At 40.4% G+C, this 131665-nt stretch overlaps 2 protein-coding genes across 2 annotated transcripts; one reads left to right on the top strand and one right to left on the bottom strand.

Annotated features, from left to right (window-relative positions):
* Positions 1–23455: 23455 nt before the first annotated feature.
* Positions 23456–33406, bottom strand: LOC132822782 (proteasome subunit alpha type-7). The gene is made up of 7 exons (XM_060836116.1): positions 33205–33406; positions 31432–31558; positions 26768–26892; positions 25883–26005; positions 24739–24858; positions 24389–24451; positions 23456–23658 (listed from the first exon to the last, which is right to left on the bottom strand). The coding sequence occupies exons 1-7, from the start codon at positions 33304–33306 to the stop codon at positions 23569–23571; spliced, it is 750 nt and encodes a 249-aa protein (XP_060692099.1). The 5' UTR covers positions 33307–33406; the 3' UTR covers positions 23456–23568.
* Positions 33407–33677: 271 nt separating this feature from the next.
* LOC132822840 (calcium-responsive transactivator-like) lies at positions 33678–96476 on the top strand. Its single transcript, XM_060836214.1, has 10 exons — positions 33678–33746; positions 38172–38248; positions 65680–65764; positions 72196–72340; positions 75174–75374; positions 80598–80762; positions 86074–86175; positions 88077–88169; positions 90656–90775; positions 96328–96476. Exons 1-10 carry the CDS (start codon positions 33678–33680, stop codon positions 96474–96476), a joined length of 1206 nt encoding a protein of 401 aa, XP_060692197.1.
* The last annotated feature ends 35189 nt before the right edge of the window (positions 96477–131665 follow it).

The following is a 131665-nucleotide window of genomic DNA, read 5'->3' as shown; positions in this document are numbered from 1 at the left end:
TCTTGAAATCTTATTTCATTTAATATATACTTGAGAAGTTTTAACAGGTCAAAGCTGTTACAGAACAAGCTTTGTACAGTATAAAGCATGCATATTACAATTTCCACACTTTCAGTATCTTGTTCCCACAATCTTTTAGTATTAAAGGGGTGCTGCTTTCTGAGATGAGGAACTTTTCATGGTTCTTTGGAACTCCTTGTCTAACCACTGTGGCAGCAGTATTTTTAAGACTATATTTCATTCAGTTTGGAGCATCAGAGAAAAGTAAAGAAAATGGAGGCAATGAGTGTTAAATCAGCCATGATCATGTTGACTGGCCTACTCATGACTATTTCTTATGGTCTCGTTCCTTATTTAAAGCCTTTGATAGTATGACTTCTAGCAACTAAACTTGTCTGCATCCCTTTTGTTTGTTACAAACTATTATAACTTTTTAAAAATATGGCTAAAGCTTTAATCCTTAACTAATTCCCTTTCGTTCCCCTGACCCCTAATCCAAGATGGTCATTACAGTGGGATTATCTTTTCCTTTGTGCTCTGCCACCCATTTATAGTGGTTAGGTATCCAGCTAGGGGTTGAAAAAATGAAGTCCTTTAATCAAATGCTCTGATTTCTGAATCCCCATTCAATTTTCTGAGAGCATCTGGTGTAATAACCTGGGCATATCTTGATGCACAACTATTAATTTTGTAATCAAGGCCTAGGCGAACATTTGATTCCATGGCTATATCCGTATATTTGTTCCTTAGTTCCACAGTTTTCAGATCAGATTACTTAGTGTGGAACCAGGCCCTTCGGCCCAACAAGCCAACACTGACCCTCCGAAGAGCAACCCACCCAGACCCATTCTCCTACGTTTACCCCTGCACCTAACACTACAGGCGATTTAACATGGTCAATTCACCTAACCTGCACATTTTTGGATTGTGGGAGGAAACCGGAGCACCTGGAGGAGACCCACGCAGACACTGGGAGAATGTGCAAACTCCACACAGACAGTTACCTGAGGCAGGAATTGAACCCAGGTCTCTGGCACTGTGTGGCAGCAGTGCTAACCACTGTGCCATCAGGTAGGAAGGTCTAGATGTTCAATGTTGTCCACTAAGCCTGGACCTGTTGCTGGAGTGATTTGTATGTCCTATACACCCCTAGTGCCTCAACCCAGACTAGGGTGAGGTGTTAGTTGCTTGTGGGATAACAACATCAGAGAACTGGTTTAGATATTACATCAGGTTGTTTTCTGTGCTTTTTGCAGCTTGCCTTTTTGTACATACATCAGTGAGTTCTGCCTTTTCAAACTCTAACTGGTGCCTAAGTTGTAAGCATACTACATGGTTAGAAATGGGGCACGGTTGATTTCCTGTATCATCAACTGTCATAATTCTATAATATATCCCATCCCCTGTGGGTGTGACAGGTAATGGTACTTTTGCTAATATAGCCTCCATTAAATCCACATCTTTCATTTAACAAATATCAGATGAGCATAGCCTACAGAAGAGGCTTCTGAGCTAATTCGCTTCTGTTTTGGTGGTATACTGATATGTCTCAGATGATCCTAATTACCCCCAAATAATCTTAGGAGGAAGTGAGGACTGCAGATGCTGGAGACCAGAGTTGAAAAATGTGTTACTGGAAAAACACAGTAGGCCAGGCAGCATCCGAGGAGCAGGAGAATTGACGCTTCGGGCATAAGCCCTTCTTCAGGAATGAGGCTGGTATGCCAAGCAGGCTGAGATAAAAGGTGGGGAGGGAATTTGGGGGAGGGGCACTGGGAATACAACAAGTGGAAGGAGGTGAGGGTGATAGGTCGGGAAGAAGATTGCAGGTCAAGAGGGTGGTGCTGAATCTGGAGGTTGGGACTGAGATAGGGTGGGGGAGGGGAAATGAGGAAGCTGGAGAAATCTACATTCATCCCGTGTGGTTGGAGGGTTCCTAGGTGGAAAATGAGGCGCTGTTCCTCCAGGCGTCGTGTGGTCAGGGTCTGGTGATGGAGGGGAGACATGCCGCCTACTGCATCCGATATGGTCTCCTCCACATTGGGGAGACAGCCCGCCTACTTGCGGAACGTTTCCGGGAACATCTCTAGGACACCCGCACCAACCAACCCAACCGCCCCGTGACTGAACACTTTAACTCCCCCAAGGACATGCTGGTCCTTGGCTGCCTCCATCGCCAGACCCTGACCACATGACCTCTGGAGGAAGAGCGCCTCATCTTCCACCTGGGAACCCTCCAACCACACGGGATGAATGTAGGTATCTCCAGCTTCCTCACTTCCCCTCCCCCCACCTTATCTCAGTCCCAACCCATGGATTCAGCACTGCCCTCTTGACCTGCAATCATCTTCCTGACCTCTCTGCCCCCACCCCCTCTCTGGCCTATCACACTCTCCCTCACTTCCTTCCACCTATTGTATTCCCAGCACCCCTTCCCCCTACCACCTTATCTCAGCCCCTTGGCACACCAGCCTCATTACTGAAGAAGGGCTTGTGCCTGAAACGTCAATTCTGCTCCTCGGATGCTGCCTGGCCTGCTGTTTTTCCAGTACCACAGTTTTCAATCCCAAATAATCTTACACCCATGCACAAATGGGTATGGCCTGTAGCATTGGTATAACTGGGATTGTCAAAACAACTGGGATTGACATGTATAACCCATTCCATACTAATGTTGTATACATGTCAAATCCTTGACTGAGTGTCCATACCTCACCATGAATTTCAGATTCTCCCTTGTTAGTGTGTCCATAATCTGTAGGTACTGCTGACATTATTTCTGATTTGCATTATTTAAAATTTTGTTTTGATTTCCTTGTAATGGACCAGACATGACCCTGTAATACTCCAGGTCAGCTCTGAATTACCGGTACAGTATTGGTCTGTGCTAAGCTGTCTGTCCTGTCCCTTTACTAAATTTCCTTCAGTTGAGAACCTAAAACCAGAACTTTTCAGTTTAACAGTTGACCAATCAAATTTACTCGAGGTTGCTGTATTGAGTGCTGTGGTGACATTGACCAGACTCAGTCAAGCTTCCCCTTCACCGGGGTGCAGCATTTCCCACCGTTTTAACCAAGCAGCCTGTGTTGTCATTTTGCTTTAACAAAGTTGTGTATGGTGTTTGATCTGACACCTACTCTGGTTAACAAATTTTGGAGGTGTTTAGATCGGGTACCAACTCATGGTGTACATCTATCACACAAGTTCTCATTTTTGTTCATTAGCAGAAGTCTATTTTCTAGTACAAATTGACAATTAATTCTTAATTACTACCACTTGGATGCAAATGCATTAACTATCAAATTAACTTGAGCATCCTACAGCTTTCAGTTAATCTGAACCCAATTTGTGGCTGTTTCCTTTCCTATTAATTGCCCGTGTTCTCAAAACAAAGTACTATACGGTTTCTCTTCTCACAGGTCTTATTTACTTACAACATCATTACCAAATTAAACAATTTGATTCCAGGCTTTAACATCTTTGAAAATTTAGCCTTACATTTACAGTTATTTTACAATTCCAGATTCAAATGATTTTTTTTTAAAAATCTATGCTTTACTTCAATTCATCCTGTCACTGCAATGGCTTTTTTCTTGGCTTATCTTAGTATCTCTTCAGGAGCCTTGGCTACTCGAAATGAACAAAGGAAGGTCTCATCATGCTCCATAATTAATTTTTATTTTTGGCTGTCTGTGCCTTTTCACAACCACAGTTTCAGCCTCCCTGTTCTAGAAGTGGTATCTCCACTCAGCTTTGACTTTGCCATCTAACTCTTTTGCCTGAGAATTAGTGTGGTGCTAATTCTCACCCAGCACCTGTTATTCCAGGACCTTCTTTTAGACTGTTTAGCTCTCCTCCACATTTTGTCCAATTTGGCTCTGCTCTAATTGCTGATGGTAGATTAAAACAGTCATCCATATGTTGTATTAGTGCCAGGATTGTGACATGATCTGAGTGTGTGCCAAACTGTCATTGGCAATCAACTTGATAAATCAATAAGATGTCAGGAAAATAGGATTATGCTTATTTTATATGCTCATGGGGGAGTTTTAGCATGTCAGTCAGTTATGGCATTCCGTCAAGTTTTATATCTATATTACGGTGTGCGTTTTGAATTCCACACTTCAATATTCACCTATTCCATTAGTTTTGTTTGGCATAATCTTCAAGGCATTCTGTTCCTCATTCGAGGCTTTTAACTGCATGGCTTCGGACTACTGACCATGATTGCCTGGATGCCTTTATTTCTTAGTTTCCACATGCTTTGCTTATTACTGACTTATGTTTAAAGCATTAAACAATCTCCTACAAACCATTCAGCGCATAGCTCCTAGGTGGGAGACTAAATCTGTAAAGCTGTTCTGGCTCAGCAGTAGCACTCTTGCCTCTGAACCGCAGGATTCAGGATTCCAGTTCCGTTGCAGGGCTTGAGCCAAAAAGTATCAAAGTTTATGTTCAAATACAGTGCTGAAGGAATATTGCTTTTATTGGAGGGGTTGTCTTTTGGGTGACAAGTTAAATTGAGTTCCCAGCTGCCTGTTCAGTATTTTAAAGCAGGAGTGTTATTCCTTGTGTTCAGCCCAAAATTTAATCATCAGTCAACATCACAATTTCTGATTTATTGAGTTATTGTTTGTGGGAATACAGTGTACACATTACCTGCCTTACCAGAGCAATAACTATACTTTCAAGATCTGTGAAACATTTTGAAGTCTGTTTCATGCCACAAGGCACTATGTAAATACAAGTGTTCATTTTTGTTACATAAATGCCCCTTCAAATGTATTTCTTTGCAGCAGTAATCTTACTCCCACCAGCTAGTCTCATACAATGGTGGAACCCAGTCAGGCACTTTGACAAAGTTTGGAAGATGAATATTGGTGTATTGCATTCTGTAATCAGGCAAGTCCATATTGCCCTTTTGAAAGTAAAATCAAACTTTAATTCTCTTAACCAGATCAACCGCACATGTAATACTGTGAGCATTGATAGGTCTGGGGATATCAAGTCAATCAGAAGAAATCACTAGGTTTGCAGATATCTTTTGCAGAACTGTTTATTATTTACCAACAGAACAAGGGTTTTGGTTTAGTTTTCAGTAGTTAGGGGAATGAACTTGCCATGTATCTCTTCCTCATAGCAAAATGCTAGAGTTCCTCTTTGCCAACAGCTTTCTGGGTTCTCTAGTTACGTAATTGACCAACTGTTGGAATTTGTTATGGGAAGTCTTAATCCCTTGTACCACCAACAATTTACACCTTTTTCCTCTGGCCCCTCACCCCCCCCCCCCCCAACTTCTCATTTTGTGAAAGTATATTTTCAAATTGATTAGCTATTTCTCGAAACGTCGAATTCTCTATTCCTGAGATGCTGCCTGGCCTGCTGTGCTTTGACCAGCAACACATTTGTAGCTATTTCTCTCCCAATGCTGTCGAAGCCCTGCTGTAGTCACAGTTGTGGGAGGTGAATGCTTTTTTCCATTCAAAACTACAGTCTTTTGTAACCCTGTCCACCGATGTTTTTAGTTTGAGATCCAAAGACAATATGTATCCATGCTGCCTCTTGTTACAGGGCTATGAGAACTATTTCCTCTGTTCTCATCCACCCCCCCCCCCCACCTCAAAATAGTTTTCCATACCCACTATATATTATGGGCCAGTGTCCAGTCTGCATTAAACATTTCTAGCTAGTCCAATTTCTTTATTATTGTTATGGACCAGACTAAACCCCCTTCAAATACATCAAGGCGATAGCATAGACCCGAACTCTTAGTTATAAAAGCTAACTTCAGGAGTTCAGCTTTCCTGACAGGCGTGGGAGGAGTGACGGTAAGGACCAGAGAAGATATTTTAAACTCTATAAAGGTTTACCTTGTGTACAGGCAGAGCGCACACTGAGCAGAAACAGACACTGGACTGCTGGATAAGTGAGGCTTTTATTTGGGTGGTTGTTTTACCCCAAACACTACTTGGGTAGTGTTTTCCACCCGTTGCTGTCATCTTCTGCTAACCAAAAAAGTTCTGTGTGCCAATTGGTAAGGTGACTGGCTTGTGTTTTTTTTTTAAATGTTTTTCAGTAGTCTCGGGAATTTAGAATAGTGGAAATGGAGGTTAGGGCATTTGAATGTTCCTCCTGCAGAATGTGGGAGGTAAGGGTCACCAGTAGTGTCCCTGCTGACTGCATCTGTGGGAAGTGTACCCAACTCCAACTCCTCAAACCATGTTAGGGAACTGGAGTCGATGAACTTTGGGTCATTCGGGACGCGGAGGGGATGATTGAGGAGTTAGTCACACCTCTGATAAAGAAGGTAGATGGGTTAGAGTCAGAATAGAAAGGGAACTGGCAGGCAGTGCAGGGATCCCCTGTGGCTGTTCCCCTCAAGTATATGGTTTTGGATACTGTTGGGGGGAGATGACTTACCAGGGGTAAGTAATGGGGCACAGGTCTCTGGCACAGTCTGTCCCTGTTACTCAGGGGAAAGTGGAAGAGGAGCAAAGGATTAGTAATTTGGGACTCCATAGTTAGGGAACAGATAGAAGGTTCTGTGGGAACGAGGGAGACTCCAGTATGGTGTGTTGCTTCCCAGGTGCCAGGTTTGTGCTGTTTTTGGAATCCTTGAAGGGAAGCAGCCCCAAGTTGTGGTCCACATAGGCACCAATGGTAGGAACAGAGATGGGGATTTAAAGCAGAAATTCAGGGAGCTAGGGTTGAAGCTTAGAACGCTAACAGTTGTTATCTCTGGTTTTTGCCTGTGCCACGTGCTAGTGAAACCAGGAATATGAAGAGGAGTTGAACATGTGGCTACAGGGATGGTGCAGGAGGGAGGGTTTGGGATTCCTGGATAATTTTGGGTTCTTTCTGGGGTAGGTGGGACCTCTACAAACAGGATAGTCTTCACCTAAACTAGAGGTCCCAATATCCTTTTGTGGGGGGGGAGGGGCAATATTTGCTCATGCTCTTCAGGTGGGTTTAAACTGATTCAGCTGGGAGATGGGAACTGAAATTATGGGAGGATGAGTAGTGAAATCAGAACTAAGATCTCAAGATCACAAGAAGGTACCGGCAGGCAAGAAACTGGTTTGAAGTATGTCTACTTCAATGCCAGGAGCATCCGGAGTAAGGTGGGTGAACTTGCGGCATGGATTGGTACCTGAGATTTTGATCTAGCCATTTCAGAGACATGGGTAGAGCAGGGTCCGGATTAGTTATTACAGGTTCTGGGATTTAGATCTTTCTGTAAGAACAGAGAACATAGTAAAAGAGGGGGTGGTGTGGCAAGGATAGTGTTAAGATTGCTAAAAAGACATTTGAGGACTCATCTCCTGAGGTGGTATGGGCTGAGATTAGAAACAGGAAAGGAGAGGTTACCCTGTTGGGAGTTTTCTATAGTCCTCCAAATATTTCCAGAGATGCAAAGAGTAGGATAGCAAAGATGCTCCTCAATAGGCGCAAGTGTGACAGTATAGTTTAACTTTCCAAATATTGACTGGGAATACGAGAGTTCAAATACTTTAGATGGGTCAGTTTTTGTCCAATTGTGCAGGAGGGTTTCCTGACAGTATGTAGACAGACCAACCAGGGATGAGGCCACATTCGATTTAGTACTGGGTAATGAACCCGGCCAGGGTGTTAGATTTGGAGGGAGGTGAGCACTGGGTGACCACAATTCGGTTATGGTTACTTTGATGGAAAGGGATAGGTATATATCACAGGGCAAGAGTTATAGCTGGGGGAAAGGCAATTACGATGCAATTAGGCAAGATTTAGGACACGTAGGATGGGGAAGGAAACTGCAGGGGATGAGCACAATTGAAACGTGGAGCTTATTCAAGGGCCGACTGCTGCGAGTCCTCAGTAAGTATGTACTGATCAGGCAGGGAGGAAGTTGAATCTCTTGTCAAGAGGAAGGTGGCTTGTGTTAGGATAACCTGTGGCTCAGTTAGCATGCTTGAGTGTTAAAAGTTAGCCAGGAAAGACCTAAAGAGAGAGAGCTAAGAGCAGCCAGGTGGGGTCATGAGATGTCATTGGTGGGTAGGATCAAGGAAAAACCCTAAGGCTTTCTCTAGTTATGTCAGAAATAAAAGAATTAACTAGAGTAAGATTAGGTCCAATCAAGCATAGTAGTGGAAAGTTGTGTTGAAGTCAGAAGTTGGGGAAGCACTAATTAAATACTTTTATTCAGTTTTCACCATAGAAAAAGACAAGTGGGCGAGGAGAGTACTCCTATCACTAGACTTTCGCCCGTAGGTGTTCAAAGTTTGTGGGAAGATTTGTAGCTCGGGTGCTCGTTGTGGTTCTGTTCGTTGAGCTGGGAATGTGTGTTGCAATAAGCATGTCGACCTGGACCCAATATACCGACCACTGCAATGGACAGCTGGAACTGACAACCGGAAGCGGCAGATTCAAACCACTACAAATGCCGGAGGAAAGATCACAAGTGCTTCACAGGAGGCTCCCAAGCACTGAGGATGTCACCTAGACAGGGGACAAAATGTCTGCAACACAAATTCCCAGCTCGGCGAACAGAACTACAACTACTAGACTAGATGGGATTAAGGTGCAATCCTGGAAATTAGACCTGTGAGCTGTACTTTGGTTGTGGGTAAAGTGTTGGAAAAAGTTATGAGGCAGGATTTATAATCTAGAAAGGAATAATTTTGAATAGGGATAGTCAACACGGTTTTGTGAAGGGTGGGTCATGTCTCAAACCTTTTATTGAGTTCTGTGAGAAGGTGATCAAACAAATGCATGAGGGTAAAATGGTTGATGTGGTGTATATGGATTTCAGTAATGTTCCCCATGGTAGGCTATTGCATAAAATATAGAGGCATGGCATTGAGGATGATTTGAGTAGTTTGGATCAGAAATTGGCTAGTTGAAAGAGGGTGGTTGATAGGAAATGTTTGTCCTGGAGTTTAGTTACTAGTGGGTCCACTGTTGTTTGTCACTTCTATGCACTCATCCAGGTCATTTATATTGAAGTAAAAGTAAGTTACTATGGATGCTGGAACCTGAAACCAAAAGAGAAAATGCTGGAAAATCTTAGCAGGTCTGGCAGCATCTGTAAGAGAGAAAAGAGCTGACGTTTAGAGTCTAACTGACCCTTTGTCAAAGCTTTGACAAAGGATCAGTTAGACTCTAAACGTCAGCTCTTTTTTTCCTTACAGATGCTGCCAGACCTGCTGAGATTTTCCAGCATTTTCTCTTTTGAGTGTATCAAAGGATGTGTTAGTAAATTTGTAGATGACACCTAAAGGGTGGTAGAGTTCTGGATAGTGATTAAGGATGTTGTAGGTTAGAGACATAAATGATAAGCTGCAGAGCTGGACTGAGGTAGCAAATGGAGTTTAATGCAGAGAAGTGTGAGGTGATTCACTTTTTGGAATGCGTAACAGGAATGCAGAGTACTGGGCTAATGGTAAGATTCTTGGTAGTGTAGATGAGCAGAGATATGTGTCCAGGTACATGGCTCCTTGAAAGTTGTCACCCAGGTTGATCGGATAGTTAGGAAAGCATACGGTGTGTTAGCTTTTATTGGTAGAGAGATTGTTCCAAAACTCAATGAGATCAGCTGTACAAAACTCTGCAGCCACATTTGGGGTATTGCATACAGTCCTGGTCACTGCATTATAGGAAGGATGCAGAAGCTTACAAAAGGGTTCAGAGACGATTTGCTTCAGGCCTTCCCTCCACGCCAGGCAACGTCATATGAAGAAAGGCTGAGGGACTTGAGGCTATATTTGTTAGAGAGCAGGTTGAGAGGTGACTTAATTGAGATACATAATCAGAGGGATAGATAGGTTGGACAGTGAGGGCCTTTTTCCTCTGGCAATGGCTAGCATGAGGGGACATAACTTTATACTAAAGGCTGATAGATATAAAACTGATGTCAGGCAGTTTCTTTACTCAGTAGGGATGTGGAATGTACTGCCTGCAACAGTAGTAGATTTGTCAACTTTTAAGGGCATTTAAATGGTCATTGGATAGGCATATGGACAAGAATGGAATGGTATAGGTTAGATGGGCTTCAGATTGGTTCCCCAGGTCAGCGCAACATCCAGGACTGAAAGTACTGAGCTGTAATATCCTTATTTAAAGGCAAGTGTCAGGGTTAGACTACACTATGATAAACAAAAATGTTTTGCTGAAATCTTATTTTACAGTTAAAGGAAACAATTAGTATAACTTTTGTTCTCATTTTCCAGTAGATCATGTAACAGTTGCTGTTTAGCTAAATACAGTATTACTTCATATAAACACTCTTTGGCACAAGCAAATTCAGTAGATTGCCTCACGTAATATTTCTCCAGTCTAAGGAAAGAATCTGAAAATTCTGGCGAAGAAGACTCCAGTGTTTTGCTGTAGTAGGGAGAGGTGTATGGCAACTTCATAGAACCCATACAACTACTGAAAACTAAAGTAAGAGCCTTTTTCTGTGGGAGCCTGACTCCACACTCACTCTGGGTTTTTAAAGAAGTTGATAAACAGCTTGAAGGACCTTTGCTTTTATTTTATTGACTTGGAGCAGACTCCTTGGCATGTCTATTTCAACCTCTCCATTTAAAAAAAACAAAAGCCACTTAGTCACACCTCCCCTCTTTTAAAAGAAAATCAATACACAAATCTTCATTTTTAAGCATGCAGATGTTCAATTCTATAGTCCATTTCAATATATTTTTCTGCTACTGAACACCTCTAATGGCTGTAACAATAAATGCTATCTAAACAGTTTGGTATTTCTTCACATTTTTTGGGGAAAAATTTAAAATATTTAAAGGGGTTGTTGTTACCAAACCTGCCTCCTGCAGTGTATCGAACAATCCAATGACTCTCCAAGTGTATCTTCCATTTGAGACTCCAAATCTCCAGATGTTGCTGTATACCATACATAAAATTATTGGTTAGTCTTTGAAATCTGGCTGACATATTTTTCATGCCAAATGGCATGACTTAAACTGATACAGTCCATTTGGCATCATGAAAGCAGAAATTCCCTCTGTGCTCTTTGATAAAGGTAGTTACCAGAATACTTTGCTTAAGCTTCAAAATATAAATTGCTTGTCTAATCTTTGCAATATGGTCTTCAGCCATGGAATAGTATATGAATCAAATTTCAAAATTGTATTAACTTTGCAGTAACCAATGCATAACCATTGGGTTCTATCTCGTTTGACACCATTAGTATGGATGAATATGCTCAAATGGTATTGTGCTGGGAAGGAAAACAAAAGGAGAATGAAGGACCAAAAACAAATAAATTTGAATAATATTCTTCAAACATTGGGATAAATTGAGTCACCTGCCAGAGGAAAATTGAAATGATCTAAATGTTATTAACATAAGACATAGGAGTGGAAGTAAGGCCATTCAGCCCATCGAGTCCACTCCACCATTCAATCATGGCTGATGGGCATTTCAACTCCACTTGCCTGCATTCTCCCCGTAGCACTTAATTCCTTGTGACATCAAGAATTTATAAATCTCTGCCTTGAAGATGTTTAGCGTACCAGCCTCCACTGCACTCCGCGGCAATGAATTCCACAGGCCCACCACTCTCTGCCTGAAGAAATGTCTCCGGGTTTCTGTTCTGAATTGATCTCCTCTAATTCTAATTCCAGAGGTCCTAGTCTCCTCGCCTAATGGAAATAATTTTCTAGCATCCACCCTTTCCAAGCCATGTATTATTTTGTAAGTTTCTATTAGATCTCCCCTTAATCTTCTAAACTCAAATGAATACAATCCCAGGATCCTCAGCTGTTCCTGTTAGACCTACCATTCCAGGGATCATTCGTGTGAATCTCTGCTGGACACGCTCCAGTGCCAGTATGTCCTTCCTGAGGTGTGGGGACCAAAACTGGACATAGTACTCCAAATGGGGCCTAACCAGAGCTTTATAAAGTCTCAGTAGCACAATGGTGCTTTTATATTCCAACCCCCTCGAGATAAATGACAACATTGCATTTGCTTTCTTAATCACAGAGTCAACCTGCATGTTTACCTCGAGAGAATCCTTGACTAGCACTCCCAGATCCCTTTGTACTTTGGCTTTATGAATTTTTTCATCGTTTAGAAAGTAGTCCATGCTTGTATTCTCTTTTCCAAAATGCAAGACCTTGCATTTGCTCACATTGAATTCCATCAGCCATTTCCTGGACCACTCTCGCAAACTGTCTAGATCCTTCTCCCACTTCCTCAGTCCTACCTGCCTGTCCACCTAGCTTTGTGTCATTACAATCACAAGAAGAGACAAAAGAATAAACTGTGAAGTACTCATCTAATTAATCATGAAGATGATACAGGAAATGCTGTTCCAATTAAGCAACACTCTTATATATTAACCCCCTAAAATTGGCACAGATTCAAAAAGATTGAAAGACAATATAATTGAAGTGAGTTTCAGCGAAATGGAGATCACTCATTTGGCAAAATTTAATCATGTCTCTCTGCAGTTCAGTCCAATAAAAACGTTTTTTATATTTTAGCTCGAGTTTTCCTGACTGCCAAGTGATCATCTACTGTTACCTCAAACTAACTGCAACACCACCTTTCCATAACCCAACAATAATACAGCTTGAACATCTGTTTGAATATGTAATGGTCTCCATTTCCTCATCAAGGCTTCATTTTTAAAATAGTAACATTCTGGGATATACAATTCTTCATGTACATTTTGATATAACTGCTTCAGTTTTTGTTTATCATTCAGTTAATTTCTCTGAACTGAAATTATAGACTTTGTCCTCTACCTGTTCTTGTTTTTTTTCTCAAGTATTTTATCAAACATAGTTTGTGATCATTTAACTTCAATTTCTTTATCTATGTGCACTATCTTTTATTCTATTTTTTTTCCTGTGTCAACCTGGTGGCTTTGTGACCTTGTTACCACACAGTCAGGAAAAGTCCCAGGATATACTTGCTGTAACATCTCATTGCCTGAGGATTTTTTTCCCCCTACTTTTATCCCTCACAGATTTACATTGATATTGGAAGCCATACTTAGTTCATAAATTGAACTCAATCATCTAGTTCTATTGCTAATCTTGCAGTTTTAACTCTCTGCTCCTCCGTGTTCTTGCTACTTCAGAAGTGAATTTTTGAACTTTTCTAAAATAAGTTTTTCCAGGACTGTCATATGTCTGATCTATTTTTCAATGCCCTTATCCACCTATCAAAATTAATTTGATCCTTTCAAACTTATGTTTGACCAGGTTCCCTCCTTAGATCCTAAAATGTTGTCTGTAGGCTTCTGGTACTAGTTCATATGTGCTTAAGGTGGCCTTTTTCAATCGATTATATTCCCCAGATACCTCCTCTGATAGTGAGGTATCGACATCACTCCCTACCAATTTTGTTTGAATCTGCAATACCCATATGGTCACCAGTAACTTCATTTGTTTAGTCACTTTCATAAATGAAATCAAAGGCTTCTCCGTTTCTCTCTAAACTTTGGTAATGCTTGGACATGTTTAAACAAATCCCCTCCAGGCTTTTGGTTACATCACTGTCCCTATCACTACTCCTAGTTTCTACGTCCGCCATTTAAGTCAACATTCCTCTTAGCAAGTTTTGAGAAGATTTGTAGCTCAGGTTGTGGTTCTGGATGTAGGTTTGCTTGCTGAGCTGGAAGGTTCATTTCCAAATATTTTATCACCCTACTTAGTAACATCTTCAATGGGCCTCCAGGTGAATCACTGTGCATGATTCCTGACTTCTATTTGTGTTTGGGTTTTTTTGAGTTGGTGATGTCATTTCTTGTTCATTTTCTCAGGGTGTGGTAGATGGAGTCTAACTCTGTTTGTTAGAAGCATGGCATTTTAACCGCAACACACTCACCATACACACCGAGTTAGACCCCCATCTACCACCCCCTGAGAAAAATAACAGGATGTGACATCACAGGAAATGACATTACCAACTCAAAGAAGCTCAAATATTTAAATAGAAAGCAGGAATCATGTGCAGTGCTTCGCCTGGAGGCCCATTGAAGATGTTACCTAATATGGTGACGAAACATCTGGAAATGAACCAACCAGCTCACCGAGCAAACCTATATCCTCTACTTTCCTGTTTCATTGCCAGCTTCCGAAGTTCAAAACACCTCACTTTCTCCTTTCCTTCTGTTAGGGCCTTCCCTTTTTTAAAAAATTTTCCTCTGCTTTCAATCATAATTTGAACTGGTCCATTTTTCATTTCACTCTCTTCCTTTTGTCTGATCAAAGACATCTCAGAAATGACAGCCAGCCTACTCAGACCCCTTGGTATCATGGTAGCCTACAAACCCCCCCCCCCCCCCCCCCCCCCCCCCACACACACACACACACACACAAAAAAACTTGAGCAAAACTAACGTCATTTACAAAAGACCGTGCAAGGACTGTAACAAAAACTACATTGGACAAATGGGCAGAAAATTAGCCACCAGGATACCTGAACACCAACTAGCCACAAAAAGACATGATCCTCTCTCACATACAGACTATCTCTCTCTCAAGACTAGTATCCTCACATACAGATGAAGAAAGACACCACTTCGACTGGGACAACACACCCATCCTAGACCAAGCCAAACAAAGATATGCATGAAAATTCCTAGAAGCATGGCATTCCAACCGGAACTCTGTCAACAAAGCCATCGAGTTAGAGAATGAAGAGGAAGTGACTTTACCACAGGAAATAACATCACCAACCCAAAGAAACCCAAACATATAAATAGAAAGCAGGGATTTTAGCATTGCTTTGCATGAGGCCCACTGAAGACGTTACCGCGTAGGGTAACAACATTTCTGGAAATGAACCTCCAAGCACAGTGAGCAAACCTACATCCAAAACCTCAACCTGAGCTACAAATCTTCTCAAAATTTGCTATTTACAAGGATGTTGCCAGGGTTGGAGGATTTGAGCTATAGGAAGAGGTTGAACAGGCTGGGACTGTTTTACTTGGGGCGTCGGAGGCTGAGGGGTGACCTTATAGAGGTTTACAAAATCATTAAGGGCATGGATAGGATAAATAGACAAAGTCTTTTTCCCTGAGGTCGAGGAGTCCAGAACTAGAGGGCATAGGTTTAGGATGAGAGGGGAAAGGTATAAAAGAGATCTAAAGGGCAACGTTTTCATGCAGAGGGTGGTGCATATATGGAATGAGCTGCCAGAGGAAGTGGTGGAGGCTGGTAAAATTGTAACATTTAAAAGGCATCTGGATGGGTATATAAATATGAAGTGTTTGGCGAGATATGGGCCAAGTGCTGGCAGGTGGGACAAGATTGGATTGGGATATCTGGTCGGCATGGACAAGTTGGACCGAAAGATCTGTTTCCACGCTGTATCTCTCTATGACTCTATGACTTCGTGATTGAAAGGGTTTTTTTTTTAAATCCACATATCTGTAACATCTGTAAAAGAAAGCACTTGGAGGACAAGGCTTTTGATCCTTACAGGAAAATATGGTAGTGATTTTCTTTGTAGCTCGTGATTGGTGGACTTAATGCTTTACAGTACTACAAACTCCTGGTGTCCTGTGCACTGAACTCTCTGTTCTTGGATGACATTATTTTTGTGCATCAAAGATAGTGACAGGTCAATCCTGTCCTCTGCTCCTGATTGGGATTGGGCTTGTGAGAATCCCAATCTGCCCTTTTGTGGTTCACCACTGAATGAGTCATGTAACATGTTTAGTGCCTCCTTTAATTTATGTTTCTGGGCACCCCCATTCCATTCACCTGCTGAATGACCTGAAACATTTCATGTGGTTTCCTCTGCATGGTCAATTTCATTTTAGGTGCTTTCTCTGAAGATCAATTTCATTATTTAGATAATGCCTCTCAATTTGTTCCTGTTTAATAACAACTCTTGTTTTTTCAAATTCCTTGTTTTCTTTTTCCTCTTTCATTTGAAATTAGTTTACCACTGCCACTCTTCAGCATTTCCTGATTTTCCCTGTGCATCTTAATTCTTGTGTGTATTTTTTAATAGAATCAGAATCCCGATAGAGAGAGGCCATTCAGACCACTGAAGCTGCAGTGACCCTCAGAGCATCCCAACCAGACCCAGCCCCACATTTACCATAATTAATCACCTAACCCACACAACCCTCGATACCTCAGGGCAATTTAGCAAGGCCAATCCACCTAACCTACACATCTTTGGACTATGGGAGGAAACTAGAGCACCCAGTGGAAACCCACAGAGACACATGAAGAATGTTCCAACTCGACATAGACAGTTGCCAAGGCTGGAATTGAATCTGGGTCCCTAGTGCAGAGAGACAACAGTGCTAACCACTGTGCTGCCATAATCTACATCTGGTATATCATTAACAAGGTGGCCTTCAGTATTACTATTATTCCCTGTGGGACTAGCTCATCTGTAGTCTTTGCCATACGTACACTCCCTGTTCAGGTGCTGTTATCTATAAAAATTTGTAAGTTGTTTTACTTTAGTTTAGCAAAACTTGGTGTTCAGACTCTTGGTATAACACAATTTGGAGCAGATTATAGTGCAACTGTTCCGTTTCAATTTCTTGAAGCATAATTGTACATACTGATACTGGCAGGTATTAATGGTCTATTTAACAGACTAGTAAGTCCTCGTTTTTTTTTCTTTGCACAACATATTAATCAGTGCAGCAGCCCTTGTGGACTGCTACCTTTCTATATGAAAACTTGGAAAATTGTCTCTGCTGCCTTTCTCTCCCATAGTCTTTTGACAATAGTCAGTGTGGTCCATCATTTGAAACCTCTTTCCTGTGGACAATGGAGCATGAGGCTGTTTACATCCGACCTGTAAAGGTTTGTAGAACTCTTGATGCCTGTTAGAGATGCAGCTGTCCTCAAACTGTCCTTGTTTTTCTAGTGTGACACTATTTTCGAATTATCAATACGTCCTTGCTCTGAGTAGTTTGAAATTAGTAGCAGTTCCATTTTTTACAGATGTCCAATAAACTGCGTTAAGTTGGTAGATTTGTCACAACTGCATGAATTTGGTTAAGTCTGCCATGCTGAATACCTGCTTACAAGGGGATTCATAAGGGAAAGGAGCAAGAGTAAGTTATTTGGCCTTTGAGCCTGCTCTACTCTTTAATAGCATCATGACTAATTCATAACCTTAAATCCATATTCCTGTGCCTTTATCAAGAACCTACTCATCTGGCTTAAAAATCTTCTAATACTCTGCTTCCATAGCCTTCTTAGGAAGACTGTATGGAGACTCAACTTTTAGGTTAGGAAAGGATTTTCACCGTTTTTAAACTGGAACCTCCTTCCTCAACAGTGCTTATTTTAAAAATAGTGACTTCTGGTTCTAGATTCTCGCACAGTCCTCTCAACAGGAATTGTTGCAAGATTGTTTATGATTGTGTTTCAATCAAATCACCTTCAATCTTAACTTGGTTTGACAGCCTGCCCTTTTCCAGATATTGGTCTGGTAAACCTTCTCTGAACTCAATAATCCAGGTGTGGTCTCATCATTGTCCTGTATAACTGCACAATAAACTCCCTTTTTCTATTCAATTGTCCTTGCAAGAAAAGTTATCACAGAGGCTTCATGGAAGAGTTGGGATTATAAGTTAAAAAAAAACAGGTATGAGTAGGCCATACAGTGCAGTCTGCCCTGTCATTCAATAAGAGCATAGCTGATCTGCTCCAGCCTCAATTCCTGTTTGTGCCGACTCATCAGAGAGGAGTTGAGGGCTATTTTGGAAAAGTGTGCAGTTCAAACAACACTCAAGAAATTTAAAACCATCAGAACAAAGCAACCTGTTTAATTAGCATCATATTCACAAACATTCACTCCTTCCACAACTGACACTCAGTGGCAGCAGTGTGTACTGTCCATAAGATGCACTGGTATAAGTTCACTGAGCCTACTTTGATAGCACCTTCCAAGCCTACAACCACTGCAACAATAGCAGATGCATCAGAGCACACTCACTGCAAATTTGCCCCCATCCAGACTTGGAAAAATATCACTGTTCTTCCGTGTTGCTGGATTAAAATCCTGGAACTCACTCTAACAACATTGTCTGAGCTGAAAATGTGTTGCTGGTTAAAGCGCAGCAGGTCAGGCAGCATCCAAGGAACAGGAAATTCGACGTTTCGGGCAAAAGCCCTTCATCAGGAATGAGGGAAGTGTGTCCAGCAGGCTAAGATAAAAGGTAGGGAGGAGGGACTTGGGGGAGGGGCGATGGAGATGTGATAGGTGGAAGGAGGTCAAGGTGAGGGTGATAGGCTGGAGTGGGGTGGGGGCGGAGAGGTCAGGAAGAAGATTGCAGGTTAGGAGGGCGGTGCTGAGTTCGAGGGAATTGACTGAGACAAGGTGGGGGGAGGGGAAATGAGGAAACTGGGGAAATCTGAGTTCATCCCTTGTGGTTGGAGGGTTCCCAGGCGGAAGATGAGGCGCTCTTCCTCCAACCGTTGTGGTGTTATGTTCTGGCGATGGAGGAGTCCAAGGACCTGCATGTCCTTGGTGGAGTGGGAGGGAGAGTTAAAGTGTTGAGCCACGGGGTGGTTGGGTTGGTTGGTCCGGGCGTCCCAGAGGTGTTCCCTGAAGCGTTCCGCAAGTAGGCGGCCTGTCTCCCCAATATAGTGGAGGCCACATCAGGTGCAGGGGATGCAATAGATGATGTGTGTGGAGGTGCAGGTGAATTTGTGGCGGATATGGAGGGATCCCTTGGGGCCTTGGAGAGAGGTAAAGGAGGAGGTGTGGGCGCAAGTTTTGCATTTCCTGCGGTTGCAGGGGAAGGTGCCGGGAGTGGAGGTTGGGTTGGTGGGGGGTGTGGACCTGACGAGGGAGTCACGGAGGGAGTGGTCTTTGCGGAACGCTGATAGGGGAGGGGAGGGAAATATATCCCTGGTGGTGGGGTCCGTTTCGAGGTGGCGGAAATGACGGCGGATGATACACTGTATACGGAGGTTGGTGGGGTGGTAGGTGAGAACCAGTGGGGTTCTGTCCTGGTGGCGGTTGGAGGGGCAGGGCTCAAGGGCGGAGGAGCGGGAAGTGGAGGAGATGCGGTGGAGGGCATCGTCGATCACGTCTGGAGGGAATCTGCGGTCTTTGAAGAAGGAGGCCATCTGGGCTGTACGGTATTGGAACTGGTCCTCCTGGGAGCAGATGCGGCGGAGACGAAGGAATTGCAGGTCCTTGGACTCCTCCATCGCCAGAACATAACAACACGACGGTTGGAGGAAGAGCGCCTCATCTTCCGTCTGGGAACCCTCCAACCACAAGGGATGAACTCAGATTTCTCCAGTTTCCTCATTTCCCCTCCCCCCACCTTGTCTCAGTCGATTCCCTCGAACTCAGCACGGCCCTCCTAACCTGCAATCTTCTTCCTGACCTCTCCGCCCCCACCCCACTCCGGCCTATCACCCTCACCTTGACCTCCTTCCACCTATCACATCTCCATCGCCCCTCCCCCAAGTCCCTCCTCCCTACCTTTTATCTTAGCCTGCTGGACACACTTTCCTCATTCCTGATGAAGGGCTTTTGCCCAAAACGTCGAATTTCCTGTTCCTTGGATGCTGCCTGACCTGCTGCGCTTTAACCAGCAACACATTTTCAGCTCTGATCTCCAGCATCTGCAGACCTCACTTTTTACTCGAAGATAACAACATTGTCTGCTTACATGAAACTAGATGACAACAGTTCAAGAAGGGAGCGCATCACCACCTTCTCAAGGGAAACTAGAGACAGACAATAAATGCTCACCCAACTAGCAAAGCCCACATCCCACGAGTGAATAAAATAATTTTGTTGTACTAAAAAGTGTAACTTTCAGTGCTGTTACCTTAATCAATGTAACATTGTCCTTTTTGCACACCATCTGATATCCATTATCTTGAGTCCCCAAACAGCATACATTTTGCCTGTTTGATTAGAAAAAAGGCTTTGAATATAACTCATGAATTATTACATCCTATCATCATAAAGAGAGGCGTGTGATGTCATTGCATTCAAAAACAGGCCTTTTGGCTGCTTTGTATCCTTGGTTTTCATCATAAACCTAGTCTTAATTCCACTTTGAGCAAATTCCACTTTTGAATTTTCTTTCTTTCTAAATTCCTCAATTATTTTTGTGATTCACTTAAATATGCCTGTATTTTTATGTGGTAGCCAATGGTTCTTGTAAACTTTTCGAACACATCAGAACAATTATTCGAGTGAAAGAAAACAACTACTTCTGAAATTTCTCTGCAACTGAAAGGTAATCCCACACATCTGGCATCTTATTGCTTTCATAAATACCTCATGGATGCTACAAACTCTACATTGAGTTGCCTAATAATTGTTTTGCACAAATTCACAATTGTATTATACCTCTGCCTTATATTAAGAGTATGCTGATTTGCTTTGTGCCTTCCACCTATCTTGCTAGTCCTGAACTTTCATTAAGTAAGGCCACTGTTGCCCCTACTCTTGCATTCTTAACTATTACTGACTTTTAACAAGCAGCATCTATTTTCAGCTGCATTGTATCTAGCATACTTCTAACATCTGACTTCCTCTCCACACCATTCACCCACTCAATCCACACAATCACTCATTGTCACTTGTACAATCCTTCAGAACATTGCCATTTTTACAGTAACCACAATTCCTTGCCAGGCTTTTCATTTTTATAGTGGCAAAGCCCCCACCTGCTAATCCCACCATTACTCTTAACTGAAAATGCTGAGTACCCTGCATCTCTTATTCAAATATTGTAAATTTCAGTAAGTTGACTTTTGAAGTAACTTCCCTGTATTCATACCTTTTGAGCATATTGCTTTTTTTTCCCTCCCTCATTCATGAGTGTCACTGGGCTAGCATCTGCTGCCCATTCCTAATTTCCCAGAGGGCAATTAAGAGTCAACCACCCTCCTGTGGGTTTGAAGTCACACGTAGGCCAGATCAGGTAAGGATGACAATTTCCTTCCCTAAAGGGCACTGATGTTAGTGAACCAGTTGGGATTTTCTGACAATCAGCAATTGATTCATAGTCATCACTATGAATTTAAGATTTTTATTGCATTCACATGCCACCATCTGCCATGGCAGGATTCAAACCTGGGTCCCCAGAACATTACCTTAGTCTCTAGGATAACAGTCCTGTGATGTTGTTAGTGAATCACCTCCCCAATGTTATATTCCCTTTAATTCCCATGCTAGACATTTAAACTTTAAATGCAGAAATAATCTGATCAGTTTGTTTTCTTCCTAAAGAAAATCAGTACAGACATTGAGTGTCTGCCATTTGATGTCTGCAGCTGATAGCCTAACAAAGTACTCCATTTTGAACAATAACCAAATTAAATCTGGATTGGTTGACAGTGCTAGTTTGAATATGTGCGTGATATAAGGGAAGAGACCAGATTTAAATTCAGCATCAGACCTCATTTGAATTAGCCAAGTGTCCTAGTTGCCCAGAGGATATAATCTCAGAATAAGGTATTGCACATTTAAAACAGATGAGGACAAATTCCTTCTGGTGTACTGGGCATCTGTGAATTTAAAAAACAACACGGCTGTTGAGGTTGGGTCATTAGATATATTCAAAGTGGAAATAAACTGATTTTTAATTTCTAAGGGAATCATGGATTATGGAGATAAGGCAGGCAAATGAAGTTCAGGTTTGTCAGATCAACCATGATATCACTGGTGAAACAGACTCAATGAGCTGAAAAGGTGATTTCTGTTCCTGTGTGGTTAGGGGCTGACCAATCTGGACTTGCAAGGTTTGTAGCTCAGGTTGAAGTCTAGGCTATAGGCTTGATATCCAGACGTTTCATTACCTGTGTTTTAACAAACACAGATCTAGATACCATCTACCAACCCCTCAGGAAATGACATCACCACAAAGCCCAGGAACACATAAATAGAAAGCAGGAGACAACAGCTCCGCTTCACTTGGAGGTCACCACTGATGATGTTACCTAGCCAGGTAATGAAACGTCTAGATATCAAACCTACAGCTCAGCGAGCAAACCTACACCCCAATCTGGACTTGTCTGCAGAAAGGTCTAGGAAGCTGAATGAGGAAATTGATCTGTACAGACAGCAGCTGTTGGTATATCAGGATATTACAGATCACGTTATTCTGCTCGAGATCTAGTAAAACTAGGTGAAGATTGCATGTGATTGTGACTGGATTTGCATTTGCAGGAAAATCTAATCCCATTTCAAGTGACACCCTGGACACTTAAGTTGCCAGTTTCCACTTTTGTAGTTGGGCCCTTCTGTAGGAGATTAGGCATGGCATATTTCAGCACCATGTCCCCAAAGTTAACTTTACATTAAAAGCAACACATACCATTTGAAGAGAAATGCAATAATTTAAGTTGCTAATTATTTGACTAACCTACTGCTGAAGAATAAGACATCATTTTATTCTGCATTATTTCCATGGAACAGACATCATTAATGTCGCTGCTCTCATTGAACTTTAGCAAGAAGTAACCTCCTCCCATTGTTTGTATTTTAAAAAATAAATTGTTGGAGATAAGTTGTTTATAAACTCTTGCATATTCATTCAAGATTACTTCAGGCCAAACTGTTTTATTCCATAATTGGTCACTGGTGTCCATACATATATTCCACCAAGAGACATTCAACAGTCCAGCAGGAATATTAGTCTATGGATATTATCGTGTTATAACTCTACTTCAGTTTATTCAGTGTAGGCAAAGGATTTAACTTGGACCAATTGTTCCAGGATAAAATATCTGGAGAAATAAAAAGGGATTATGTTCTTGAGAAAACCATCATGCAAAACTGAAGTTCTTGATCTTTTGACATCTTGACAATTCACCAAACCAGTACATAATTCCTTCATCTCATCCCACATATTACATTATTCATTTGAGAAAATTGAAGTAAGTGTCCAAATAGAAATATGTGGCTTTTCCTACAGAAATTAACTAATTCTAGTTAGTAATTGACATTTTTGTTATCACTCAAAAAAAAATGGTTGGACCACACAGACAATTCGATTTTATTAAAATGTTTTTAAAGTTTGTTGAACAGATTGAGAGACTGACACTCCATAGTGACATTTTTAAACTGGATGATTATCTGAAACAAAGTGGCAAAATGTTTCCTGATACGTATGGAACTTTAATTAAGGTGTATACTGCATTAAGAAAAGTTTTTTCTGGAGGCATTTTGAGGGAAGCAGGTAAATCGGATTATTTAAATAAAGGGATAAGCCCTACAAAACAGTAGGGAAACACGCAGCTGGGTTCAAGGAATAAGTGAAATGGAAGTCATTTTCAGAATTAAAGTGAAGGGCAATGACTGGAGATATGGACTTGATTTAGCTAATCAATTCTTACTTAATTAAAGCAAGGTAGGTTAATTGTTCTTTAGCACAAAACCCGGTGTGTTTGCCACACTACAATTAGAACTTGGCTCGTAAGTTTCAAGTTGCAGTTCAACTATTTCAGAAGGAACACAAATCAGTGACTTCAACATAGGGAAAAAAATGTTTCATGATGTAAAATTCAGTTTATTCAAGTAGATTAGTAAAATGTGGAATGCTCAGCTTTTTACCAGTTTATAAACAAAGGTAGACAAGCATATCATGTGTAATTAAAATTGTTAGGTCTTTGGTGCTTTCTTCTTTTCAGCTTCTTCCTTTTCTTTTTCAATTTCTGAAACATAATTCTCAATTTCCTCAGGATTTAAGATCTACAACAAGAAGAAAAAAAGACTTACTAATATTCAACGAGTCAAGCTTAGTCAAGGTTTACATTAACAGATCAGAAGGAATAGTGAAAGGCTGTTTGGATTTTAAATTCTAATGTACTCATTCTAATACTTAAAGTGGCAAATTCAAAAATAATTTCAAAGTTTGTCTGAAGTTCTGTGATGTTCAAAAATATTTCTTTACATTTGCTTGCTTGTATCCCTAATTTTAAGAAGTGCATATATTAGTTGGAAGGAAGGTCTGAGGCTGGGAAGAGATTTTTAATGAGTTTCCATTGTACACAAGCCCAATCTGAGGCTTTAGTCTGTGAAAGTCTTATTCTAGTCAGCACATATTGTGAAGATTGTAGATCTAGAAACCAAGAAAATATATTTAATTTCATTTAGGATTGTTCAAGCATAGCCTTTTGAGGACTAGGAAACACAAATAATCAAATGAACTTAAATCTCAATCTTATGTCATTTTAATGGATTTAAATCTAAAACACTTTGTTTAAAATGTCTAGTGGGGTAACTGATGAACTCATATGGTGATTGAGCAAAATGCTACTTAGCGTGGAAGAAAAGTCTGCTTAAATCATTAATCTAACAAACTTAAAACAGGACCAAAGACACTGAATTAAATAACTGATAAATGAAGAACAGGTTGACCAGTTCAACATACAAGATAAATAAACAGACAAATCAATGCTGATGATACTACAAATGTTACCCGTAAGAGCTGTTCATGCTTCATCACTGCCAGTTCGATATGTTTTCCACCTGACTGTACAACCTAAAAGATAGTTCAGTGCATGTTAGTATGTTGCCCTTATTTGCCTTTAAAATTCAGTTTTTAAAATCTTGACCAATGACTATAGTATTACACACAATGCACTATATAAAAAAAAAAGTATTTTTTTTTTAAACTGGAGGATGTGGAGCTGGAAGGTCCGTGCTCAATAGATTTCAAAAACAAATACGTTGAGGGATCAGGGATTTCACATGTAAGGATTGTCATAAAAAGTTGCTTTATTTGTAGTGAAACTCACGTGCCACGAGTTTTAAAAAAAAAAAATTTACCTCCAGCAAAGCCTTAATAGCGAGCTTGATGGTACCACTGTCTGTAGCGGTGGCTTCTTCAGTGTAGTTTTTCTCCAAGAATTCCCTGACGGTCTTTGCACTTCGTCCTATGGCGTTGGCCTAAATTCAGAAGAAATGGTATAAGATTGTGTAGTTTGTACAGTTCACCCTCAAAAGAGAAAACTTCACTTTAAACATAAATCATTTGTTTTAAAACAAAATTTTGAAAGTTAAGTGATCAGCAATATTGCCCCATAAGGCCATTTTGTCCATCATAGCTACACAAGCTTTCCAGATGAGCAATTAAAGTTCATTCACTTGTCTAGACTCTGTAACCCTACACATTTTTCCATTTTAGAAAACAAACCAATTCCCATTCAAATGCTTTGGCTAGAATCTTCTTGCTGAACGAGTTTCTGATACAATCCGTTGATATAAAGTGGTGCAAAAGTCATTAATACTGGCTGGGAGCTTTCAATGCAAATTAAATCATAGCTGTGAGAATATTATTCTTTTTCATAATAAAATTAAAGTAGGTGGGCAAAGTCTGCATTAAGTGTTCTGAAGCATGCTAATTTCTCTTCAATCCCACATCTAATGTTTGGGGAGAACAATTCTCTTTGTGCTAAAGAGGGCATGCTTCTCTTCAGCCACTTCCTGAAGCAAATATATTCATCAGCTGTCTGAGTGAGGTTCTCCTTCCTCACACCTTGCAAAAAAGGTAACTGACTTCATCTGTTAAAGCTTTAGAGAACTGCCTTCATATCCTGCCTTTATTCATCAAGCAACTAACTGTAATCTGGAATCTCATTAAAAAAAAGTGTTTAAATTATTCACAAATAAATTTAAACTTTCTACTAGGTATTAAAATGCCCCATCCAGATCACTTTTGGTGATTTGGATGGGTACACAAGTCTTCCATTTTACATCCAAATGCAGCCCTGATTGATGATAATGAATTCCTAGTGCATGGAAGCCCTCTACTAACAATGCCCTTCATTTAGCTAATAAATGCAGCCACATTAGCATAAGTGAGAAGTCAATTGCAAGACGCATTGTGCTAAATCAGTGAACAGAAAACAAAACTGAGTAAGCCTTCAGCCAAAACTAAACTTGGTTCAGAACATTTCAAAATGTTACTTACCTTCCATTCATGGTAGGTACCTGATGGATCAGTTTGGTATAGTCTTGGAGTTCCATCAAAATCAAAACCCACAATCAGGGCAGAAATGCCAAATGGTCTGCGCCCATTACTTTGAGTGTAACGCTGTAAAAAAAAAAGATAAAAATTACAACTTAGCTCTATATATTTTTGATATTACAAACATGCTTTGCACTAAAGTGACTTGTTTACTAAATCATTACTACAAGAGACTTCAAAAAGGAGTACACTTGTCAATGAAGTTCTATACAGGGACTATAATTGTACAAGTCCAGCATTACACTAATAAACACTGAAATTTAAGTTTCAAATTCCTGAGAATAAATATGGCACCAAGTAGTTGTTAAACAAAGTATAAAGTTAGGTGATTTTTGAGAAGTCTAAAGTCCAACCTCAAGTTACTCTTCTCCTACACTGTTAGCAGATTTGATTTGAACTGTTCTATAGTGAAACCAAAGAAGTCATTTTGTAATTGTAATTAGCCATAGTTCATAAAAGGAGAGAGTACTGCAGATGCTGGAGATCAGAGTCGAGAGTGGGGGTGATGGAAAAGCCAAAGCACAGCCGGCTTTCTGAGGAGGCAGCATCTGAAGCAGCAGGAGAATAGATGATTCGGGCATAAGCCCTTCATCAGGGATGAGGCCTCATTTCAGCTCATCACCTTTATCTGAACCGCGGCTAGGGTTGGTTAATAATTGCTGGCCAAGCCAAAGATGCTCAAAATTTTTAAAATTATGGCAAAGCAGAATAAGGAAAATCATCAGATCTCCAATCAGTTCATGAGGCAGGTTTTCCTGTTGCTTTTACAGTGTATCTTTCTAAGCAGCTGTGTATTACAGGATATTTATAAAACAAAAAAAAACTTACTTGTTTCAAGCTGGCAATATAACGAGTGATATATTCAACCGTGACTGGGTCCTCCACAGTGAGTCGATGGCTCTGACACTCTACACGAGCCCGATTTATAACTATCCTGGCATCAGCCGTTAGGCCTATTGCAATAAAGAACAATATTAAAATACAGGTTGTTATCTATCATGATTTCTGAACTGTCTCAGCAATGAGAGAGCAGCTGATATCCTCCAACTACAATAACTAATCAAAAGTGCAGCCGCCATTTGGAAAGGATACTTTTAAACTAAAACTCATTCGAATTTAGAACAGAATCAAATCCCATTGATACAGGATTGCATCGACCTCCCAATATTATTATGTAGCTGGAGGAACTAATTATCCAGCAATATGTTGCAAAACATCTCCACCTAATGGTGGAATGTGCAAACTCTTCTTCAATTGTCTAATGTTATAAACAACCTGGGACTTCAGTAAAAGCAAGAGTCAGAATCATTGCAGAAGGAGAAGAGTCTCTTATGTTTGAAGCAGTAAGTATTTATAATTACTTTTCCAGTGATAAGTGCAGTTTGTGAAGTAAAAGGAAGCTTAAATAATTAAAGTTGATAAATTATTTATAAAATATATAGCAGAGTAGGTGGATCATCGTGGACATCATATTGTTCAGACTGAACACACAATGTGTAATGTCTCCATCTCTAATCTCTCTAGCTCAGAATTGTTGAGCTGGAGTGCAAGTTGTAAGCATTCCCAACACAGATGGAGGGGAGAGGAGGGCTATCTAGGCAGTTTCTTCAGGCTTCAGTTATACCAAAGAAAAGCCTGTTCAAAGTGCAGTTGATAATGACTTATACCAGACAGTAATGGGAAACCAGGTCATATAGAGAACAATGATTTGCAGAAACTGAATGAAGATGTGCAAATGTGACTTAACTGGATAGGGATAAAGACCATCAGAAACATAGCCATAATGCCTCTGGCTCCAAAGTGCCATGGTCAACTGTCTACAAAAAGAAATACTTATGGAAGTGGAGGGGAAAATCAGAAACAATAGTATCCCAGTTATTAAATGGGTTGAAGTTTCTGATTGATACATTTCCAATATATTTTCAAGCTGATTTGGAAAAAAAAAAGGAGGGATGGAGAAGTTCCAGTCGTTGTGATTAATATTGGGTGCAAAACATAAGGAAAATGGTGGAGAGGTTGTAATTAGGAAGTACCAAGAACTTGGAGCTAAATTAAAAGAAAAAAGGCTCTTTTATGTTACAATATCCAGATTATTTGTTTTTTGTTTCAGGTTATTAGCATTTACAGTAATTTTGCTTTTAATTAAACAGAATACTACCCAGATATCAAATCAAGGGTTAAGGGTTACTCCAACCATCAGACAACAGATAGGCAAGGAATCATGACCTCACTCCAGATATCCTCTCCCTACAAGGGGACAGGGCAGTGCCAAAACATGTGGTCACACAAGTCGTTCCCCTTCCCTGTCCCCCAGACATTTCCTTGCACTATTTCAGAGGTAGCAGGGACTTCCACTTCTGCTGCAAAGCTAAAAGGTAGCTGGTGGAGTAGTTCGAACCAAGGAGGGTGTGGTTACATTCACTTCCTTTCTCCAAGTCTTCAATACATATTGGAAACTGTTATGCTTTCAGCTCTGATCTCTGTAGAACCCCACTGGTCACAGGTCACCAACCTGAAAAAGGTCTCCTTATTCTCACTTGCTGTTTACTGTCCATGAGCCAGAATTCCATCCATGCCTATTTTCTACCTCCAGCACCCAGGCTCTGATCTAAAAAGCATCTGGATGGGTATATGAATGGGACGGGTTTAGAGGGATATGGGCCAAATGGGATGAGATTAACTTTAAATACCTGGTCAGCATGGACAAGTTGGACCAACGGGTTTATTTTCCATGCTGTACACCTATGACTGAACCTTTTTGGAGGTATCTTGTTAAGATGTCTTTTGGAAATCTAAATGCAACACATCCACTGATGTTCTCTATCCACTCTGGTTGAAACTTTCTTGAAAAAAAAGCTCTTAAGTCAGTCAGTCAGTCCATGAAGTTTAATGAAGCCATGCTGACTTTGCTTAATTAGATTATGATTTTCCAAATATTCTCTTATGAGTAAAACTTTTGTTATCCATCACAGATGTGGATCTCTTGGTTCAGGTCCCATAGAATCAATGTTAAAATCACACTTAGTAATTGAAACACAATGCAGGTATACACGCTGTTGTACTTTAATTACAACAGAAATCAATAATAATGCAACTTTGCCTTCAATAAACCTCACTGGCACAAAGTTAAAAAGCACAGGTTATAGTCCAACAAGTTTACTTGGAGGCACTAGCTTTCACATTACTGCTTCTTCTTCAGATGGTCGTGAAGCAGAATCTCAAGACAATTTATAGCAAGAGATTAGTGTCATGCAGCTGAAATGTCATATTGAAAAAAACATGGATTAAGTCTTTTATCTTTTAGAAAAATAAAAGTTTGCTAGTTTCAGTTCTTTTAATACTTAAATCCCAAAACTTCTTTTAAGTCACATTGTCATAAAACCTGAAGTTTTTTGAGAAAGTGCCATATCAGCTCAGAAGATGCATTAAAGGTGCGAGATTAAAGTCTCTGTATCCCAGTCTTGAGTCCGACTGGTTCCATTTTGAAACTAGAATTTACAAAATATTACATGGATTGACTGCCTGTAGATTATGAATCTTTGAGCAAAATTGAATGTATATGCAAATATAAATTTATCCCATAAACTTGTATGTGTGTGTACATTTGGTACAATATGAGAGAGTATGATGGGGTATAAGCCTGTGAGAAGGAGAGTGTGTGGGAGAGAACACGGGAGGCAAGTGTATAGTGCATTGGGGTCACTTGTAGTGTGACATGAACTCAAGGTCCCAGTTGAGGCCATCTTCATGGTTACGGAGCTTGGCTGTCAGCCTCTGCTCACTGTTTTGTTGCCTGTCCTGAAGTCACCCATGACCGTCCTCCAAGGTGGACTTCAGGATGGGCAACAAATCAGTGACTGAGCAGAGGCTGACAGCCAAGTTCAGTAACCATGAGGATCACACAGACCTTCTCTCATACAAACATGCACCCCCTACACCCTCACCCATGCACACACCTTACAGGCTTATACCCCATCTCACACTTTACCTAGCTTACACACACAAGTTTACAGGGTGAATTTATATTTGCAGAATTATATTTGCATACACATTCTATTTTGCTCAAAAATACATAACCTACAGGCAGTCAATCCATGTAACATCTTGTAAATTCCACTTTAGAAATAGAACCAGTTTGACTCGAGATTGGGATACAGACAGACTTTAACCTCACACCTTTAATGCATTGTCTGAGCTGATATGACACTGTTATAAAACCTGAAGTTATCTCGAGTATGTGACTTAAAAGTTCTCTGATTTACATATTAAAGAACCAAAACTAGCAAACCTGTTCTAAAAGATGAAAGACTTAATTTAATTTTTGTTCAATATATCATTTCAGCTGCACGGCACTAACCTTTTGCTATAAATTCTGTGTCTTAAGATCCTGCTTCACAACCACCTGATGCAGAAGCAGCACTTTGAAAGCTAGTGCTTCCAAATAAACCTGTTGGACTATAACTTGATAATGTGTGATTTTTAACTATTAATTTAGATAATAGGCTAATTGGCCTACAGTTACCTACTTTTTAAACTCCCTTTCTGAATGTCATTTAAGCAGGTTTACAATCCTCTGGTACTTCTCCAGAATCATGCAATTTTTGGAAAATTGCAACTAATGCATTAGTTATCTCTAACTAACTCTTTTAGTATCCTAGGATGTAAGCTATCAGGATTAGGGAAGCTTTTTGCCTTTACTCCCATAAGTTTGGCAAATACTACTTCTCTAGTGATGGTCACGGTCCTTAACTCCTCCTGCATATTCTTTTGTATTAATTTGAAGTATCTTCCACCATAAAGCCTGATGCTAAATATCTTTAACTCCTCTGTCACTTCCTGTTCCCCAAAACTTGCATTTTCCCCTGATTCATTTTGACCCCCCTCTTCCTTTTACACATTTTAAAAATAAGCTGTTATTATCAGTCTTTATACTTCTCATTAGTTTGCTCTCAGTTTACTTTCTGTCTTCATTAGTTTTGTTTTGACCTCTTTAAACATCTGCCACTGCTCACTTACTGTCATTCCTGCTCATCTACCTGCCCAGTTCACTTTAGCTAACTCCATCCTCATTTCATTGTAAATCCCTTTAAAGTTAAACAGTTGTTTTTAAAACAATTGCAAAGAAATAATTCAATTAAATTTCAGTGACTCAATTGATGGCAGTGTGATGTCACTGATCTATATTCCAGAGGTCCAGGCAAACACTTTGGGCACATGGGTTCAATTCCCACCACAGCAGGTGGTGGAATTTAAATTCAAATAATAAAGACCAAGATTGAAAGGGAGTCTTGTGGTGATCATTACTATTAATTTTCATTTAATTTTTTTGGCTCACTGACACTCTCAGGGAAGAGAATCTGCTGTCCTAGTCTAGCCCACTGATTCAGACCCACAGGAGTATGGATAACTCTTAACTGCCTTCTGAAATGAGCTTCTAAGCCATTAGGAATGGGTAACATCAACATGAGAGAATAAAGAAAAGTCTCACTTACCTGCAAAAGCCATGCAAACATTGTCATCCAGTATACAGATCTTCCTTACGGTTCTTTCATCTTGTAATTTGGCTACAGATTTCTTTTCCACTGCAAGGACAACAATTTCTTTTCCTCGAACACCAACCTGTAACATTAATAATTAAAGAGGATTTGTCTCAATTTGTTATATTAATTTATAGGACTACTGATGCATGAATGCAATTTGTGTGAAGTGCAAAATTGTTTGTCTGTGAACGTTGCTTTGAAAACAATCACTTGCAAACATCCAACAAGTGAAAATGTAAATGTTTATACTGTCTTTTTCTGGATTGATTCTGTTGCTTTCTTACAAAAAAAAGCAGCCAAGAGTTTCTGAAGTTACAGTATAATTTTAGTACTGATGTAAAGTTGAAATTTTACAGAGGTGACTCTATTAATGATTAGAGATGCTGGTGTTGGACTGGATCGTACAAAGTTAAAAATCACAACACCAGATAATGGTTCAACAGGTTCAATGTGCTAGTTGCTTCCAATTAAACCTGTTGGACTATAATTTGGTGTTGTGTGATTTTTAACTTTGATTCTATTAAAATATCCCTTAAAAAAAAGCTAATTCTTTGTTGTTATATTTAATATTTCACGATTAGTCTACTTGTAGGCTTAACTAGATTGAGACTGTTGATTCCACAATCATATCTGTCACAATCCTGGTGTAATTGAATATTACAAAATAACATGGTGAATAACATTCGTTACCTATTTCTGATTTTGAACCAGATAATTTCTGCACAAACACCACTTTGACTTCAGTTTTCTATCTTGTCAGTTCTTAAGATATAATAATTCTCTGATCTTCTGAGTTTCTTTAAGTCTACTTAACCAGTGGTCAAAGTTATAAAGTGAGTTACATGTTCAGAAAATATTTAATTTTTTCATGCAATTTGTATACCTGCCAAAAATGTAAAGACAAAATTCAATTACTCAGTCTTTAATTAAATTATGTTTATCTCATGGAAGACACAAACATTAGGATCCTAATAGTAGTACTGCTTCCTTTTAAATTGAATATTGGAAAAGATTAGCTAGAAGATTATTAAATAATATTATCAGCACTGATGTCATTAATTGTTCAAAATTCTTTCCTGAATAGCATAGAATACATAACATCACCAGTACAGCCTGGTACTGCTCAATTAGCAGTTTAAATCACATCAGGATTTTGCTTTCCAAAACGAACAATCTCAAGAAGCGACATAACTAACGACAGCAAACAAGGTTATACGTTGGGATTTCTTTTCACAGATTTTCACTCATTCGAAGTCAGACCAAAAGCAATACTGTAGTTGTAAACAATTTAAATGCAGTTTGGTCGTCGGACACTAGAGGAGCCTGGGCTTTACAAGAAGTTACATTTGCCATTGTGGGGGGACTTCACCTGACTTGGCTACAATCGAGAGTTACAATGATCGAAATGGAACGGAATTGCAGTGAACCTGTCTGTTCCCTATGAGTCTCACCAACATTGGCCTGGCAACTGTGGCTGCCAAGTTTCAGTGACTGTGCACTTTTAAAGATATGGAATTCCTTTGTGGTTGGCTTTTAACAAAAAAAAAGTAAACGTTTCCAAAATTTAAAAATAAAACCTTTTACAACGCTGGGCCAGTAATTGGGGCCAGGCCGGAGCCTTTTTGGGGGGAAAGGGAGGAGGGTTCTGAAGAAGGGCAGCAAGGCCGCAGCCCGGTGGAAGGTGAGTGGCCTTTGGGTCTACCCCTTCGGTGCCGCGATACTCACCGCTGCCGATCCCTTCTTCACCGCCTCCTGGGCGTACTCCACCTGGAAGAGGTGCCCGTCCGGGGAGAAGACGGTGATGGCTCGGTCGTAGCTGGCGCTCATGGTTTCCCTTCGGCAGCAGAGAGCGAAACCGAAACCGGCCAAAAAAAACCAACCAACCTCCCCTTCCAGCAGCTAGAAACGCCGAATCATCTCTCTCCTCCCGCCCCTTCCGTCTCCGAGCTGCCTCCACAAGGAGGGATTTGTCAGAGAGAGAGAGAGAGAGGGCGGAACTGCCTTTAAACAGCAGCTGCAGCCGCTGCCGCCTTCTGCACAGCCCCCTGTCCCTAACCACTGGATCTGCAATCAAACCCGGGCTGCATTTGCACCACTGACAGCATCCTCTGGAATTACATTACTTCATTTATTATATACCTATTTTGCGACCTCGGAGATAGACAGGGAGAGAGAAAACCAGAGAGAAAATTGAAATCATGTCTGTGGCATTTGCATCAGCTCGCCAGCGGGGGAAAGGGGAGGTCACCCAAGCCACCATTCAAAAGGTAAAACGTCTTGTTATTTAGTATTTAATTTAGTTCCCCCTTTTGTGGGAAATCTGTGACTCTCGATTTTTTTTTTGCCTTCGTTGAACCAAATTCCCACCCTTGTCATTCCCCAGTTATCCATTCATTTCATGTTCTGCCTTTGACAACAAACGGGACATCTCTCACAATTTTGAAATGCGGGTTTTGATCATTTTAAGATCTTGCTTGGGGACAGGACTGGTGTCCTCTTCTCTCCCCCCACCCCCCCCCCCCCCCAAGGACTGTGAATGCAGCAGCTCTGAACAAAGCAAGGTGTGATAGTGCAGACACATAGAGCAACCGAGGTTAAAGAAGCCAAGGCACTGTTTAATTCTATTTGCATCACATCGACATAGATTGGATTTTTTTCTCTCTGTCTGTAAAACACCGACCTAATCTACTTAGCAAAACGATTGCACCTCTATTATTGACACGTGATTTTTAAACGTGCGTTTAGATAAAATAACATCAAATGTGCAGTTTACTGTTGTGTGCCCTCGCAGAGACTGAAAGTGGGCATGCCAATTAAAGCCACTTAAATAGATCTTATTTTATTTACACTTTCCGGAAAACGAATGCAGTTCCAAAATAAACTGTTTTATCTTTTGAAATGGCTCAACTGAATGGCGTGTTAAGCGATGCGATCAGTAATTGTTTAATAAAAGTGCTACTTTCAGCGAGGAATGAGAACGTTTGGGTATTTCTGATCCAAATTGGGATTTTTTTTTCCCTGAACCCAAATAACCTGAAGACGTAATGAACCGTACAAAGTAACGGATGGAAACTTGACATTCCTGAATAACCCTTGTCACCGGGGTTTGTTTTTGAAAGGAGGGAGAGGATTTTTTCTCTCTCTGGTCACAGAATAGAGCCCTTTTTGAGACCTCAGGTGCTGTATTCGTCAAACCGTTAGCTGGGGATAGCGATACTGTGGGCGACCAAGCATTTGATTTTGAATCTTCTCCCTTGGCCCCCCCCCCCCCCCTCGCCTCGCAGAATCGAGCTGGAAATAGCGAAAGTTTGCCCCAGATGGTGCTCAGGTTTCAATTCTGTGAGGGGTGGGGGGGAATTTGGGTTTCGGTGGTGGGCAGGTGGCTGCTTTCGATGGAAGAGGTGAGTGAGCTGTATGGTGGATGGAGGGGGGGGACAACATTGGGAGTTTGGTGGATTAATAATGGCGAAGAAGAAAAGGTGTCAGTGCAGACGGCAATCAACACCTCATCAGCATCCTGCTCAGTCAAACCATCGTGCTGCCATCCGATGGACAGAGAGCATTGTTGCTAAACACCCACCACTTCGCATCTGTTTCTGTCACGGCCAACATGAACAACACCAAGCCCCCCCCCACCCCCGTTCAGGTTAACTGTGTTCTATTTGTATGTGACGGATAGAATAAAAATGTGTAGCCAGTTAATCAGATCGCTATCATTCAATTCCAGAGGACTGTAATCGCACTGAACTGAATACCTGCCATATACCACATCTTTAAACTCTTAACACGTTTAATCATAAAGAAATTAAATGGCAAACTTAAAAAAAATGTGGCCTCCCCATTATGTAATGGTGCAAACAGTTTTTTTATATATTCACTGTTAGTCAAGTAGCCACCAGTGCTGATATTTGTATACTTTTCTATCTTTCGCTAGGTTAATTCTGTCATCCTGTTTTAACTGGGAGAGAGAAATGATATTACTGTTCTAAAGAGGTCACCTACATATCAGATACATTTAACATGAAAACTTAAAACGGCTGCTGAATACTCTGTAGCAATAATCAGAAGTGGGTGGCAAAATGAAAAATATTGTGAAAGCTGGAAATATTTAGCAGCTCAGTTAGCAACCTGTGGAGACAGAAGCAGAATTAACCCTTCAGACTGGTGACCTATGTTGGCAAACATTAGAAATATAGCAGATTAAAAACAAACATTGGGGAGGATGCTGTGTGTATGTGTGTGGGAGGGGGAGGGGGGAAAGCAGGGGGATTGTGCAAGACAGCAACCTGTTAGGTAATTGCAAAACAGAATATCGGTGCAAAACGAACATAAAATATGGCAAGTTCTGTTTTACAAACCATTTAGGAGATGGGAAGGGAAGACTGCCTGTTCAACTGAGAAGTTAAACTCTCTTAAAACGATGAAGATTACCTCACATTTTGCATATTTGCGTAAACCGAATGAGCCACTAATTTTATATGGCTGCTGGAGCTTTAACTCCTTGCCATGCTATTTGCAACTGTTCACGTGTAAGGTCTTGACATTCCAATTTTCCAAAGAAAATTGATCAAAATAATTTACTGTAAGAGCTGGCTAATGTTCAAGGAATGAAAGTAACTAACACTGATGTAGGATGGAATCTTGTAAACACAAAATACTGAATAATTAGCGAGGCACATGAGTGCCAATTTTATTTTTATTTTGTTGAGTCACCAATGACTGGATTTCATTAAAATGTATACATCACATTTGGGTGGTAACACGCAACAGTTCTCAAATGATTGATGAATGTCTATCCTGACACAAATTTTCCAACTTCAAGCACAATTAGATTGGAATACTCTTAATGATTAACTGAATGGGGATGTTAGTGCAGGAATGTCTGAATACCAGGAAGAAAAAATGTAGTGTTAGGAGAATGTCATCTTTCAATTATGAATAATTGATATTTTAATCATAGAGTCATAGAGATGTACAGCATGGAAAAAGACCCATCGGTCCAACTCGTCCATGCCAACCAGATATCCCAACCCAATCTAGTCCCACCTGCCAGCACCTGCGCCATACCCCTCCAAACCCTTCCTATTCATATACCCATCCAGATGCCATTTAAATGTTGCAATCGTACTATCCTCCACCACTTCCTCTGACAGCTCGTTCCATATATGTTCCACCCTCTGTGTGAAAAAGTTGCCCCTTAGGTCTCTTTTATATCTTTCCCCTGTCACCCTAAACTTATGCCCTCTAGATCTGGATTTCCCGACCCCAGGAAAGATTCTTCGTCTATTTATCCTATCCACGCCTTTCATGATTTTGTAAACCTCTTTAAGGTCACCCCTCAGCCTCCAACACTCGAGGGAATACAGCCCTAGCCTATTCAACCTCTCCCTATGGCTCAAATCCTCCAACCTTGGCAACATCCTTGCAAGTCTTTTCAGAACCCTTTCAAGTTTCATAACACCTTTCCGATAAGAAGGAGACCAAAACTGCATGCAATACTCCAATAGTGGTGACTCCACTTTCAAGGAGCTATGAACTTGCACTTCAAGGTCTCTTTGTTCAGCAACACACTCTAGGACCTTACCATTAAGTGTATAAGTCCTGCCAAGATTTGCTTTCCCAAAATGCAGCACTTTACATTTATCTGAATTAAACTCCATCTGCCACTTCTCAGCCCATTGGCCCAACTGATCAAGATCCTGTTGTAATTGAAGGTAACCTTCTTCGCTGTCCACTACATCTACAATTTTGGTGTCATCTGCAAACTTACTAACTATACCTCTTCTGCTCACATCAAAATCATTTATATAAATGATGAAAAGTAGTGAACCCAGCACTGGTTCTTGTGGCATTCCACTGGTCACAGGCCTCCGGTCTGAAAAACAACTCTCCATCACCACCCTATGAGCCAGTTCTGTATCCAAATGGCTAGTTCTCCCTGTATTCCATGAGATCTAAACTTGTTAACCAATTTCCCATGGGGAACCTTGTCAAACGCCTGACTGAAATCCATATAGATCATGTCCACTGCTCTGCCCTCATCAATCCTCTTTGTTCCTTCTTCAAAAAACTCAGTCAAGTTTGAGAGACATGACTTCCCACACACAAAGCCATGTTGACTATCCCTAATCAGTCCTTGCCTTTCCAAACACATGTACATCAAAGATTATATTAAAGCAGTGACAGCTACATTTTATAAAAAAAAGAGAGAGAACTTTTATACAAACATATTGGAATGGTTGATGAATGTATGAGTTGCAGTATGAGTATGCTTCAGCTGAGGTAATATTCTTTATGTGACAAAAACCACGTTTAAATTGAAATGTAGCAGTCCACTTTATACATTTGCTGTGATGTGAGAATTGAGGCTCAAACAGAGAGTGTTACTGTTGTTTGAGATTAGCAAATCTTTTGCTAATTTTCAAAAAAGGTTGTAACAGTACGGAGTGGCAACTCAAACTTTACAAAGAATGGCTGTTATGTGGTTCAAAATGAGGAAGCAATTGCAAACTATTCTGCCAATATTGTTTAATGTTATTATAATTTATTGTGAACATTGTACTGTGGTTTTATTACATTTGTGCTATCCCCTGAAGTGAATATTTAAATGTGAAGAGTATTAAATTATCTGTATTATCACATAAATATTTACCATAATTTAACAAGAAATTTCTGATGATTTTTGCTTTTAGATGTTGGATGAAAACAATCATTTGATACAATGTATCATGGATTACCAGAGTAAAGGCAAAACTGCAGAATGTTCTCAGTAAGTTTTCTTTTGTTGCCATTTTAAATAAAATTGCCAAAGTCAATTACAGGCGCACACATCTCTACTCTTGTAGAATAATTTTATAATAGCACTGCATGTGTGATGTATATGTCCAACAAGTGAAAGAATTGAGACATTGTCATGTCTTTCCCAACAATGAGGGAAAATGTCTGAAGATAAAGAATATTGTTACATTTTTAGGATTGTGCTTTCAATTTTTTTATTAATAGAGACAAGTGCACATATCAGACCTGGAACAGAGATGTAGCGCTCATATCTTGAGATGAGTAAGACTACTAGAACCCTGATGTTCTGATCTTTGTCCAACCTATATGCTTAACTTCATATTTTCTTGAGTGATTTCACATTTATTGGTGTGCATTAAACATGAAGTGTTAGATTGATTGGATAAATATTTCTATCTGAATGTGTTAATAAGAGACAGATGTAGCTAATGGGATCAATTGTAACAACAATGGAAGGTATAGCATGATTGAAATTTAATTTTATTGCCCTGTTTATGATTTAACTCTGACTTGATGACAATACTCCAACTGTAAACCTAAATATTTCAAAATCATCTATACAGATCATGTCATAAGGTCATAAACGATAGGAGCAGGAATAGACTATTTGGTCCATTTAGCCGGCCCTGTAATTCAATAAAATCATGGTTAATATGATATTGCCTTTAATTTTATTTTCTTCCCTGTCCCCCTCTAAACCTTGACTCCCTTATTGGTCAATAATCAAGCCTTCCAGAATCTTTTGCGCTTCAACACGATCACCTTGCAATCTTCTAAACCCCACTGAGTATAGGCTAAACTAGCTCAATGTTTCCTTATAAGACAATTACTTCATCCTGAGAGTCAGCCTAATGAACCTTTTCTGAATTTCTTTCAATGCAAGTTTATCCTTCCTTAAATAAGGAAATCAGAAAAGTACACAGCAATTCAGCTGTAGTCTCACCAATGCATATCCAGTTGCAGCAGGACTTCTCTATTTTATTCCTAACATTCCTTTGCCTTCCTGATTACTTGCTGCACCTGCCTAGTGAGCTTTTGTGCCTCATGCACAAAGTCACCCAGATCCCTCTGTACTGCAGATTCTGCAATCACTTGATATAAATAATATTCTGCCAGAGCAAGGCAACCTCACATCTACCAGCACTTATACTTCATCTGCCACTGTTTTCTCATTCACTTAGCCTCTCTATATTCTTTTGAACACACTGTGTAACATCCTCACATCTTAGTTTTTATCTTTCTTTGTTTCATAAGCATACTTAATAGAATAATATTCAGGAGCAGACATATGTTATTCAGTCCATCAAGTCTGCCCAGCTATTCAATGCAATCTGGCTGATCTGATGACCCTAAATTCTATTTTCCTGCCTTTCCCTAATAACTCTTAAGCCCCTTACTGATTGAACAGTTGTCTATCTCTGACTATGATATACTTAACAGCCTAGCCTCAACAGTCCTCTGTGGTAAAGAATGCCACAGATTCCTGTTCCTTTGAGAAAAGAAATTTTCCTTCATCCCTGCTTTAAATGGACGACACATTATTAGTGAGATTATTCTAAGCTCTGCCACAATGGTGACCAACCTCTCTTCCTATACCCTGGCAAAACCTCTAAGAATCATGTATGTTTCAGTCAGATCACCTCTCATTCTCCTAAACTCCAAGAGGACAGACTCAACTTAATCAAATTCTCATCAAAAATCCCTCCATACCTGAGATCAACGTAGTGAACTTTCTCCGGTCTGCGTTCAAAGCCAATGTACATATCCTAAGACAAGGTGAACAAAACTTAATTAGTATTCCAGCTGTGGTCAACTAAGTGCCTTGTATAATTTTAGCAAGACACCCCTATTTTTATAAGGTAAAAACAATGACTGCAGATGCTGGAAACCAGATTCTGGATCAGTGGTGCTGGAAGAGCACAGCAGTTCAGGCAGCATCCAAAATGCAGCGAAATCGATGTTTCGGGCAAAAGCCCTTAATCAGGAATAAAGGCAGTGAGCTTGAAGTGTGGAGAGATAAGCTAGAGGAGGGTGGGGGTGGGGAGAAAGTAGCATAGAGTAAATGAACTGAGCGTTGCAGTGGGAGAGGGACTCCCTGAGATTCTTGTAGAGAGAGGAGGAAAACTTCTTCAAGGCAGGCATCCTAGTAGGGTTAAAGTCAACGAGGTAAAAACAATGACTGCAGATGCTGGAAACCAGATTCTGGATCAGTGGTCCTGGAAGAGCACAGCAGTTCAGGAAGCATCCAAAGTGCAGCGATTCTGGATCACTGGTGCTGTAAGAGCACAGCAGTTCATGAATCTGGTTTCCAGCATCTGCAGTTATTGTTTTTACCTCATTGATTTTAACCCTACTGCGAATCCTCTTGCAAAGATGCCTGCCTTGAAGAAGTTTTCCTCCTCTCTCTACAAGAATCTCAGGGAGCCCCTCTCCCACTGCAACTCCCAGGTCATTTACTCTATGCTACTTTCTCCCCATCCCCACCCTCCTCTAGCTTATCTCTCCACGCTCCAGGCTCACTGCCTTTAGTCCTGATGAAGGGCTTTTGCCCGAAACGTCGATTTCGCTGCACTTTGAATGCTGCCTGAACTACTGTGCTCTTCCAGCACCACTGATCCAGAACCCCTATTTTTATAGTCTCTTCATAGCATGTGCATAGTCAGCCCCTTCATCTATGACACTAACATAGACTTTAAGTCTCTAAAAGTGGGGTGGGGTTACTAGCTGAAATTATGTGGTGATGAGCCTAAGGTAGCAATGATAAACATAGAACAGCTATGCTTCCCTCTCCAAAAGGCCTCTGCTTTTTGTTTCCCCTTTTCTCAACTCTCACAGCTTCCACTCTTTGTCCCTTGCATTTATGGTATTCTTCGGATGATTTTTGTCTTCTACTGTCAAGACTGATCTGAGATATTTGTTCAACATCTCTGCCATGTCCTTGTGTTTGATGATTCTTTCCCCAGAATCGCCTTCTCATGGACCAATGATCACTTTCACTACTCTTTTCCTTCTTTCCATTGTTATAGAAGGTTCTACTGTCATCCGATGAAGCTTCATGACAATTAGAGTGTAAAGGTGCTGCAGAAAAGAGACATGCAAGCTTAAATAGGAAAGATTCCCATCAGCAGAAAAAAGCTTAGCATAATTTTACATAAGCACACTAATGGTCTATAATAGAGCTTTAGGAATGTTGCAAATTGTATAAATTACTCACATTTTGCTTTATGTGCTTTCTGAATCACATGATTGACTTTTGTCATTATACATCCCTCCCAAGTATGAATCATGCAGCACCTTCTGATTAATGGCAGAAGATTACAAGTCACCAATATTTGCTTCCTATTGTAAGCTGTGCATTGCCTAAATGCAGCACCTACTTTTGAAAAGTACTCTAAGGCACAAACAATCTGAACTTTTTAATGTGTGAATACATGCAAATCGCATGGCAGAATTGTATTTTTTATAGGCAAGCAAGGTGCAATGTTCTGTGAAAGTAGAAAGTACTATCAAGCAGTTTATAATTGCTACTGGACAGAGGTGAACCAGGAGAAGACCTGAAATATGACATTATAAGAAATAAGAGCAGGAGTTGGCCACTTGAGCCCTTAAACCTGCTTTGCCATTCAGTCAAATCATTGCTGATTTATTTATGCTCTCACTCCATGTTCCTGCCTACACTCAGCAATTCATGACTCACTGACAGATCAAAATCTGTCCAACTCAGCCTTGAATATATTTAGAGTCTCCATTGCTCTCCAGGTAGAGGATTCAAAAGATTAACAACTCTGAGTAGAAATTCTTCCTCAAGTTTGTCTTATATGGGTAACTCCTTTATTCTGAAGATGCACACCCAGGTTCTAGATTTCCTCATGAGATAAAATATCCTCTCATTGTCTACCTTATGTTTCAGTAAATACTATTTGTCTTCCTATTTAAAGAAAAACACATCTGACTAATCCATTAAGCTATTTCTACAGAATATAATCCAAAAATTGCCAATATTGGTTTCCTAAATCATGTGAAATTGAAAATTTCATGCAACTGATTAGAAACAAGCTGAAAAGATGATTAGTCTGTTTACAATAATGTATTATTTAGTTCACTTGAACACATCAATGTTAATAGTGAATCTTGTTTATTATTTAATGAGCAGATTGATATTAACATATGGAAGTGTACTTTGGGTAAGATGGTGATGTTTCATTCTCTGACTAATATAGCAAGTTGAATCTTATGGCTGGAACTTTGTTTTGTTTTTGGGACTGTGGTTTAAAAATGCAAAGTGCATTCACTCAGGGGTGAGTTGTGTTCTGTTACGTGACAAACTTCTCAGCTTATTTCATATTCACATCAGATTTTATGGGCTGTCAGGCAAAGAGTTCTACAAACAGTTCTACTCTTTGCCAGGACCTTTCAGGTTCCAACATCTGGTCAGCATTACTGAGGTATCAGTGGTGCTACTTTGGTAGCTGCAATAAACATTGATTTCATGTGAGAGGTCTGATGAAGATAAGTGGCACCCAATCTGTGTGTGACAGTCACCTGCAGTAGCAAGGTTATAATGCTTCTCACTCATAGGGACATGATACACAGAGTAGAGAGTCATACATATGAGTGCAGATTATTTATCCTTTAACAGTATTGCAAATAGGTTCTTTTGAGTCACACATAGATAGTGAACTCTGCAGCCCCCTTTGTTTAGGCTGGCTTCATCGGTTGGGCTGGTCTTCAGTTGCCATCCCAAAGATCATGCACAAACTGGAGTGAAGGGCAGAGAAATTTACCGATATTTTATTTCGTGTTGTATATGCAGCCTTTGAGTATATGGCTTCCTCCATGGACCAAGCAATGGCCTTTATGGAGAGCCAGGATCATTAGAGTAATCAGTGTCAGGGCAAGGGAACTGTCACTTCATTGCTTGAGGCTTGGTTGCATTAATTCCCCGGCTGCATGAGCGTGGCCCCAGGGATCTTGATCTCTTTCAGGTCGGGCATGCTCTTAAGGAGTGAGAGAGAGATGCCATTGCTCACTGACAGGAAGAGATGCAACAGCTGAGCATCCAGAAAATCTAACATACGACACTCCAGAGGAGGCTCACCTCATGTGTTCCCCTCTGGCAGGGATACAAATGGCTCCATAGGGTTAGGTGGAGGAGGTTGCACATGCACTTGTGCAGGAGCTGCCCAGCAGGCCAAGCCACTCTAGACCCTAAACCACCATGGTGCATCTGTCAAAGCCATCTAAGCAAGTGACAATGTGGATTGCAACTAAAACTCAACTGTGACTGCCAAGATACAGTGGTTGGAAAAGAGAGCTTTAATAATATTTAAGTTATTTGAATGCACAGGTTTCAACCTTGTGTACAAAATTACACGACACAAATACAGCATTTTGTATGACAGACCTGTGGTCTCTTTCAATGTGTTAATGCTTCTGATTATTTCCTTGTAGACTACCTTGAGGGGTAATGCTTATTCTAGTTCTTCATGAGCAGCAGTGCAAAGAGCATTGAGAATATCATTCGCTGTTGTCTTCTGAAAGCAGGAATTTAAGCTAGATGGGTTTGGGGCTCAATTAGCATAATTAGCTCTTTTGCATCTCTGTGAAAGATGAATGCCTCTTGTAATGCAGGTGTAAGTCATACAAGTACAGCCCCATTTATTGCTGCACAACCTGACACTGATGTTCTCGACAGAAAACTGAACAGGAGGTTATTGGTACAAAGGGAATAAATTAATTACAATTTATGCCAAACAAAGTAGCTACATGTTTTCAAGTTCTTAATGAGACATTCCCTTGAGGGCCAGAACACCTTTGCACTGCAATTGGCTCATAGTTTCAGTAGGAGGAAGCGAGAACTACAGATGCTGGAGATCAGATGCCATTCCTGATGAAGGGCTTATGTCCAAAACATTGATTCTCCTGCTCCTTGGCTGCTGTCTGACCTGCTGTGCTTTTCCAGCACCACACCATTGTTCTGAGTGTCCCGCTGTGTTGACGTAAAGTCACGCACCTTCAAATCTGGCTGCTGTCAGGTTCTTAAGACCATAAGACCACAAAAAATAAGAGTGAAAGTAAGACTATTCGACCCATTGAGTCCACTCCACCATTCAATCTTGGCTGATGGGCATTTCAATGCCACTTACCTGCACTCTCTCCAGATCCCCTAATCCCTTGCGAGATTAAGAATTTATCAATCTCTGCCTTGAAGATATTTGACGTCCCGACTGTTCTTGCAGCCCGTCTGCCTCTTCTCACCACTGCCTGGCTACTTTAGCATCCTCATCGTCGGTGTCGGCTCCCTCAGACTCTTCCTTATCTGAGGAGACTGGTGGGTGTCCCCTCTCCCCCTGTTTTAAATTCTCACCCCAGGGTTGAATGAGGTTGTGCAGCACATGGCAGTCACTAATTTGGAGACACTGCCTGATGAATACTGGAGTCTTCTTTCTGAGCAGTCCAAGCAACAGAGATACATTTTCAGGAGACCCATTGTCTCTTCACTGATGGTCCCAGATGGGCACCATTGTGGCACTGTTCAGCATCAGGAGGTATTTGTACTTAGATCATGTGTCTGGGGATTGTCACCCCCAAGCCAGGACCAGAGATGGTATGAGGTGGCAACTTGGGAATTGTGCAGAATGTAAGTGTTGTGAGAACTTCCTGGATAGTAGGTGCATGTCTGCAGGAATTGTTGCCTGTGGTCACAAACATTGAAGGAGTGAAATATCTTCCTGGATAAGAGTCTGACTGGATGATGCATTGGAGTTTGGAGCACCACAGTCAATTCAGTGGATGGTGTTGTGTACTAAAGGCAACCCAACGAGGTCTGCAAATCTGGCAGCTTGAGCAACTTGGCTCTTAGCGTCTGTGGTGAATTGGGCAAACTGTTTTAGTCACCAGTGAACCCACACACTATAGGCTATCAATTGGAAGATACCACACGTGTCTCCAGTTGAGGTTTGGAAGGAGCCAATGGCCAGGAAGTTTCATCTTTAGAAGCACAAGCATAGTGCTGCCTCCCACACTGAGTAGCTGCAGTTCTGCCAGCAGGAGGTGGTAGTTGTATGTGACAGGTTTCTTTGTCATGCATCTCTGGAAATGTTTTCCACACATCTACAGATGGCTGTAATATCTTCAGTATACCATCACTCACCATTCTGCTCATGAAACTGAAGACTCTCATTCCCTTCTTCATACGCAGCTTGCACATCCATAGATGTGGTCCCCTGAGTATTATGTCTCTACTTCAATTTGGTATTATTCATCTCTTCTTCTCCATCTCCTCCTCCTCCTTCTACCTTCCATTACTAAAACTATAACAGTTGTTGAGCTAAGTTAAACATCTGACATAGAAATATTGATCTGTGTAGAAATATCAGGAACGAGATTTCCCTGAGTTTTCCAATTGAGATCTTGACATCGTCAAGCTACTCTCTGGGTCCTTAAAAGATTGCTCATGTTTAAGGTGAAAGCCTCCTCTTTAGTCATGGTGAAGTATATCCTCCATGACCACGACCGATGTTCCCCATTCTGGTACTGCCATCCGCAAGCCATTTGTCGCCATGATCTTAACATTGCTCTCCACGCATGTGGAAATTAGCATTATATGACTATTGATGGTTTTCATTATTCCCAGTTTTACAACCTGGGAATAGCAATTTCATCCCCATTCGCTGAACATTTAAATATATGGCCCTGTGAATGCTTCTGCTCATCTGCATGTGGAATAAACACCTCCACCTCCACCTCCATCCTCAGTGTTGGTGATGCTTAGCTGCTTTTCTTGACAAAGGTTGATGAGTGACTGGGCATGATTGGGGCATTGGTGTTTGGAGCTGTTAGTTCTTATTCACCTGATGCTCCATTTAGTGCTTCCCTTCAGTAAAAGCCTTCAACAGAGTGCTTGCTCTGTAGTAGTTTTCAGTGTCTGTTTTGCTTCTGTTAGGGTCTGTTTGCACTGTGCACGAACACTCGTGAACAGATTTTGGCATCCATTAACATGATACCTTGTTTTGAAAACTAATTTAGAGAAAGATGGTGGTGGTAAACTCTTCCTTTTGATTTGTTCACTCTTGACTCTCTCCCCTCTATAAGACACCTTTTCTCCTATGACTGCACACGGTCTTTTCCTTTTGTCTGACACCCCCCCCCCCCCCCCGCCCTTTTTCCCTATGATTATCAGCTCTTTTACTATCTCTGTCTATATTCCTGCCTTTCCCCCTGCCCACTCTTATCCTTTCACTGCCCCTTATTCAGTTCACCTGCTTGTTATCCCTCCCCAGCATATCTAGTCACTGTGCTACACATCCTAAACTCCACCTTTCCTTGACACCTCCCCCCCCCCTCCACCCACGGTAGCTCTTACCACCATGACTGTCCTCTCTGATTGTATTTCCCACGATCATTCCTGTGCCTTTTAATTTCCATTCCTTAGCAACCAGCCCATGTTTCTGTAACCCCTTTCTGTTCAACTCTGTTGACATTGTAGACCTCTTTTCAGCTGAAGCCCGTTTGCCTGTCCTGGTCAGGTTTGCTATTATCAGCCAGTGTGACCGCCTTGCTTGAGCAGGCTAGTAAACCCTATCAGGCTTCACCCTGAACACAGTAACCAATTAACTACAACAAGCACGACTGCATATGACTTGAGTCATCTCTAAAAGGCAAGCCACCTGAAAGGTTCAGAGAACTTAATCGCAAAATGTTAACCTGCTCTTGGGAAACTGAAATTTTGCTTCCCATGCAATTAGTTCTCCCACTTGCTGTTCAAAAGGCATGTGGCAGGAAGGGGTAGGGAAGGATGGAAGTGCACGAAGGTTATGCCCTATGCATTTGAATATTGTTAACTGTTTGTATGTTGACTTTTATATCTCTGTGCTGGATAATGAAATGCTTCAATGAATTTCAAGATATCACATAAACATTGGGTTTAGATTAAACAACCGACTTAATGCATTTAAATTTACTTTATTAGTAATGGTTGCAACAAGTTAATTATTTTTCATTTCGCTAGTTTTTCTTGTTCTTATGGGAACCTTTGGACTGATATCTATAGCACTTTGTGATGTGCAGCAAACAGAATTGTCAGTTTAATGATGTAGGATGTGATGATGACAATATCCCTAGAATGACTAAATATGAGATATTTTAGTCACTGAATGTAATACCTGGTATTTTTAGGCATTTACAATTCAGTAGACATAATTTGGTGTTTCAGTAATATGTATGGCAGGTGTCATTGCTTAGCATTTGAAGTTCAACTTGCCTCCAAAGTATTTACAGGGACAATAGGTCTTTCAGCCCCTCAAACCGGTTCTGGCATTTAATTGGATCATAGCCGATCTATATCTAAGATCAATCTACTCACCTTGTTCCTTAGCCCTTTCCCAACAAAAACCTGTTGAACTCAGTGTTCAGATTTTCAATTGACCCCCAGCTCATTAGCTTGAGTGGGAAGAACTTTCAGATTTCCAGAAAGCAGTGCTTTCTGACTTCACCCATGAATGACCTTGCTCATTATCACTTTCAGCTCACTTGTTGTGCTTTTTCCCACTGCAGGAAACAAGAGAGATAGAAACCATCAAATCTTTAATTATCCTAAACACCTCAGTAAGGTCATCTTTATTTACTTGCCCTTTTTGATATTTCACAACTTAAATATAGTTATGCTTGAGTTATGTTCTTTCTGTTCTTTATTCCTCTCCAGTTTACTCCTTCTCCCTTGCTTTTAAGGGGTCGAAATGCATGTTTTGAGGGCAGACTTGTTTTCTCTGCTTTGGTGGGAAAATGTGGAGAGAGTGCAAAAGTCAGAATCATGATACCAGAAAACGTCTTTGTGATTATTTTTCCTTCAAGCCTTAAATGGTGATTTCAGAAACACATCAAGGAGTGGTGACTGCCTTATTTCCATGCATTTATTTTTCTTGAAAGCCGCATAAGAACAAAAGAACTAGGAGCAGGAGTAGGCCGTCCGGCCCTTCGAGCCTGCTCCGCCATTCAATAATCATAACTAATCATTTTGTGGACTCAGCTCCACTTATCCGCGTTTTCACCATATCCCTTCATTCCTTTATTTTTCAAAAATGTATCTACCCTTGCTTTAAAAGCAATGACTGAAGTAGTGTCAACTACTTCCCTGGGCAAGGAATTCCATAGATTAACAGCCTTCCGGGTGAAGGAGTTCCTTTCCATTTCAGCTCTAAACCTGCTCCCTCTAATCTTGAGGCCATGCCCTCTTGTCCTAGTCTCACCTACCAGTGGAAACATCCTCTCTATTTCTATCGACTCCCTTCATAATTTTATATGCTTCTATAAGATTCCCCCCTCATTCTTCTGAATTCCAATGAATATCATCCCAATTGATTCAGTCAATTTGTTTTATTTATTTGTCACTTCCTTTCTCCTCAAGTTCCCTGAGAAACTAGATGGTGCAAAGTCCTGATGTGTGGATCGGAATGGGAATGTGGCAGTTGCAGCAATGCTGAATGTTGTCCGGCCATTATCCTACTAATTCTTACATTAATGATCCTGCATATTCCATGGTCACATCCACCTGGACTCCACATCCACACGTTATGAAGATGTGAGCGCATTTTAAGAGAGTTAAAAAAAGCAGAACTACCGGACACAGCAAAAAGGTAACAGTATATTACTTGGTCGAAAACTCTATTAGCTCATTGCCTGGAGGCAAAAACAAATTTGAATTTGGACAATCAATTTAAATTATACCCTGAAAAATACCAAACTCCAATCCAGTTTGAATTTAGTATATTGACAATCTTAAAAGCCAATGACACAATCTGATGCTCTGAGGGTGTAAGACTGGGGGCAATTGAACAGTTGAGAGGACAACTGCCAAGCCCCAGCAGGTAACAGACTGCTTGAAGTATAGCTCTCTTAAAAGTACCTTTTCGATCAGTAACTTGTGATGCAGAAATTCCTCAGAAGAAGAGGAAGATCCAAATTGAAGAACCAAAAGCTGCCTGGTTTTGAGATAAGAAGTCTTGTTTTGTGAATCTTAATTGGGAGTTTTATCAGACACTTATTATAGAAGGGAAGGTAACAGATAGGTTAGAGTAAGGAATTGTAAATAGTTTTGAGTTAATTATTCTCTATTATATTTTAAGGAATAAAGTTGTTAATTTTTACTTTCAATAGTTCTTGGCTACTCAAATTTTTACAGACAACTGCATGGGATAAATCTTTTGTGTGTTGTTGGTTTTAAATTGAATAGGAGGGTTTGCCCCATGTTGTAATAGTTTGGGGGCTCAGGTCTGTGATTTGAACTGGTTTAGACAGGTTTGAATAGATTTAGGGGTATGAAAAATCCCAGCAGATTTAAACACTTGCAGGTTAGTGTCCTAGATCTTTAAATAAAATGTAAGTGAGACAATTTGTTTAATTTCAGTAACTTGTAGTTGATTAAATTTAAAGTGAGAGGTAGAGAAAGAAAGAGAGAGGGGAAAAGAGAGAGAGAGAGAAGGTTCTTAGCTGAGCAAAGAGAGCGCGAAGAAAGGGAGAGACAAAAAGAGAGAGAATTTGAACTTGAGAAGTTGCAACTTAGTCAGCAAAGTCAAGTTAACAGGATCGAAATTAAAAGAGAAAGTTGTGATATATTTTAATATGTCAAAATTCTGCTACATTTTGATGAGAAGAATGTTGAAGCCTTCTTTATTTCATTTTAAAAATTTGCTAGGCAGATAGAGTGGTCTGAGGATTTATGGGTAATGCTAGTTCAGACTAAACTGGTAGGCAGAGCTAGTGAGGTATTTGCCACACTGTCAGATAAGGGGGTCAAGAGATTATGAAGAGGTTAAATAGGTTATTTTGTCCTTATGAATTGGTACCAGAAGCATATAGACAGCAGTTCAGAAACATAAAGATGGAACTGGGTCAGACTTACGCTGAGTTTGAAAGAGGTAAACATAGTCATTTTGATCGATGGATGCATGCTTTGAAAAAATGTAGGAGATTTGAGGCTCTAAGAGAGTATGTTCTGCTGGAGGAGTTTAAAAACTCACTTCCACAGATGGTAAGAATTCACGTGGAGGAACAGAAAGTTCAGGAAGTGAGAAGGGCAGCAGAATTAGCAGATTAATACATGTTGGTGCATAAAACAAGCTTCCGGCCAGAATTTCTTCCCGTGAGGCATAGAAGTTGGGAGAAGGGGAGATCCAACACGACTAAACCAAGAGTAGACAGCACTGGTAAGAATTTACCACAGGATAAAAATGAAGCCCAAGAGGGTAGAAAGGAGGTGAAAGGTCTCAGGTATTTCCACTGTGGTAAAGTGGGACATGTAAAGACACAGAGCAGGTCGTTAAAGAAAGGCACTGTAGGAAAAGCTGTGGTAAAAGAAGCTAAACCAGTGACATTAGTGAACGTAGTAAAGGAAACCCCCAAGAAGAGCTGAGGAGCTGCAGGAGAGTGCAGGCAGGGGCTGGGTATGGGGTTAGTACCTGATCTCTACAAAGAATTTGCCTGTTTGGGTAAAGTTTCCTCAGAAAGAACAGGGGGATAAGGACAAGAAGTTATAATTTTGAGAGATACAGGATTAACCAGTTGCTGATAGCAAGGAATGAGTGAATATGCACTCCTTCTGACCTGTTACCCGAGACTGTGGTAACTTGTGGGATAGATGGACAGAAATTTAGCATTCCCCTATGTAAGATCAGGTTGGAGTGCCAACTTAAGACTGGGGAAGTTACAATGGGAATGATCGACAGAGTATCAGTTCCAGGAACTCAGTTTGTTCTTGGGAAAGATTTAACAAGGTCCATGGTGGGAGTGACACCTTGTTGTGGAGAAGCCCAAGGAAGACCAAGAACCGAAGAGCTAAAATAGAAATATCCTGGTATTTTCCCAGACAGTGTGGTAACCAGATCTCACTATCATAAGTCACAGCATGAAGTGAAAAGTAAAGAAAAAGATGAAGGAGTTGAGGTTCAGTTAGCAGATAGCCTGTTTGTCATAATGGTGCAGGAGAAACCTGAACAGACAAAGGGTCAGACAGAAGTATTTAGTCCTGAAAGGCTAAGGGACTTGCAGCAGCAAGTCAAGATAATAAAAGATATAGGTGGATGCGTACTCTGAAAAGAAGATTGAGAATATTCTGGAGGGTTATTATCTGAAAGATAGGATCCTAAGATGGAATGGAGACCATGGCAGGTTAGTGCAGAGGAGAAATGGACCGAAGTGCACCAGATTGTATTGCCGGTAGCACGCAGACAGGAGGTGTTATGGGTAGCACATGCAGGAGGTCACCTTGGGGGGTTTGAAAGACTCAGGCTAAGGTACAAAAACATTTTTATTGGCCTGGAATGCACAGGGTGTGGTTAACTTTTGTCATACATGCCAAATGGTAGGTAAGCCACAGGTGGTAATAAAACCAGCACCTTTGTTGCCAATTCCCACATTTGAAGAACCTTTCACGCGGCTTATACTTCATTGTGTAGGTGCCCTCCCTAGAACTAAAAGTGGGAACCATACTTGATATCCATAATGGATGTGTCTACCAGATTTCCAGAGGCAATTCCATTATGGAGTATCAAGGCAAAAAGGTTAGTAGAGAGTTAATAGCTTTCTTCACATGGTATGGGCTACCCAGAGAGATTCAATCTGACCAAGGGTCAAATTTTACTGCTAGGCTGTTTAAGGAGGTTATGGATAGCTTAGGTATACAGCACTTTAAATCCAATGCATATCATCCTGAATCCCAGGAAGCTTTAGAAAGGTGAGATCAGACCCTGAAGACCATGTTGAAGAGCATACTGCCAGATAAAAGCATCTCATTCGTATTGTTTGCCATTTGAGATGCCCCAAATGAATCTACTCAGTTTACTCCCCTTGAGTTAGTATTCGGTCATGAAGTGAGAGGCCCTTTGAAATTAATTGAAGAAAAATTGACAGGAAAAAGTCAGAGATTACTCACTTAGATTATGTATTGAAGGTGAGGATGAGATTAAACCAAGTAGATGAGTTAGCTAAACAGCACCTAAAGAGGACACAGTATAGAACTAAACAGGTGGCAGGGAAAAGCCCTGAGACTTGGATGTTTTCCCGAGGGGATGATGTGTTAGAACTGTTACCAGTGATAGGAGATCCCTTCAAAGCCAGGTTTAGTGGTGCCTATCAAATTGAGAAAAAATTGAATCAGGTGAACTATTTAGTAAAGGTGCCAGATAGAAAAAAAAGGGTATTGGGTATGTCATGTGAACATGCTGAAACCATATTATACTACAGAGAACTGGAGAAACAGGTGTTAGTTACTGCCCCGCAGAGTGAGGAATCAAATCCAGATAATGTGGATTTGAGGTGCCTCAAAATAGATTAAACAATGAAGAAGTCCTTGAGGAGTGGGATAGGTTAGTAAGATATCTGTCTCAGGAGCATAGATCGCAGTTGAAAGATTTGTTACTGCAGTACAAGGACATATGTAAGAATCAGATGGGGAAAACTAATGTTATTGTACGTGAAGGAGACATAGGGAATAGTGCTCCAATAAAACAACACCCCTATCAGCTTAATCCTTTCAAAACCAGACAGGTCCCGATGGAGGTGAAGGTCATGCTCGACGAGGACATCATCGAACGAAGCCAGAGAGAGTGGAGTTCACCGATCACCTTAGTTCCCAAACCGAACAGGACTCAACAATTCTGCATGGATTATCGGAAGGCCAACGCCTTTACAAAATCGGACTTGTATCCAAATCCTTGATTTGAGGACTGTATTGAGAAAGTCGGACAAGCTAGTTACATCACCAAATTGGACTTAAATGTGTTGTTACTGGCAGGTATCTTTATCAGAGTTGGCAAAAGTAATTTCTGCGTTTGTACCCCAAATGGGCTATATTAATTTAAAGTGATACCCTTTGGAAAGAAGAACATGCACGCCACATTCCAAAGACTCATGAACAGAGTTGTGGCTGGGTTAACAAACGGTGCAATCTATTTGAATGATGTAGTGTGAGTCCTGGAAAGAACACATGGTACAGTTGGCAGAGCTCATTGAATGACTATGAGAAGCAAAACTGGTGATAAACTTAAATAAAGTGGAATTCGCGAAAGCAGAGGTGACGTTCTTGGGACATAACATCGGTCATGGAAGGTTGACCCCACGGAACGCAAAGACGAAGGCTGTCGAGGAATTTCCCCGACCAACCTCGAAAAAAGAAGTGCTTCGATTCTTGGGATGCAGCGGATTCTATTGGAAGTTTATTCTAAACATCAGCAGTGTAGTGGCCCCATTAACTGATTTGCTGAAGAAGAACACAAAGTTTCGGTGGACAGGACCATACCAGGAGGCACTCGACCATTTGAAATCGATATTAACCACCAAACTAGTATTAGCTACACCAAACTTTTCAAAACCTTTTAAAGTCGCCATTGATGCTAGTGACATTGGAGTTGGAGCTGTACTCCTCCAGGAAGGGGATGATGGGATTGAACTGCAGCTGGGTACTTTTCGAAGAAAATCAACATCAACCAGAGGAAATACTCCACAATCAAATATTAACTATTGAGTTTGGTACTGGCCTCACAGCATTTTAATGAACAAAGTGTGGGAGACGGTTGTGTACACTGACCAAAATCCGCTTACATTCTTAGTCTCATTATCTTATCTCGAAAATATTCTATTTCTTTGGAGTCTTACGTTACAGATTTTTAATTTAAAAATCAGACATGTTGCGAGTCAGAAGAATGTAATCACAGATGTGTTATCGGGGATTTAACTGATAGAGTTTAGATGAGATTTGTCTTTACTTAATGTTTTATAGGGAAGAAGTTAAGGTGAACCTATATTAAAGTTATCTGAATGTTAGGGTAATGTGTTTAAAAAGTAGAGAAAAAAGATGAAGCCATCTTTTCATTACAATGGTTTTTTTTTAAGTGGGGAGGTGTTATGTAGGTGTGGGTGTACTTTGAGAGAGTTAAAAGCAGCAGAACTACCGGACACAGCACCAAGTGTTCTCCATAAGGTGACAGTATAACACTTGGTTGAACAACTTGACTAGCGGGTTGCCTCGAGACAAAAACAAACTCTAATTTGGGCAATCAGTTTAAATTATACCTCGAAAAATACCAAACTCCAATCCAGTTTGAATTTAGTATATTGACAATCTTAAAAACCAATGATACAATCCGATGCTTTGAGGGTATAAGACTGGGGAAAATTGAACAGTTGAGAGGACAACTGCCAAGCCCCAGCAGGTAACAGACTGCTTGAAATCTAGCTCTCTTAAAAGAGAGTAACCTGTGAAGCAGAAATTCCTAAGAAGAAACGAAGACTCAAGAAGATCCAAATTGAAGAACTGAAAGCTGCCTGGTTTTGAGATAAGAAGTCTTGTTTTGTAAATCTTAATTGGGAGTCTTATCGGACTAGTATTATAGAAGGGAAGGTAACAGATAGGTTTGTGTAAGAAATTGTAAATTGTAAATAGTTCTCAGTTAATTATTTTCTGTTATACTTTAAGGAATAAAGTTGTTAATTTTTACTTGGTCACTCGAATTTTTACAGAAGACTGCACGGGATAAATCTTTTGTGTTGCTGGTTTTAAATTAAGCAGGAGGGTTTGCCCTGTGTTGTAACACACGCAAGTTGGGATTGAAAAGCTGCCAGCTTCACCACATCATCATTTTTGCTTTCAGGTCAACTCACACTCCATTCAACACTTTATTTTTGAGATAAGGAACCGCATGAGTTGCACGATTCTGCAAGGTCACTATGCACGCAGGAATGTAATGCATCTCATGTATCTGCACAGGATATATGTTATGGCATTAGCCTGCATTGGAGGCTGCGAGCTTCACATTGCTCCTTTAGCACACATTCACTGACTTCAACATTGACTTATAGGCTGACAGTGTCTGTGTGGCTCACATTGCTTCCTCAGCACACAGTGCTCAGTTACAGGCTACCAATGTCTGTGGTGTGCAGTGCTTTTTAGCCCAGAGGCAGATACAGGCATCTTGAAATGGTGGGAAGCACAGAATAGTCAAGTGGCTGCATGTGTCACTATGTGGCATGATGCTACGTCACATGTGCAGCATGTATCTGCAGTTTACACAGAAAACACAGTGAATGTGTTTCAAGCAAATATGTGAAAGGGGACCCGATCTCATTGGGGTCCAGGGCATCAAATCTCTACAGTGTGTAAGTAGGCCATTCGGCCTATCAAGTCTACACTGACCCTCCAAAGAGCCACCCACTGCCCTGTCCCTGTAACCCTGCATTTCCCATGGCAAATCCCCCTAACCTGCATATCCATGGATGCTATGTGCAATTTAACATGGCCAACCCACCTAACCTGCACATTTTTGGACAATGGGTGGAAACCGAAGCATCTGGAGGAAACCCATGCACACATGGGGAGAACATGCAAACTCCCCCAGTCATCTGAGAGTGGAATTGAACCTGGGTCCCTGGAGCTGTGAGGCACCAATACTAACCATTGAGCCACAGTGCCACCAATAGTGCTGATGCACATGCAGGAGAGGCGGTGAGGTGTTGCCAGTCAGTGAGTAGGACGCATAGACAGCAAGAAAGGTTCGTCATTTGGAAGGATGAAGCGGTTGAGAGCTGTTGAATGGATATGCTACATGCATTAGTGAGGGTTTTAGTTCATGGGACTTGGTGAAGGGTATATGCAGTGACAGTGTCAGTGAGAGTAAGTGGTGACCCTGCGAATGGGAAGCAGCAGAGAGAAGATGGTGACATGAATGTTTGCAGAGCATGGACCTTCTTTCTGCACTGCTGTGCATCCTTCTTCATTTGAAACGCAGTGTTGAACCTGGCTGCTATTTGGGTCCAGCTGGGTCTGATGGCATGCCTCCTGGGGTCATCCATTGGAGTAATGGACGTCTCTTTAATAGTCTGTCCAGCAGCATTTCACATCCTTGTCCATGAAGCTTTCCTTTGCTCTGGGCCAAGTCTTCAGTAATAAACATCGAGCAGCGTGATCATTCCTGCCTTGTGGCATCTGATGTGGTGTAAAATTCAACTTTAAATATGGTGTCAACTGTGTGAGTGCCAGAAGGTCCTCACAGTAGCAAGAACTTTGGCCACACAGTTCTCCCAGAAAGGTCCCCGGCAGCCTAGTTGCATTTGTAATGAAGTGAAGTGGAGGATTGTATGAGAAAAGTAGCTCCAAGCTAAGTATTTCACTTGACAAAATGCTTAGAATCATAGAGTTGTAGAGTACTGGAACAGACCCTTTGGCCCAACCCATCCATGCTGACCAGATATCCTAACGTAAACTAGTCCCATTTACTAGCATTTGGCCCACATCCCTCTAAACCCTTCCTATTTATAGACCTATCCAAATACCTTTTGAATGTTGTTATTGTACCAGCCTCATTCCAAACACTCACCAACCTCTGTATGAAAAGGTTACCCCTCAGACCCCTTTTAAACCTCACCCCTCACACGTTGAACCTATACCCTAGTTTTGGACTCGTCTACCCTGTGGAAAAGGCCTTAGCTATTTACCCTATTTATGCCCCTCATGATTTTATAAAACTCTATAAGGTCACACCTCAGCCTCCAATGCTCCAGGAAAAATACCCCCAGCCTATTCTGCCTGTCCCGATAGGTCAAACCCTCCAACCCTGATATAGTGATTGGAACCAAGTGGATCTTGTTGACTATGAGATCCTTAGTTGGGATTGTTAACGTGGGCCAATCAGGAAGCCCTGGCTGGCCAATATAAACAGGGCATCGGACACGCCCTGGCGTGCCCATTTGCCACCGGGCGGTGGGGATCCCCAGTGGAGGGCCCTCTACGCAGGAGTCCTCCCCCTTTCTCTCGGGGATCTGGGGTGGAGGGTGTTGCATGCAGCAGTCCCCTGCAACCGCAGATTGCGGTGGTTCACGGACTCCCAGCCCAACTGCTTGTTCTGTGGCGCTGTGGAGTCCGTGGACCATGTGTATGTTGGGTGTGGGCGTTTGCACTCCCTTTTTGATTTTCTGAAAAACCTCCTCCTCTGTTTTTGGTTGCACTTCAGTCCCACGCTCCTGATCTTCGGGCACCCGGTGCGGAGGAGGGAGGGCAGGTCTGAAGACCTCCTCGTGGGCCTGCTCCTGGGCCTGGCCAAACTGGCCATAAACAGGTCCAGGCAGCGGGCCGTGGAGGGGGTCGTTAGGGCCGACTGCCTGCCCCTCTTCCGCGGTTACGTTAGGGCCCGGGTGTCCTTGGAGAAGGAGCACGCGGTGTCCACCAACACCCTGGAGTTGTTCAGGGAGAGGTGGGTGCCGCAGGGAGTGGAGTGCATCATTTCCCCCTCTGACGCTATTTTAATTTAGTCCCTGCCCTCCCCTTCACTGTTTTGATCACACAGCATTGCCCTTTGATGTGAAGGGCACTGCTCGTCACAGGCCACTCGGGTGTTTTCCTACTTTTCCTGGTGGTGGATATTGAATAAAAAAAAAGAAAAAAAAATAAACAGGGCATAATAATAAGCACTACCGCAGTTAGGCGGTAGTGTGGGGGGAAAAAAATATGAACAGGAGTGTCACTAAATATAAAAGAAAAAATAAACAGGAAAAAGAAAAAGAAAAAAAAAGAGGGGACCGTCCCTGCCCTCCCCTTCACTGTTTTGATCACACAGCATTGCCCTCTTTGATGTGAAGGGCACTGCTCGTCACAGGCCACTCGGGTGTTTTCCTACTTTTCCTGGTGGTGGAAATTGAATAAAGATTTGTGCACTTTGTGTCTCTCACTGTGTCTCACAACTACACACACACACACACCATGGGTGCTGGGGATAAAAATAATAAGCACTACCGCAGTTAGGTGGTAGTGTGGGGGTAAAGAAAAAAAAGAAAAAGAAAAAAAAATAAACAGGGCATAATAATAAGCACTACCGCAGTTAGGCGGTAGTGTGGGGGGAAAAAAATATGAACAGGAGTGTCACTAAATATAAAAGAAAAAATAAACAGGAAGAAGAAAAAGAAAAAAAAAAGAGGGGACCGTCCCTGCCCTCCCCTTAACTGTTTTGATCACACAGCATTGCCCTCTTTGATGTGAAGGGCACTGCTTGTCACTGGCCACTCGGGTGTTTTCCTAAGAAAAAAAAAGAAAAGAAAAAAAAACAGGGCATCCCTCATCTCCCTGTAAAATGGTCAAACGGTAGGGTTTGGGGCCTAGCTTTGCTGCTCCTCTCCCTTGTAAAATTGCTGTCTCTTGTACAGCTGTAAATGTTTATTGTAAACTGTTTTGTAATTTGTTTAATAAAATAAAAAAAAATAAACAGGGCATCTCCCAGCCCAACTGCTTGTTCTGTGGCGCTGTGGAGTCCGTGGACCATGTGTATATTGGGTGTGGGCGTTTGCACTCCCTCTTTGATTTTCTGAAAAACCTTCTCCTCTGCTTTTGGTTGCACTTCAGTCCCACGCTCCTGATCTTCGGGTACCCGGTGCGGAGGAGGGAGGGCAGGTCTGCTCCTGGACCTGGCCAAACTGGCCATAAACAGGTCCAGGCAGCGGGCCGTGGAGGGGGTCGTTAGGGCCGACTGCCTGCCCCTCTTCCGCGGTTACGTTAGGGCCTGGGTGTCCTTGGAGAAGGAGCACGCGGTGTCCACCAACACCCTGGAGTTGTTCAGGGAGAGGTGGGCGCCGCAGGGAGTGAAGTGCATCATTTCCCCCTCCAACTCTATTTTGATTTAGTTCCTGCCCTCCCCTTCACTGTTTTGATCACACAGCATTGCCCTTTGATGTGAAGGGCATTGCTTGTCACAGGCCACTCGGGTGTTTTCCTATCTTCCTGGTGGTGGAAATTAAATAAAGATTTGTACACTTCGTGTCTCTCACTGTGTCTCACAACTACACACACACACACCATGGGTGCTGGGGAAAAATAAGCACTACCGCAGTTAGGCGGTAGTGTGAGGGGGGAATAAAAAGGAAAAAAAAAGAAAAAAATAAACAGGGCATTTGCGAGCCGGGGAGGGGTTCATTAGGGCCGATTGCCTGCCCCTCTTCCGCGGTTACGTTAGGGCCCGGGTGTCCCTGGAGAAGGAGCACGCGGTGTCCACCAATACCCTTGAGCTGTTCAGGGAGAGGTGGGCACAGCAGGGAGTGGAGTGCTTTATTTACCCCTCCAACTCTATTTTGATTTAATTCCTGCCATCCCCTTCACTTTTTTGATCACGCAATATTGCTCTTTGTGGAGAAGGACCCTGCATGTCACTGGCCACCCTGGTGTTTCCTTTCTTCCTGGTGGTGGAATATAAATAAAGATTTATGCACTTTGTTGTTCTTCACTGTGTCTTACACCTGCACACACATGACATGAATGCTGGGGAAAAATAAGCACAACCATGGTTAGGCGGTTGTGTGGGGAAAATAAGAATAGGAGTGTCAAATAAAAAACAGGAGTATTGAGCATCCTGTTCACTCTGAGAGCTGAATCAGTGGTGAAGGACTCTCCATTTTGTGTTAGGGAGGGCACTAAAGAAAAGAAAAATGTTAAACAGGGGATTTCACTATGAGAGCAGCTCTGAGGGAGCTGGATCAGAAAAAATAAACAGGAGATTCAGAGGTTCTGTTCACTCTGAGAGAGCTGGATCAGTGTCCAAGTCTCTCCATTTGTGAAATGATAAAAAAAAGGGGATTTACAATCTCCTCAGTTCAGGGAATGACTCTGGCCACAGCCAGTGTACTGTACACAAGTAAATAAAAGGTAACTTGGTGATGGAATATTGGCCTCTGTGCAATTATTTCAGTGGCAATGGGAGAAAGCTGTATATGCCTGAAGAACATATGCTCACAACAGTCATCTTGGAATTCTAGTAAGAATTTCTATCATCATTCCTTTGTTTGGGAAGCTTGTCTCATTTGATCTTGCTATCAAAGACTGGGCCCAGTATGCTGAAAGAATGCAATATTTTTTCCGGGCAAATGGCATAGGAGCAGATGATAAGCATCGAGTAATCCTTCTGGCTGCTTGCGGACCTGCAGCATTTTCATTTATAAGGGGCTAAACGTTTCCAGAGGCACCAGACATTAAAACCTTCCAATTGTTGATGGAGTTGGTTAAGGACTATTGTGAATCCAAACCTTCTCTAATCCTGAGATGCTTTTGGTTTTAACTGGCTGTTAGAGAACTGGGAGAATCCACATTGGGATTTTTGACATGGTTAAGACGACCGGCAGAGGCGTATGATTTTGGGTTAACCCTGGATGAGGTGGTGAGAAACTGTTTATTATGTGGGATTAATGACATAACATGTAGAAACGCCTACCAGCTGGACTTCAAACAGTCACTATAACTGGCTTTATTATTTGAAAATGTGGCAAGTGGAGCATACAAGCTCCAGGGTATTCCAATGGAAGTAGACAAGTAAACACTCTCGCCAGTCCAGCTGAGCTTGGGGATCACCACTTGGTGTGTAGGCAACATTTTAAAAGTATTTTTGTTTTGACTGCTATGGAAACTCTCAAGCTGAATAATATTTCCAGTAAAGCATGTGCCATGTTTAGAACATAGAACATAGAACAATACAGCGCAGAGCAGGCCCTTCAGCACGAGATGTTGCGCCGACCTGTGGACTTTTCTCAGCTCGTTCCCCTACACTATCCCAAAATCACCCTGGAGTGGCCTAAAGAAGAAAACATTGTTGAGCAAGCAGGAACTCAACTGGAACCAGCAGATTCAGGAATCTGTCATTGGCTGGAAATACTCTGTATGTTCAAATCCCCTGTGTTCATGGTGGCATTCAAGCTATTTTAAAGCTTTCCTGTAAAAATTCTGAGCTTTCTTCAGCCAGAAAGTGGTGGGCTATGGAGTTTATCACCACGAAGCGCAGTGGATGCAGGGATGTTAAATATCTTCAAGGCAGAGATTGATAATTTCTTGATCTCAACAGGAATTAAGGACTACAGGGAGAATACGGGTAAGTGGAGTTGAAATGCCCATTAGCCATGATTGAATGGTGGAGTAGACTCGATGGGCCGAATGGCCTTACTTCCACTCCTGTGTCTTTTGGTCTTAATTATTATTAATGTTGCTGGAGACTAGTGGAGGAGGTGAGGACCAGATCAATTGATTTTAGAACTGCAGCTACGTTTATGTTACGTGTCAAGCAAAACAATGTACGTCTGTTATTTGCTCTGCAATACTGGAGGCTGGAGGGAGCGAATTGGGAGTTTACTCCTCTGCCTAATACTGGCAATAATTGTGATAACATTTATACATTTCCAGAAAATTCTGTTTCAAGCTGAACCTCAATGGAAATAGACATTTGGTATAGGTGAAGTGTTCCGAAGTTCCTGCATAACCAGCTTGTAAAGCAAAATGCTTCACATTCAAAAAGTGACTGAAATCGGAAGGGGGATTGATCCGTCACAGTGCATATTTCCTAGTCTTGTTAGTTTCTTGATGTAATACGTAAGAATACCTGTAAAACATTTTATTCTAAGTTTCGAGCTGATCGAGTGAAGAGATAAAGATGGTCAAACTACATGAAAATAACAACAGATATAAATGAGGAAGCTTAATGTGTGATATTAAAATTCAATGACTGCTTATGGCAGAACTAAGTCTGAAAAATGTCCATACGTCCTGGCTATTTTCACTGTCTAACCTATCTTCATTGTCCATGATATCACACTTTTAATGCTGTATTTAGGATGAAGGACAAAAAGCAGGAAACTGTTTGCCAGTTAGCTTAATGTCTGTCAAAGAGAAGATGCTATAAGCTGTTATTAAAGATGTCATAGCAGGGCATTTAAATGAGTACAAGTTAATCAGACAGAGTCAGCATTGTCTTGTGAAAAGGAAAGCATGTTGAACCAATTTGTTGCGATTCTTTGAAGTAACATGTATTATGGAAAAAGAGAATGCATTTAGATTTACAGAACACTTTTGAAAAAAGGTGCTATTACAAAGATTATTGTGGAAAATGAAAGATCATGGTGCAGGGGGTAAAAGTATGACCTTGGTAGAAGATTGGTGGGCTAATGGGAAGCAGAGACTAGTCATAAGTGGGCAATTTTCTGGATGGCAAGTTTGAATATGTGGTGTGCCACATCATTACTGGAGCCTTATCCCTTTCCAATTTATATAAATGACTTGAATGAAGGAATGGAAGGTATAGTTCTAAATTTGCTAATGATGCAAAAATCAGTAAATTAAGTTTGAAGAGGCTCTAAAGGCTTATGAATAGGTTAGGTGGGGAGGTAAAGATAGGGCAAATATAGCATAATGCAGGAAAATGTGAAACAATGTTGGCAATACGAATTTAAAAAACGATTATATAAATGGTGAGAGATTGCAGAGCTCTGAGATGGAGAAAGATCTAGGTGATTTAATGCACAAATCACCAAAGATTAGTTTCCAGGTGCAGCAAGTAGTTTGACAAGCTAGTAGAATGTTATCTTTTATTGGATGGGGAATTGAATATAGAAGTAGTGTGATTATACTGGTGAGATCATATCTGGAATACTGTGTCTAGTATGAGGTACCTTATTTATTGAAGGATGTAAATGCATTGGAAGCAGTTCAGAGAAGGCTTACTTGTATAGTATCTAGAATGTACAGGTTGTCCTCTAAGGTTGAACAGGCTAGGCTTGTATTTACTGGATACAGTGGTAAGGTACCTGCACTAGTAATCCTTAACTCCCAGATTAAAATAGGGTGAGTAAAAGTCCAAACATGGTGGCTAGTGAAATCTGAATTCAGTAAAAAATCTGAAATAAAAAGCTAGCGGATGAGAATCATTGTTGCTTGTCCAAAAAACCCATCTGATTGATAAATCTCTTTAGGGAAAGAAATTTGTTGGTCTACATGTGACTCCAGTTCCACAGAAAAGAGGTTGATTCTTAACTAAAACAAAGAACTGCAGATTCTGGAAAAGTCAAACATAAACAAAAACTACTGGAGGAAGTCAGCAGGTTTGGTACAGAAAGCAGAGATAATGTTTCAAATCCAGTATCCCTTCTTCAGGATATAATCATAGAATCCAGACAATTGGAAGCAGGCCATTCAGCCGATTGAAACCACACTGACCCTCCAAAGAGCATCCCATCCAATCCTTGCACCTCTTTGGATTGTGGGAGGAAACAGGAGCACCCAGAGAAAATCCAGACAGACACAGGGAAAATGTGCAAACTTGAGGGTGGAATCGAACCCATGTCCCTTGCACTGTGAGGCACCAATGCTAACCACTGAGCCGCTGTGTCACCCATAAAGCTACCTCTGAGCAATTTGGGATGGGCAATAAATGATTGCATAGACAGTGAAGCCCACATCCTGTGAAAAACTTTTAATGTTTTGAAGGTTAGGAGTTGATTTGATTGAAACCTATAAAACTCTGATAGGCCTTTACAGGATGACCATGGAAATCATGGTTCCTGTTGCTGGAGAATCTAGGAACTAAGAGTCACTGTTTAAAAATAAGAGATCATTCATACAAGACAGAGATGAGGAAATATTTGTTTTCTCACAGAAGGTTGAGAGCTTTTGAACCTCATTTGCTCAAAAGGTTATGGAAGCAGAGTCGTTGAATATTTTTTATGACAGAGATAGATTCTTGGCAAGTCAGGTGTTGGAGGTTATTGAAGGGAAGTAGGACTATGGAGTAAACCGATTAACCATCATATTGAATGGCAGGGCAGGCTTTAGTAGCCCTCTCCTGCAACGATGTCGGATGGTTGTATGTTAATTTGTTGTAATGCTTTAGTTATACAAGTTACTTTTTAATTACTAAATTTGATAAAATGTGATAACTGGAGTCACATGTAATAAAAATTTAAGCAAAAAAGTTCAATAATTGTTCAGGATGGGATTGTAGTATTGACAATTGAATATGTGACTTGCCTTGCTACAATGAATAGTTTGAGAATCCATTCACAACTTTTCAGGTACGTTGAACTTTGGGAGTAGTTTCCCCACCTTAGACTCTTAGGTAAAATATACATCTGTCAATTGGCTTTAATTGTATATTTTTAAAGCCTGGTTCATAACTATAGTGTCAAGTCTTTGGCTTGTGTTTGGTCTTTTTATTCTACCTTGTTACTCCATTTATATTTATTATTTGCACAGAATTTGAGGCATCAGGTCATGCAATGACTTTCTTCCCATAACAGTGGAGTTTGCAATTGGACAACCATGTATGTAGATACTAGCCTCTACAGTCACTAAATAGGATTTGCCCTGTTGTTCTGCCATCTGCTGCTGTCACTGCTGCTCATTTTGGCACAGCTGTTGGTGTATTTTCTCTTGGGACAAGCTGCTGTGTACAAAGGATATCCTGTGGAGCAGGTATATCTGTCATCTGCACGTGGGTTCTTGTCTGGACTGAGATTTGATGAATGTCATGCTTTACATGTGAAGGAAAGTCACCAAGTTAATATAATATCAATATATACAACACATTTTGTTCTCTTTACTATAGCAACTTGAATGTCAAAAATTTAAGGACATCATATTAGCATCCGTAGGGAAAGGAGAAACTAGTCTTAAAATATAGCATGAGTACAGTTCTTAATAACTATATCAGAACCACATACCCTTGTGAAGCAAAAATTTGGTCTTTCCAATATCAATCATCATTTTATGTGTTAGCTTTTTAGTCTCAACCTTGCTTAGAACATAAAATATTGTATGTCTTGTGTTGTTTGAAAAAATCTCATTTGTATAAAGATGTGCTCATCCCTGGCAGCACTCATCATTTTGATGTTATGACCATGCCTACAGATCTATCTAGTAGTGGAGGACAAGGGTCTTTGTATCACTGTTTAGTGCTAATTCCTTATACCAGACTCCTAACCCTCTCTATTTTGAATCCAGAGACCAATTTATTGTAAGTTGAAGGAGGAGGAGAGAACATTTTGAAAAATTAAGTTGATGCTTTTAAATTTTAAATCCCATTACTGAAAGTGATAATTATTTTGGCACATGGTTAAAGATTAGTTAAGCATTTGGCTGTATATGGTATCTTCAAACCTTACCTTTTAATCTGTTTTGGTCAATTTGTCACACTGTGATTCACTTTAGTTAATTTCAATTGCTTTGCTGTTCTACTTTCTAAATAATTAATTTAAATGTGCGTCCATTGACTGAAATAAAAAATGGAGTAGAACAAAATGATTACTTAATAATACATTCACATAATCAGCTTATATGAGACTACAACCACATTGTGGGGTGGGGTTCTAAAAACCACTTTGAATGTCTATTTATTCTATAAATTAATAACTCAAGTTAATCCTGCATTAGGAGACAATCTGAATAGAGATTTTTTTCAGATACACTTCTGTGTGTCAGGGCAAGCCCACGCAATGAAAGGACATGTGAGTTTATCATTACCATTTTCATTATCATTCTTATTATTATTGCAAAGATTTATATAAAGTACATTCCTCCATGAATTAAAAACAAAATTTTACCTGTGTTCTTCCATTTCTTAGATACCAACAAATGCTGCACAGAAATTTGGTTTACCTGGCAACAATAGCAGATTCCAACCAAAATATGCAGTCGTTGCTACCTGCTGTAAGTAATGTACCAGTGGTTGCAAAACCAGGGTTGTAGTACGTTTAGCGAGCGCTTAAAAGATCTACAATAATGAAAGATATTTCTAGATCAATGCTGTACCTATTAACATTTAATTCAACCTCCCTCTGCAAACCACAACAGATCTGGCATAGATATGTTTGGGAATTATGATGTCCAATAGCATTTGGATCCAAATTAACAAAGTGATAATGATGAAAGCTTATATTTGTATTGCATCTTTCATGACCACCAGACTTATCAAAGGATTTTGCAGCCAATCTAGTAGTTCTGGAAATGTAATTACTGCTATAATGTAGAAATGTGACAGCTAATTTCCACCCAGCAAGCCCAAAAACAGCAATAATGATAACCAGAGAAATTTTCTTGTTTGATTGATTGAAGGACAAATATTGACCAGGACACTGGGGATCAATTTCCTGACTTTCTTGAGCTAGTGCTGTTGGGGGAAATGTGACATCCACCTGGAGATGTCAAACAGGTCGGAGCTTTAAGATTTCATTAAAAAGATAGCACCTCCAGTGGTGGAGCACTTCTACAGTATTCTAATCATTAGTGTTAACTTTTGTGCTCAAGTTACAGAAAGGGAACTTAACTCACAGCCTGAGATTTGAGATTAATTTATCATTTTTGATTAACTTGCAGTCTCTTGATTACTGATATAATTGCTAATCAATGGTTCTGCTACTCCTAGTGTTGCTCTGTGTTAAGGGTCTTTATACAATTCCATTAAGTTGTGGATTTCTTAGATGTGTGAAAAAAATTCTTATAATGCAGTTGTGGGGTAAATCTTATCATGAATTTGCAGATCAAAATGAAATAGGATCAGCTGAGATATCCATTAAATAACAGTTTCTCTGTGAATAACATTATTGTACAACCTCTATGCTAACTTTTTAAAATTAATTGCCTTTGCCTTGCTTTGAATAGACTATCTAAAATCCTTGCATCAGAATTAGCACAAGTCTGATCCAGTATGATTTTAAAGGGTGTACTCTATGTTTAATAATCTGCAAAGATTTCCAATGAGCAGATGTGTAGTTTTAATCCTCTAGTCAGATGCCAATTTACAGTCAATTTAAAGTTGCTTGCTGTAAAAGTTGGTTCCCTGTGGAAGGAAGCTAATCGAATGCTTTTGTTTATATTTGAAGATCACTTTTTAAAAGTGGTCAAAGAAAATGGTTTTTAAAAACAAGAATTTGCATTTGCAACCATGACCTCAGAATATTCCAAAGTACTTTGAAGCCAATGAAGTGCAAGTACTTCTAGAATGTAGGAAACACAACGATTGAACTGCACACACCAAGCCTCTGCAAACAGCAACAAGATAACTTCTCAACTCATCCATTTTCAGTAGGTGGCTGACTGATGACAATTGGGCTGGATATCTAACAAACGTTCCTGTTATTCTTCAGATAGTCCATGCAAATTTTTACATCTACCTGCGAAAGTAGTTGGGACCTCAGTTCAATATCTAAATGGAAAGTCTTGACCTGCAGCCATGTAGTACTGAAGGGGTGGCAACTTGGGTTTTTTTAAAACTCAAGCCTTTACAGAACCACAGGCTGGAAGCATAGCTAAAGCATTTTAATGTTCAATGTTTGTTTTTATTCTCATGAAGAGGAGCAAGATACAAGCTATCAAATCCCCTTGGCTGAATGTTTTAATGAAGACCTCAGATGTTTCCACTTTCTACATCAGTCTGTAACGAAAGCAACATGCAATTTATCAACAATTCTGAACCATTTTATGTTGTGATATAAGCATTAGTAACTGTCTGGTTTGAGATGGCTTTGATGCATTATCTTAAGGACTTTTACATATTTAACAGTGAACCATTTGGCCCTGTAGTTTGAAAACTGTTGATCTAAATATTGTATTGAAAGTCGGAGTGATGTCACTCACTGCTGACTAAGAAGAAAACTACTGAAAACTTTTAAGCAATCCATGTGGTGTTTGATTTAATTTCCTGATTTGAACATAATTCTGCCAACTCTTTTAGAGGATTTCAATTGTCCTGTAACAACAACGTCATCAAGCCAGCTAATCAGCCAATCACATTGAAGCATTCTTACAGTCTATAAACCAGAAAATATTAAGTAGGCTTTATTGTTCACTTATAATGTTGTAAATAGCATATAAAAATAACATGGGGTTAAGGAAGAAGGTGAAATATTACAAACCAGTAAAATGTGGTAAGTATTTTTTTTGCTATATGGAACAAAGTAATTTGATGATTCACAAATATGAAGTCAGTTTTCAAGCCAACAGGGGTGTTGCAAGTAATTATGAACTTACTGCACTGTTTACATGAAGTGTAACTGTTTTTACAGTGGAATTTATATCTTCTACTAAATTTGGATTGATTGCCATCTTTGAGATCTTCAACAGCACACTTTCTGAAATAGTAAGCAATTGCTTACAGAAACTTCCAGATTTCTGATTTTAACTCCACCTGTGGGGTAATGATTCCAGCTAATACCACTGGACCAGTCAGGTACCAGGATGAAATCTGGCCTCATAGATAATTTTTCTTTAATTATTGATCATTGACTGCAAATTTTCTTTAACAATAGAACAAAACTTTATTGTGCAAAAGAAAAAAATCTAGAAAGAGAACAAGTAAAAATACCCAGCAAAAATAGAGTTTCAATCTATTCTCCACACCATCCACTTGACAATGTTTTAAAATCAGATAAGTTACCCCTCTATATCCAATCTTTAAGTTTGATGTAGCTGATCCTTCACAGTTCTTTACTGTTAACTGTGAAGTCTTCTGACATGAATACTCAAAAAACTGAGAGCTTAGACTTTCTCACCATTTTAATAACCAGCAGAAGTAGCCAAATAAAACATTTCTACTAGTTAACTGAGCTTTACCTGAACTGTTCCATAGTTGTTTTCTAGGACAGAAACTATATTTGCTTCTAACCCCATAAGTCTCCTCCAAACTGCCCAAAACCTATTACTATCTGTTTTTTTCTAAACTAATCCTTGATTATTCTGAACCTCTCAGTGTTATAAACAAGCATAGTACAGACAAACCTCCATTAGTTCTCCAGGGGTCCCTGTGTTCTGACATGTACTGAATTACATCACTATTCTGGAAAGACTGACCTAGTTACCATTTTCTTAAAATGCTCCTACCAAAGTGCATACCTCACACTTTCCCACATTATATTCCATCTGCCACTTCTTTTCCCACTGTCCTAGCCAGCCCAACTCCTTCTGCAGCATTTCTGACTCCTCATTACTACCTATCCCTCCATCTCTCTTTGCAAACTTAGCAACAATACTCTTGGTCCCTTCCTTCAGATCATTAATGTTTAATGTGAGTAGCCGTGGCCCCAACATGGATCCCTGCCAAACTCCACTAGTCACCAGCAGCCATCTGGAAAAGAACCCTTTTATCCCCACTCTCTGCCTTCTGCCAGTCAGCCAGTCCTCTATCCACACCAGTTCCGTGCCCCTAACACCATAACTCCACCTTATTTAGCAGCATCCTTATTAAAGGCTTTCTGGAAGTCCAAATAGATCACATCCACTGGCTCCCCTTTGTTTAACATGCTTGTTTCCTCTTCAAAGAATTCTAACAGATTTATCAGGCATGAACTTCCATTGACAAAGCCATGCTGACTCAGCTGTATTTTATCTCACACTTCCAAGTATCCACAATTTCATACTTAATTATGGACTCCACAATATTACCAATGACCAGGTCAGGATAAACAGTCTATAATTTCCTGCCTTCTGCCTCCCTGCCTTCTTAAACAAAGGTATTACATTATCCATTTACCAGTCCGTTGGGACCCTCCCTGATTCTTGAAAGATCACAACCATCCACAATCTCCTCAGCTATCTCCTTCAGATCCCTGGGATGTAGCCCATCTGGTCCGTGTGATTTATCCACCTTCAGACCTTTCAGCTTCCCCAGCACCTTTGCCTTAGTGATGGCCATTAGATTCACCTCTGTCCCCTGATTCTCTTGAAGTTCTGGTGTGCTGTTGGCATCTTCCACTGTGAAAATTGATGCAAAGTATCTATCAGTTCCTCCATCATTTCTTTGTTCCTCTTTACTACTTCTCCAGCCTCAATTTCCAGCGGTCTAATGTCCACTCTTACCTCTCTCTCACCATTTATCAGACAAGGATTTGGTAGGTGGAATCAGGAATTGATCAGTTGCTAGAATAATGACTGTTATTTCACTTCTATGTCCTGGGAACAGGCTGGTGGGTGAGGGGAGGGGGGAAAGCAATGGGGGTAAATAGGTGGCATAGTGAAGCATCATCTATCTGCTAACACTGGCAGTTTATCAATGGCCTGGGTAGATGTCTTCTGCCCCATTGAGGCCACTTGAGGGTCTTCCCACTGGTATTTTGCCAATGGCAAGGGGTTTCCTTGTTACGTTACCCTACCAAGGTCACCAGAGGAACCCTAGCAGTCTGGATGTGAGCCCAGAATGGGATAGGGTGAAGGTTTGGTCTGTCCTATACTGTGTCCAATGAAAGCCAACCATCCCAGGGCTGCTTCTTGTGCTAAACCCCTGTCCCTCCTGCCTATACACACACACACACACACACACACACACACACACACACACACACACAGCCAGGCATCCCAGTTGTGGCTGTCAGCGGACTTGCCAAGCCTGCATAACTTGCCTTGATGAAATCACCTGATTTATCACGCAGCCTGATCTCTTATCTTGTTCCCGTTAGGGGACTGGCAGCGTGAACATTGCACTCGGGAGTGCTGCTGTGGCTGAAGGGCTGCCAAGCTGTCTGATTGGAGAGCTGCCCTTGAAGGTGTGACATCCTGCCTGATTAGGGCAGATCTCCATGAGAGACATTTAACAACAAGGGGTTCATAAAAGCAGGTTGTGGGTTCCCTGCCAGGTGTCAATGCACTTGCCATTGCTGGATGGGGAACTGGCTCCATGAAAAATGCCAGCCAGTATTTCACATTTATCAACTAAAACATTGTGCATTACTTTCCAGATGAGCAATGCTCAAATTGATTCAAAGTTTTATTTTGAGATTCTGCCAGAAATTGTGCCAATTAAATAAACTGAGTCGCTTTTCTGTTCTTGGCCTGCTTTCCTCCAGGACACTGAGGCCAAAGAAAGTTGTGGATCACTGTACAGAGTACTTAAGAACAAAATGTACTTAGAGCCAATGGAAAAAGCTGCCCTTCATCAACAATGTACTCTTTGTATGGAAGGATTTATTATATTCAAGCTAGAAAGCAAATTTTGTCCTTTTCCATACCTTGATATTCATCTAATATTTGATGCAATGCTGCAGATGTAGGGAAATGTGTTCTATTGTTCAATATAGGAATCAGAGTGGAATAATAATGAAGTTTTAGATACAGCATCCATGCATCTTTCCAAAGAAAATATAAAGATTGTGAGAGCTGACAATTTAAACCTCCTTTCCCACACCTTCACATCTCACTTTCCCATGAGGTTATTAATTTATGATAATGCAGTGGCTCATGTGCTATGGCCCAGTCTAACTCAAGGCAGTGAAGAGCTGCAAGTTGATAATTTGCTGGTGGTGGGTGATATACAGATGTTGAATCCAATCCTATCATTGTACTTTCCAGCAGGGTTACTGGGTAGGAGAAGAAATCCTTTTTTAAATAAAATCCTTTTATAGCCTGTGTCACACACACTAATATTTTCACCCTTCACGCTATCCTCTCTCAGATGAGCTAACCTGGCACTGAGCCTGTCCTGGTCTACCTAAGGGCTACATGAGTTAGTACATTTACCAGATCTCCTGTTGGATTCTAAATGAAACAAGCTTGATCTTCTTAATTTTGAGTGTGTAGAGCAGTCTGCCTCTGACAAAACTCAGCGCAATTACTGAGGGAATGGGTCATTGTCGTGTGTGTTATTTTGAATGAGCTGATTTCTTTTGCCTATTCAGGTCATACAAAGGATCCAATGATGCTTTCTAAGGACCGAAGAATAGCATTCCTTTTGCTAGCGTTCATCACCAGGACAGAAATATCTACTCATGCGTTCAATTTGTCTGCGAGGGACCCTATTGGACACAATTTAGCTGTATAGACATCTACATATAACTATGAATGCACTTCAGAAAAAAAATCCATACAATATTTTTTAAGATGTCTTGAAAATGTGATATGTTGCTATAGAAATGAAAATGTATTTAATTTTTCTGTATGGATGTAATATTTAGTTTTCTCTGTGAGTTCATTCCCCTTTCGGAGAAGACTATCTTAACGACTTGTAGAATAGAGTAAGTGCTATGATAATCTTCTAAGACATTGGAAAGTTGCAACATCGTTATTTTCAAGAAAGCAATTTTAGGGTTTTTGTTTTCTTTGCAAGTTTAATTATTAATTGTGCACACTTATCCTCTGTGATTTCCTTTACATAGCCACCTTCCCAAAACCTGTCAATGGGACCTGGAGGAATGAATCTTTCTGGATCAAATCAAGCTTTACATTCACAGAACGTTCCCAGTGACACCATGGGAGGAGGTATACCCCCTTCTCCATTAATGCAGAGCCAGATGAGCAATGGTAGGTTATCTAATAGCACTAAATGGTGCCAATGTTTTTTATTTAATGTGTCGCATTATTGAGATATAGGATCTGAGAGATTATAAGCCTGAAAAATGGATAGAGTTCAAGCTAGTGTAATGTCTGTAGATTAGATTAGATTCCCTATAGTGTGGAAACAAGGCATTTGGCCCAACAATCCCACACCGACCCTCCAAAGAGTAACCCACCCAGACCTATTCCCCTACCCTACATTTACGCCTGACTAATGCACCTAACACTATGGGCAATTTAGCATGGCCAATTCACCTGACCTACACATTTTTGGACTGTGGGAGGAAACCCACGCAGACACGGGAAGAATGTGCAAACTCCACACAGTCGCCTGAGGCTGGAACCAAACCCGGGTCCCTGGCGCTGTAAGGCAGCAGTGATAACCACTGAGCCACTGTGCCGCCTCATCTGGCATATGGGATTGATTGAAAGCAAAATGTTTTTTCAATAACAACATCTACTACTGGTGTAGCAGCTCACACATGTGTTCAAGTTAGTCAGAATAACAATCCAAACGATGAATGAAACACGTGGATTAGTCTTGAAGACCTTATCATGAGTTAAATTGGAGCAATGTTGTTCAACATGTTGTTTAGGTTTTCTCTTTATTTCTCCAATTGAATACAGACTGTATTGTAGTATGGCTCTCAGCTACTTTTCTAAAAAGGCACTTTTTCACAGTGGTGGCAAGCTAACCAGTACCCTGCCCCTGTCTCCGTTCCAGCTCTTCTAGTTTTGATTTTAATATGGACCAGGTTTTACTGGCCTGTGGAGCCAGGCTGGAAGGCAGGGAACCAGTGAAACTGCGGGGAGCTGGATTGGAAGGTGCTGTCAAAGGAGCCTTGGTGAGTTGCTGCTGTGCACCTTGTAGCTGATGCTCAATGCTACTACTCAGGGTCAGTGGCAGTGAAATTTAATGTTGAAGCTGGTGGATGGGGCGCCAAACAAGTGAGCTGCTTTGTTTTGAATGGTGTTGGAAATTTGCTGTTGGAGCAGCTCCCATCCAAGCAACTGGAGTGGAGAGCAGCTTAACTTATGCAATGTAGATAGTGGACAGGCCTTTGGGAGTCAGGAGTGACTCCCCTCTCACAATTGCAGCCGCTGACTTATTCTCATGAATATGGCTGCTCCAATTCAGTTTCTGGTCAGTGACCTGCAGCATGTTGATGGTGGGGGATTCAGCCTTAGGGAGCTAGGCTGCCAGTTTCAATGATTAACTGCCCAATTTTAACGTGCCACTTTGCTGTTGCATGATCAGCCAGCTAAAGGGATGTGGCCCCCTTGTGGAGAGGGGAAGATTTAATGCAGTGCAGTAATGATCACAGCAGGGACAGCAGCAACAAGGTCCCTGTCGGGATTTCCTTCCTGAGCTCAGCCCTTTCTTAATTTTAATCTTGTCTTTGTTTATCTTCTGCGAGACCCTGATCTTCTGCCAGCCATGGCAATGATCACCATTCTTCGTGGCACTACTGAACTACTCCCTTCTGTTGATTTCGGAGTTTTGACTTTTTGATACTGGCCCTTCTTTGTAAAGTGACCATTAACTGTTGGTGATTCTCTTACTCTGATTATACCCTTTCCTTTCCTAAAGCAATACATTTATTAAAAAAAGTTCAATTTACTTTTCAATATTTAATTGTTGTTTCCTCTTTAATACCTGCAGCTGGCCTTGTCTTGGTATTGACAGAGAGCTTTATGCTATTGCTCTTGCCAGCAATTGAGAGTAGATTGTCATTTCACTCTCTTTATCTGTTAACTCATCACCCTTCCCCCCCCCATCCCCCTCCACCCAGGCCCCCACCCTAATACACACACCATGGGAGCATTTGCCAGTAATCTGGAACTAAAGTCTATACAAAAACAAAACGCCATGGATGCTGGAAATCTAAAACAAACACAGGAAATGCTGGAAAAACTCAGCAGATCTAACAGCACTTATGGAGAGAGGTAGAGTGTTAATGTTTCAAGTCTGCTATGACTCTTCTTCAGAACTAAATGGGGTTTTGAAAAAGAGTCAGTACTGGACTTAAAACAAGTTAACTCTGATTCTCTCTACAGTTACTGCCATCCCAATAAACTCTGTAAGTTGATCTTGTAGAGAGGACTTGGGCCAGAGTGCTCCCTGCTGGTCTTACAAATTATGGTAACAAGTCAAAGAGTAATGAAAGTACCAGTAAGTCTGTATGTTATGAGTGATAGGGTATGTGATGGGCCCCACTCACCTATCCATTTAAGAGGCATAGATGGAATTTATTTTGTCACAATTCACCCTTAATTTCATTCAGGGTGCGGGTTCCTCATCTCCTTCATTACTGTCTGCACTTTCTGTTCAGTGGTAAATGGTTTTTTGTTGGGCCTTAACAAATTTGTTAAGTTTGCAACCATCCTGCAAAGGTTGCTTGGAGGAGTAGATAGGCAAAATAATCTGCAACAATATTTATTTTTATTCCTTCATGTGGGCATCATTATCTAGGCCAGCGCTTATTGCTAATCCTGAATTGTCCTGGAGAAGGTGACGGTGAACTGCCTTCCTGAACTGTTGGATATTGAGAGAACAACAGTAGACTGCACCACTATTGAATCTGAGTGAAATTGCTGGTTTATGATCACTTTCAGTTTGAGGGTCTGTCCCTTTAACTTACACATCCTCAGGTAAGATAGTTGCATTTAGAATTGAAAAGGGGCCAGGGGTTTAGGTTTTGAATGAGCCTGGGCCACTGAAGTATCTGCTGAACTATTGGTTAACTTGAAAGATTATTAGAATGAATCATTGTGACCGAGTTTGGCTCTGTTTCTTTAGGTCCGTCTCATGTTTCAGTGCAGCAGTCAGGGCCAGCAGCAATACCGAGTTCTTCAATGACCATGCCTGTAAATAACCATGGAAGTGCAGGCGCTTATAGTCACTCTGTCCCCTCATCACAAAGCATGCAGATGCAGAGTCAGGGCCAGTCAATGGCAAACTACGGATCTCGGACAAACATGAGCATGCAAACTGGTCAAGGTAAACTTTTTAAAGTAGCATGTCGTATTAATGTAATAAATAAGTTTGACACGAGTGACTTTTATGTTTTTGGGCTATTTTTAAAAAAAATTGTCAATTTATTTGATCAGATCTCATTCACCCTTTTGCAAATTAAAAAAAAACAAATCTTTGAATGATTTACTTAAAATGGCCGCAATATACTTGAACAGTGGGATAACAATTTCTTCAAGACTTTTCTCCTGCCCAGATGAAACCAGATGCATATATTCATGAGTTGTAAATAGATTTGAGAAGCTTTTGAAACTTGAATGAAACCTGAAAATATTGACACTGTTTATATTTTCCCTGATATTTAAAACTCTGACGATTGATGAAAGATCATGTTTCCAAAATTGTATGAAGCCTCTCTTGGCCAGCTTGCAATAGGACCATGAGTGTAGCTGTTTCCCAATTGGAAATGTGCTTTTTGTTTTGCTCTAAATGGAAACTAAGTGAGGGATTTTCCTATCTTTTTGTTGAGAGATAAGTACTAAAATTTATCATGATTTACGGATGTACCTTTTAATTGTTGCCTTCTGCATAATAGAAAAACTATACTGACTTGTGAGAGAAGCCTATTGAACACAATCTCAGCATTTGTCAAAGCAACTGTTTCTGTTGAATTGCCTTCATTTCAAGTTCATGAATATAACGCAGTAGGTTTGTTTTAGGCCAAGCATCTAGCTTTGTTCTATTGTTGTTGTGACTAGTGAAGTTCCACTTCAAATCACAACTAAGGGCTTACTGTTTGAGTTGTCTATCTGAACCGTTAACTGTAATACAAGATAAGCACAAAGTGATTGGAAGAGAATTCAACTAAAAATCCCTGTCTCGATTTTCCACTTGAGAAAGTCTGACCTGCACACTTCCCAAATGTATCCCCAACCCATGTTTCTATTTGCCTGTCTTTTCATATAGGGATTGGATTTGCAGCAGATTTTAGATGTGGTTTTGTTTGTGAGGAGTATGGGTGCAGAGATGGGCCAGTTGGAAGCCCTGACTCAGTTTTGCAACACAGCAGCCTAACTCCCCACAATGATTAAAATTCCCCTAAACCTCAGCCCTCATCCTCATACACCCAAATGCTCCACATGCCAATCTATTTCACCTCAGGTCCCCCATGCCATCCCGTGTTGCAGATTCCTGATGGAGCTTCACTGACACCTCACCCCCATTTCACCCTCAGCCCCCTCATATCACCCATGCCCCTTCAAGCTCCCTACAGGCCCACCATGCTCCCTAAGATTGACCATGCTACCCCATGCTCCCTCAATGCTCAAGTCACCCCAATATTAACACATACCCCTGCTGAAAACCCCAAGACATCCTGATACAATTCACCCAGTATACCCATGTATCTTTCACAGCTACACTCCCAGTATGTGCTATGTCCATTCCTCAGAAGCTATGTGATAGCTATGGGAAGTATTCTAAAACCAATAGAAACAAACCTCTAACAATATTTTAAAGTTATGAATTCAAACATACCGTCATTGTTACAGGGGGAGAAGTACACACTGTTCTGATCCTTTAAGTACTTATTTGATCTTTAAGCAAGTATGACACCACATCAAAGGCATATTCTGCATTTTTAAATTTATTCATGGGATGTGGGCATTCCGCCTGGGCCAGCATTTATTGTCCATCCCTTTATCCACTTTTCACTGCTCATACGTATGAGTAACAAAATATTAACTCAATAAATAATAGTTGCCTTTGAGGAGGTGGTGCTGAGCTGTCTTCTAGAACGCTGCAGTATGCTGCAGTACACCCAAATTGCCACTAGAGAGGGAGTATTAGGATTATGACCCAGTGACCCATATGTTCTGACAATTTAAATTGTTCGTGGATCGATAGAACATCAGCTGAACTGAAACAATCATAGCATTGGAAACGCTGTCAGGTATTCATAATAGTTACTGGGGTTTTAGTAACAGATTCCAGTTAACGAAGTAGATCTAGATTTATTTTTCCATGTTCAAACACAGGGCGGTTATGATACCTTTCAGTGAATTTATATCACAGCACAAAACATGACAGCAGAGATTGATGGAATACTTGTTCTTACAATTTTAATGCATTTTGACATTTTCTCAAATGAGAAAAATACTGTAATGCATGGCAACACTTATGAAAAGATTGTCAGTGTAAGGATTAATTTACCTTTGCAGAACAGATGTCTATGATTAAAAACAAACCTACATAATAATACATTGAGTATTGACACTTGAAGGTGTCAAAACATTTTATGTCTACTCTTCAGAATGTTGTACAATCCTCAACAGGATTTATCTAGTGGTTATGAACTCTTCAAGGAGTTGTGTATTTTGTTTGCAGAGCTTGTAAAATTCAGACTCGCACATGATATCGGAACTCTGACCTCAGAAGAAGTGTGTCCACGCATGTGTGTTTTGAAACGAGTCCTTCCAAGCTCATGAAAAGACCACATAAAAATGGTGTGAGGATAGGAACGTAGATGGAGATGGATTTTTTGATTTGCTGGAGAAGCAAGGTTCAGTGTTTTATGATGTGATTGACACCTCCTTTGGGAGATGAAAATCTGGCCCCGTGTGACCTATTGAAATATACCTTTGTACAACTGTAGTAATAAAAATAATTTACACTCTTGTGGGATGATTAGCATATTTAAACAATGCTTGGTCAGAGTTATGCTTTTGAGTAGTCTTTTAAAAGTAGGAAGATAGAGAAGAATATAGAATATTACAGCGCAGTACAGGCCCTTCGGCCCTCGATGTTGCGCCGACCTGTCATACCAATCTGAAGCCCACCTAACCTACACTATTCCATGTACGTCCATATGCTTGTCCAATGACGACTTAAATGTACTTAAAGTTGGCACATCTACTACCGTTGCAGGCAAAGCATTCCATAATCCTACTACTCTCTGAGTAAAGAAACTACCTCTGACATCTGTCCTATATATATCACCCCTCAATTTAAAGCTATGTCCCCTCGTGCTAGCCATCACCATTTTGGAAAAAGGCTCTCCCTGTCCACCCTATCTAACCCTCTGATTATCTTATGTGTCTCTATTAAGTCACCTCTCAACCTTCTTCTCTCTAACGAAAACAACCTCAAGTCCCTCAGCCTTTCCTTGTAAGACCTTTCCTCCATACCAGGCAACATCTTAGTAAATCTCCTCTGCTCCTTTTCCAAAGCTTCCACATCCTTCTTATAATGTGTGGTGACCAGAACTGTACACAATACTCCAAGTACGGCCGCACCAGAGTTTTGTACAGCTGCAGCATAACCTCATGGTTCCGGAACTCGATCCCTCTATTAATAAAAGCTAAAACACTGTATGCCTTCTTAACAATCATGTCAACCTGGGTGGCAACTTTCAAGGATCTGTGTACCTGGACACCGTGAACACTCTGCTCATCTACACTACCAAGGATCTTACCAATAGCCAAGTACTTTGCATTCCGGTTACTCCAACCAAAGTGAATCACCTCACACTTGTCTGCATTAAACTCCATTTGCCACCTCTTAGCCCAGCTCTGCAGCTTATCGATGTCTCTCTTTAACCTACAACACCCTTCGTCACTATCCACAACTCCACCGACCTTAGTGTTGTCTGAAAATTTACTAACCCACCCTTCTACGCCCTCATCCAGGTCGTTTATAAAGGCTGGGTTTGTCAAAGGATTTCTAAATGGCAAAGCTGACACAATCACTTCTGTAATTGAAGGTGGAGTAGAGGAGAGCAGAAAATGCCTTGGAGGCCTGGGAGAGCTCTGACATCCAGTGGAGTGAAATGCAGCTGGAGAAAGTCATGGAAATGGTGTAGAATGAAGATGTGGGAGGATATGTAATGAAGACTGCCATGTTAGAGCTGAAATATTACAATCATAATTGAGGGATAAGGAATCAATGTAGGTTATCAAAGACAGTGTGATGGGCAAGTATGTTTATAATTGAAAAGATTTTTGAGGAAAAATCACATACATTTTAAGATTGTTCCAAACCTATTTCTAATTTGCCAAATTAAAAATTGTCTCCAGAAAGTAAATGGAAACAAGTAGTCCAAAAGAGTTAAAGAACATGAACTGCTCAAAAAGTTTGGTTATTAGAAACAGTTTAGTGGCTGAACCCAAAGATATCCCAATTTTGATTTAATATGTAAACAGTTAAATAGACATCTCTCATTCATCTTCTATGGTTCAGTATAAAATATGATTCAATGTCTTCACACTAAAATTTCTGAATTTCTATGTGAAATAAAAAAAAGTTGCAATGCCTATAATGACTCAAAGGTTTAGTGTAATACTAAACTATTAAAATCGAAAAAGGCCTCAGGTTTGTTTCATGTTGGCTGTTCTCAGAGATAAATGCTAGTGTTGCCAAAAGTATCCTGTGTTGTCAATGGTTTAGGGAAGTAAGAAGGTAGAAACAATCAACGTTCCTGCCCCTTCTTCCTGTCCAATCAACACTGAACACATCTGAATACAGTATTTTAGTGAAGACATGACAGGATAATGTTTTGATCCAGTTAAATAGTTTTAGGTTCCCTTCTATCTACAATAACACAAAAAAAATGTACCAGAGGGTGCCTGTGAGAATGGAATGAGGGTTATTATGAGGCACGGTCTCCAGAAGAGGAAAATATGTTGAGGAATTTGGAGTGAGACGTAGAGAAATGGATTTCTACCAGGGCATGAGTATAGAATTGTGCTGTTGATGCTTGCTCTGAACATGTAATATGGCTTCACATTGAAGTTCTAATGATTGAAAGTTGCTGATGAGCTAGTCAGCTCTTTTATAACTCATCAAAATGGGAACAGCTTTGTAGCAGGCTGTCAGTGCTCTGTTATTCACTTGAATCTTTGGCAATGCACAGCACAAGCTGCTTTTATGTTGGAGTTAAAGTTATGTTCTAACCTCATTGATATTTAGCGATTGTGATTCTGCCACTGGGCTATTTAGTAATGTGACAATAAAATTTAAATGGAACCAATTTTGAATTAAATAATGCGGTTTAATTATTTCAGAATTTAGTATGGGCTTTACAATATTTTGACCATTGAATAAAGTATTCAAATTGCTGATGTAATTTACTTACTCTGAGAATGTACCACATCGGGGCATATGAAATGCCAGGGAAAATTTGCACATTCTTTCTTGAACATGAAGAAATTATATTTTTTTTAGTAGACTTGCTGACTTCAGATTATTTTGCAGTTCCCATGATGCACCAGCAAGCCGCGACCTCACATTACAGTACCCCGCAAGGAAGTGGTCAACATTACCAAGGGCCATCAGCCATGGGGATGATGGGACAAAGTAACCAAGGCAACAACATAATGGGGCAAAGGCCAATGGGGCCGTATAGGTCATCACAACAAGGTATGAATTGCGTTTGTGACTATATAACTTGGTATTTTTTGTGCATTTTTCCAATTCTCTACATTGTAGTTTATTTTTCTTGGCTCTGTCCTAAATGAAGAGCATAAGCTTCTCTTTGGGAAAAGTTCTCGTCTTCAGTGGGATATGTAAATTAAGGAAATGCATTCATGAGGCATTACACATAAAAACCAAATGTTCTTTTATCAGTATGTGTTTTAAATATTATTAACTACTGCAAAGAAAAACTTGTAGAGAACTTACAAAAGCCAGTATAGAAAGTTTTAAACTTTAAAGTTTGGTGTTCTTAATGGGTAGATGTGGTACATGGGGTGGCTGTATTTAATTGCTTTAGTTTGCTTGCTACCTGCCTGTGCTCAGTTAATCCTATAGGGATCTCAGATTACTTGTTTGTAAGTTTTTCTAATCACCAACTATTTACTTCTCTTCTTTCTTTCAAAAACTTCTTCAGGGTTATCAATAAATTAGAAGAAATAATAATATTTATTCTGAATATTTGTAGGTTGTAAATTATAGGTGTATTTTCCAGGATATATCTAGATTGTAACAGATGCTCTTAAAATTTTTTTTTGCTGTGTTTAAATTGAATTTTGATGTTGAGTTCATATATCAGGGCGGCACGGTGGCTCAGTGTTTAACACTGCTGTCTCACAGCGCCAGGGACCCAAGTTTGATTCCTGCCTTGGGCAACTGCCTGTGTGGAGTTTGCACCCCTCCCCCAATGTCTGCGTGAGGTTTCCTCCGGGTGCTCCGGTTTCCCCCCACTGTCTGGAGATGTGCAAGTCAGGTGAATTGACCATGCTTAATTGCCCATAGTGTTAGGTGCATTAGCCGGGTGTAAGTATAAGGTAGGGAAATAGATCTGGTTGGGTTACTCTTTGGAGGGTCGGTGTGGACTTGTTCCCATACTGTAGGGAAGCTAATTTTTGGGTATGAGTTCATTTTGGGGAGGAGGGAAAATGAAATATGGAGCTTCTTTATGGTGTAGCACAATGCTTAATTTTACATTTAATTTGTAATTATAAGAAATAAACTTTGGACCAAACATCCAGTTGTATTACTATATCTTCTATAATTTTGTTTGTAGAAGATTGCACTGATGGTATAAAGAAAGAAATAGTAGCATAGTGATAATGTCACTGGACTAATAATCCAGACTCTGTAAGGTCATGGGTTCAAATTTCATTGCAGTAACTAGTGGAATTTGAATTCCATTATTAATATGGAATATAAACCTGGTCTTGGTAATGGCAGTGATCATGTCAACTATATCAATTTGTTGCAAAAACCCATCTGGCTCAGGAATCTCTTTTTAGCGGAGGCAATCTGCCATCTTTATCTGGTTTGTCCTACACACAACTCAGCATGTGACTGGCTCTTAACTACTCCCGGAATAAGCAAGCAAGTTGCTAAGTTAAAGGGTTATTAAGAATGAGCAACAAATGCTGCTTATGCCAGTGATGCCCAGATCTCATAAAAGAATAAATTTTGCACATTTGTCTCTGTGTGAGAAGGCTGGTGTGTTTGAGTTTAAGAGGAATGTGGTTTTCGAAGCAATCAAGATTGATCTTGACTAAGTCGGTGTGAGGTGCTACATTTTGGTGGGTAAATCAGAGGCAGGATTTATCCAATTAATGGTAAGATTCTGGGGAGTCCAGCTGAACAAAGAGACCCTTGGAGTGCAGGTTCATAGTTTCTTGAAAGTGGAGTCACAGATAGTGAAGAAGGCGTTTGATATGCTTACCTTTATTGGTCAGTGCATTCAGTATAGGAGTTGGGAGGTCATATTGTGGCTGTACAGGACATTGGTTAGGTCACTTTTGGAATACTGTGTTCAGTTCTGGTCTTCTTGCAATAGGAAAGATGTTGTTAAAGTTGAAAGGATTCAGCAAAGTTGGAGGGTTTGAGCTACAGGGAGAGGCTGGGACTGGGGCTATTTTCCATGGAGTGTTGGAGACTGAGAGGTGACCTTGTAGAGGTTTATAAAATCATGAGGGGCATGGATAGGATAAATAGACAAGGTCTTTTTCCCAGGATAGGGTAGCCCAAAACTAGAGGGCAGAGGTCTAAGGTGAGAGGGGAAAGATTTAACAGGGAACAAAGGGGCAATGTTTTCATGCAGAGGGTGGTGTGTGTATGGAATGAGCTGCCAGAGGAAGTGGTGGAGGCTGGTACAGTTACAATAAGTAAAAGGCATCTGGATGGATATATGAATAGGAAGGATTTAGAGGGATATCGGCCAAATGTTGACAAATGGGAGTAGATCAGTATAGGATATCTGGTTGGCATGGACAAGTTGGACTGAAGGGTCTGTTTCTGTGCTGTACATAAAAATGGAGAGAGATTCATAAGAGGCTACTCACTTAATATCACCCATTTTACAATATCACATAAAGTCAAGATCCAGCCTATAGAGTTCTCACCGTATTTGATCATGTACGTGGCAATGCACTAACCATGTAACTATTAACAATTCAATAATTCAACTAACTTTGCTTTCTAACTCAAAGCTCTTGTCTTATTTGAATGTGAAAGCATTAGCTATGCACTGCTATCTCTATAATAATATTAGCATCAATTAATCTTCTTAACTCAGTGTTGTTAAACTCACACTGTTGAATAATTCACTTTGATATGGAAAGCAATGCTGAGTTGTCAGAATAAAGTTACAAGCCTGTCACAAAAAAGGATGTAACAAAACATTAAATTTGAGTGTCTGCCCAGTTTAAGATCTTAATCAGCCCTGCATTAGGTGTAATGGTAACACCTCTGAAGTTACAACATTATAGATGTTAAAGTGAAAGTAAAACCTGCATTTTGTAGACGTGCTTTTCAGACATTAAAGGCATTACAAAGCATGTAAACTGTTAAATTAACACTGTAATAGAGTCATAAAGTCATCCAGCATGGAAACAGACCCAACTCGTCCATGTAAACCAGGTTTCTGAAACTGGACTAGTCCCATTTACCTGTGTTTGGCCTCTATCCCGCTAAACCTTTACTATCTATGTACCTATCTAAATGTCTTTTAAATGTTGTAATTGCACCCGCCTCAACCACTTCCTGTAGCACCTTGTTCCATATAGGTACCACTGGGTGAAAAAGCTGCCCATCAGGACACTTTAAATCTTTCCCCTCTGAACTTAAAACTATATCCCATAGTTTTGGACTCTCCTACCCTGGGAAAAAAGTCTTTGGCTGTTCACTTTATCTGTGCTTCTCATGATTTCATACACCTCTATAAGGTCACCTCTTAGCCTCCGATGCCCCAGGGAATACAGCCATAGGCTATTCAGACTCTCCCTACAGCTCAAACCCTCCAGCCCTGGCAACAACCTTGTAAATCTATTTTGCACTCTTTCCAGTTTAATAAAATCCTTACGATATAAAGGTGACTAGAATTGTATGCAATACTCGAAATGTGGCTTTACCAATTTCTTGTATAGCTGTAACATGATATCCCAACTCCTGTACTCAATGTTCTGACCGATGAAGGCAAGCATGCGAAATGCCTTCTTCAGTACCCTGTCTACCTGTGACAGAACTTCCAAGGAACTATGTACCTGCACCCTTAGATCTCTCTATTTGTCAACACTCCCCAGAACCCTACTATTCACTGTGTTTATCCTGCCCTGGTTTGTCTTAACAAAATGCAACACGTCACATTTATCTAAATTAAATTCCATCTCCCACTCCTCAGCCACTGGCCCAGTTGATCAAGATCAATGTTGGTAACAGAGCAGGAATTTGCACAATGAGGGGCCCACAAACAAAATAAATGACCCCACAATATTTTAGTGAGGTTTTGGCTAGGGGACAATGACAAATCTTCTAGCTGTCTTTGTGCATTCACTTTATCACCCCTTCTGAAGATTGGTGAACTTAACTCCACGGCTGTAGCATGAACCGAGGTAAAGAAAACAGTTATCCCAATAAGTTCCTTTTTGATGCATTGAATATTTGAATCTTCAGTATACTGATAAATGTTATCACTGTCAAAAATATCATTGATGGTAACCTCTTTTCTAAGCATTGAACCTGGGACAGAACACTGATGCGATCCCTGAATGCCAATATAATTTAAAAATGATGTCATAATCTCTGACATTTTCATTACTATTTATTTTGTGAATGCAAGTTCTTAAAAACAATCGATAACCTCATCATTTGCTGTGTTTAAGTGACTGATCCATTATTTAGTCTGTAGTGGAAATACTTCTTGGTGATTTTTGTTTGTGTCTCTCCACTAGTGCAGTGTTGTTTGTACCAAGACCCCTGTGGTGGAGATTAGCTGCATAGGGTCAAAGGCTTGCCAAAGGCCTGTTTAGCATGGACCACCCTCACAGTGGTCATTCAAAGTTTGTCATTTGATAGATAGGATTTGTCATGAGAAACTTGTTCGTCACCTTCCGTGTTTCCCATCTCAAGATCAGAAGGATGTCTGCTGCTTAATCTTGGTCAGGAAGGTTGCTCCTTATGGGGAAATGAGATAGAAGGCAGGCAGCAGATGGATTGAACATGTCTTCCAGGAGTGGTGCGTGAGGTGTAGCTTGCATAGTTTCAGTCAGCCTGTGCAGTTTTGTCACTTAGAGAATATGTAGGGAATTGATGTTTGCAAGGACAGGAAGCCCTGGAGCGGTGTTGATCGGAGGGTTCCAGTTATAATGTGCACTCTTATATTCAGTTGAGTGTCAACAAAATGTTGTGTATGATAACCTTTGCCAGACAAGTGCACCCTATTCTGCTCTGGAATATGACAGAGCAAGTGGTGTGGTCAGGGTATTCCAGCACCAATGTCCCACGTCGATCCAGCAAATTTGTTCAGTAGGTTGTTAGTCAGTATAGTAACTAACCATGACAATATGGATTTTGAACGAAGAATAGCCTTGCATTCATTTGTAATTCATTCCATTCATTCCTTGAAACTTTTGCCTCGAGTTATCAAGGCTGAGAACGTGAAATCTAACACTGTTACTGGCTGTACTGTGAACAATCAATTTGATTTTTTTGGATGTTGTTTTGTCCATTACTATATTGCTAACATAATGTGTGCCAAAGGCATCAATTTTCAGATAATAATCCAATATTTAGTCAGTTGCCAAATGCTAATCCAATATTCAAAGAATTATTTCAGTGCATTTTGCATTTCAAGAAGAATATTCCATTCTCTGTAATATTCATGAGTATTTTTTTGCAATAACGAACGCTAACTGAATTGTCCAAGCACAGAAGAATGGTTTTCAAATTTCATGAAAAATTTACATCCTGATGGGTGTTCCTTCCCTCCTTGTAGGTTCTTCTCAGCAATACATTGGACAGGAAGATTACTATGGTGAGCAATATGGACATGGCCAAGGACCCACAGATTCCATTAATCAACAATATTACCCTGATGGTACTTCATTTTTCCCTTAGACTGCTAGCCATATTTGTAATATGAAATATTAATCTAATTGGACGAAGATATTTAACTACGAATAAATCAGTTGTGCTGCAACCAGCTGACTGGTGCAAATGGAAATGGCACTGTGCTAAAAATCTGAGAGAGTTTTATTTTTTGAGTATTCTGAATGTTGCACTGTATTGTGCACTGTCAGTATTCAGAAAATAAAAAGAACTTCTAGTTGTTCAAATGTTAACAAAAAAGATTCCACTCTTTAAAAGTCTTTCTCTGTATTTTGTAAAGAATTCTAAAATAAACTTTGTACAGGAAATCTATCCTATTCATTGTCCCAATATTTGATGTTTCACAAATATGTTCCTATTTTGTTAGGGAACCTTTTTTGGCATTTGTTCTGCGTTTTGTGCTTATATCATGTTGCTGAAAATTCATTCATAAATTATTGTGGGAAATAAATCCCTGTTTTTTCATTCTTTCACTATTCATCAAGAACACACTGTAGAACAAAATTGACTCTCTTTGCCTTCAAATTTATGATGTACTTACTGTAACATATGCCACACAAGCCTCTCTTATTGATTAGCAAAATTGCTGACTCTGCCCTCAAGCCTAATTCATTTTTCGAGGCTGCTAATAAATTAAAATTAAACCAGTTTTTTAGCATGCTGAAAGTGCAGATAAGATCACATGGACATTTCAGTCTGTTCCTCTTGGTGTTGAATGCTGTCACCCACCAGGAAGGCAGGCAATCTGGGAAGGCAGGTAATCAGAGAGGTGGTGAGTTCAGGCTCTTAAGTAGCCATTAAACACTTAAGAGTGTTAATTTTGGAAGAGTCAAGGAAGGCCCCAGTGGATCTTCTCTTTTTTTTATTTCAAAAATATACTTTATTCATAAAAAATCTCATATATATATGTCACAAAAGCAGTTGAGTTCTGTACAGTTGTATCTCAAGTAAATAAGCAAATCATTGGGCTTTGACTCTACCCAAAAAATCAAAGTCCTCTCTTACACATACAATACTAATATTTATATATATTTAAGGCAATGAGAGGGTCCGATTCCTGAATGGACCCCCATTTACTTTCAGCAGGAAGACCTCAGACTGTATACTTTCCCCACTGTGTCTTGTCGGCAGCTGCCCCAAGCTTTAGCGCATCCCTCAGGACATGGTCCTGGACTTTGGAACGTGCTAGTCTGCAACACTCAGTCGGGGTCAACTCCTTGTTCTGGAAGACCATAAAGTTTCAGGCAGACAAAAGAATGTCTTCCACCGAATTGATGGTCTTCCAGTCGCAGTTGGTGTTTGGCTTAGTGTGCTGTCAACATTTTATTACTGAGGTTATGAGAAGTGGAAATGTACCCAATTATCTACCCTTCTCACTTACCACCTCTCACAGCTTAGTTGTGACAGGTACAATGATAGGGTGATATAGCCCATTGTGCCGATCATTTAGCATTAACTGTATATTCTCCAAGGCAATGCCTCTACCAATTAGAGTCCATCTGACAACCAATTAGTATTCTTCTCTCATTCAGGTGAATGTTGGCTTTCCCTTTAAATCAGTTTTCTTGTGAATTGTTCTGATGAGTTCAATATAAATGGCTTCAACAAAATGCATCTTTTTCCAATATTCTCCCTATATGCAGAATTTCAAAACATCAGATAATGAGCTGTGTCATCAAAGTTTGTGTGCAAGTATTTATTATCAGAAATGTCTTGTGACTATTTCCGTGTGATTTTTGGTGGCATAATCAACCTTGAGTTGATTATAGAAGGATGATTTAGAAAACTGCTTTGTTCAAAGCTGATGTAGCATGATTTTAATGAAATGTAGCACTGTCCAAAAGTGAGAACTAATCCATTTCATTTTGTTTCTTGCAATATGCATTCCAGGCCATGGCGAATATGCATATCAGCAATCATCATATGCAGAACAAGGTTATGAGAGGTCGTTTGAGGAATCCTCACAGCATTACTATGAAGGAGGTAATATGTATTTTTGTGAAACACAAAGGGTAATATTATATAACTGTCACACCAGCATGAAGTTCTCTTTAATAGTAGATTTAAAGTATCCAGTTGAGACTGAGGGTAACATGTCACTAAGATTAACCAACTCATCATGCTAGGGAAGTATGGATTTGATACCTAGTTGGTCCATATAATCACACAAAAGTGTATTTGAAAAGAGAAGTTTACAAAAAAATGTATGTGTGGAATAGAAGTAGTCAGTAAACCATACTAGTTCATTAGTAAGTAATGAGATACAGATTTGCATTTGTGAATTTTCCATTGATAAGACATAGGAAAGTAAGATGTGGGAAATTGATAAAGAAGATAAAAGCACTTGGGATCCAGGGTAACTAGGTAAGTTGGATACAAATTGGGTTAGTGACAGGAGACAGAGTGTGGTGGTCAAAGGTTGTTTGTGTGACTGGAGGCCGGTGTCCAGAGGCATACTGCAGGGATTAGTTCTGTATTATTGTCCCTTATTAATCTATGTCAATTAAATGTTCAGGGCATTGATAAGTAAGCTTATGGATGACATGAAGATTAGCCGGGTAGTTGACAGTGAGGACAACAGTCTTAGGTTACTGAACGATATAAACAGATTATTCAGACGGGCAGATCAATGGCAAATGTAATATAAAGTGTGAGGTGTTGCACTTTAGAAGAAGTAACAAGACAAAGGAGTAGTCAATCAGTGTTAGGACACTAGGAAACTCAGAGGAACAGAGAGAGACCATGTCCACAAATCACTGAAAATCATAGGGCAAGTTAATTGGGTAGTTAAGAAGAGTATTGAATACTTGTCTTTATCAGTTGAAGCAAAATATTATAAGTACAAGACCAATAACAACTCTAAATGTTGGCACTGTACAGAACTTTGGTTAGGCTGTAGCTGGAGTACTATGTGCAGTTCTGTTTGCCATACTGTAGGAATAATGTGATTGCACTGGAGGGGGTGGAGATGTGATTTACCAGGATGTTTGAAACAAAGACAGAAATTGCTGGAGAAACTCAGTTAGTCATAGAGTCATAGAGTTGTGTAACATGGAAATAGACTCTTTGATTTAACTCATGCGTGCTGACCAGGTATTGTGAACTGAACTAGTCCCATTTGCTTGCATTTGCCTGGCAAACATTTGTGGAGAGAAAGCAGAGTTTTTTTTCAGGTCCAGTGACCCTTCTTCAGAACTGGTTTTCTCCAGGTTGTTGCCTTTGATGCAGTAGTTTAAGACCATAAGATATAGGAGCAGAAGTTAGGCTATTTGGCCCATCGAGTCTTCCCTGCCATTCAATCATGGCTAATAGGTTTCTCAACCCCATTCTCCCACTTTCTCCACATAACATTTGATCCTGTTGACAATTAAGAATCAATCTATTGGATATCTTCAATATACTCAATGGTCTGGCCTCCACAACCTTCTGTGGAAATGAATTCCATAGATTCACCACTCTCTGGCTGAAGAACTTTCTCTTCTTCTCCGTTCTAAAGGATCGCCACTTTACTCTAAGGCTGTGCTGTTGGATCCTAGACTCTCCTCCAACGTACACTCTGCCAGGGGCCATTCAATATTCTACAAGCTTCAATTAGATTCCACCTCCCCCCACCCACCCCCCCCATCCTTAAAAAACTCCATGGAGTATAAACCCAGAGTCCTCATATGTTAAGCTTTTCATTCCTGGAATCATTGTCATGATCCTCCTCTGGACCTGCTCCAGGGCCAATCTATCCTTCCTGAGATATGGGGCCTAAAATCGCTCACAATACTCTAAATGTGGTCTGACCAGAGACTTACAAAGCCTCAGAATTACATCCCTGCTTTTATATTCTGGTCCTCATGGAATAAATGCCAACATTGTATTTGCCTTCCTAACTTCCGACTCAACCTGAAGTTTACCTTAAGAGAATCCCGGACTAGGACTCCCAAATCCCTTTGCTCTTCAGATTTCTGAATTTTTCTCCTCCTCTGTGATTGCGCCTGCCAGCGGATGTCCATGGAGCACGCAGTGGCCACTGGCACATAGAAGTCTTTCGGGACTGATGGACACCTCAGGAGTTGGGTTGCATCATCACCCTGGTAATAACATTTTGTTACATTTCCATTGTAAGTTTGCATTAATCTGTTTTTTTGCTGCAGCGGCCTATCAGGGGTTGTCTACACCATGACTGTTTATTTCAAAGGAATGGAAAACATCAAAGTGCATCTTACATTCACAACTAATACTAAAAGCGACTCATTCCACAGCGGAGCTATCTGTCCCTGACATGCACAATGTAACACTTTCCAGCAAAGCCACTGGCAATCAGAGGCTGCAATATCTTACAGTATTATGCCACAGAATTTATCTGGGCTTGGCACAGGAGTAAGAGTACCTTTAAATTGTTGAGAATTTGTATTTCTTGTTGTTCGTTTATTTTAGACAAAGGCGGTAAGCCTGACATCCTGTTCCATCTTTTTCTTTAGGAAATTCCCAGTATACCCAACAGCAGACAGCTTACCAGCAGGGACCAACCCAGCAGCAAACTTACTCCCAACAGCAATACCCCACCCAGCAGAGCTACCCAGGCCAGCAACAAGGATATGGTGAGTGTGAGATAAAAGTCAACAATTAATTGTGAACACTTAATTTGTAGTTAATGCATGATGTGCTAACTGACTTTTGTCATACCGTAATTTCCAAAACAAATAAACCAGGCAGCTGTCTGAGCCCAGTCAGCAATTAGCAGGCTGGCTTGATCTTACAATAATGTACTTCAAGAATGCAAATTACTGGCCTAACATTATGGACTGCCACATGCAACTAGCAAAATTGCACTGTAGTGTTGACAGTATCTGATCTGAGCTTAACACCAACCAAATATTTCTCAAGCTCTAAAGCACCTGATTCATCGTTTATATTGTTGCAACATTCATGTCTGCATATCTGACCTTGCTTGCATTAATGTTAAAACAACATTATAATTAAAACCATTACTGTCTCTCAGCCTTGCTGTTGCCCCGGTAGGTAAATCCAGGTAGGCAGCGTTAAATAGTGGAAATGAATCTAGTGGTTTCACCATTCACTAGATGGGCCACATAAAATTCTATCAGATCATGAAAACCCTCTCACTACTCCAGAATGCACAGCAGTGCAGGAAGGAAGTTAATGGTCTATACTTCACAAAGGTGAATGTGACCATTTTCTCTCTGCTACTTCACACTCATAGGGCTACCCTTCATTCTAACTCTGCTATCACACATGCATCTCACCAATTCCCATGGACCATAGCTGTCATGATTGCATAAATCATGTCCATGCACCCACTGCAACCTCCCAAGCAGTTAGCTTCATACTCATTCGTCAGGGCCACCTCACCACCTCTCCTGCTCGTGCATCACCAAGAATGATTCGTCCATCTTATTGAATCCTTCCCTTTGTTTCATTGCAGGAGAAATAGTCTCCAAATCAGGTTGAGTGAACCAATACATAGGGGGCATTGGGTATCAGACATCAGGCTGCTCACTCCTTTTGTGGAGGGAATGTTCAAGGCTGCTCATTTTGGGTCAGGGAGGACTCAAAATCCTCCCAATTCAGTAATCTTCACAATGCTATTGCAATTCGATTCTCATCAATCTTAACTCGAACTTAACATACATAAGCTTTTATCTATCCTAGATACCTAATTCCTTCTTTTATGCAAATACTAGTGTCAACCAACAAACCTCAGCCAAAAAAAAAGCACAGATCAGAAGATCCTCTGCTCAGCCTTCACCTCTGAGTAGGAAACCACTGATCCCTCAGAGAATGCACCAACAAGGCTCAACCAACTCGGAGAATTTCTCCTTGGTGGGTACTCTTTCCAGGTTAGGTTTGGGAGTAAAATCTGGTGGGCACATCACTGACACATCTCTGCAACTGGTCAATGAAGAATCATCTCAGACAGTCTGAGAACTGTGGAGACCCAGGTACCTGTCAAACCCCAGGCAGAAGGCAATCTCATGTACTCAGCCATTAATGACTTTGTGAAAACACACAGCCAGCCATAGGAGCAGCAGGCAGATTTACCAAAGCCTGATTTGTCTGGATAAAAGGTAAAAGAGGATGATGCCCATGGAACATGCAGGGAAAAGAGAGGTGGATGAAGGCCAGGACAAACAAGCAATGAGCTGCAATCACCAGGTAACTGCTCTGACTTTCATATTGGGAATTCTCCCAAGGCTGGAATTGAACCCGGGTCCCTGATGCTGTGTGGCAGTAATGCCAACCCTTACACCCTGACAATGCAGGTTTCAGTAGTCACTACATTAAACATCTGTATAAACTGCATGGTTGACATACCATGGCTCTCATGAGTACCAACTACAGGATGTATTATAGATTATAAAAAGCTTCTTCAACAGCAGTTTCCAAATCCACAATTTCTACTAACAAGAAGGACAAGACTTAAGTGCATGGGATGGAATCACATCATTCCCCTAATAAGTACATATCATCCTTACTTAGAACTATATTTCTTCTATAAGACTAGGTCGAAATTTTGGAACACCCTATCCAACAGTACTGTAGCTTTAACTTCACACGGACTACAGAAATTTGTTTTCCTTCTCAAGAGCAACTAAGGTTGGGCAAGGAATGCTACCCTTGCTAAACAAATGGCCAAACAGTGGTTAACGACATGTGATTTGGGCCAGCATGGAGACTCTGTTATAGTGAGGTGTTGGCATGCCACAGCCTGATCGCATTTCCCAGTGAGCACCTTATTGTGTTATTGCGGTACCCAGATCATGTAACATTGTGGACATACCAGATAAACTAAAAGCACCTTGGGCAGAATTTTCTCTCCCCTTGAATGCTGTTGGTAATGGTAGAAACATTGGAAAATATGGCAAGAATTAATATTAAGAGAAAACTTTTCCATGTTTTCCTCAAGCTTTAAATGCCAGTTCAGAATCTAGCTATTGAGTGGCAGTCATTTCTTATTTCCATGCATTTGTTTCTCATTACAAGCCAAACTTACCTCAATTCTCTGGCACCTCCGATTCTCCTGTCCTTGTCCTGGAAACTAGACCACTTGAATTCCTAACGTGAAAGTCAGAGCAGTTACCTGGTGATTACAGTTTACTGCTTGCTTGTCCTGGCCTTCATCCAATTCTGTCTTCCCTGCATGTTCCATGTGCATCATCCTCTTTTACCTTTTATCCAGACAAATCAGGCTTTGACAAATCTGCCTGCTGCTCTTGTGGCTGGCTGTGTGTTTTCACAAAGTCATTAATGGCTGAGTACATGAGATTGCCTTCTGCCTGGGGTTTTCAGGTGCCTGGTCTCCACAATTCTCAGACTGCCTGAGATGTTTCTTCATTGACCGGTTGCAGAGATGTGTCAGTGATGTGCCCACCAGATTTTACTCCCAAACCTAACCAGGAAAGAGTACCCACCAAGGAGAAAGTCTCTGAGTTGGTTGAGAGTATAGAATACAGCCTTGTTGGTGAATTGGCCATGCTAAGTTGCACACAGTATTCAGGGACATGTAGGTTAGGTGCATTAGTTAGGGGTCAATGTAGAGTAATGGGGATTGGGTTTGGATGCAATACTCTTCAGAGGGTCAGGACTGGTTGGGCTGAAGGGCCTGTTTCCACACTGTAGGGATTCTATGACTTGTGAGTTGCAGATACATTTAATGCAAGCTTCTAATAAGTTGTTTTTTTCATTTCAAAATTGTCCTTGTAATGATTTTTGGTTCAAACGATTAGAAAATATAATTCAAAGCTATAATTTTGAACATTGTATAACAATTGCTCTGAATAATGTCTCTCTTTCTGGTTGTATAACAGCTAGCCACAGGTTTTCTGTTTATTTAAACATCTGAACTATTTAGTAGCATGAAAGATTATCTTGTCAAGATAATAGTTGAGGAGGCCACAATAGTTGTAGCTTTTGAATGTTGTGATGGGTTTGTACATTTGTTCCAGATGGATGACCTGGGATGGACGAATTCCCTTTCTCATCCTTATCTCTTATTGTTAACAATTTGACAGCAGCCTAAGGAAGGTTGCAAGTAACATATAGGTGAGATCAGAAGCCACACAACAGAGCTCATAACCAGATGTCTGCTTCCATCTACCATCAATCTTGTGTTACCAACTAAGATTCACTCCTTGATGAAAATTGAATTTTCAGTGGAGATGACAGAAAGGTGCCTGAGCAATTGATAATTCTATGAGAAAGAGATTGTAACTCAACATAGAAAAAGTAAAAGCTTCTGAAACATGGGGTCAGATGCTGGCAAAAATAAAAATGATTTTTTTCTTGGAAAATGTGCCTTGATTTTATAAATGTATCTTAACTCTAGTTTTTCATGAACACAGTGAGTGTTGATTTTGTTATTTAAAAAAAATGAACATCAAACGTATAATATTATAATCCAACACTAAGCTAAATGCTGCAATTGACAATTGGTGGCATAAACCAGATTATCCAGCGTGATCAATGCAGTATGTATGAACCTAACTACTTTTGAAGCTGATTGGGAATTATATTCAGATTGATATGCATCAGAAAATCAGTCTAATGTGGAAATGTGAACGCTTGTACAAGAAAATCTTGATTTGCGTTTGGATCCAAACTTTATTGATATTTAACCTAACTAGGATGTCACGGTTAAACTTAACTACTAGTCTGAGTGGTCTCTATGTACATAACCCATAATGTGAGAAACACAAGTTCAAAATGTTAAGATCTCTAACCAAGTATGCAGACATACCAGCTGTCTAATAACTCCTGGCGGTTCAGGTATATATTGATAACTTTTTGAAGATAAGTTAATAAAGATGATCTGACATTTTCTATAACTTGGAGATTTCCAGCCGGCAACTGTATAAATTGTATTTTATAGGTCCTTTTCAGTTGTTCTAATCAACACTGAAAAAACATTCAACCATACAACAATTTATTTCTCAGACAACTTCACTCAAAATTAAACCTAGTATACACTCAGTGACAAAGGGGTCTTGTGGTGCAGTGTAATGTCCCTACCTCTAAGCCAGGAAGCCTGGGTTCACATCCTATCTGTGCCAGAAGTGTATGATAACATCTCTGAACATGTCTATACTCAGTGACCAGGGAAGATTGAACTTCACTGCTAAACTCATTTTTAAAAAATCTTCTAACCACTGGGCTGAAGGTAGTATGATATGAATTAACATTATTTTAATTCACATGTTGATGTGCTCAGTAATTGAAAGGATTGTAACAAAAGCTGATCCTTTTATCTTTTCCTAGCCTGGGAATGCTGAGGCCTTTGTTCCATTACTGTTATTGTTGCTATGGGTGAGATTAGTCACCTCAGTGGACCTGGAACCTTGATGTGCATTGAATGGTGCCACATTGCATGGTGTGTTGCCCTTCTGAGCCATTGGGAACTTGCATATGGTACCTAATGTAATATGTCGTACTTACTAGAGACGCCACAGTTTCTTCATGGATATGATATGTGCATGTCACGCACAAGTAAGAAGTCAAGCATTAACATTCACGTATGCTTATTTGATAGAAACATAGAAAATAGGTGCAGGAGAAGACCATTCAGCCCTTCGAGCCTACACCATCATTCAACATGATCATGGCTGATCATGCAATCTCAGTATCCCATTCTAGCTTTCTCCCCATACCCCTTGATCCCTTTAGCTTCAAGGGCCACGTCCAGCTCCCTCTTAAATATATCTAACGAACTGGCCCCAACAGCTTCCTGTGGGAGAGAATTCCACAGGTTCACAACTCTCTGAGTGAAGAAATTCTTCCTCATCTTAGTCCTGAATGGCTTACCCCTTATTCTTAGACCGTGACCCCTAGTTCTGGACTTCACCAACGTCGTGAACATTCTTCCTGCATTTAACCTATCCAGTCCCATCAGGATTTTATATGTTTCTATGAGATCCTCACTGCCATTCTTCTAAATTCCAGCAAGTACAAGCTCAGTCGATCCAGTCTTTGCTCATATGTCAGTCATTGTCAGATACATTATAGGATCATTGTTTTCACAGCAATCAACAATGTTATACTTCTTTCAAAAAATTCACTATATTTCCTGAAATTTTTGTATTTGTGAAGAAACAAAAGGAGCCAGCTATGTTAATAAAAATATAATTCAAAATTGCAGGTCCATCCCAGGGAGCTGCTTCTCAGTATCCAGGTTACCAACAGGGACAGGGACAGCAATATGGAAGCTACAGAACTGCTCAGCCAGGGCCCTCAGCTCAGCAACAGAGGCCTTATGGATATGAACAGGCAAGAAAGATCATCCTGTGATTTACCTTCATTGTACAGCTTTTTGTTAATCATTTTGCCATTTCCCATATTACAACAGTGAATACACTTCAGAGGTACTTGCTTGGTTGTAAAGCACTTTGAGACATTCGGCGGTTGTATAAAGCACTATCTAAGAAAAAAACCCTCTATTTCAAGGCAAGGCAAACCATTGGAGTTTCACAAGTACATACCCCCTCCCTCACCCACACCCGCTCCTCTCCCCTTCCCAATCCCACCCTCCCATGAGATTGCCTTCTCAGAAATGTTTGGCTGTTTTCAAAACCAGTTACATTTTTCAATTACAAAAATAAGATTGTGCCATGCACTTTTTCTTAACAGTTTAATGGGAATCATACTCTAGCATCCAGCATTAAGTACCTACATTTTGGTGTTATTTTTAAAAACCCTGGTTTTGAATAGCTGCAAATCGGGAGAAGAAAATAAAAATGATTTACTGTCCAGTGGTTGCTCCTTCAAATTATAAAATCAGATCCGTATGATTGTTTCAATTGTCAACATCCAGTCCATTTCTAGCATGTGAAATGTTCTGTCTTTAATGCATTGCATTTAAAAAAAAGTTGACTCCTTCGTAGAATTGCTGCCATTTTTCCTAGCTGTCATTTTTTTTTAAACCAAGAAACTTGTGGTTTTCTTTTTTCTACATACAAATCAATAATTAGCACGTGAATTCTGAATTGCAATTGTGGATATTTTGTATTTTTAAAATTAAGAACCCCCTTAGAGAACAACATTGCAGCCCACCTATACTTTTATCATGTACATAAATACTTGTATCAAGTACATAAAAAGCTGTAATAAATCTACATGTGGTAATCAGAGACTTGGGTTTCCAAAGTCTAGATGTTAAGAAAATAGAATATTTAGAATTTCCATCAGTTTGAGGTCCCAGGAAAGGTTGAGATGAATTGAGAGATCACATCTTAAGTCTTTATTACTGCTCAGAGTGCAGGAAGTCAGAACTTGAAAGATGTGATTTAAGGATCTAAGGAAACCCAAAGCAGAAAGTTATGGAGTGCAGCTATACATTAGCACTATTTTTAATTGTTTTGCAGGGAAAGAGAGAAAGAGGTTTGAATTTAGATGACGACTGTTAGTTGTCAATGAAGCTGATTATTTTCGTATAAGAATGAACATACTGGCCTGGATTTAACAGGGTCAGCAGTAGGTAATATGGCGTCATTAGCCTGTCTGCCAGTTTGTCATTATGACCCTGGCCTTGAGCCATCTTGACAAGAACATCTTGGAATTGGGTCAGCTGTCTGTTGGCAAGCAGTAGGCAACCAATGGAGACTAATTGGTGTTAGTTAATGGCCTCTCAAACTGTTTGTGTGCCATGGTGACCTCAGGTCAGATGGACATCTGGGGAAATGGAAGATTTTGTGAGGGACTGCATCCCCAGACCCATCACAGTCACTGAGCCATCAGACAGGCTTGCCCTCATGATCATGATGAAATAGTGGTGTCTTCTTAAAACTTAAAACTGAATTCACCTTCATCCCCAGACTACCTGAGGGTTCACATATCAGCACCTCAGTCAATCGCAGAATGCTGAAGAGACTCCCATTGACCCTTCACATTTGAGAAATAGTTTAAATCCCAAGTCCAGGTCCCAATTCTGATTCAGAATCTGACCTCTCTTAAAACCAGCCTAGAAAAGAACTTGCTTGGTAGAAAATGGGCCAGGGAGGGCTTGGGTCATGTCGCTCATCTCAAAAAGGCGCTGTGACATTTTTCTTTTTAGCCACCATTTCTACTTTGTGTAAATGATACCAAGGAAACAGGATTATTTTCTTTTTCTATGTTCGCTTGTAACATTTCCAATTTGTACAGCTGTTAGAGGAATGACACATAAGAACAAGACTGAAAATGGATGATGTTCAGGTTGTCAGGGAGACTATCTGGCCACCACTTGCTCTTTTATCTAACTGTTGGCTTCTTTCGTCATTTGGTCAGAGCCAAGAATATTTGAGGCCCTGTCTTTTTACAGCCATTTTAGATGCTTCAGAGACTGCCCTGCTGCAACGCTGTATTCTTCTCATGTCCCACAAAGGTGGCCTTTCCCTGACCAGCAGAGAGAGATTTGAGAAGTTGCTAGATCAATGTTATTGGCATCTAGCCTGTAAAGTGTGCTAGAGTCATGGTGGGATTAGACTGATAAAACAGAAGTCCTACTCCAAACAACTCTAATAATAATCTTGTGGTAAAAGTTTGTTTGCTGTTTCTTATTTTCTTAAGGAGTACACAAGAGATGTACAGGAAAAGTCTGTCCAGACAAAATGTAAATCTCTTAAGCCGTGATAGTCATTTACTTTACCAAGAGTTAGTGAAACAAGGAAATGTTTACATATTATTGTATTCTATTACATATGAGGAATGCTCATGATGCTGTGGTATCATTTTGGTGATTGTGTCTAGGTGTGGGCTAATACATGTGAACTAGTCCAGATTTCTGATTGCTACCCATGGAGGATTGCTTGTCAGCTCTCAGCAGCATATCTTCAATCTGTAACTTAATCCAGTTATTGTCAAGCAAACTACAGAGTTGAGACAGGGTATGATACTAACCCTATGGGTTTCAGAAAATGCCGAGTTCTTCAAAGGACTGTGGCAATGGAGGGTGTTCCACGCAAAATGAGTATTTCTAAATTAAGTTGTTGGTCGACTATGAGCCGGTGTCATTAAATGAGCTCAGGGATGTTGACTGAATAGGGCTTGCAGAGAATTCAAATATGTGCAACAGAGGTTTGAATGAGCTAACCTCAGCGAGGGTGGAAGATGGGAGGCTGGACAGCACAATAAAGGACTCAGGCGTATAGCTGATAAGTCCGATGTTATGCACGGTCAGAATCAAAGCAGAGTACCTCCAATGTTTGAACTGCATTTCTTCCGGTCCATGACTGAAGCAACAGTGATATATACCAAAGTCAGAATTTGCAACTTTAAAGACTGATTATTTTAAAAAAGAAATTCCAACCTCCAGTGAATGACTGAAAGGATCACACAACAAGATTTCAACTGTAAGACAATTAGTAAACAAGCTAAAAGCATCATTTATTGGAAATCTCCCACCATGGGCATACTTATTCTGTCCCTTAGTTGACTACTCAATTCTCCAGGAACCAGTACAAAGATATTTTTAGTTCCATTTTCATTTCCCAGCCAAATACCTTCTACTCACTGCTCTGAATTTCATGATGAGGGATGGATTTTGGATTTCTTCTTCTTGCCTAAGCTAGACAAATATTCTTGCTTTGTTTTAACCCTCGCAAACTCAATCATTTTAATCTGACTATGAGCTTTCGTTTATGGTCTGCATGGAGAAAAGTTAAAAACTTGCTGCCTCTTCCTCTTTTTGCTCTCTTCCTCTCTTTCTCTCTCCTTTTTGGTTTTTACAGATTGACCCTGTGTGTCAAGTTCACTGATAGTTCAGAAACACCTTCCACCCGATCCATTGGGTTTCCTATGGACTCTTTCTCTCTCAAAGCCAACCACTGCGGCAGTGTGATTCACATGGGCCTTGTATCCAGGTAGAAATGCTAACTAGTCATCTTTAGAGTTTCAATTCCATTCTATCTTGAAACAAAATAAACAGTTTAAAACATAACCATTTACAAAACCTGATATTTCTAACAACATCCTTTAGTCTTGATATTAATAGTCTATCCAGTGTCATCACAGTTGCTTGGGTCATTTTATATAAGTGTAACTATCTTGCAGTTTTTCCTACCAAGTTGCACCCTTCTTCGGCCAACCTTTAATTTATTACAACCAAGCTGCCCAAGCTTGTTGTTGGACAGAGCTCAAAGCTACGCATTACTCCCTTCATTCCTACACCTTAAATTTTAAAAAAAATGCCTGATCAACAACACACATTGAAAGCTCATTTTTGCAACAGACTCCTGTGTAAATTGGATGGGAACTTTGACTTTATCATTTTCCTATGTGCCTATTGCCCTTATAGTTCTGTGTGATAGAAGTCAAGGGTTTGGGAGGTGTTCTTGAAGTAAGCTTGGCAAGTTACTGCCCTGTCTCTTGTAATTATTACATGAAGTGAATATTTAAAATTGATAGGATGCAGATCAAATTGCGTTTCCCTAGATGGTGTCAAGCATCTTAATGCTGTAGAGATGAAGACCATTCTATTGGACTCCTAACTTGTACCTTCTAGAAGGTGAATAGGCTTGGGAGTTTGGGAGATGAGTCATTCACAACAGAATGTGTAGCCTCTAACATTCTCTTGTTTCTTTATTTCCTGGTCCAGTTGTTTCTGTGAAATGGCGACCTCTCAAATATTATCAGGAGATTAAACATTGCTAGTTCTGGAATACAGATCATTGCTATTGTTGGTATGTTGTTGGGGACCTATATGTTGCTCTATTTATTGCACTAATCTATTTCTTGATAGCATGTGGCATGAATCAAATTGGCAGAATTGTTGAGGTATATCTCAGGACGAATCTGAGATAGATAATTTCCTCTGCATTTCTGGCTAAAGGCAGTTCTGTATGCTTCAGTCTTTGCTTTGGACTCAAGTACTGGGCTGTGACACTACTGAGGATAGGGTTACTCATGGATCCCTTTCTTCTTGTTAGTTGTTTAACATATGTCACTTCCCTGACTGATTTTGTTAGGACTGCAGATCTTTGATTTGATCAGTTGCTTCACTGTGCCTAATTCCATTTCACCCAGTCCCCTTGCTGAGGCAAATTAAGAGAGAATTCAGGCTTGGCCACAATTCTTAACTGTCCTTTGAATATTGGAGTAATGCAAGAGGACTAAAGGATTCTAAATGATATTGTTCAAAAAAAGGGAGAGAGGGATAAACCTGGTATCAACCATTTGGTGTCAGTGGTAGTAAAACTAGCAAATAGCATTGTCAAGGAAAAATTAATCCTCTGCTATAAACCTATTAATTAATAAGCAGCAGCCAGTACTGATGTTTTTAAAGGGTTTATGAAACAATAGATAGAGTTGGTGAAGATAATGTAGTAGATGTTATACACATAAACTTTGAAAAGCATGAGATATAAGTACTGCATTTGTTCAGAAAATAGAAGCATATAGCATTAAAGGGATGGTGGCAAAGGCATAGGAAGCAGAGAGTCATGATGAATACATACACAGTGGAAAGGAATATTGAATCCAATTGTGTGCACCAGGGTATTGAGGCTCTGGAGAAGGTTAAGAATATGTTTCCCAGGAACTTAGAATCATAGACTTCTCACAGAGTGGAATCAGGCTATTTGGCCCATGGAGTTCACACCAACCATCTGAAAAGTATCCCACCCAGACCCCACCCCATCCCTGTAACCACACATTTCCCATGGCTAACCCACCTAGCTTGCACATCCATGGGCACTATGCACTATGGGCAATTTAGCATGGCCAATCAAGCTAACCTGCACATCTTTGGACTGTGGGAGGAAACTCTTGCACCCGGAGTAAACACACACACACAGACACATTTGTCTGAGGGCAGAATTGAATCTCAGTCCCTGTTGTCATGAGGCAGCGGCGCTAACAGTTGTGCCGCCCTAGATGATACCAAGGATGAAAGATTCAGATATGTTGTGAGATCAGAGAAACAGGGATTGTTCCCCTTAGAGCAGAGTTAACGGGAGGCCAAGTAGTGATGTTCAACATCATGAGTATTTTCTTACAGTAATTAGGGATAAACTATTTCTTCTGGCAACTGGGTTAGACATCAACGATCATAAGAGATTCAAAAAAAACTAAAGTGGAAATGAGGAAATTTCTTTGCAGATTGGATTGTCAAGATCTGGAGTGCAATTCTAAGAAAATGGTGGAATTAGATCCCATGGGAACTTGCAAAAGACATTGGACATGTACTTGAAGAAGAATAATTCTCAGGAATGTAGGGTTTCAGACTAAATTAACAACCCTTTCAAAAAGCTGGCAGAGCTCTGATAGGACAAATGGCTTCCTTGTAGGCTGTAAGATTCTATGATGTCTTAACTTAGCAGACACCCAGTCAGTCCTGTGTTGTAGTTTCACCAGACTGACTGCGGAGGTTCAGGTATTCCTGATGCTGGTTCAAGTGTACTCCTCTCTCTATACTTATTAAACCAAGGTTGGCTGCCTGACCTGATGGTAAAGCAAATGAGGAATTTGTTGAGCCATGAAATTAAGCATTGTGGTAAAACACAAAATTCTCATGGCTGCTGTTGATGGCCCGTCTTGCCCAATGAAGGACCAGATCTGAGCTGCTACTCTTGTGTTAAATTTAGCCCATTTAGCACTGTGGTATTGCCATACCAAATGATGAACGGCACTCTCAATGCAATTGTACAGGTCAGTGGTTAAACTCCAGAGCGATCCAATATATCTTGCCATTTTCCCATTGTACATACACCTGCTTTTTGAAAAAGATATAATTAGACTCACTTGTCTCTCTTCCTAAACAACACAGCAATTTTTTTTCTCTTTATCCAGTACCCTTTTCAAAATGATCACTGAATTGGCTTCTACAACCACATCAGGCAGTGCGTCATAGTTTGTAATGCACAGCATATGTCTTTCTCTCCTTGCATAACCTCTAGTTCTTTTGCCAATTACTTTTTAAATCTGTCTCCCATGGTTACCAACACTTCTGCCAGAGGAAACAGTTTTATTTGTATGTTTGTGGGATGTGAGTGTCTTGCTGGGCCCGCATTTATTGCCATATTCTTAAGTACCGTCAAGAAGGTACTGGTGAACTGCCTTCCTGAACTGCTGCAGTCCACGTGGTGAATACACACTCACAGTGCCATTAGGAATGCATTCCAGGATTGGGGCAGCACAGTGGCACAGTGGTTGGCACTGCTGCCTCAGAGCACCAGGAACCCAGGTTCAATTCCTTGATCAGGAAACTGTCTGTGTGGAGTTTGCACATTCTCCCCATGTCTCGACGTGTTTCCTCTAGGTGCTCTGGTTTCCTCCCACAGTATAAAGGTGTACAAGTTAGGTAGGTTGGCCATGCTAAATTGCCTTATAATCTCCAGGGATGTGCAAATTAGCCATGGGCTAAAAGGAAAAAAGCTCCATACGGGGTTACGGGTGTGGGGGGAGAAAGCTGGTTGGGTCCAGGTGCAATGCTGTTCAGAGTGGTGGTGCAAACCTGATGGGCCAAATGGTCTATTTGCACTGCAGTGATTCTGTGATTCCATGATTTTGAGCTGGCAATATTGAAGAAACAGTGATTTAGTTTCCAGGCAGGATGATGAGTGATTTGGAGGGGTGGTTATGGTAGTGGTTCCCAAATGCCTGGAGGTGGAGGCTGTGGGTTTGGAACAGCTTGTCAAGTGGGGCTTGGTGAGTTGCTGCAGTGCAGCTTGTATATGGTACACAGTGCTGTCCCTGTCTGGGAATGGCAAAAGGAGTGACTGTATTAAATGGTAGATGGAGCAGTAATCAAGAGGGCGGGCTGCCTTGTCTGGATGGTGTTGAGCTTCATGAATTTTGTTGGAGCTGTACCCTTTCATTGAGAGTACCAATTGCAATTCTGATCAGCTTACGTAGATTGTGTACAGAGGCTTTGGGGTATTAGAGCATGTTACCCAACATAATATTCCAGTCCTTGATCTACTTTTGTAGCCACAGTATTTATGTGGCTGGTTCCATTAGGTTTCTGGTCAATGATAAGCCCCCAAACTGTTGATTTTGGGGAATTCAGTTAGGGCTCGCTACTCGTGGAACTGGACTGTTTCAATATCTGAGGAGTTGTGTCTGATATTGAATGTTGTTCAATCATCAGTGGATGTCTCTATTGTTGTATTGTTGATCTTATGTAGAGCGGAGGTCATTGATGAAGCTGCTCAAGAAGATAGGGCCTGGGCATTACTCTGAGTTTGCACTCGACCTATCGAAACCCTAAAGGTTACTCACAACATGTATCAAATCTCCTCTTGCTCTTCCCTGCTGTAAGAAGAAATACTCTAATATCTTTAGTCTTCCACGTCACTGAAGTCTATTACTCCTGGTACCATTGTTCATAAATTTCCTTTGCACCCTCTGAAACCTTAAAATTCTTTTTGCAGTTTGGTGCTCACCATTGACCAGAATTCTCCAGTTGAAATTTAACCAATGTTTTCTAACAACTTAGCATAACTTCCTTGCTTTTGTGTTGTATATCTGTATTTGTTAAGCCACGAATCATGAAAGCTATTTTAAAAGTCCTTATTTCTGCTGCACCTTCAAAGACTTGTGTATGTACATCCCAGATTAAAATTGAACCATTAACGAGTTTTGAGAAGATTTGTAGTTCAGGTTGAGGTTTTGGATGTAAGTTTGCTCGCTGAGCTGCAAGGTTCATTTCCAGACAGTGATGTTATTTCCTGTGGTGAAGTCACTTCCTGTTTCTTTTCTCAGGGGGTAGTAGATGGGATCTAACTCGATGTGTTTGTTGATAGACTTCCGGTTGGAATTTCATGCTTCTAGGAATTCTCATGCGTGTCTCTGTTTGGTTTGACCTAGGATGGACACTAGCCACTCTCCTTCATCAAAGACAGCTTGGAAATGACTGCCAGACTACTCAGATCTCTTGGCATCATGGTAGCCCACAAACCCAAAAACACACTAAAACAGCAGCTAATAAACTTGAAAGACCCTATACAGACAAAGAGCAAAACTAATGTAATTTACAAAATACCATGCAAGGACTGTAACAAACACTACATTGGACAAACAGACAGAAAACTATCCACCAGGATACATGAACATCAACTAGCCATTAAACGACATGACCGTCTCTCACTAGCATCCTTACATACAGATAAGGAAGGACACCACTTCAACTGGGACAACACATCCATTCTAGGACAAACTAAACAGAGACATGCACGAGAATTTGTAGAAGCATAGCATTCCAAGCTGAACTCTATCAACAAACACATCAAGTTAGACCCCATTTACCATCCCCTGAGAAAAGGAACAGGAAGTGACTTCACCACAGGAAATTACATCACCAACCCAAAGAAACCCAAACATATAAATAGAAAGCGGGAATTTTCAGCTGTGCTTCGCCTGAGGCCCACTGAAGATGATACCTAGTAGGGTAACAAAACGCCTGGAAATGAACCTTCCAGCTCAGTGAGCAAACCTACATCCAATTGAGCCATTAAGGTTATATTTCCTTTCCTCATTCCTCCTGTCAAAATTAATCATAACTTCTCTGTATTTAAGTTTTACCTTCTACAAGTCTTCCCATTTTGCCCATCTCTGTCCTAGAATTATGTTACTGTTTTTATTTCTCAATGTTTACTACATTGCTATGTTTCCTATGGAAGGTTTTGAGGTGGTGAGTTTCTTACCCACTGAATTTCCAGCCATAGTATACCAGTTAAGTTTCTGATCAGTGGTGATGCTCAGGATGTTGATGGTAAGTGGTTGAACAGTAGTATTGCCATTGACCATCAAAGGGTTCGGACTTGTTAGACATGGTCATTGTCTGGCAGTTTTCTGGCACAAATGGTACTGTATATTATCAAATGCCTTTGAAAGTCCTTATACTTGCAACTGTGCCACTCTTGTTAACCTTCTCTATTGTTTCATCGAAGAGCTTGATCAAAATCATCAAGCATGACTTGTCTTCTACAAATCCATGCTTGCTTTCACATATTAGCATATACTCTCCCATATGCTGATTAGTTTTGTCCCAGCTTACTGGCTTTAGAAGTTTTCTCACCACCACCATTTCTCTGATTGATCTATAGTTACTGAATTTATCCTTTCTCTTAGTGAAAGATTTTTCACTGGTTCACTGCAAATGCAATGTGAAAGTGATCCCACGCATTTCACACAATAAATATCTCACAGTAAGATGCAGAAGACCGATGTATCAGAGCTTGTTGCTTTCTGAACCAAGTTGTTCTAGTGTAGCATCACTTAGGAAAACAAAATAAATCCAGCATAGCCTTACACAGCCTGCCCTGTAAACCTGTGTTCCAACAAACAGCTGAGTAATACAAGACAAAATGGTGAAACACTGAGTAATACAGGCTGCAACTGCACAGACAGAAGCAGCACTAATGACCAGAATTTGACTGATGTTGGGACTATATTTGGATGGTGAGCACACACTGGCAGCTGGACTGTATCAGCAATTTCCCTGGATTTGCCTTCCTAATTGGCCACCACCAGGCGAGCAGTGCAACCTGTCAGCACAGATCATAGGGCTGGCAGTTCTGAAGCTTCAGCTGCTGCACTGGGAGGCGTGGTGCTGCCGATGGAGGCTGGGGAACATGAGGGCTCTTCACATGGAAGCGACTATGAGTAAGTAAATTATTTAATTTTAAAGGTCAGATGGCCAAGGGTTGTAGGCCTGACCAATTGGTGGAAAACCCTCCAGTGATATTGTTGGGCCATGGGGGTGTTATTTGCAGCTGGCCTCCTCGTTCTGGGCCATAGGGCTTCTGGCTCTGATGGCCAGCCCAGGAAGCTGCTGTCAATTGCTTGTGGAGGGGGGGAGGGCGTTATTGCTGCCAAGATGGCAGGGCAAGAAATTGTGGTTGCTAGATTCAGCTCCCTGATGTTGTGCTAGTAGTCAAAGTACAATTTGATAAGAAACTAAAGATTTGATGAGAAGCTATACAATGACAATGTTATTTGACATATTGCTAGATTCTATCAATGGCATTTAAAGTACCCAAGCAAATGAATTACTAAAGAGCTTAAGAGGTAGATATCATTTCTAAGAAGGCCAGAGACTGAATTGGCTTGGAGTTGTGGCATTAATCTATGTTCTCATTAAGCCTTCACAACTTTTTTTTGTTGTTGAGAATCAAATGGAAAATCACCATAATCTGTGATGCTTTAGACTTGTAAACTATTTTGCATAATGCTGAAAAACAAGCTAAATATTCCGTACCCTTATTTTGAGTCAGACCATTGTTTCAATCTCCAAACCTTATGCACACTTTAATTTCTGCCTGTAAGTACGTACTGAGATAAAACAGATTGTTGAGAAATGAATTTTCAAATATCAGTACACTTGGAGATACTATGCTAACTGTACAATTAGCTAACGTTAGCTTGAGATAAGCCTGTTAGATTTTCATGTACAGTTTTGCAGGAATTATCTTGCCAACATCAGATTTGTTTTTGTTAAGATTTTCAGAAATGCCAGAGCAGTGATTCCTGTAGGACCAAAATTGAATTCTTAAAGAAGTTAACTGTCGCTAAGACAATAACATAAAAGAATTCATTCTTTCTCTTACCCAATCAATAGATTCTTCATCATGGGGCAAAGGCAGAAACCCGAAGATAGGAAGCAATTACAACATCAAAATGCAGGACTGCCGAGACATTCCTATGATAATTAGCAGAGCTCTCTGTTGTCTAATGTTGATCCACTTTCCATTTGATGAACGTATTCCGCAGTATATCCATCTGCAACACTGCAGTGTTTGTCTAAGAGACCCTTTAGAAGCTTGAGGCATGGTCCAGTTTATTTGATGTAGTGCTCCTGAGGCTTTAATCCCTCTACAAGATATTTATTTGTGCTGAGGAGTGGTGAAAAAATCAATCACTTGATGATTTGTTCCCACACTCTGGAAGATGTATCTCTTCAGTTGTTCTTTCTCTTTGTGCTCAGTGCAACAATCCAGCTGAGGTGCTAGACGTGAGTGTGGGACTGCAAATCAACACTGCCAGCACCATGACTTCAAATCAGAAACGGGCCTCTGGCACAGCTTTGGAGGTACTGCATACAGGTGAGAGCAGCACAATCTCGGGCATCAGAGACAACGTCTTTAGTGGGTACATCTGGTGACTGGTCAGGATACCCTTGGGCTTTCTCCAACCCTCAGGGTCCGAACCTCCCCTGTTGACGTCATGTCTTAACTTATTCCTCGGTTAAATATGTTCAAGAGGAATGATCTAATGCCGTAAATAGCCTTCCGTGCTTTAACCTGGCTGCACCCCTGACCATGGCCCTTTCTTGGATTTTGCAATCATTAATAATGATTAAGATTACTAAATACTCTCAGGATAGTGTGGAATTAATCACAACAGCATTAATTTAACACCTTTTATTTAAATCAACCTGCTCAGATATAATATTACACTCACCTGGAGCAAGTGATACTTGATATCCAAGCCTCCTGGCTCAGAGATAGGAATACTACCACCGTGGCCACAAGAGCCCTCTTTAACTGGGTAGACATATCAAGGTGAGCTGATATGCATCCACCTGCCCTTATCTTACATTGATTTTGTTAAATTGGCACAACATCTTAGCATTTATTAGTTCCCTAGAATCCAAGGTGCAATTATTTACAGTTACTCCACTCATCCATTTTGGATACCGGAACAGCAGCCAAGTCTTTTTCAAACTGGATCAGATGGGATGCTTCATCAGAAGAACAGCTGAATATCTTAATGTCGAGCTTGTCAAACTATAGTAGTTGGACAGAAAATGTTGTAAAGATAGAGATGAAAGTTGAAATGGCATTTTTGGTAGCAAGATGTATCAAGAGTGTAATTGCTTTGATAACGAGGTTGGCGTGTCTTATTTATAGATTGAATTCCCTTATCCCAATCCAGGTTAGATGAGCAACATAATATCCAACGAGCTGTAATAAGTTCATTGCCTTAACTATGTTTTCTAATCACTGAAGTTATTGATCAGTCTGAATTTATCAAAGCCTCTGTTTGCCACATATTCTGTTTATAATGAAGACAAGCATTGGGTGAATTTATAATTAAATTTATGAAGAATTATGATTAATATTCTTTCAGATTTTTTTGATGCTTTATTTAAAACACTGAGTATTAGGAGGGATTGACACTTATTGATTGAATGACTGTCAACTCCCTACTGGCCAAACCAGAACTGTGTGATGTTAGTGCAGCAGTCACAAGGCAACCCTAGTAGCAGTATGTTGCAGGGTAACAACTCCTACTTTCTCTCTGACAAAGTAAAAAAACAACTAGAATGGGAAATTTCAGTAGAAGTTTCACTTTGAGCTGAGGTCAATTAGTATTGTTAAAGCAATAAGGTGAGTTTACTATATAGTTTTCCTGTGCCATCCCCAATTTGGATGCTTGATATGAATACTGAGTGTACTCTACTCTATTTTCTTGAAGAGCCCACAACTACACAAAGAAATGTACCACTGACACTCTTACAGCGAACTAGGTTGGTGAGGCTTTTTAACCTTTGAGGACACAGGTCCAAATTAGCCAAATGACATTTATGACCATCTTCCTGATTTTAATTTTACTCACTGATTAATTGTAGAGCAGTTCCCCTGCCATCAAAATTATACAGGAACATTTAAAGTATTAACAAGAAGACTAAAATAAAGGACATTATGATTGATAATTTTTCTGTTTTTTTAAAGCACTGATGACATTTACTTTTAACCCTAAGATATTTTGCTCTTGTATGAACAATGGTACTTTGCACGAGGCCAAGAATTGGTATCCTTCTCTCTTAGAATTCCCAGAAATTGTTAGGGAGAGGGCCAATGGCAGGAACAGTGGGTACAGAATCTGTGGTTGTGTCAGTGGGTAATTAACTTGGAATCTGATATTCTTTTGAGTAGAATTCTATTCCAGGTGGAAGATGTTATGGTTTGGAATTTTATGCAGCCGTAAGGACACTCTGATTTTTGACAAAATATATTTCTATGAGGTAATCAACTGGGACTATTCACAGTCCCATTAAGCTCTTCTAGCTCAGGATATTGTAAATGACTGCTAAACCTGCCCTAGTTTGACATGTTTATTAGCGAGTTGTAGAGTTGCACACAGTAGTTCTCAGCCATTCTCAGTATCTTGGTTACCCTTGAATAGATTGTGCAATTTTCATAAATATTGTATATTTATTTAAAGTTGTGTCTTAGCTTCTCCTCTCCAAATTATTCCTTTTACTCTCTGTTCTTGCAAAAGCAGTTATTCGGTATACTGTTCCATGATCACCAGCAGCCTCATGTACACTATTTTAATTAAGTGGGTATATTTATGTGTGGACCTGAAATGATGAGTGTGTCAGGCCATCCACTCATGAACAATGCTACCAATCTCCTTTTGCATTCACCCAACTTCTAGGATAGGTGAGGGAAGGCGGAATCATACTGTTAACATTGTGCATTTTAGGACATTTCCTCTTGTTCTGACCTATCCGATGGGTCACATGTTTCAGGGTTAGGTTTGGGGATGAACAAAACTAAAGCGTGGCCTGACTGGCCAACATGCCTGATTCCCATTTTTGTGGAGGTGGGATTGGAACCAACAGCGCTATCCACCCACAGACAATGGGTATCCAATTAGAATCAGTAATTAAGTCTAATTAGAGAAGCCAATGCAGGATGTTCCAGTCAGCCTCCAGGTCCCTTCCCAAAGCCGACGGAAGACTGGAACCTGGCAGATTACGATCCCTGACTGGGTATGTGAGCAGCTATCGTCTGACCTGTAGAGATGCTCCCCTTTCCGCAGCATCCCCCTTTTCCCTGGCTGCTGAATCAACTAAAAATGTGGAGAGGTTGGAGATGAGGAACTTTCATGTTAAGTGCTCTTCCTGTAAATTACTTCCCATTACTGCCTGCTACTCCTCTCATGCTGAAAGGTCTCAGATTCAAACTTCAAGAGTCTGCCGCTGCCTTTAATTGGATTGAGAGGTTTTCTCTGGACCAATGTCAGGCCCCCCCTCAAAATGAAACTTGAAAGTGTGACTGTTTCCCTGGAGATAGATTCTGTATCCAGGAACAGCCACAAGGTGAGTTTACTATGTGATCTTCTTAATCCATCCCCAATTTGGATGCTTGACATGAGTATGTTCACTCTATTTTCTTGAAGAACCCAAAACTGCACAAAGAAATGTACCATTGACACTATCATAGCAAACTAGGTTGGTGAAGTTTTTTAATCTTTGATGACACAGATACAAATTAACCAAATTACATTTATGACTATCTTCCTGATGTTAATTTTTATTCATCATACTCATTGATCTATTGTAGAGCAGTTCCTCTGCCAACAAAATTATACAGGAACATTTAAAGTATTTAACGAGAAGATTAAAGTAAAGGGAATTCTGATCTCCTTTTAGGAAAATTTCTGTTTTCTTTTTGTTAAAGGGAAATCAACCCTTTTAGTCTCTCTTTTCTTTCTCTTGTTATTGATAGTAAGCTTCTTATTCTTTAATCAGCTGTTCAATCTTGAAAATATGCTGCAGTGTATATTCCCCAGTGATAGGAAAAGAACTTTCAATGTTTACCCTGTCAAGCCTCTTCAGAAACTTGTATAGCAGCAGTTTGTTTATCTGTTTGTGAACATTATATCTCAGAAAATGATGAAACCGGTACACAGAATATTATGACCCAAGGAATAAATCATTAGTTTTTGCCAAAGTTGTGATCTAGATCAAGGTCCTGGGACTTTTTTAAAGGAGCCATTCATGTTGGGAAGAAGGTGAATTGACTTAGGAGAGGTCTTTAATCTGGAAAGTAGAAAACATTTGGAGGTAGGGACAGTGCTGGACTCAATTCTACCACTCCATAGGCTTTGTTCCTTAAAATTTTCAGTGGGGGAGCATTGTGGTGATAGTGACCAAAACTCAGTAAGTTTTAAAGTAGTTATGGAAAAGCACAACGTTGGGCTGGAAGTAAAGATTTTAAGTTGGTCAATCTTATGACAAGATAGGATCTGGCTAAACAGTTTCTTGTAGAGAAATCTACATCAGAGCAATGGGAAACATTTAAAAAGGAAATAGTGAGAGTGCAGGGCTAACATCTTTCTGTACAGGTAAAGAGGGGAGCAAGAATGCCCGGGGAACCCTGGATGTTGAGGAATATACTGGACAGGATAAGGAATAAAATGGAAGCTTTTGATAGTTATCAAGAGTTTAAAAACAGTTGAAGCCCTAGAGAAGAGTAGTAAATGCAGAGGATTACTTAAAAAGTGGGCATGAAAAGCACTGGTTAGTAAAATAAAAGATAATCCAAAGATGTTTACAAGGTATATTCAGGGTAAAAAGGTAACCAGAGCTTAATAGAGACCAAACCAAGTGTGGGGCCTGAAGACATATGCGATTTTTAATGATTATTTTGTAATCACTGTGGAGAAGAATATGGTAGGGTATGGAAGTCAATGAGTGTGAATGTGATAAACTTGAACAAATTAGCTTTGAGAGGGAGGAAGTATTTTTGGGATTAAAATTGGATAAATCCCAAGCCCAATGAGATATATCCTAGGCAGCTGTGAGAGTCGAAAGTGGAGATTATAGAAGCCTTGACATTAATTTTCAAATTATCTCTAGACACATTAGGGGAGATATGCTGGGGATTGGAAGAAGCTAATGAGATAAACCAGGGAACTACAGACAAGTGAGTATAACATCTAGTGTTAGGCAAACTTTTGGAAAAAATCCTGAGGGACAGAATTTGTCTCCAGTTGGAGTCACAAGGATTAGTCAAGGGTCGTTTGCATGTCTTGGTTAGTGGGAGATCAGGTGTAACAAATTTGATTGATTTTTTGAGGAGGTAACTAGGTGTGTGGATGAGGATCATGCAGTTGATATATGCTACATAGACATCAGTAAGGCTTATGACAAAATGCCTCTTGGCAAACAGGTCAAGAATTACCCTTGGGATCCAGGATAAGTTAGATTCAAAATTGGCTCAGTAGCAAGAGGCATAGAGCTGTTCGAAGTTTGTTTTTGTGAATGGATACCTGTATCCAATGGCATTTAATAGAGTTTGGTACTGGGCCTTGTGTGACACACATGTGAAGGTCACATCAGTAAATTTGCAGTAAAATAAAAATTGGTAGTGTGATAAACAGTGAGGAAGCAAGCTGTACACCACAAAAAGATATGGATAGGCTGGTCAGTTGGGCAGGACAGTGGCAGGTGGAGTTTAATCCTGAAAAGTATGGAATTGATATACTTTTGGGAGGTGTAACAAGCATATCTTTTTATTTTTCTGTATTTTTGAATATGGACTGAAATTGTTGACGGATAAGGGATAAACCTTTTAGAATTGGAATGAGGAGAAACTTCTTCACCCATAGAGTGGTGAGCCTGTAGAATTCGCTACCATAGAAAATGGATGAAGCTAAAACATTGTGTTTTCAAGAAGGAGGTAGATATAACTATTGTGGCTGAAGGGATCATGGGATATGGGGGGATGGCAGGATTAGGGTATTGTGTTGGATGATCAGCCATGATCATAGTGAATGGTGAACAGGCTGAAGGGATCAAATGGCCTACTCCTGCTCCTATCCGCTATATTTCTTTGTTTCTCTGGGAAAAGGACTGTTTTAAAAAAACAAAAATAGTTGAAGTGTTGCTGCACTTTACAAAACCAGTTACCAACGCATACTGTAAGTGCTGTTTTACAGGACGTCTGTACAAAGTGAAATTTGGATAGCAATAAGTAGCTCATTGTTTAGTGGAGTGGTGATCAGTTGCCAATGACAAGCACCTTCTGCCTGCCAACACCTGTGTGATTGGCTCAGAGGTGAACAGCTTGTGAGTATGAATGATATAGTCAGACCTCTGGAAGGGGAAGTGGTGTTCTTATCTCTGCAATTAAAAAAAACTAAAGTCTGAAGAAAGCCAGTTTAATTTCCCTTTTCCACTCACTGTGGGTCAGATCATTTGTGAACCAGTCACTCTGTGCCTCCTACAAGGAAGTGTAAATCATCAGGAGAAGAGATAGATCAATGAACAACAAGTCCAGACAAACAACAGAGCATCTCAGTGAACCCTTTGGGCAGGAGCCATTGAACAGCATTCCCAGATTTTCCCTCCATTCATTATACCATGTTTCCTTTTTCTGTCTGTCTGTGTTTGTAGAGGAATTTTATAAGAGGCTCAGAGTTTTAACTATTTCCACTGGTTGAACATTCTTAGTCTAAAAATTAGAGCCACTCTGCTCAGGAGAGATGTGAGGGAGGATTTCAATGCTCAAAGGACGGTAGAGGTTGAAACTGTCTTTCATAAATAGCAGTTGGTGCTAGATCAGTTGTCAGTTTTAAGTTTGTGGTTGATAAATGTTTGATAAGCAAATGTATTGAGGTATTTTGGCCAAGGGCAGGCATATGAAGTTAGGCCTCAGATCAGCCATGATTTCATTGAATGATGGAACTGGCTTGAGGGGCTAAATGGCTTCGTGGGAAAAGACCTTATCTGTTAACCAGTAGAGTTATATGTTGACAGTTCAAAGTTGTTTGCCAATAGCTAGAATTTCTTTATTCATAATAAATAGTAATTCCTGTTAACTACAGAAATCTGGCCTGTGATTTCTGTTAACTTGAGTCTACAAAGACAGTTAAATTGGAAAATTTTGGTCAAATCTTTTAAACTTTTGTGACAACTCTGAGAATAATGGGTTTTAATTTTCAGTGTGTTACCCCAATGAGATATGACAAGCTTTGGAAACTTAATCTGGGTTGATTTTGAAAAAGAAGCAACAAGGATTTGTTGTGGTATTATAAGTAACAAAGATGAAGGAAAATGCCAAGTTCCATACTGTGTTTAAGACATGGCACTAGAAATGTCAAAGGATTTCCTGCAGATGGTTGGGTTGACCCGAGCAGTCTGAAGGGAACTTCCAAAACCCGGGTTGATTGAATTGAAGGGTAAACTGGAGACAGCATTGCCTAACAGAGCTAAGGAAGCAAATATAACTGCAGTACACAAATGGCATTTATGTTGAGAGGAAATACAAGTGAGACCAAGGACTCCAGGCATTGAGATCTTGGAATCAAGTGATATTCAAATCAAACATCCTCCCACCCCAGTTATACGCTCCTCCACCCTCTTCCGTCAATCAAAAAATATAATGGTTTGTATGAACGATTCTAATCAACTTCTTCCTCGCCGTTATAGAGTCATAGAGTTATAAAGATATACAGCATGGAAATGACCATTTGGTCCAACCTGTCCATGCCGACCAGCTATCCTAAATAAATCTAGTCTTATTTGCCAGCTTTTGGCCCATTTCTCTGTCAACCCTTCCTATTCCTATATCCATCCACATGCCCTTTAAAGTTGTAATTGTACCAGCCTCCATCACTTTTTCTGGTAGTTCATTCCATACACACACCACCATCTCTGTGAAAAAGTTGCCCCTTAGATCCCTTTTAACTCTTTCCCCTCTCACCTTAAACCTATGTCCTGTAGTTTTGGACTTCATGGGAAAAGACCTGATCTATTTACCCTATTCATGCCCTTCATGATTTTATAAACCTCTGTAAGGTCACCCCTTAGCCTCCAACACTCCAGGGAAAATAGCCCCAGCCTATTCAGCCTCTCCCTACAGCTCAAACCCTCCAACCCCGGCAACATGCTTTAAATCTTTTCTGAACCCTTACAAGTTGCACAACATTTTTTCTGCAGCAGAGAGACCAGAATTGCACGTGGTATTCCAATAGTGGCCAAGCCAATGTCCTGTACAGCCACAAAGTGACCTCCCAGCTCCTATACTCAATGCACTGACTAATAAAGGCAAACATACCAAACGCCTTCTTCACTATCCTATCTACTTTTGACTCCACTTTCAAGGAGCTATGAACCTGCACTCCAAGGACTCTTTGTTCAGCAACACTCCCCAGGACCTTACCATTAAGTGTGTAAGTCCTGCCCTGATTTGCCTTTCCAAAACATAGCACCCCACATTTATCTAAATTAAACTCCATCTGCCAGTCCTCGGCCCATTTGCCCATTTGATGTTATCAGACATTTGAACGGACCTTTTTAATGTTAATGTTGATCTCTCTCAGCAACTGTAACATTATACCTGCACTCTATTTTGTTACCCTGATACATTTGTATAGTATGATCTGCCTGTAAACCATGTAAGACAACACTTTTCACTGTACTTCGGTACATGTGACACTTATAAATCAAGTCAAATATTCAGTTATGGTTAAAACACCTTGAGCAAGAGGAGAAATGAGAAGAACCTAGCGATAGCAGGAAAAAACATGCAGAAAAAGACAAGGAAATAGAAATGGAAAAAATGGGCATGAGACAACTGTAATTAGAATTGCAAGAGAGAGAAAAAGTGAAAGAGTGTAAGTTTTAAATAATGTATTTGAAATAAGAGTTGTTAATTGCTGATGCAGGTTCAGCTGGGAAAAATCTGTGTCATATTCTGAAATTCTGTCAGGAAACGTTGAAGTTTCCACAGACCTTACCAACATTTGAGGTAAAGGATGTGGAAGCATCTTTTGTATCATTTCAAAAAAATGGTGAGACAATTGAATTGGACAGAAGAAGTCTGGCACTGCTCTTGCAGAATAAGTTGACATGCAAAGTACGGGAAATTCATGCTTCACTGCTAGAGGAAGTTTCTTGGAAGTATGGCGCTGTATAGAAAAGTATAATGGCTGCATATGAGTTAATGCCTGAGGCATAAAGACATAGGTTCTTGAATTTAAGAAAATAGCCTCAGCAAACCAACCTTGAATTTGAAAGGGTTAAGCAAAGAAATACTAACAGGTAAACATGAGCATTAAAAGCTGTAACCATGTATAAAGCTCTTCGAAAGATTATTCTCTTAGAGGAATTTAAAAACATTCTACCTTCTGCAATAAGAAACCATGAAGACTGCTAAGTAGGCAGCAAAAGAGACTGACGATTTTGCTATCCATAAAACTGAATCATTTTCCCATTACTCTCAAATTCAAAAGGGATAGAAAATGGAAGAGTTCACAACCAGGGTAAAGAATGGATAGCTCCGAATGCCCTAAGGTCATTCAGATCAGAAGGGGAAGTGCTGAGGTGGGGGTGAAAATTGGAAGTTCCATTTTAACAAGGGACATACTTATTCAGAATATTGGAAGTTGTGAAGGAAACCCAGTAGACTTACTGCAGCTTATAAGAGTGAAGGAAGGAAAGGGCAATGGATCGGATTGTACCTTTAATTGCAACAAATAGATGGGATCTGTGAGGGTTGAATATATACATAGGGTAAATGAGAGATACGAAGGGTTTTTTTCCTAATGGAAAGATAACCCTTTTTTCCTCTATTTAACTTTATTGATATAAATTCTATTTAGGCATGAGGATAATTCAAAAGAGGCTCAGGAAGCAGATCCAGAGTTAAACAGTTTGCACAGAGAGCTGACCCTGTAGCTGAGGTTGAAGGAGGTCTGCAGTGCTGTAATAATAAAAGTGGAGTTCCAATGAGGAACTGGAATCATCATCTTAGAGTTACAGACAAAGAATGGATGGTTGTTCACCAGATTGTGCTATAGGTATATTGCAGATATGGCAGGACATATGGGAAAATGGGAAACATTGGCATAAATAAACAGGCATTTTACTTGGCCAAGACTCGTAAAGATGTAGTGCACTTCTGTAAAATTTGTCATACATGTCATATGATTGGAAAACATCAAAATGTAATCAAACCAGCACCTTTGATACCCATACCAGTTTTTGAAGAACTATTTAGTTGTGTATTAGTCAATTGTGTAGGACTGTTACTGATAACAAAATTGTGTAGGACTGTTACTGATAAAAAAAGACACATTCTTAATGTTGGTTCAAGTATCCATTTCCAAAGCAAGTGGCAGAGGGATAGGAACCAAAACAGCAAGACAGTCGAGACCAAATCAAAGACAAACACAAAAGTCAGAATTAGATATAAGGAATGTGATAGACAGAGAATTCAAGACACAATGCTAAACACCTTGAACAGGTTTGAGAATGTTAAGAAGACTTAATGTGTGGAACATTCACAATGAAGTGGATGAATTTGTCACGCAAATAGGTATAAATGGATATGATAAAGTTGGTTTCCAGAGACATGGTTGCACGGCAACCAGGTTTGGGAACTGAATAAGCCGGGGTATTCAGTTTCTAGGAAGGACAGACAAAAAGGAAAAGGAGGTGAGGTGGTATTGCTGGTTAAAGAGAACATTAACACAATAGTGAGGAAAGATATTACCTCTGCTGAAGTAGAATCTGTGTGGGCGGAGCTTAGAAACACCAAGGGATATAAAACAATGGTAGGAGTTGTGCATAGACCCCAAACTGTGGTAATGTTGGAGAAGACATTAAACACAAAATTAAAGTCGCAAACAGTTAAGGTACTGCTGCAATTATGAATAACATTTATCTTTTTGTAGGTTGGGCAAACCAAATCAGTAACAATATCAGAGAGAAGCAATTCCTGAAGTGTGTATAGGAGTTGGGAGGTCATGTTGCGGTACGTACTCCCTGCTATCGGAAAGATGGTTTTAGATTAGATTACTTACAGTGTGGGAACAGGCCCTTCGGCCCAACAAGTCCACACTGACCTGCTGAAGCACACTCACCCAAACCCATTCCCCTACACCTAGCAGTACGGGCAATTTAGCATGGCCAATTCACCTAACCTGCACATTTTTGGACTGTGGGAGGAAACCGGAGCACCCGGAGGAAACCCACGCAGACACGGGGAGAATGTGCAAACTCCACACAGTCAGTCGCCTGAGGCAGGAATTGAACCCGGGTCTCTGGTGCTGTGAGGCAGCAGTGCTAACCACTGTGCCACCCACTTAAAAGGGTTCAGAAAAGATTTAGAAGGATGTTGCCAGGGTTGGAGGCTTTGAGCTATAGGGAGAGGCTGAATAGGTTGGGGCTGTTTTCCCTGGAGCATCAGAGACTGAGGGGTCACCTTACAAAGGTTTATAAAATCATGAAGAGTGTGGATAGGCTAAATAGACAAAGTCTTTTCCCTGAGTTGGAGTAGTCCAGTACTAGAGGCCATAAGATTAGGGTGAGAAGGGAAAGATTTAAAGAGGACCTAACGGGCAACTTTTTCATGCAAATGGTAGTGCATGTGTGGAATGAGCTGCTAGAGGAAGTGGTGGAGGCTGGTACAATTACAACATTTGAAAGACATCTGGATGGGTATATGAATAGGAAAGGTTTAGAGGGATATGGGCCAAGTGCTGGCAAATGGGACTAGATTTATTTAGGATATCTGGTTGGCATGGATGAGTTGAACTGAGGGTGTGTTTCCGTGCTGTACATCTCTCTAACTCTATGTGTACGATCTGGTTTTCTGGTTCAATATGTTGAGAAATCCAACTAGAAGACAGACCATCCTAGATTGGAATTGTGTAATTAGGAAGGAATATTTGGCAATCCAGCTGTACTAGGTCCCCTGGGGAAGAGAGACCATAATATGATATAATTATTCATTAAGATGGAAAGTGAGATAGTTAATTTTGAGACTAGGGTCCTGAATCTAAATAGGGGAAGCTACGATGGTAGGTGGCTCGAGGTGGCTGTGATAAATTGGGAAGCATTACTTAAAGGGATAATGGTGGATAGGCAAAAGGCAAACATTTGAAGAGTGCATGGAGGAACTGCAACAACTGTTCATTCTTGTTCAGCACACAAATAAACTGGGAAAGGAGGCTCAGCCATGGTTAACAAGGATCATTAGGATAGTATTAGATCCAAGGAAAGGGCATACAAATTGTCCAGAACAAACAGCAGATCTCAGGGTTAGGAGCAGTTTAGATTCAGTGAAAGAGAACAAAGGGATTGATTACGAGAGGAAACTTATAAGTGTCCTGGGGTATACTTGCAGGCAATATACAAACTGATTGTTAAAGGTTCTATGGGTATATGAAGAGAAAAAGATTAGTAAAGACAAAAATAGGTTCTTTACAATCAGAAACAGAGAAGGCTAAATAGGGAACAAAGAGATGGCAGATCAATTAATTCATATTTTGGTTCTGTCTTTACAAAGGAAGAACATTCCAAAAATGTTGGGGAACACAGTCTAGTAAGATAGAGGAAATCAATATTAGTAGGGAAATGGTATTAGGGAAATTGATGGGAATAAAGAACAACATATCCAAGGACCCATCAATCTAGATTCCAGAGTACTTAAGGAAGTGGCCCTTGAAGTCGTGAATAGTGTTCAGCTTTCAAGATTTTGTAGTGTGGAAACAGGCCCTTTGGCCCACCAAGTCCACACCGATCGTCTGAAAAGCAACCCACCCAGACCCATTCCCCTCTGCACCTAACAGTATGGGCAATTTAACATGGCCAATTCACCTACACATCTTTGGACCTTGGGAGGAAACCCGCACAGACACTGGGAGAATGTGCAAACTTCACACAGACAGTTGCCCGAGCCGGGAATTGAACCCGGGTCCCTGGTGCTGTGAGGCAGCAGTACTAACTACTGAGCCACCGTGCCGCCCCTTTGAAGTTAGCTAATGTAACACCACTATTTGAAAAAGGATGTAAATGGGTAACTATAGCCTGGTTAGCCTGATATGGATAGTAGAGAAAATGCCTGAGTCCATTTTAAAAGATTTAATAGTGGAGCTCTTGAAAATGGTGACAGGATGAGACAGAGCCAGCATGGATTTACGAAAGAGAAATCATGCTTGACAAATCTCTTGGAATTTTTCAAAAATATAAATGGCAGAGTTGATCAGGAGGAATCAGTGGATGTGATTTAATTGCAATTTCAGAAGGCATGTGATAAGGTACCAAGTAAGAGATGAGCATGTACTAAAGTGTGCGTGATCGGGTGCATGGATAGAGGACTGGCTGTAGACAAGAAACAGGAGTAAACCGGTCAATTTCTGAGTGGCAGTCGGTGACCAATGCGGTATTTTAGGGATCAGTGTTTGGACCCACAGTTATTCATGATAAACATGATTCAGATGAAGGAACTAAATTTAATATATCCAAGTTTGCAGACCACACAAATTTGGATGAGGGAGAGTGAGTTCTGAGGAGGATGCAGAGATGCTTTGGCGTGGCTTCGGGGAGGCAATGACTGAGGTGGTATCTTTAGACTGTTAATCCACAAACTCAGGTAATGTTCTGAGGACTCGGGTTTGAATCCATGCCATGGCGGATTGATGCTGGTATTTGAAATTAATTTTTAAGATCTGAAATTAAATTAATGGTGACAATGAAACCATTGTTGATTGTTGGAAAAACCGATCGGGTTCACCGGTGTCCTTTTGGGAAGGAAGTCTGCAATTCTTGTCTTCTGGCCTACATGTGATTCCAGACCACAGCAATGTGGTTGACTCTTATATGCCCTCTGGGCAATGAGGTATGAGTAATAAACGCTGGCTTAGCCAGTGACCACCACGTCTCGTGGAGGAACAAAGAAAACTTTGGAAATGTAGGGTGTTGGGGCAAATGCTTGGTAGATGCACTTTGCTGTTATCCATTTTGCCAGTAAAAACAGGAAGACGGATTATTATCTGAATGGCAATAGGTTGCAAAAGGGAGAGGTGCAACAGGGTGACCTCATACACCAGTCACTGAAAGTAAGCATGCTGGTGCAGCAGGCAGTGAAGAAGGCAAATAGTATGTTGGCCTTCAAGGATTTGCATACAGGAGCATGGACGTCTTGATGCAATTGTACAGGGGTTTGGTAAAACCAAACCTGGAGTAGAGTGTGCAATTTTATTCTCCTTATCTAAGGACGTATATTCTAGCTCGGGAGAGAGCGCAGCAAAGGTTTACCAGATTGGTTCCTGGGATGGCAGGACTGACACAAGAAGAGACTGGATTGGTTAGGACTATATTCACTGGAATTTAGAAGAGTGAGGTAATAAAGAAACCTATACGTTTCTAACAGGACTATACAGGGTAAATGCAAGAAGAGTGTTCCAGTCAACCAGGGAGTCGAGGTCACCAGAGGTCACAATAGAAGCACAGTGCATGCCTTTTGAGGAGACATTTCTTCACCCAGAGAGTGCCAACCCTGTGGAAATCTGCCACAGAAAGAGTTTGAGGCCAAAACACTTAATGTTTTCGTGGAAGGGTTAGATATAGTTCTTAGGGCTAAAGTAATCAAAGCGATTAGGGTGGAAGTTGAAACAGGGTACTGAGTAGGATGATCAGTAATGATCATGTTGAATGGCAGAGCAGGTTGTAGGGCTGAATATCCTATTCCTTTGCTGTTTTCTACGTCTGTGTTTCGAAAACCTCAAAGGAGCATATGAGGTAGCGCTAGAGGATGTGGAAGTTTGACAAGAATAACCATAAGAATAGGCAGGTAAATATTCAGCAACCAGAATGTTTCAAGGGGGAGATAAAATATTGGTATTGCTGCCTTTGCAAGGCAAAGATATGAAAGCAAAATTGGGTGGTCCATATAATGTAGCTGGGAGGATTAGTAATGTGACTTATCTGATAAATACTCCTGATTGTATGAAGAGATTTCAGTTATGTCGCAAAAACATGCTGAAATGGTGACATCATAGGGAAGCGCAAAGGGAGGAACAAATGTGTTGGGTGGTAGGAATAATGGAAGATGACAGAGATAACAAAATTGAGTTGTAAGGAAGTATAGCCATTCTTAACCTACAATTCAACTAGGCATGGGACACATAGACATTCTGTTCTCATATTTAGGGAAAAGAGCAACATGGTGGTGCAGTGGTTAGCACTGCTGCCTCACAATCCCAGATAGACAAGCAGGAGGTTGGAAGAACACAGCAAGCCAGGCAGCATCAGGAGGTGAAGAAGTCAACATTTCAGGTGTAACCCTTCTTCAGAACTTTGTGGTGTTCTTCCAGTCTCCTGCTTGTCTACCCTGGAATCCAGCAGTAACAGTTTTGTTTTGTCTCTCATAATACCACGGATCAAGGTTTGATTCCACCCTCAGGCAATTGTCATTGTGGAGTTTGCACATTCTCTCTGTGTCTGCGTAGGGTGCTTCAGTTTCTTCCCACAGTCCAAGGATGTGCAAGCTAGATGGATTAGCCATGAGAAATGAAGGGGAACTGGGTGGGATGCTCTTCAGACTGTTCGTTTAGACTCAATGGACTGAATAGCCTGCTATCATACTGTAGGGATTTTGTGATCTGTGATAATGGAAGGATCTTGTAAGACTACTAGAAGATAATCGCTAGAGATACACCTGGATGTGTTAGGTTCTTTTCCCGAAATTTCACACACGAGATGCAACTCACACGCACCAACTTCTGCAAGCAGTTAAAGTTTACTTTAGCTTGTCCAAGCTAGGTGACCCCTTGACCCCCCTCACAGGCATGCGAGTTCAATCAAAAGAGGCCCTGAACAAAGAAAATACATCCCCTTTATACAGGTAGGCTGGCAATGCTTACAGATGCACTGACCACTCCCCACAGTCACATGCCACTCAAGACAATCCCCAGTCACTCACAGTCACATGTTCCGCAGGTAGAATGGTAGGATGAGATCATCCTCGGAAATTATACGAATGTACATGCCCTAATCCTGGGGAATCATTGTCCAGAAAATTTCCTGACTTAGTGATTCCCCAAGACAATGCAGGTGCAACATACCTAGAAAGCATTTCTGAATGGAAGAGAATGAACGATAGTTTAATTTGATAACATCAGGACAGTAGTAGCAATGAATAGTCATCCACATTCCTGCATGCAGAGTGTTGCCCCCACCCACTTCCAGAATGTTCAGCTTTGCAGTCTAACTCTTGAATATTGCATTAATGTCCAGAGAAGTATTCCCACTTCATCTATTAACATTTCAGATGTGCTATGACAGCTAGGCATGATGTGGACATAGTATAAGAAGTGAGGTCTGCAGATGCTGGAGATCAGAGCTGAATATGTGTTGCTGGTCAAAGCACAGCAGGTCAGGCAGCATCCAAGGAACAGGAAATTCGACATTTCGGGCCAGAGCCTGATGAAGGGCTCTGGCCCGAAACGACGAATGATGTGGACGTAGGACAGTCAGGAAATGAAACAACATCCTTATTTGCTATCCCACTAAACAACATGGTGGCTGAGTGGTTAGCACTGCTGCCACAGCGCCAGGGTCCCAGGTTTGATTCCAGCCTTGGGTAACTGTCTGTGTGGAGTTTACACATTCTCCTCACGTCTGCAGGGGTTTCCTTCAACAGTCCAAAGATATGCAGACTAGGTGAATTGGCCATGTTAAATTGCCCGTAGTGTTAGGTGCATTAGTCAGAGGGAAATGGGTCTGGGTGAGTTACTCTTCGGAGGGTCGGTCTGGACTCGTTGGGCCGAAGGGCCTGTTTCCACACTGCAGGGAATCTTAAAAAAAACAAGGTCAGGTGGAAACAGAGGTGCAGTACATGCTGGAAAATGACTGAATTGAACTTCATCAAAATATCTGGAATTCATCATTAGTGTTAGTTTCTAAACTGGCCAGATCAACTAGATTCCATATAAGTTATATAAAAGGAAATGAAATCACAAGACAGAATTATACTCAATTCCATGGGTAGAAGATTGTATTGATAGGTTTGCCAGTGCCTCTGAAAGGGTAATGCAAAATGCCATTACCATTAATGAGTAAAGAAATATCCACTTCTGTTACACAAAACAGGTTATCCCAATGTTGAATAATGCCATTTAGGTTAAAGGACTCCCCAGACATAATCCAGAGACATTTTAATCAAGTCGTAGCGGAGATCCATCCTATGCAGTTTATTTTCATGATGTTGTGATATACAGTAACATGTGAGAAGAACATGTGAGACCTGTTTAAACAATTTAGCCAAAAGAGAATTTGCAAAAGCAAGAGTAACTTATCTAGGAGATATTGTAGGATGTTGACAATAGCCAAAGAAAGTGAATGTGAAGGCTGTAATAGAATTCCCTGTTCTTAAAACTAAGTGAGACATTAGGATTTGTAGACTATATGTATTTTATTGGAATTTTTGTGTAATTTCAGCGGTAACTTTAACAAATTTGTTCAAGAAATAAGCAGAAAATGGTATGATCTGCGGAATGTTGGGCAGCCTTTGAGAAACTGAAGGAAATCCTAAGACGTGAAGCAGTGTTGATCACCCCTGACTTTCTCCAGATGCTAGTGACTTGGGAATGGGTGCATTCTTGTTGCAGGATAATGAGTCCAGAGTAGAGAAGTCAGTAGAGTACTTCTCTAAGAATCCAAACTAGTATCAGAAGAAGTACTCTGCCATAGAAAAAGAGACATTGGGAATACTATTGGCTCTTCAAACTTTTGAAGTTTGTGTAAATGAGCAAATACTAATTTACACTAATCATAATCCACTGGCCTTTACTGAACATTTTAAAACACAAAATGCAAGACTATTCAGACAGCGTATTTTGTTTCAACCATTAAGTGTTAAAAACTATTGGAAAAGATAATGTAATTGTGGGTGCATTGTGCTGAGTGTAAATGTTGGAATAAATTAAGCGTTTAAGAAATGCTACGATGGTATAAGGAAGGATGTAATACTTATATGCTGATTTTTACATATTACATGAAGAAATACATTGTTTCATAGAATCCCTTCAGCCCTACAAGTCCACACCGATCCTCTGAAAAGTATCCCACTCCTCTACATTTACCCCCAACCTACATATCCCTGAACACTATGGACAATCTACCTAACATGCACATCTTTGGATCGTGGGAGGAAACCCACACAGACACAGGGAGAATATGCAAACCCCACACAGGCTGTCAGCCGAGGCTGGAATCAAACCAGGTCCCTGGCACTGTGAGGCTGCAGTGCTAACCACAAAGCCACTGTGCTACCCTTTCAGGAAGTGCCATTTCATTGTATAAAAGTGGAGACCTGTAAAGACAACAGGACAAGTGGCTAGGCTGGTTAAGAAGGCATACGGATACTTAGTTATATTAGTCAAGACATCGAACACAAGAGCAGGGAGTCTGTGTTGGAGCTATGTACAACATTAGTTTGGTCACTGTGCAATTCTGCTCAGCACAGTATAGGAAAGATGTGATTTGCACTCGAGAGGATGCAGAGGCAATACACCAAATGTTACCTGGGCTGTGGTGTTTCAGCGACGGAAAGAGACTACATTAGCTAGGGTTGTTTTCCTTGGAGGAGAGATGTCTGAGAGGGGACCTGATTGAGATCTACAAAATCTAAGTTCATAGGTGGATCAATAGGAATAAACATTTCCTATTAGCAGGGTAAATTAGCAGGGAGCATAGATTTAAAGTAAGGGGTAGGCATCTGCCATTGGGAAAATATTAATATCTATTATAAAGAATGTAATAGCAGAGCGTTTTGAAAAACCTAATAAAACTAAGCAGAATCAATATGTTTTCATGAAGGAGAAATCATGCCCTGAAAAATTTATTAGCTCTTTGAGGAGGTAACAAAACAGGGTAAGTAAAATATGTGATATGTTTGGATATCCAGAAGGTATTTGATAAGGTACCATACATTAGACTATCTAATAAGATAAGAGCCCGATATTGGAGGTAGTATATTAGTGGCTACTTACTAGAAAACAGGGAGTTGAGTTAAAGGGGTCAGGTTCAAATTGATGATCTGTAACTAGTAGAGTGACACAAGGATCAGTGCTGGGGCACAATTATTTACAATAAATATTAATGCCTTGGATAACAAATGAATGTATAATCATCAAGCTTGTGCATGACACAAAACTAGTTGGGAACGCAAGTAAAGCAGATGACAAAGAGTCTATAGAGGGTTAAGGATAGGTTAAGTGAGTCGACAAAAACTTGGCAGATGGAATTTAATGTGGAATTATGCACTTTGGCAGGAAAAGAAGAGCTGAGTATTATTTAACTGGGAAAAGGTTTTGGGGGTCCTAGTGCATCAGTTACAAAAAATCTAGCATCCAAGTTCAGTAGATAACAGGGAAGGCAAATGAACTGTTGGCCTTTATTTTGAAAGGACAGGAGCATAAAAGTAGGGAAGTCTTGGTAAAACTATACAAGGTACCAGTCAGACTACACATGGTTCCCTTATTTAAAGAAAAATATACTGGCATTGGAGGCAGTCCAGAAGAGATTTATTAAGTTGATTCAAGAAATAGAGAGATTTTACTATGAAGAGAGTCTGAGTAGGCTGAACTTTTTATGCAGTGGAATTTAGAAGAATGAGGGGAGACCTCATTAAAATATATAAGTTTCTTATATATGTAGTGTAGATATGAAGAGGTTTCTTCCCTTTGTAGGAGAGGCTAGTACCAGAGGGCATAATCTCAGAGTGAGGGATCGTTCATTTAAGATGGAGGTGAGGAGGAATTTTTTTTCTCTCAGAGGCTAGTCAACCTGTGGAATTCTTTACAGCGAGGGAAGCTGAAGCTCGGTCGATAAGTATCTTCAAGACCGAAAAGATAGATTTTTAATCAGCAAGGATATATCATGGAGAAGACAGTAAGATAGGGTTGAAGGTTATCAGTTCAGCCATAATCTATCGAATAGAGAATAAATTCAATAGCCAAATTGGCTCCTTCTGTGTCTATGTCTTATAGTTTAGAGGGGTTTTAAGGAGAATATTTTTCACCCAGTGTGTGGTGGATTTCTGCAAAACACTGCTTGAAAAGATGGTGGAGGTGAGAACCGTTATGATGTTGAGGAAAGATTTTGTTAACATTGTATTCTATTGGCATTTCAATTGTTTATGAGCCAAATACTAGGAAATGGGATTAGAGCAGATAACACTTGATGTCTGACATGGACACCAGGTCTTGAGTATTGGTGTTCCATTCGCTGACACTCTAATCTATTTGGATCATGCTAGAATCTAGAGAATTTTGGATTGTCAAAAGGCCTCTTTCCATTCTGCATTACTCTATGAATTTCTTCTTAGGATATTCTGTATTGTCTTAGTTGCTAGGATGGCATTTGTCCCAGTTGTCAAATGTGAATAGAGTTGACAGAGCATATTATTGGAAATGAATTGGCCAGAACCCTCCTCAATATGATGTAAGCTCTTAATACACTCTGTTGGTAAGTTCTATGGGACTAAGGATCAGCTAGCTGTGCATAAAAATTGCAATGTAACGTGACATGGAGTCAATATCGAGCCGAAGAGTGCAGGAAAAGCACAGCCAGTCAGGCAGCATCCGAGGATCAGGAGAATCGAAGCTATGGGGTCTTCATCTCTCATTTTGGCTTGCAATGTTATGATTTGCTTGATGACATCTGGCTTTTCTTTCAAAAGATATGTAAGATCTTATACACACATAGTAATTTGACTTTATAGGCAATCCTAAGGTAATAAATGGGTTCCATTCTTAAGAATGTTTGTAAATCGACTGGTTTTCACGTTGGAACATATTTGCAACACAACATAATATAGCCATCCTTAAATATGAGCAACCATTCACATGTTAAACCTTAAAAATGAATATTGATACACCTTTGTGTAGTACCTTCTTCATAAGTACGAGCATTCATCAGCCATATAGCAGGAACTGCCTGTAGCTTGGTTTTTCTTGTCAAACCAATCACAGTAATTCCATTTAACTCCTCTAAAAGGGCTTGAAGTGCTGCACTAAGTGTCATTCCTCAACCTCTTCCAGGAATTATCAGCATCTTATTTTCTGGGATACAAGCAAGATATGTGGCAAAGTTTTGTTCCAGATACCGTTGAGTGCATTTTTAAGAATCTTTTTAAAAATGTGTTCACGGGATGAAGGCATTGCTGGCTAGGCCAGTACTTATTGCCTGTCCCTAATTGCCTCAGGGGGCTGTTAAGAGTCAACCACATTACAGCGGATCTGGAGTCACATGTTGGACAGACCTAGGATGGCAGTTTCCTTTTGTAAAGGACATTAGTGAACCAAATGGGTTTTTCCAACAAAATCAATAATGGATTCACAATCATCATTAACCTCTTAAATTCCAGAGGTTTTTTTACTTGAATTCAAATTCCACTATCTGCTGTGGCATGATTTGAACCCAGTACCCTAGAATATAACCTAGGTCTTTGGCCATGCTAAATTGCCCATAATGTTAGATGCATTAGTCAGGGGTAAATATAGGATAGGGGAATGGGTCTGGGTGGATTATTCTTCAGAGGGGTCAGTGTGGACTTGTTTCCATATTGTAGAGAATCTAATCTAATCTAAATAATTCTGTTATTTAGCAAGTTCCAAGGTCTTGGACCCCAGCAGCCTACTTATATCACCTCAAGATCATCAGGCTGGTAGCCCATCATTTCGGGCTGTTCCTGCCTTCAATGAACAAATTTATTTCCATCGCAAATCTAACTATTTTCCTTTTGTCCAGTCTCTTACTACTTTTATTTGTTACTCCTGATGCCCTGTAACACTAACTTCACAGATTTTTGGTTCTGTCTTTATCACAGACAACCGATCACTAACATGTTCACCCTTACCGAAATGCTTTACATGTAAACATCCACATTTCAAATATACAATTTTTATAAATTAAAGTGAAAGTTTGTCTCCCCATAGAGGCTAAGGTCCGTTGTATTATTCCTAGCCAACACACTACAAAACAAATCAATCATTCATTACTTTCAGAAGAGTATGCTGACTTTTGCTAACACAAAGGTTGCCATATTTACTTACACAAGTCACTGCAAAGTAATCCAATGTATGAAGTGCTGAGACATATCTATATGAAAGGATGTTATAAAAGTGGTATTCCAAGTTGTCTTTAAATCACAAACACACACATTCCTATTCTTCAGGAGAACTGCCTCAAACCTACACAGATAAAGTTAGTAGGTTCTAGTTATTGAGTAAGTATGAAAAATATAATTCCTAGCAAACTTTCAAAATACAAAAAATTAGATGACATACTTTTGAAAGCTAAATGAATTGGCTGTTCAAAAATAAATCAACCAATTTTTAATTACAATCTCCCTCCACAAACTCTATTGCTATCTCAAAAGACTGTGGGTGAGCCTGCCAAATGCTGAACTTTTTAAACTAAACAACACAAAATCATGGTCCAAAATGGTGTTGTTAGAAAGAATATTCCCAAAACAGTAGACCCTCTGGAATGAATTGACAGTACATTGTTGTTTATGACAATGTGATCTAAAGGTTTTACAACTGGTGCATGTTCAAGATCTGGCTTTTAATTCTGAAAAATATAGAAGGTTTTCTGAGGCTTGGACAAAGCAGTTAAACAGCTGGATATTCTCTGGAGTGCACACTATGAAAATATCAGACAATAAAAGTTCACTTTGTACTGTTCCGTGATCTTTCTGTGGGCCCCTTGCAGCTTTTACAGATTGCAGAGATTGCTGTCTGTCCTGAACTGAATACATATTCCTGTGTTTGGACATTAAATTCCACAAAAAAGAGGTCTGGCCAAAAAGACAGCAAACAAGACTGGAACCATTACACAGCCTTACTTGTAGCATTGGTGACAGCAAAGCCATTTGATGAGGTCCCACTTTACATCACACTAACCATCATGACATAATGAAATTAGCAGATGACTCATATCTTAGTAGGGCAGCCATATTCATATATCACTTTCCAAAGGCCTGATTTGTTTAGGCCAATAAATACTTGCGCTGCTCACAGAATGTTTTGTAAATTTACAGTACTGCCTACATCATGCCAATTGTTTCTTATCCAGCATGAAAGCCACCATGTGACTTAGGATACACATTCTACAAAGCAAAACAATTCTGGTGCAAAATAATCATTCCAAGAATTGTTCCCACTGTGGAAAAAACTGGAATGCCATGATAGTTGTCACAGATTATCCCTTTCGCTTGCACAAGCGAGGTAGGAAAGCATTTTAAATCTTGGACAAGGTTAGTGAGTTAACAATGTGAGCTCCTCTGTCCTTGAGGATTTCAAGTGGAATGTCACCAGCTCCTGGAGACTTGAGCACAAACTTGCTTTATGACTTTGGCTTGAGACAGGCCAAGGGGAATTTCAGTAAGAACACAATTTAAAGGATTTGGTGACCATGTTGTACACTGCATTTTCTTGGTTCAGGATATTTGATTTGATTTATTGTAGTCACGTAAGTATAGTGAAAAGTTGTTTGCGAGCAGTACAGCCAGATCATTGCAAACAATGACATCCAGATCATATAGTGCTTAACAGAGTGAGGCAGACAAGGTTATGGCTGCACAGGAAGTAGTAGAAAACAAGATCAACATTATTCGAAGTTAGAAAAGTCTATTTAGCAGTCTAATAACAGCAGGGAAGAAGCTTTCTAGAACCTGTTGGTGCGTGTATTCAAGCTTCTTTATCTTCTATTATTACCTCAGGATTGCCTATAAAGTCAAATTTCTTCTCTTTGAGTTGATATAGCATGGCAGAGCTATGCACACCACTGAGTGGCCTCTTCATTCATGTTTCAATTAGGTCAGCTTTAATTCTTCTAAACTCTAGAGAGTGAAGGGTCAATTTATTTAGCTTATATTCATATGGCAGCACTTCCATCCCAACCCAGTGAACCTTCACTCAACTGCCTTAAGGACAAGAATATCCTTCCTTAGGTATAGAGACCAGTGTTT

The sequence above is a fragment of the Hemiscyllium ocellatum genome, chromosome 15 (assembly GCF_020745735.1).
Source record: "Hemiscyllium ocellatum isolate sHemOce1 chromosome 15, sHemOce1.pat.X.cur, whole genome shotgun sequence".
NCBI lineage: Eukaryota > Metazoa > Chordata > Chondrichthyes > Orectolobiformes > Hemiscylliidae > Hemiscyllium > Hemiscyllium ocellatum.
The sequence above is the reverse complement of the archived record's forward strand: the minus strand, read 5'-3'. Positions and strand labels throughout refer to the sequence as shown.

Excerpts from the sequence above, each read along its gene's own strand:
- LOC132822782 (XM_060836116.1), bottom strand. The coding sequence starts at position 33,306 with ATGAGCGCCAGCTACGACCGAGCCATCACCGTCTTCTCCCCGGACGGG. Across the intron at positions 31,559-33,204 it reads TGAAGAAGGGATCGGCAGCG|GTTGGTGTTCGAGGAAAAGA; the intron begins GTGAGTATCGCG and ends TTAATGTTACAG. Across the intron at positions 23,659-24,388 it reads AGCATGAACAGCTCTTACGG|ATCTTAAATCCTGAGGAAAT; the intron begins GTAACATTTGTA and ends TTCTTGTTGTAG.
- LOC132822840 (XM_060836214.1), top strand. The coding sequence starts at position 33,678 with ATGTCTGTGGCATTTGCATCAGCTCGCCAGCGGGGGAAAGGGGAGGTC. Across the intron at positions 33,747-38,171 it reads CCCAAGCCACCATTCAAAAG|ATGTTGGATGAAAACAATCA; the intron begins GTAAAACGTCTT and ends TTTTGCTTTTAG. Across the intron at positions 88,170-90,655 it reads ACAGCATTACTATGAAGGAG|GAAATTCCCAGTATACCCAA; the intron begins GTAATATGTATT and ends CTTTTTCTTTAG.